This window comes from Macaca fascicularis, chromosome 4 (genome assembly GCF_037993035.2).
Source record: "Macaca fascicularis isolate 582-1 chromosome 4, T2T-MFA8v1.1".
In the NCBI taxonomy this organism is placed as follows: Eukaryota; Metazoa; Chordata; class Mammalia; order Primates; family Cercopithecidae; genus Macaca; species Macaca fascicularis.
Genome location: NC_088378.1, coordinates 108,876,191 through 109,020,369, shown reverse-complemented (window position 1 = coordinate 109,020,369; position 144,179 = coordinate 108,876,191).

The window sequence follows — 144,179 nt, the reverse complement described above, 5'->3', positions numbered from 1 at the left end:
TTCCTGAATTTTGTATTGTTGGGTAGCCTTGTATTTTCCCACTTTCCTGATTGTAATGTGATGGGCAGCCAAATGGAAGGCCCATTCTAGACTTTACTCCATCAGGCCTCCAATTATGGTTTGCCTGTTAGATCTCTCTCTCTCTCTTTTCCTTTTCTCTTTATTTTTTTTTTTTTTAATTTTTAATTTTTTTTTTTTTGCTTTAAAAGAATTAGAATGTAGCTTCTGCAACTAAATTCTTACCTTTGCTCAAACTGTTGTAAAATAGACAAAAATACTTTCCTCTAAGAGAATATCAGATAATGCATTATAGAAGACACGTATTATATTATATAGAAGCCAATGCACTTTAAATTGGATAATTTAGACAAAGTATAGACAAATACCATCTACCAAGGATTTTAAAATACTTCTTTTGCATTCTGGTCTTGAGCGTCACACTGTATTTAAATGTATTCTTTTTTTCACTTTTTTTTTTTACATTTTTGTTTAGTGATAGTTCATTTTTTAAACATTGATCTTAGAAAATTTTTATATGAAACCCCAAATTCTCAGAGGTTCAGTAGTCCCTAATAATTAAGTTTGCACTATCATGATTTTCCAAAAAGTTTCAAAAGCATTAGAACACACATTCAAATTAATATATTGAATTGGCAAGACATATGTAAATATTTTAGATTTGAAAACAGAAATGTATATAGTATATTATAGAAAACTTGATGTGCCACTCATAATATTTACTGTATGCCACCTCAACAATATTATTCAGATACCAAGTCCCATTAACTTATCATATCAATGAATAATTGGAGAAGGAAAGGAATGGAATATGGATTGGTGTTGAAGTTAAAAAAAATAAATAAATAGAAATACAAATGATAAAACAAAACAGAACGATAGTAATATGTAAGGCGTCCCAAGGAAGATTTTTAACTCAGTTTTGAGCATCTGAGGACTAGGAAGAAAAATGAAACAAACAATCACATTTTTGATACAGTGCAAGGAAATTTTGGAATTTCAGTCATTAAAAGAAGTCATTTCACAAAAGATATTCACAATTTAGTCTAGAAAAGAGACACTAAAATCTCTTTGAAACATAAGACAGATTTAAATGGTGTCTTAGTCCATTTGCATTGCTATAAAATAATACTTGAGACTGGGCAATTTATAAAAAGAATAAGTTTATTTATATCGTGGTTCTGCAGGCTGTACCAGAAGCATGGTGCCAGCATCTGCTTCCAGTGAGAGCCTCAGACTGCTTCTACTCATGATGAAAAGTGAAGGAGAGCCAACACATGGTGAGACAGGAAGGAAAGAAGAGAGAACAAAGGGATAAACCAGGCTCTTTTTTAAATACAAATTTTAATTGAAATAGATTTACGGGTACAGATGTTTTTGGTTACCTGGGTAAATTATATAGTGTGAAGTCTGGGCTTTTAGTTGTACCTATCATCTTAATAGTGTAAATTATACACAATGGGTAATTTTTCATCTCTTACCACTCTCATACCCTCTTCTGAGTCTCCAGTGTCCATTACACCAATCTGTATGCCCCTGTGTTACACGAAAAGGGTCTGAATCCAGAACCCAAGAGAGGGTTCTTGGCTTTCTTGCAAGAAAGAATTCAGGGCGAGTCCACAGTGCAAAGTGAAAGCAAGTTTATTAGGAAAGTAAAGGAATTAAAAAAAAGAACGGCAACTCCATAGCCAAAGCAGCCCTGAGGGCTGCTGGTTGCCCATTTTTATGGTTATTTCTTGATGATATGCTAAATAAGGGGTGGATTATTCATGCCCCCTCTTTTTAGACCACATAGGGTAACTTCCTGACGTTGCCATGGCATTTGTAAACTGTCATGGCGCTGGTGGGAGTGTGGCAGTGAGGACAACCAGAGGTGACTCTCATTTCCATTTTCGTTTTGGTGTGTTTTGGCCAGCTCCTTTACTGCAACCTGTTTTATCAGCAAGGACTTTATGACCTGTATTTTGTGCTGACCTTTTATCTCACCCTGTGACTTAGAATGCCTTAACCATCTGACAATGCGGCCCAATAGATTTCAGCCTCATTTTACCCAGGACCTATTTAAGATGGAGTTGCTCTGGTTCACATGCCTCTGACGCCTGTGTACTCACACCTTAGCTGCCACTTATAAGTGAGAATGTCTGGTATTTGATTTTCCATTCCTAAGTGACTTAACTTTGGCAAATGGCCTCCAGTTCCATCCAGGTTGCTGCAAAATACACTATTTCCTTCTTTTTTATGGCTGAGTGGTGGACAAGGGCAGATGTCCTTTTGATACGACTTTTTTCCTTTGGGTAGATACTCAGTGGTGAGATTGCTGGATCAAAGGTTAGATTTACTTTAATTCTTTGAGAAATCTCCATACCATTTTCCGAAGATATTGTGCTAATTTACATTCCCACCAATGTTGTATAAGCATTCCATTTTTACTTCACTATGCCAACACCTATTAATATATATATTTTTTACTAATTAATAATGGCCATTCTGACTGGGATAACACGGTGGTATCTCATTGCAGTTTTAATTTGCAGGATGTTTTTAACAATCAGCTCTCTGGGGAGCTAATGGAGTCAGAGCTCCCTTATTACCATGAGAATGGCACTAAGCCATTCATGAGGGATCCATTCCCATAACCCAAACCCCTCTCATTAGTCCCCATCTGGAATACCAGAGACCAAATTTCACCATGATATCTGGAGGCGACAAATAAGCAAACTGTATCAAATTAGATATATAAAATATGTATGCAAATACTTCAAAGATAATAAAGGAGCAATTAAGCTAAATGTCAAAATTTAAATCACCTTTATCATTGAGATTTGAAGTTAGGTCAAAGTACATGGCTCCTATACTGTCTTCTGCTTTTTCTTTTTGTGAACATTTATCCATTTATTTTTATCTTTTCTCAGACTATCAGTATTTCATGTAGCCTTTCTAATTCCTTTTTTTTTCCCCTTACAAACTTGGGGGGTGGAATAACAATATAACATCTTTTAAAAAATAATTTTTAGTTTTTATATTTTAAAATTGACAAATAAAATTGTGTATATTTACCACATACAACATGTTCTGAAGTATGTGTAAATTATGGGATGACTAAATCTAGCTAATCAACATATACATTATCTGACAGCTTTATCATTTTTGCAGTGAGAACACTTACAACCACTCTCAGCATTTTTCAAGAGTCTTAAAAGACTCTACTTACCATTAATATTTTTAAAACTAAATTTGAATATAGAAACCTGTAAAACAAAATATTTTTCTTACCATGTATAGTGAATTACTTTTATATCCTATGATTTAAAACATTTGAAGGCAAAAAAATGACCACTTTCATGTATCAACTAATATTTTTAAAGGCTATAGTACCTCACACACAATATTAATCACATAAAAAAGCTTAGATGCATAAAATAAACATTAGTGTTTAGTATATGTGTATTTATTTACTCTCTAGTTTTGTTTTGTTTTGTTTTGTTTTGAGACTGAGTCTTGCTCTGTCACCCAGGCTGGAGAGCAGTGGCGTGATCTGGGCTCACTGCAAGCTCCGTCTCCCGGGTTCATGCATTTTTCAAGAGTCTTAAAAGACTCTACTTACCATTAATATTTTTAAAATTAAATTTGAATATAGAAACCTGTAAAACAAAATATTTTTCTTACCATGTATAGTGAATTACTTTTATATCCTATGATTTAAAACATTTGAAGGCAAAAAAATGACCACTTTCATGTATCAACTAATATTTTTAAAGGCTATAGTACCTCACACACAATATTAATCACATAAAAAAGCTTAGATGCATAAAATAAACATTAGTGTTTAGTATATGTGTATTTATTTACTCTCTAGTTTTGTTTTGTTTTGTTTTGTTTTGAGACTGAGTCTTGCTCTGTCACCCAGGCTGGAGAGCAGTGGCGTGATCTGGGCTCACTGCAAGCTCCGTCTCCCGGGTTCATGCCTTTCTCCTGCCTCAGCCTCCCGAGCAGCTGGGACTACAAGCGCCCGCCACCACGCCTGGCTAATTTTTTGTATTTTTTAGTAGAGACGGGGTTTCACTGTGTTAGCCAGGATGGTCTCCATCTCCTGACCTCGTGATCCGCCCACCTGGGTCTCCCAAAGTGCTAGGATTACAGGCATGAGCCACCGCACCCAGCCTACTCTCTAGTTTTAACTTCACAAACCCCAAGAGATTTCTGAAAAAAGAATGTCTTAGATCTATTTCTTTCTAAGTGAGAATGGAGGGGAATGCATGCCTGTTTACAAATCAACAGCCATTTTATTGCACACCGCATGTAATGCATTGTGTAGGTTCTTTTTTAAAATTATTCTTCTGACTTCACTAAATAATAATAGTTTGAAATTACATTAGAAAATATTCAACTTCTCTTGTAATTATTAGCAGTATTTAGTACATGATTCTATTTTCCTAAATCTAGTTACTCTGAACTAAGAAAGTATAAGAAGCTCTGGTTGTTATAGCCAGTAGGCAGGAAGTGACATTTGCTAAATCAACACATAACAAACTAAATTCAGTGACTTCTGAAGAGATGGGTGCTTCTGTCTCTCACAAAGAGGCAGAGAGATGTGTAAAACCCCTTCTCCACAGCAGAAAAGCACAGATCAAAGACTGAATGATGAAATCCATTGATTAACACAGGTAAAGTGCAGAAGAATGGAAGTCATTCTGGATAGAATGGGCTTATATCAGGAATATCTACAAAAACAATAAAAGAATGAATATATTCCAGATTTGGATATACCTTTATGTTAGTATATTAAGAAGAAGATTTGCACAGACTAAACATTTTATTCAACAGGTATGAAACTACAGATTCAAGATTCAACTAACCCATAATGTTGCAGGCTGCATAAAACATGGATCATACAAAGGGAAGAATTATGTCCAGAATCACTACATTTTCTATTTAAATAATTTTAGGCAAGGGTATCTCTAATTAGCTACTAAAATCTGGAAGAAAATAGCTGAATTAAATGTATAGTATTTACAATTTTATACATACATTCTTGCATGCCCATCATACACAGGGGGTATTTTATATATTTTCAAAGTACACTTTAATAGCACTTAACATTTTATATTTAAATTTGAGTTTGAAAAAAAATGTGTGCCTAAACTTAATTCAAATATTATATGAATTAAGATTCGTCAGGCAGGAATATCATCACCCCTATTCAGCTTGAAGAAGCTACAGAAGATTCATCTTTGCCCTCTGCAATCCTTAGGATTAAGGGTTCTCTTGTAAAAGGGAGTGGGGAAATGTCAGAGGCGTTTCAACCAGAGCAACTCCATCTTGAATAGGAGCTGGGTAAAATGAGACTAAGACCTACTGGGCTGCACTCCCAGATGGCTAAGGCATTCTAAGTCACAGAATGAGATTAGAGGTCAGCAAAAGATACAGATCATAAAGACCTTGCTGATACAACAGGCTGCAGTAAAGAAACAGACCAAACCCCACAAAAACTGAACCCAGAGTGAGCCGAGATCCCTCCACTGCACTTCAGCCTGGGCAACAGAGCAAGACCCCATCTCAAAAAGAAATGCCAAAACCAAGATGGCAATGAGAGTGACCTCTGGTCGTCCTCACTGCTACACTCCCACCAGTGATATGACAGTTTATAAATGCCATCGAAACAACAGAACAACAGGAAGTTACCCTAGATGGTCTAAAAATGGGAAACATGAAAAATCCACCCTTGATGTTTAGCATATCATCAAGAAATAACCATAAAAATGGGCAACCAGCAGCCCTCAGGGCTGCTCTGTCTATGGAGTAGCCATTCTTTTGTTCCTTTACTTTCTTAATAAACTTCCTCTTGAGATATATATACACACATATACATATATATGTGTGTATATATATGCACATATACATATATATGTGTATACGCATATGTGTATATATGTACATATATACATATATATTTGTGTGTGTATATATATTTCAAAGCAAAAATATATATAATATGGGACACCTAAAAGGAACATTTCACAGAATGATTACTTAACAAGAATTATTACTATCTGAGGATTCTGCAAGTATAGTTTGATAAAAGACACAGGAGAACACATTGACTCAAATAGTGCACAAATTAGTTTAATAAGTCAATGGATGAATGAATAAAAATATATAATTTGGCATAATAGAAAAATCATTGCATCGATTTCATTCCATTTTTCACAAATACTTGTTAAGCTGCTACTTACAAACTTCAAAACATCACCCTCAATGTTTCTTTTCAAGGTAAACTTGACATTTTAATAATGAGTGTAAAATTATTTTTCAAAAGAAACTCTGGGTAAAGAGAAGTCAGTGAAAAAGTGATATTTTGGCCATGTCTTTATTGTTATATGATTTTGTAAAAACACTCAAACATGTCTCTAATGAATACAATAGGAGACAGAAGTTTTTACTGATTTTTTCAAAAATAAACCAATTGATATTTTTTGTGTTTTTGAACCATTTTTTAAAAATATAAAAATGCTATAGGATCTGATTAGTTTTCAAAAATACCTCATTGGGCCCAGTGAAGTGGCTCACACCTGTAATTCTAGCACTTTGTGAGGCCAAGGAGGGAGGATCGTTTGAGTCCAGGAGTTCAGGAGCCCTGGCAACAAAGCAAGAGCCTGTCTCTATGAAAAATAAAAAAAATTAACAGGGTGTGGTGGCCAGCACCTGTAATCCCAGATACTTGGGAGGCTAAGGTGAGAGGATCACTTGTGTTTAGGAGGTCAAGGCTGCAGTAAGCTAGTGGTTGCGCCATTGCACTCAGCCCTGGCAACAGACCGAGACCCTGTCTCAGTCTCAAAAGGAAAAAGAAAAGAAGATAAAGGAAAAGAAAAAAGAAAAAGGAAACAAATATCTCACTGGTTTTAAATGAATGGAAACTTACCAGCTAAATTACAACATAGCTTTTACATATTTGGCAGATCTGATTGTAAAATGCCTATCATGAGATTTATGGTTAATACACCATTTAAAAAATATGGCCTACATAGCCTTTTCAATGACAACATTCATTGAAACTATGTATTTAAATAAAATGAATAGAAAAAGCTTTTTACAAATAATTTCTAACATGAGCAAAGATAGGCACTATAATTATAAAATAAAAATATTTTAGAAATAGGCTTATGCAAGTTGCACAACATATATTAGGTTTGTGTACCTGTGAACACATATTATATAATTAAATACATATATTATGTATATATTTGGTTTGTGTGCTAGAAAATTTGTTGATAGGAGTAAGTAACCAAAACTTTGGAGACCACAGGACTAATATGTAAACCAAATATTTTCAGGAGGCAAATTTATATATATTATATATCAACTCTTATACCATGAAAAAGTAGACTGATTTTACAACCAAGTATTCCAAGTACCTGTGATAAACTAATTGAGAATATGGAATAAGGAGGTCAAATAATGTGCTTCAAGGAGACTCTTTCAGGCATCCTGAAGCAATGGGGTATCAAGGCAGACAGCTGGGAAACAATGGTTGCTGACAGTACCAGCTGGCATTCAACAACCAGGAAAAGAATGGCTTATATGTTTCAAGAACAACAAACTGAAAGTATTAACACAGAGATCAAATAGAAGGCACGTAGGCAGGATTTGGTCTTTAGTGGAGTCTCCCTGAGTAGTCAGTATAATACACATAAAACACAGGGAAAGCTTACAAATTATAGTTTTAGTTTTCACCTTTTAAACTCAGTTTAAGAAAGAAACCCACCCAACCTGTGACCTGTAATTGTTTTAAGTTAACTTGCAGTTGGGAAATAATTCTCCACAGGTTCTTAGAAATATCAAATTGGTAGTAAAATGTAATTTAAATAAACCTTTTTCTCTTTCCTTTTTGAAAATAGACATTAATTTCCTAAAGGTGAAATTCTATATTATACAGATCTATTTTGAATAAAAATCAGTAACCACAAAACATCAAGAAATTTTTGCCATCTTCTCTACCTAATGCAATTTTATTACAATCTCATGTAATGAAAATAACACTAGATGCTGAACTCTGTAATCTCAATAAATTACTTAAATAAAGTTTAGGTACTACACATATAAGAGTTCAGTTGTGGGTATTCCTGGTTGGATGGATCTCCTCTAAGTGGTGACACAGGAACCCAGGTTTCTGTCGTCTTGTGGTTCCACAATCTTCAACACGTCTCCAAATAGCACCACGGGAAGAGGAATTCACACTGAGTCAGACAGAAGTAAAGACGTGGAGAAACATGTTTGAGAGTATCTCTGGGCCAAGCTTGAAGTGAGCCCATCCTTGTTATCCACATTTATTTGACTAGAAATTAATGATTGGCCAAATCTAACTGTAGGTGGCTGGGAAATATTTGCATTTATAAATAGTAACAATAAATGGTCTTGGTGATCAGCTAGATGCCTTTTCTTAACATTCTTAAAATGTATTTAAAACAGATTTATTCTTCCATAATGTATTAAATATTTTGAGTCTTATGAAATAGTTAAATATATAATAAGGACTCTGAAAATTTGTTTTTAGTACCTAAAATGTTTTAATTTATTGAATATTTTTTTGAGTGAATGTGCTCTATCATTTTAACTACCAACTCCTCCAATTTGTTCCACTCTGTTTTTTGCAATCTTATTACAAAATACATTTTAATCATCTTAAAATCGGTGTATTTAGAGTATTATTTTCTAACGAAACATTGTGTATGACCTTGACTTACTCAAAACTCAAAAAGTGGTTGTCTTAGTGTTCTTGGTCTGCCATAATCACAGACTGGGTGGAATAAACAGCAGAAGTTTATTTACTCAAGTTCTCCCAGTTCAAAGTCGAAGATCAAGGTTCTGGCCAGTTTGGTTTTTGGTGGGGGCTCTCTTTGTGGTTTGCAGACAGCTGCATTCTCACTGTGTGCTCACATAAGCTTTCCTTGGTACTTGCAAATGGAGAGAGAGAGAGAAAGCAAGCAAGCATAAGCAATGGAGGGCACTGGCTCTCCCATCTGTTTTAAAAACACCAATCCTATTACATCAGAGGCCCACTGTTACAAAGATAATTACTTTCTTGGAAGTCCATCAACAAATACAGCCACATTGGGGGTTGGGGCTTCAACATATGAATTTTGGAGACACAAACATTTAGTCCATAACAGTTCTGAATTTACAAAATGCTCTTCTAAAATAGGCATTGATATTTGTATACTTCTAAGTAAACCTTAATGGGAAATACTTTTGTATGCGATTCATATTGTGAATTACTGAATATTTTTAAGTGAGCAAAGCAAGTTATTTTCTTGATAGCTTTATGAAATTTACCCTAAATTTTGTAATTGTTTTCACTACATACTAATAATTTCCTATATGCAAAATGTATAAATGATTTCTTCATGTCCCTGGCATCAACAATGAATTATTTCCAGTGAAAGGAAAAAAAAAAAAACCAAAACATCGCTTTATTTACAAAATATCCCTTATAATTTTCATTATTTTTTCTGCTTTTGGAAACATCAAATGGTTGCAAAATACATGCAATATTGTAGCATATTGATTCTAATAGTGTAGCTACCAAACCTTACTTAATCTTCTAGGTCCTGTATTTTCTCCTTTTAAAACTAGAGCACTAACTACATAGTCTCTAATGCTTTCCCAGATCTATAAACATTGGTAAAGGGCAGACTCTTAGTACTGTAGTACTCGATAGAACCAAAATTAAAATTAAAATAAGTAATTTTTCAGAAAAGTACTTCCATAAAAAGGTATGTATAAAGATGAAAAGGAAACTTTTTGAAATAGTTTGATTAAATATTCATCCTGTAATTAAGCTTCTGAAACCTTAGATTCTGGTGTTATTAAAGTGTTGAACAGTATCTTTTCCTGCAAGTCTGAGGATATGTGTCTCCTCAAAGAACAGAGAAGCAGCGGTAATAGAGGTGTGTTTTACAGAACACTTCTCAGTGTTAATACCAAGGAATACATTCACAGAACACTTGGAAGCCCATGACCACTATAGAAATCCATCTTTTGCCTCTCATTGAAGAGTTAGAGTAAGGATTTTTCTTTTTTTTTTCTCATCTATATTATCTCCCACCCAAAAGGTGAAATTTAGGTAGTTCTTCAGAAAAATTGAAAGCAATTCTTGTAACTTATATGAAACTAGTTTTTCTATATAATTGGTTATCTCCCAGATAAAATAAGAATCATCCAAGTTTATAGGTAGAAGAAATTTTAATATAAAATATTACAGGTAATTAATATAAACAATAAAACTAGAAATAATTATGTGATATATGCAAATATGTTTAGTTTTTCTATCTAATTTAAAACACAATGTGAAGAAAGTTTAAAATAATTGCCTTGTCAATTAATACCTAGTTCGTTTAAAATCATATGATCACTAAGGTTATAGCTTGAATCAGTAACACTTTCCCCCCAAATTATCTGGTCAGTGATCTCAACTCTTCATTCCATTTGTCACATTAAAAAAAAAAAGGAAAAGAAAAAAAGCATGAAGTGAACATTTTCTATTTTGTTGGATATTTCTTGATGCCAAGTTGGGTTCATGGAGAAACAGATGAAAGCATGTTATTCTCAACTAGAATGGTTTTCTATCTATGTTTAGATGACTTTAGATCCAGAATGGGAGCATTTTCTCTAATACCAGAACCACATTAGCTTTCTAAGCAAACATGGTGTCACCTGTGAACATCTGGGGGTCTTACTAACTTATCATTGAGAGGTATAGCAACTCTTTCTGGTAGCTATCCTGATTGTTATAGATAATGATTTAATACATTTTAAGATTTTAGAGAACTATTAGTAAAGCAGGATCCATAGAAAAGTGTTTTTGATTGTTAATTATGCCTTAAGGGATGTAAAGGCACCAGCATTTGTTAACTATGTGGTTGAAGACATAAATACCACTCTAAGGTGCCTATATTGGCAGTTTTATCCAGAATATGCACTTCTATTTTCTGATCTTTAAAAAAAGAGAGAAAAAAATACACAATAAGTTAAAAGTTGTTATTTCTATCCCATTGAATAGCTTATAAATATGTAAGATATTAAATTGTATAAAGCTCTGTTTATGATACATCAAGGAAAAATGACAAAAATTGAATACATAGGTATGAATTATCTGATAATTTCATTTATAACTACATGAATTTTGAATCTCACTTTTGTCACATGATTTCATTATCAGATTGAAAGGAAAGTTGTCATTAGATATATTTAGGATGTTTGTCCCCTCCAAATTTCATGTTGAAATGTGATTCCCAGTGTTAGAGGTGGGACCTGGTGGGACGTGTTTGGGTCATAGGGATGGATTCCTGAAAAATGACTTGGTGCCCTCCTGATAGTAATAAGTTATTTCCCACTCAGTTAGTTCACGTGAGAGCAGGTGGTTTCAAAGAGCCTGGCACCTCTCCTGCTCCCTCGCTCACCATGTGAGATACTGGCTCCTTCTTTGCCTTCCAGAGGCTTCATAATTGGAAGCTTCCAGAGGCTTCACCAGAAGCAGATACCAGTACTATGTTTCCTGTACAGTTTGCAAAGTCATGATCCAAAATAAACCTCTTTTATTTACAAATTACCCAGCCTCAGGTATTCCTTTATTGTGACACAAAACTCACTAACACACCATTGCTTTTCTTCTCTACTAGAGCCAAGGACACCATCTTTTTCAGACAAAGAGTAATTCACTTTCCCACTTACTAATCTACATATATTACACCTTTAGACAAAATATGTAATTTTAAAAATCCCTATTGGCATAAATTTATAAACTATGGTCAATTTAAGCCAATTAAAGGTTTTAAGAGGTCCTATTTTCCAAATATAACCTATAAAACTGAATCAGAAACAAAGGGTCATATGAACAATGCGTAAAAATTGAAATATAAATAAAAAACTGAATTATCAAAAGCAAATAATCATATGTATTTAGAGATGTCTCCTACCCTACTTGGATTTCTGTTATTTATTTTTATTCACTGTTGTCACTGCCATCAATTTTGTCACTGCCATCATCATTATCACTATCACCATCTAATATTTTACTATACTCTTCTTGTGAAATCAGCACTGAGACAGGCACTTTGTTAAACACTGAGTCATGAAATCTTCCCAACCACCTGCAAGTGTATGTTATTATTTCCAAGGTAAAGAAAATAAAAAAAAAAAAAAAACACATGTAAAATGTAGATAGTGTGCGAATGCAATAAAACACCTCGGATTTAAACTGAGGTTTTTAAAATTCATATCAAATTGCTTTCTGCTGATCTCTAAGACTACTTAGAGTTCTAAAGATATGTAACATGTTGAAATTAAATTTAGTGTGTTTGTCTCCATCAAATTTTAGTTGTGTCTATGCCATCAGCATTCTCTTTGTCTCATTTTTGACTTCTTGTTATTCCATGCTATCTTGTACTTTAATACTGCCTTCCATCTTCTCTGAGTTAATGATTGATAGAAAAGCCTTAAAAAGGTTTAGTTTTTAATATTTTACCATCTCTCTAAATGATGTAAAGGCTTGACCAAATGATTTAAACTTTTAAGCTTTAGTTTACTCATAATTAAAATACTATCTATTCTGTGCCTCTCAGAGTGGTCACATTCCCTCGCTTCTTATTGGAGTGACAGTGTTGATAGGTAAACCTGAAGGAATTGTGAGGATATTTCTGTTTTCAATCATAGCACCATACCTTCTTATGAAATGTACTTTTTTCCTCAAGCTGTCAACATTCCATGTCAGCCTCCTTCCTGATGTGTTAGCATGAAAAGATAATGGAAATGTAGAAGCCAAGTTTATCAATCATTGGCTAGATGCCTTATGGGAGATCCAGCCCCTTGGTGGTACTAATGAAGTTGTGAATAGCAAAGAATATGTGTATGTAAAAACAGTTTACAGATAAAATGACTACTAAAGGACAGAGCAATATATGTTATATTACAATATATTATGTAATAATATAATCTGATATGACATATTAATACAGTAATATTTATCTAATATATATATTTTACATATAATGTATTGTATACTTTATATATAATACATAATGTGTTGCCATATATTATTTCTCACAAAGAGCTCATAGTGGTAATTTTAATGTGTCAAATAACAAAACAGCATTTCTTTTTTGTACAGCATTAAAAAAAAAGGACTAGTCCTTTAAGACTGGAGGGTGGCTTAAAGCCGGGAATTTGAGGCTAGCCTGGGCGACAGAGTGAGATCCCATCTCAACAACAACAACAACAAAAATAATTAGCCAGGCATGGTGGCACCTGCCTATAGTTCTAGCTACTTGGAAGGCTGAGGTAAGAGGATCACTTGAGTACAAGAGTTTAAGGCTACAGTGGTCTACGATCACTCCCCTACACTCCAGCCTGGGCAATGGAATGAGACCCCATTGGCTTAAAAATTAATAAATTAATGATACAATGTTTAAAAAGGAGGTCTAAAGGAAAATATAAATCTCCACAGAATGATGCTAGAGCTTGGTAGATGTATATTGAAAGAGCCCATTTTTCTCAGTCTAGTTTAACTGGAGTCTCTGCATACAGTGTTAACACATCCAGAACAATGTGTAAGCTAAACCTGCATTGAAAGGATATCAAAGGATAGAATGAGTTAACGTTTTGTCCAAATACCTTATTTGAGATGGAAAGATAGTTCCATGTCTTCTAAATGCCATCATCCAGCTAAAGCCAGTTGAGTTTGATAATACAATTGGGCTTCCACCTCAGTAATCTAACTGCATTCCAGATCTGAATCACAGCTGTGAAAGTTCTGAATTATAGCTCATTTTATTACAGTGCTGATACACTGATTAAATCTTTGCATTCCTCTTTTTCACTCACTAGTCCTGATCCACATGGATAAATATGGTACAAATAATGTGTGAGCTTTGAGAAACAAAAGCCTACCATTGTGCTGAAATTTATTCTTGAAGATGTTTTCTATTAAACATGATAGTTGTGTTTCACCACCAACATTGAGTCTGCTGGTTATCCCCTCACACAACATACACACCCAAGTTTTAGTATTTTTACAAACTGAGTTCCACTACCACCTTCTTCTTTTCCATCTATATGTTTCTTCATCCCAATTTACTCCATATCTGAGCCTGAAGATCCAGGTTCAGTACATATAACATGATTCTTTTCATATTAAACGTTCATACTAAAATGATGTTAATATTAAATGTTTAAAATGTTATACAAAAAGGAAATAATGAAGAAGATTTTAATATGACTCTGAAAGGTTGTTTTGATGTTTACTGAACATACTTAGAAATTCTGTAGTATAAATGCTGCTTTTCCAATATTTAATTTTTAAAACATATTTTTAAATGAGTGATAAGAGCAAAAATTTTCTATGGTAGAACCATAGCAATTTATGTCATACCACATGAACTAAAGGATATTTAACCTTGTTGTGAGAAGCTCACTATTAAGATTAGGAAATAGTACTGCAATTTTGAAATGAAAATTTCACTTGGAATTTTTCTTATACAATTTACCCATGATTATTATATCATATTGGTACAGTTAAATATGACATTATTCAGCAAATTTAATTGAATCCCTTTTTTATATGTCCACCCTGTCAATTATCATGTAAAGCACCAGGCATGGCACTATAGAGAGTAAAGATACTCTCTTAAAGAGTACAGTAGGAGTATATAAAGAGTAAAGTAGGAATTATCACATAAGACCAGGTATTTTTTAAGTGCATACACAATAGACACAAAAATATAAGCTCAAAACTGAGACACAGCTAAAATGACTTGGGTAGTTACAGGAGAGCTCAGTTCCATCTCAGGGATTAAGAAACACTCTGCATATGAGAGAGCATTGAAGACCCCTTGAGAAGCAGACAGGGTTTGCATGTTCAGAAGTCATAGGAAGACAGGGGCATTTTTCTCAATAAGGACAGATTGGCAAAGGCAAACAGTAAAGTGTAGGGCAATTGTAAAGAAAATAACTCATTATGGCAGGAGCATGAAATGAAAAGTAATAAACTATAACATTGGTAAAATAATTTGACGACTTTTCATGGAGAACTTTTAATGTGAGGCTCCATGAATTATTTTTAATAGCAGTAATCATAGGTCTTAAAGATCAGTAACTAATTATTTTTCTTTAATCATAAGCATGTAAATGCCAGATTATCCAAATACTTGAATATACTACATTTTTTAAACTTTTTTTTAAAAAAATCTTCTTTCAGTACTAACTGCTTCCACCCTACGCCAACCTTTTAATTTGTTCATTTCTTGGTCCCTGTACCTGAGACAAGAGCTATCAAATATTATATGTTATTTCCTGAGTAGAGGTAAATATATGTCTGTCAACTGTGGCTTTAGCTGAGAGAAATTGAAAGTAACGAAATAAGTATATGAAAATCAACCATTTGTGTATTTGTGTTCTTGGAGTAAGGAAGATGACACAAAGAATAATTCTTTCAATAGTATTCTGTCAGGGAATCAGAGATGTGCATTGGCATTAGCAAAGTTTCAGGTGTACAGTTTCCTAATCCTTTGTTATGCAGAGAAGGAAAGATTGAGAGTTATGATGGTAAAGCTAGGGAACTACCTTGCTATAGTCTGGGATACAGACACAGAGATTTGAAGGCTCCTAGCAGGTAATGGCCACGGTAAACAAAGCTAGGACACAGGTGGGATCCAATGAAGGGAAGGACAGTGAAGTCAGGAAAAATAACAGTGATACAGTATGAGCAAGTTCAGTACAAGCAGCATTAGCAGCAATGCAGTTCAATGTGCATATGATGCATTTCTCTTTAGAAATGCATGAGTATAAGATAATGCACAAGAGTTGACTCTTAACAGTTAACAGACTTATGTGTGAAAAGTTAACAAGAGATAACTAAACACTGAATGTATGTATAATCTTCTGGACTATTTGAATTTGTAAGTAATTATATATATTTATCTGATGTTGTTTAAAATGTATTATACATTTATATATTTATTTTTGTATTTATATATTTACTTTTATATTTATGTAAAATATAAAAATTTTATATTTATATTAAATTCATAAATTTTACTTTCAAATTATATCTAAATCATATTTTTATATATAAACATATATATTTACTTATGTATATATGTTTATATTATGTTAAAATATATATTTTATATTATGTTCATTTATATATGTTATCTATATAATGTAAATAATCATTTGAGTGAGGACAGCTAATCAAAGAAGCACTTGTTAATGCCCTGTTTTTTTTTTTTTTTTCTGGATAAATATGAAATTGAAGTTAATGCAGAAATAAAATATAAGCAGCTAAAGTATATCAGTAGTTTGTTGTTTGCATTTAACTTAGTAAATACAATATGAAATGATGATTATGTTGAAGGACGAGATTAGTAATCATGTTACTTTACATTTTTACAGTATGCAACAATTTTAATTTACAGATCCCTAAATTCTATTAAAATTATTGACACAATATATTAGTTTTCAAAGTACATATATTAGTCTGTTCTCATGTGGCTAATAAAGACATACCCAAGACTGGGTAATTCAGAAAGAAACGAAGTTTAATAAACTCACAGTTTCATAAGGCTGGAGAGTCCTCACAATCATGGTGGAAGATAAAGGAAGAGAAAAGGGACTTCTTACATGGCAGTGGGCAAAGACAGTTTGTGCAAGGGAACTCCAGTTTATAAAACCATCAGATCTTCTGAGACTTATTCACTACCACAAGAATGGCATAGAAAAGACTCACCCCCAGGATTCAATTACCTCCCACCAGGTCCTTCCCATTGCACATGAGAATTATGAGAGCTACAATTCAAGATGAGATTTGGATGGGGACACAGTCAAACCATATTATTCCACCCTGGCCAATCCCAAATCTCATGTTCTTACATTTTAAAACCAGTCATGCCTTCCTAACAGTCCCCCAAGTTCTTAATTCATTTCAGCATTAACTTAGAAGTTCCAGTCTAAAGTCTCAGCTGAGAATAGGTAAGTCCTTTCTGCTTAGGAGCCTGTAAAATCAAAAGCAAGTTAGTTACTTCCTAGATACAATGGGGGTACAAATATTGGGTAAATACACCCATTCCAAGTGAGAGAAATTGGCCACAACAAAGGGGCTACAGGCCCCATGTAAGTTCAAAATCCAGCAGGGCACCCAAATCTTAAAACTCCAAAATGAACTCCTTTGACTCAATTTCTCACATCCAGGTCATCTTGCTACAAGGAGTGAGTTCCCATGGTTTTGGGCAGCTCTGTCCCTGTGGCTTTGCAGGGTACAGTCCACTTCCTGACTGCTTTCTCAGGCTGACGTTGAGTGTCTGTGGCTTTTCCAGGCGCATGGTGCAAGCTGTCCCCAGGTGCATGGTGCAATCTGTCAGTGGATCTACCATTCTGAAGTCTGAAGGATAGTGACCCTCTCCTCATAGCTCCACTAGGCAGTGTCCCAGTGGGGACTCTGTGTGGGGGTACCCACCCCACATATCCCTTCCACTCTGCCCTAGAAGAGGCCCTCCATGAGGTCTCCATGCCTACAGCAAACTTCTGCCTGGACATCTAGGTGTTTTCATACATCCTCTGAACTCTACGTGGAGGTTCCCAAACCTGAATTCTTGACTTCTGTACACCTGCAAGCTCAACACTACATAGAAGCTGCCAAGTCTTGGGGTTACTCCCTCTGAAGCCATGGCCCAAGTTGTACGTTGGTCCCTTTTAGTCATGGCTAGAGCCGCTGGGACTTAGAACACCAAGTCCCTAGGCTGCACACAGTAGGGAGCCCTGGACCTGGCCCATGAGACCATTTATCTTCCTAGATCTCCTGGCCTGTGATGGCAGGGGCTGCCACAAAGGTCTTTGACATGCCCTGGAGATATTTTCTGCATTGTCTTGGCAATAAACATTTGTTTCTCATTATTTATGCAATTTTCTGCAGCCAGCTTGAATTTCTCCCCACATTTTTTTTTCTATTGCATCATCAGGCTCCAAAATTTCCAAAATTTTTAGGCTCTGCTTCCTCTTGAACAACTTGCCGCTTAGAAATTTCTTCCAACAGATATCCTAAATCATTTATCTGAAGTTCAAAGTTCCACAGATCTCTAGGGCAGGGCCAAAGTGCCACCAGTCTCTCTACTAAAATATACCAAGAGTTACCTTTCCTCCAGTTCCCAACAAGTTCCTTGTCTCCATCTGAGACAAGTAGCACTTGGTCAAAGCCATGTAACAAGTCTCTAGGAAGTTCCAAATTTTTCCACATTTTCCTGTTTTCTTCTGAGGCTTAAAAACTGTTTCAAACTCTGCCTGTTACACACTTCCAAAGTCGCTTCCACATTTTCAGGTATCTTTATAGCATTGGCCCACTACCTTGTACCAATTTACTTTAATATTAGTCTGTTCTCACACTGCTAATAAAGACATACCTTAGACTGGATAATTTATAAAGGAAAGAGGTTTAATGGACTCACAGTTCCATGTGGCTGGGGAGTCCTCACAATCATGGTGGAAGATGAAGGAAGAGCAAAGGGACTTCTTACATTGCAGTGAGCAAAGGGAGAGCTTGTGCAAGGGAATTTCCGTTTATAAAACCATCAGATCTCATGAAAATTATTCATGACCATGAGAACAACATGGGAAAGACCTACTCTCATGATTCAATTACCTCCCACCAGGTCCCTCCCATGATATATGGGAATTATGGAAGCTACAATTCAAGATAAGATTTAGAGGGGGACACAGCCAAACCATATCAGTACATAATATAAACAAGAGTTATTATTATTCTTATTTTTCAGATGAAACTTGTGGGAGCAGAGCCAAGACATCTACATTGATACCTGGGACTCCTGTGTGGAGTCTTTCTCATGCATCAATCCACTCTCTGTAAATATGTTTACTATTTATGATTACATTAATTTTAAGCAGCCACCTCACTTACCTGATGCAATAATTTAGAAAAGTCAGTGGAATTTTGATTATATTAACTACATCCTATGGGCCATTTTACCAGGAAATGAGTCAGAAGCAAACTGATATCTTGAGACCTCTTTTGGAAGAGCTTACAGAGAGAAAAAGGTTTCAAAAGATTGATAAAGCAGAAGCTGCTTTATTATATAGATTATATATATTTTTTAAGTTAGGATCTCACTCTGTCACACAAGCAGGAGTGCAGTGGTGCCCTCTGGGTTCACTGCAACCTCTGCCTCCTGGCCTCAAGAAATTCTCCTATCTCAGCCTCAGAAGTAGCTGGGACTACAGGCATAAGACACCATACACTGCTAATTTTCGTATTTTTAGTAGAGATTGGTTTTGCCATGTTGGCCAGGCTGGTCTCCAACTCCTGGGCTCAAGCAATTCACCCACCTTGGCCTCTCAAATAGCTGGGATTACAGGTGTGAGCCACAGTGCCCAGCCTATAGGTAAATTTTTTTCAGTAAGTAAAAGTTGGTGAACCTCAACTTTAATAAGACTGGATCTTTTACCAGTCTTATTAAACAAATTAGAGGAGAAAGAGGATGGAGCTATTGGTTAATGAAATGAGGTTAATCAATTGTAATGAAAGGGTTTACTCTTTTGATTGAATTTTAATTTAAGACAGAATACCTTTTCATTTCAAGCAATGTGTTCACAAATAATGATATGAACAGAAAATCTATATAAAGATGTTTTTATTTCTAAATTTTAATAGAATACTTCATTTTAAAATTACTATTAAAATTCCAGTTGGTACTAAACAAAATTATCTGAAAAAAAAATTTCAATATAGCTATCACTAGTTCCATTTATTATTAAACAAGAAAATATAGATTTCCATCTGGTCATGATTACAAAATGTCATGTAATGTAAGATTTACCACACATTTAATTTTAGGTCTTCAATAAAATAAAGGACAAATTAAATATATACATCTATTTTAATACATATTATAATTTTAGTTATATACAAATGTGAGTATCAATCTGATAGTTGAAAAAATAAAATAATTTTCTGTAATAAGTATACAATCATTAAAACAATTAAAATTACAGTCAAGTCATGGTTATTTTGACTTTATTAAAAATGTGAACTGTGAAAATACGATTCTTGGTTTTAATACTTACCTCTAGCACTTTTTGCTTTGTAGCCCTCAGAAGTGGCTTAACCTTACTCTAGTTGGTTTCTACTTGTATAAAACAATAATAATAATATGTATCTCATTAGAATAGTTGAGGGAAAAATTCAGCTAATACATGTTGAATGATAAGAAAAGGCTTACCGACCAGGTGCAGTAGCTCACAGCCTGAAATCCTAGCACTTTGGGAGGCCTAGGCGGGTGGATCACTTGACGTCAGGAGTTCAAGACCAGATTTACCTATTTGTCAAACCCCATCTCTACAAAAATTAACCAGGTGTGGTGGCATGCACCTGTAATCCAAGCTACTCAGGAGGCAGAGGAAAGAGAAATGCCTGAACCCAGGAGGTGGTGGTTGCAGTGAGCTGAGATCGTGTGCCACTGTACTCTATCCTGGGCAACAGAGCAAGACACTGTCTCAAAAAAAAAAAAAAAAAAGGAAAGCCTTAGCATATAGTAAGTATTCAATTAATGCTAGCTCTCATTATTATCTTTTAAATAAACTGTTGCTCAATGTCTCTGTCTATGTTTATGAATGAGTAAATTAAAATACATTAATTAAAATTAACTAAATATAAGCAGTGTTTCTCGTTAGTCCAATATTCTAAATTTAATTAAAAAGTGTTTTATATCAGAAAATACCTTTTTATGTGTTGAAACTTTCAAATTTGAACTTTTGCCAGACTTCACATCTTTGAATTGAATTTGAACATTTAAAAACATTTTTAGTGTCTTTATCTTTGTTTGCTACTTCTTAAATTTTTTTTTCTGCTTATGGCTTGCCTTGTACTTGGAAGCACCAATTACTGAAAATAATTGCTCTTGGACACCATTCTCTCCTTCCTCCAAAAAAAATAAAATAAATAAAATTTCATGGTTTTATTATTTTTTTTTACCATTTTTTTCTCAGTTCTATAGTAAATAAAAATCTTTCAAAGTCTATCTGATTTTATTTTAGAATAGATCTGTTACTATTTCTTCAATGTTTTTCTTTTCTTCTTAACCATTAAGTAACAGCATTTTAAACCCATAATGAATATTTTAGAGTAATCTGAAAGAATGGTTTTGAATGAAAGATGGGTGTTACGTATATTTTAAAAAGCCACATATTTTACTTATAGTGACATTAAACCCATCACTATATCATAAACATTTAACTACAAATCATATCAGAAATCCATTGATTCCTCTTTGTCTCCACAGTCACTATATTTGCGGGCATCAACTTCACTTCTCATCTTGACAACTTCAGTAACACTCATTGGTCTCCTGCATTCCACTCTTTCCTCATTTAATTTATTCTTCACACAGCAGCCAAGCTGTATGTTTTAAAATACAAATCAATCATTTCATGACATTTATTAAGTCATTTCAATGAATTCCTATTACACAATAATAAAAAATCTTTTTAAAATTATGAAATGAAATTCACTTCCAGGGAAATGTATGATATATAAATGTATAATGTAACTAATAATTATACATTAATACCAGCTGTCTTAGTTTTGGGGTTAACCAAGCTTAGGAAAAGCTTAAGAAAAATGCTTAGATGCACGCAGTATGTTTGGAAGGAACTGCCAGGGACCAGGAGCAAGAAGTGAGATAAAAGCAAAAAGGCCAAAATGAGAAAACTCTATTGACATTACTCTTGTGGCAAGTACAAGTTCTACTCCATTAGGAACTCAGAGAAACATAAAGAATGGTTCCTATAGTTGTCTGTTGAAAAGATAGAATGGATCATTTATCCATCAGCTTTCATCCACATTTTTTGAAGATTGCCCCAGGGAGAATCAACTTTCCCACATGTGACAGACTTCTCATGCCTTCACGCTTAGTGGACTCCCACTGCTTTAGAGACAGTCCTGTGGCAGAAATCTGAAATCTGAAATCTGTACGGAACAATGCAGGTGAGATACCACCAACTTCAGTTCATGTTAACATGGAACTTTTCAATGCATTAAAGGTCAAAGTTACTGGTGGTCAAAAGGATGTGATATTGGGCAGCCCAAAACATCAATCAAAATCCATCCCATTAATTACTCACATATTCTGGTGCCCCAAATTAAATCTCCTCTTTAGAAAATTTCAAAACAGTGGTCAGGTACAATCTCAATAAAATACTTATTCAAGAAGGCTGTTGTAACAAATTAATCTTCTACAGAAGCTGTCTTAGCATCTCCTTCTTTTACTATACTTACTAGCTTTCCTTTACTTCCAGTGAATACTTCAGCTGATCTAGAATGCTAACCTTGTGGAGTGACCCAGACTGCCATACCTGAAAGATTTGAGCTATTGGTTTCATTGTCCTTGCTGCCAGGTATGGTTGCTGAAAATACCCAAACAAGCTTATTACAGGCCATAAAGCAAAAGATGAGTCCTCTGAGTTTAAGACATATATGTATATATATACACTACTCTTTTATTTCCATTCTGTTGCAGAAAACTTCCCTTGAAAATAATTGGAATCAAAGACTCTATTCATTACGGTATTTACTGGTTATCAGATTGCTCAAAGTAACCAGGGAGCAGGGTTGCTGATTATTACGGCTATCCACAGTGGTTTGGCATCAAAGGCTTATCTTCAATGCCACAGAAGGCACATACTTCCAAGGGCATTCAGAATACTAATCTACTTCCTGTTTCCAGGATTGGTTAGCATGATATTAATAATATAAGACCAATGTGAAAGTCAAAGGAATCATAACATAACTAAGGCTCCTGGGACTATGCTATTTCTGAGAATACGAGAGTCACCATAGCCATAAAGCAAAGATGGTGAATTTGTACTGTAGTTCTTTCCACCTAAAAGTAATTGGTTTTTTATCCTTTTTCATGGCGGAAATTGGAAATAATACATTTTTCAATTCAGCAACAGCATATCAAGTGCTAGAGGATTTGTTAATTTGTTTAACTAAAGGGGCACAAGATTAAGGAAGTGCATCTCACCCACAATAATTGGATTTGTGCAAGGAATACACATGCCAATTAATTGTTAAAAGGATGAGACAATCTCCCCTGTGTCCTTTGTGTTTGAAGAAAGTGATGACCTACCTCTGGCAGATTTCAGCTATGAATACGTCTGGTCCTGGACTTTTATGGATGGTAGGCTATCAATTATTGCCTCAATTTCAGAGCCAGTTATTGGTCTATTCAGGGATTCATCTTCTTCCTGGTTTAGTCTGGGGAGGGTGTATGCATCCAGGAATTTATCCATTTCTTCTAGATTTGCATAGAGGTATTTACAGTATTCTCTGATGGTAGTTTGTATTTCTGTGGGATCAGTGGTGACATCCCCTTTATCATTTTTTATTGCATCTATGTGATTCTTCTCTCTTTTCTTCTTCATTAGTCTTGCTAGCGGTCTATCCATTTTTGTTGAGCTTTTCAAAAAACTAGCTCCTGGATTCATTGGTTTTTTGAAGGGTTTTCTGTATCTCTACCTCCTTCAGTTCTGCTCTGATCTTCATTATTTCTTGTCTTCTACCAGCTTTTGAATTTGTTTGCTCTTTCTTCTCTAGTTCTTTTAATTGTGATGTTAGGGTATCTATTTTAGGTCTTTCCTGCTTTCTCTTGTGGGCATTTAGTATTATAAATTTCCCTCTACACACTGCTTTAAATGTGTCTCAGAGATTCTGGTATGTTGTGTCTTTGTTCTCATTGGTTTCAAAGAACGTCTCTATTTCTGCCTTCATTTCATTATTTACCCAGTAGTCACTCAGGAGCAGGTTGTTCAGTTTCCATGTAGTTGTGCGGTTTTGAGTGAGTTTCTTATTCCTGAGGTCTAATTTGATTGCACTGTGGTCTGAGAGAAAGTTCATTGTGATTTCTGTTTTTTTACATTAGCTGAGGAGTGCTTTACTTCCAACAATGTGGTGAATTTTGGAATAAGTGTGATGTGGTGCTGAGAAGAAAGGATACTCTGTTGATTTGGGGTGGAGAGTTCTGTAGATGTCTATTAGGTCTGCTTGGTGCAGAGCTGAGTTCAAGTCTTGGATATCCTTGTTAACCTTCTGTCTCGTTGATCTGTCTAATATTGACAGTGGGGTGTTAAAGTCTCGCATTATTATTGTGTGGGAGTTTAAGTCTCTTTATAGGTCTCTAAGGACTTGCTTTATGAATTTGGGTGCTCCTGTATTAGGTGTATATATATTTAGGATAGTTAGCACTTCCTATTGAATCGATCCCTTTACCATTATGTGATGGCCTTCTTTGTCTCTTTTGATCTTTGCTGGTTTAAAGTCTGTTTCATCAGAGACTAGGATTGCAACCCCTGCCTTTTTTTGTTTTCCATTTGCTTGGTAGATCTTCCTCTATCCCTTGATTTTTGAGCCTATGTGTGTCTCTGCACATGAGATGGGTCTCCTGAATACAGCACACTGATGGGTCTTAACTCTTTATCCAATTTGCCAGTCTGTGTCTTTTAATGGGGGCATTTAGCCCATTTACATTTAAGGTTAATATTGTTATGTGTGAATTTGACCCTGTCATTATGATGTTAGCTTGTTATTTTGCTCGTTAGTTGATGCAGTTTCTTCCTAGCACAGATGGTCTTTACAATTTGGCATGTCTTGGCAGTGGCTGGTACAGGTTGTTCCTTTCCATGTTTACTGCTTCCTTCAGGAGCTCTTGTAACACAGGCCTGGTGGTGACAGAATCTCTTGGCATTTGCTTCTCTGTAAAGGATTTTATTTCTCCTTCAGTTATGAAGCTTAGTTTGGCTGGATATGAAATTCTGGGTTGAAAATTCTTTAAGAATATTAAATATTGGCCCCCACTCTCTTCTGGCTTGTAGAATTTGTGCTGAGAGATTCACTGTTAGTCTGATGGGCTTCCCTTTATGGGTAACCCGATCTTTCTCTCTGGCTGCCCTTAACTTTTTCCTTCATTTCAACCTTGGTAAATATGACAATTCTGTGTCTTGGGGTTGCTCTTCTTGAGGAGTATCGTTGTGGTGTTCTTTGTTTTTCCTGAATTTGAATTTTGGCCTCGCTTTCTAGTTTGGGGAAGTTCTCCTGGATAATATCCTGAAGAGTGTTTTCCAGCTTGGTTCCATTCTCCCTGTCACTTTCAGGTACACCAATCCGATGTAGATTTGGTCTTTTCTCATAGTCCCATATTTCTTGAAGGCTTTGTTCATTTCTTTTTACTCTTTTTTCTCTAATCTTCTCTTCTCACTTCATGTCATTAATTTGATCTTCAATCACTGATACCCTTTCTTCCAAATCAGCTACTGAGGCTTTTTGTGCATTCATCACGTAGTTCTTGTGCCATGGTTTTTGCTCCATCAGGTTATTTAAGGTCTTCTCTACACTGTATATTCTAGTTAGCCGTTTGTCTAATCTTTTTTCAAGGTTTTGTAGTTTCCTTGAGATGGGTTCAAACACCCTCCTTTAGCTCAGAAAAGTTTGTTATTACCGACTTTCTGAAGCCTACTTCTGTCAGCTTGTCAAAGTAATTCTCCATCCAACTTTGTTCCATTGCTGGCGAGGAGCTGTGATCCTTTGGAGGAGAAGGGGTACTCTGTTTTTTTTAGAATTTTCAGCTTTTCTGCTGTGGTTTCTCCCCATCTTTGTGGTTTTTATCTACCAGAGGTACAAAGGGGAGCTGATACCATTACTTCTGAAACTATTCCAATAAATAGAAAAAGAGGGAATCCTCTGTAACTCACTTTATGAGGCCAGCATCATCCTGATACCAAAGCCTGGCACACACACACATACACACACACAAAAGAGAATTTTAGACCAATGCCCCTGATGAACATTGATGAGAAAATCCTCAATAAAATACTGGCAAACCGAATCCAGCAGCACATCCAAAAGCTTATCCACCAAGATCAAGTTGGTTTCATCCCTGGGATGCAAGGTTGGTTCAACATATGCAAATCAATGAACATAATTCATCAGATAAACAGAACCAAAGACAAAAACCACATGATTATCTCAATAGATGCAGAAAAGACCTTCGACAAAATTCAACAGCCCTTCATGCTAAAAACTCTCAATAAATTAGGTATTCATGGAACACATCTCAGAACAATAAGAGCTATTTATAAAAAAACTCACAGCCAGTATCATACTGAATGGACAAAAACTAGAAGCATTCCCTTTGAAAACTGGCACAAGACAGGGATGCCCTCTCTCACACTCCTATTCAACATATTGTTGGAAGTTCTGGCCAGGGCAATCAGGCAGGAGAAAGAAATAAAGTGTATTCAATTAGGAAAAGAGGGAGTCAAACTGTCCCTGTTTGCAGATGACATGCTTGTATATTTAGAAAACCCCAGCATCTCAGCCCAAAATCTCCTTAAGCTGATAAGCAACTTCAGCAAAGTCTCAGCATACAAAATCAATGTGCAAAAATCACAAGCATTCTTATACACCAATAACAAACAGAGAGCCCAATCATGAGTGAACTCCCATTCACAACTGCTACAAAGAGAATAAAATACCTAAGAATCCAACTTACAAGGGATGTGAAGGACCTCTTCAAGGAGAACTACAAACCACTGCTCAACAAAATAAAAGAGGACACAAACAAATGGAAGAACATTCTATGCTCATGGATAGGAAGAATCAGCATCATGAATATAGCCATAGTGCCCAAGGTAATTTATAGATTCAATGCCATCCCCATCAAGCTACCAATGACTTTCTTCACAGAATTGGAAAAAACTACTTTAAGGTTCATATGGAACCAAAAAGCCTGCATTGTCAAGACAATCCTAAGCCAAAAGAACAAAGCTGGAGGCATCATGCTACCTGACTTCAAATTATACTACATGGCTACAGTAACCAAAACAGCATGATACTGGTACCAAAACAAGAGACATAAACCAATGGAACAGAACAGAGGCCAGAAATAACACCACACATCTACAACAATCTGATCTTTGACAAACTTGACAAAAACAAGCAATGGGGAAAGGATTCCCTATTTAATAAATGGTGCTGGGAAAACTGGCTAGCCATATGTAGAAAGCTGAAACTGGATCCTTTCCTTACATCTTATACAAAAATTAATTCAATATGGATTAAAGACTTAAATGTTAGACTCAAAACCATAAAAACTCTACTAGATAACCTAGGCAATATCATTCAGCACATAGGCATGGGCAAGACTTCATGACTAAAACACCAAAAGCAATGGCAACAAAAGCCAAAACAGACAAACAGTTTCTAATTAAACTAAAGAGCTTCTGCACAGCAAAAGAAACCACCTTCAGAGTGAACAGGCAACCTAAAAAATGGGAGAAAATTTTTGCAATCTACTCATCAGACAAAGGGCTAATATCCAGAACCTACAAAGAACTTAAACAAATTTATAAGAACAAACCAAACAACCCCATCAAAAATTGGGCAAAGGATATGAACAGACACTTTTTAAAAGAAGACATTTATACAGCCAACAGACACTGGGTCTGTCGTGGGGCGGGGGGATGGGGGAGGGATAGCATCAGGAGAAATACCTAATGTAAATGACAAGTTAGTGGGTGCAGCAAACCAACTCAGCACATGTATACATATGTAACAAACTTGCATGTTGTGCACATGAAAAATTGCTCATCGTCACCGGTCATCAGAGAAATGCAAATCAAAACCACAATGAGATATCATCTCACACCAAGTAGAATGTCAATCATTAAAAAGTCAGGAAACAGGCCAGGTGCGATGGCTCACACCTGTAATACCAGCACTTTGGGAGGTGGAGGCGGGTGAATCACAAGGTCAGGAGATCCAGAACATCCTGGTTAACACAGTGAAACTGTGTTTCGCCTCTATTAAAAATATAAACAAATTACCCGGCCGTGGTGGCAGGGACCTGTAGTCCCAGCTACTTGGGAGGCTGAGGCAGGAGAATGGTGTGAACCTGGGAGGCATAGCTTGCAGCGAGCCGAGATTGTGCCACTGCACTCCAGCCTGGGCGACAGAGCAAGACTCCGTCTCAAAAAAACAAAACAACAACAACAAAAAGTCAGGAAACAACAGATGCTGGAGAGAATGTGGAGAAATAGGAACGCTTTTACACTGTTGGTGGGAGTGTAAACTAGTTCAACCATTGTGGAAGACAGTGTGGCGATTCCTCAAGAGTCATAACTAGAAATACCATTTGACATAACGATCCTATTATTGGGTATATAACCAAAGGATTATGAATCATGCTACTATAAAGACACATGCACACGTATGTTTATTGTGGCACTACTCACAATAGCAAAAACTTGGAACCAATCCAAATGGCCATCAATGATAGACTGGATTAAGAAAATATGGCACATATACACCATAGAATACTATGGAGCCATAAAAAAGGATGAGTTCATGTCCTTTGTAGCGACATGGATGCAGCTGGAAACCATCATTCTGAGCAAACTATTCCAAGGACAGAAAACAAAACACCACATGGTCTCACTCATAGGTGGGAATTGAACAATAAGAACACTTGGACACATGAAGGGGAACATCACACACCAGGGCCTGCCGTGGGGTGGAGGATGGGGGAGGGATGGCATTAGGAGAAATACGTAATGTAAACGACAAGTTAATGGGTGCAGCAAACTAACTCAGCACATGTATATATATGTAACAAACCTGCACGTTGTGCACATGTATCCTAGAACTTAAAGTTAAAAAAAAAAAAAGTGATGACCTATCTTATTCTTGCAGGCATAAAGTATAATTTCTTATTTATAATCTTGAATACAGACAGAGAGGTAATTTTAGTGGTTTCCTCTTGGCCAAGCTTTTACATAAGGCAAATTATCTGTAGGTCACATAGCCATTGTGTGTGATCTTTGCCACCTGGTACATATTTCATTGCAGCAGAGGCTAAAGGCAATAATAACCAAGGGGAGGACCACACACTTAGTGGACTCACTGTACAATAGACTTGGGCCAGGATTTAACTTCCCTAAACTTACCTCTAATAAAGGGATCATATGAAAAACTGAGGCAGCACAGATACTGTATGTAATAGCTCTTAATATGTCTGGCTACTGAACTTTCCCCAATGTATTTTGTTAAATGGGTAGAAGTTTTTTTTGTTTTCTTTTTTTGTTTGTTTTTGTTGTTGTTTTTTCTTTTAACTAATTCAAGAAATATCTATTGTATGTATTCGAGGTAGTGTTGCAACATTCTTGCTCAAGGAGACTCAGCCAAATATGCATTGTGAAGATATGTAATTTTGGATTGCAGAAACTGACATAAGACTTCTCTTCCTATTTGGCTGTTCCATCTATTGTATAATCACACTCATACAGACACACACACAGTGTTATTGAAATATAATTGATATGATTGACATAAAATTCACTTTTTATGTGTATAATTAACTGGTTTTCAGTATATTTACAAGGTTATGTAACCATCACCACTATCTAATTTCAGAAAATTTTCGTCATTCCAAAAGAAACTCTGTACCCATTAGCAGTCACCCCATTTCTCCCTGCTTCATTACACAGCAATCACTAATCTACCTTCTGCTTATTCTGGAAAATCCTTATGAATAGAATCATGTAATATGTGGCCTTTTGTGACTGCCTTCTTTCATTCGATATCATGTTTTCAAGGTTCATCCAAGTTGCAGCATACATTCATACTTCATTATTCATGCCAAATAATTTTCCTTTGTATGGTATGCCATCCAAAGCAACAATATAGTAGGAGATCTTAGATCCAGGTAAATTTTAGTTACTTGGAGAAAAAGTACGATTTTCAAAAACTGGTGTATGAAACATTGGAAATCAACATTAAAAAATGCACTTTTTTCCCAGATCAAAATAGCTTTCACTAAAGATAAAAAACAGAAAGCAATGCCATAGCCTGTGTCTATATAATGCACACACAGTGATAAATATATCTTTGAAATAAAGAACATACCCCTAAGGATAATTTACTAAAAAAACCAAAAGATACATTTTATGACAGAAAACCAAAAATGATTTTTTTTTTTTTAAAAAAAGGCAGGAAAAGCTAAGATGAAAGACAATTTTGGCTTTGTTATTTTTATCTTGTATATCTATTAAATTTTAATTTATATATCTTTCTGTTTAGGTTACAAAGTAACCTTTTTATTTCTAATAATTTGTCTTTATTAAACCTATGTACTCACATTAATAGATCAGTTTTTGTATTTGTTATTTGAGCAGCGTAATCTATTCTTTTATTTGACCCCTCGCAGTATTGTTTGAGATATTCCTCTTGTAAACTGCACATCGTTGTTCAATAATAGAAAAATATATTGTGTACATTTTCTTTGACTACAGCATTCCAAAATACTTTGTAATTGAAATGTCTATTCTTTCCTGGAAAGCCAGAAGAAAAAAATATTAAATCCAAGTAATAAATGAATGTGAAAATGTAGATACTGGAATTGATAAATCTGACAACCTCAATCTATAAAAAAAATTCATTATTCATATTTTCAATAGGATCACAAAAAGAACACATCCATTTCTCAAATTTGAAATAGAAAAATTGTATTAAACGTCTATATGAGAAAATAAGAATGTTGAGAGAATACTGTATAACACAATATTCCTTGAGGGATTTGAAAAGTTAATGTAATGAATGATTATGTGTCTTTATATTTCCTTTCACCAAAGACCCCTTTTAATAAAAAGCTTTTCAAGTCTAGCTAGAACAACTTTTATGTGCCTTTGCTTTCATTAAACATTTCTGATATTGTTCCTTTATTACCGGATAACTTTGTCATGGTATTTCTAGTTTATGAAACATACGTGTGTGTGTGTGTGTGTGTGTGGCCAATTTTCTTAAATGTCCTATAAGAACTTGAGTAGATACATTGTTCATTATTGCAGTTTTAAAATTTCATACATATGTTAATGGAAAAATGACTGACGCAAGAGTCTCAATCAATGGAGTTTTATTGAGCCAAAGTTTGATATAGCTCTTTGGAAAATCACAAGTCACAGGAACTTCTGTGACTTGTGCTTTCTAAAGAGGGTTTTGGGAACTCAGAATTTAAAGAAAAAAACTGTTTTTTTTTAACTGTGTAATTTTTAATTAAAAAATAAAAACAAATAAAGGGAAAAAGCAAGGAGAAGGGAAAATGGGACGGAAGGTGGGCAGGTAAGCCAAAGGTTACATTCCATCGAGGCTCTGATTAGCCCTCAGTAAGTCTACCTTTTATATTAGTTAAGGTAAACATGTGAAAAGAAGAAGTAGAGGAAAAGTCAATTATGCATCATTCTCAGGGTAAGAAGAAGGATGATTTCTGGTCTTGTTCTGTACCTGTGAAGATAAACTTGTAGCTGACATTGTCATATTTACTGTGGATGCTTATAATGATTGACTTGTCTACATGGTTTGTAAACTTTTCAAAATTGGTTTTCTATTACTATTTTTCATTATTTTCTCTTGCATTTTTTAGTGATTTTCTTTATAATTATGCCTTTCATATTTTTTGTAGTGACCTATTTTATCATTTAGTTTCTTTTGTTAGCATTAAATGCTCTAACATTTTATTATTTCTTCTATTTATTTCCTTCGAAGTTATCAATGAGCTTCTTCTACTTCAGTCTTTCTCCCTTCTCCAAATTATTTAGTTACGTTATGTCTACTTGGTCAGAACATAGAACATTGACTATTATTCTTTCACTCGTTTTTACTTTTATTTTGTCTTAGTTGTATGATTAAACATATTCGATGTTCATTATCAGAACTTTTGCAAAGATATCCCCAGTCATATCTTATTTGGGTGAAGCTCTTTTTGTAGTAGGATGACCTGAAAGACCCTGTGTGTATGATTATTCCTGAACTCTCATGTGTTAACAATCCTAGTACAATAGCTTTGATATCTGAAGAATAGCTTGGTTCCATATAAAACTCATGGATTATAATTTATTTTCTTGAGATTTTTGAAAATATTATTCACTGCCATCTCATTTGTATCCTGTTGTTGAGTATTCTCAACAACCTACCTGTCTTTCCATTTTCTCAATCCTTTTTTCCTGGATTCAAGTAACATCATTGGTACAGATCTATAGTGTGTCGTTAGGATCAGGACTTTCAGTTACATTATGAGCCTGTTTTATTGGTAGATTCAAGAGTCTCTTTTTTTTTTTTTTTTTTTTTTTTCTGGAAATTTTACTCATGTTATACTTAGAATATAATTTCTGTCTTATTTTTCCCCCAGAGATGTTAACTGTATGTATGTTGAAGTTGGTTTGTTTATTATCTAAATACATTACTTCTCTAATCCTTTATACTTCTTAATTCCACTATTTAAACAATTTTTTTATTCTTTTCTTTTCCTCGATGTGTTTTGTCTTTAGTGAAAAGTATTATTTCTTATGTATTTTAGATTTAGTCTCAATTCTGGGATGAATTTCTATCCCACACCTACTTTAATTTCTTTCCCAAATTTAGTCACCTTTTTTTTTCACATCTTCTTATGTTTTTCTTATTTCTATTCTGGATTTTAAATATTGTTTTTTTTTTTTCTTTTATTCTGCAAGTGAAATAATATGTTACACTATTTTTCTTCTTTAGGATTGCTTTCTGTTTCTTTTTTCTTTTTTTTTTTTTTTTTTTTTTTTTGTTTTTTTGAGACGGAGTCTCGCTCTGTCGCCCAGGCTGGGGTGCAGTGGCCGGATCTCAGCTCACTGCAAGCTCCGCCTCCTGGGTTTATACCATTCTCCTGCCTCAGCCTCCCCAGTAGCTGGGACTACAGGCGCCCGCCACCTCGCCCGGCTAGTTTTTTGTATTTCTTAGTAGAGAGGGGGTTTCACCATGTTAGCCAGGATGGTCTCCATCTCCTGACCTCGTGATCCGCCACTCTCGGCCTCCCAAAGTGCTGGGATTACAGGTGTGAGCCACCGCTCCTGGCTAGGATTGCTTTCTTATTGAATATTTTTATTAGCCAGAGTATTTTGATCTTTTGTTCAGTTACTATCTCTTTATAGATATTATCCACAATTTTCCATTTAAAAATGTCATATAATTTTCTTCTTCAGGAAAATGATCATATACAGTCATCATATAAAGTGAACTGCATTTTAAGTAATATATTGGTGGTATTTAGGGAAGGGAGGAATTTGCCTTTTCTGACTTTCTAATTTTCTTCAGTTTTTCTAAGATTCTTAATTTTCACTTTTCTCTTCGTTTTCTTTTTTCCATCAACAAACTGAATCCTCCAGAGGCTGTCATCCCTTCCAAGTCATCTCCCCCATTCCTAGAAGTAATGCCTTCTCAGGGTAAGGCTTTTGATTTCCATAGTAGCCAGTATCTTAAAAGTACCAGATCTGAGATTATTTTCCACATTTTTCCACTTAGGGAAATTCTGAAGTAATTTTTATGTATATTCTACCATTGTTGGTCCCATGCTCCTCTCCTCTTTTCCATAAAACTCTACACCCAGCTCTCTCAACCATCATGCCCTGTGGATGCCTCTGCCTGTTCTGAATGCTTCATTACACATGAATTGTAGCTAACAGTGATTTATAACTTCTCTATAATATGTAGGTATGAAAGATAATGGATTATTTGCTCTTCATAATATGGGTGATATTAGTAGGATGTGTACAAACACTGAGTTATACAAAAATAATTTATTCTATCAGTGTACAATTTTTTCAAAAACTATAGGTTAATAGAATTGATTTAAGGAATATAAAGATGACAAATATAATGGGACAATAATTATAAGAGAAATTGGGAACATAACTAAGATAAATGTGCTTGCATTTAGATGAATTTCTGATATACTGAAATTTGAAAAGAACTGTTACTTATTGAAAATTGGTGATGGAAAATTTATTGTATGTTACAATGTTGATCTAACACTAAAGCTCAAAGATGAAAATTAGCATAAAAATTTATGAATCAATTATGTATACTTATGAACATAAAATCTACTCATTATAACAACAGAAAATAAACTCCCCCCATTGTATTATAATAGATCATAGAAATTAAAATTTAATTTCAGAATACAGGAATTTGGCAAAACTAAGAAATGACATAAATATATCAAGCAGAAATAGTATGTTTAAAGGGTGGTGGATAAAATAAAAATACACATCTCTTTTTAAGTTTACTAATATTTCTAAAAAAACACATTTAGCAACTTGAGTATTGAGGATTTTCTTAACGTCAAAAGTAATGTCTATCAGGAAATGAGACTCAACTTCACATTAAATGATAGATTCTTTCTTTCAAGAAATGTCCCATTCTCTGAAGTCAACTATTCTAGAATTATTAAAGATTTATTCTGACTTATTCTTACTATCAAAAGTTACATACAGTAGCATAATGAAAATGCCAGAATATAAATGTCTAATTTTATAATAAAAGCTGGGGGAAATTAAAAAATGTACTCTTTTGAAGATATACCAGTGCTTGTGTCAAAATAACTCTTGAAAATAAAAAAAAAAAATTCAGAAGATTTGAGTAAACATGTTGAGATAGAATTCAGAAATATTTTCTTTAAACTCCAGATCACTTTTATTTCTTTCAAAATAATAGTGAAACCAGAAATTATCTAAAAGTCCCTTGAAGAAAAAAATCAAGTTTTATTTACAAAGTAGTTCATAATAAGGACAGTTAACTTAGATAATACCAACATAAGTCCTGTCCCCTGATTCCTACTCTACTGCTCTGTCGAAGACAGGTTAAATCTCCCTCTTGTTTCTGTCAAAGAAAAATTGCATTGAACATGTTAAACAATCAAGGAATACTTTGTTCAAGACTATTTCAATTGGTGAGAAAGACTCCCCTAAAACAAAAGGTAAGAGAGTATTTTTAGCATTGTGGTGAGCAGTGAAAAAATTAAATTAGAGGAAGTTAAGGGAAATATTGGCTAATGTAATTAGGCCATTTGTGTTAGGTATTAATAACTGGTGCCTATGGAAGTTAGGCTTTCACTATGACATATAAACTGAAAGATAAGGGCTTGCCATTGTTTGATGTTCCCCCAAAAAACATGTGCTGAAAACTTAATCCCCACTGCAATGGTGTTTTGAGGTGAGGCCTAATGAGAGGTGATTAGGTCTTGAGGGCTCTGCCTTCATCAATTGATTAATGTAATTATCACGGCGGAGGGGGAGTTCCTTATAAAAGGATAAGTTTGGCCTACTTTTCTTTCTCTCCCTTTCTCTCTCACTCTCTCACCTTCTGCCACAGGATGACATAGCAAGAAATGTTTTGTCAGATCCTGGCACCTTGATAATGAACTTTCCAGCCTCCAGAACTGTAAGAAATATATCTTTTTTTCTTTTTGTAAATTGCCCATTCTTAGGTATTCTGTTGTAGCAGCAGAAAATGGGCTAAGACAGAGCTCTTTCTGAATGATTGCATTCCAAAGGGATGGCTTCAAGGTCCTTGAGAAAGACATTCTTGGATTGTAAAACTGGCAAGAAAGTGAAAGAATATTTACATCTCAAAGGGGCAGAGAAAGAATTTATAATTGCAAGTTTTCTAAAGTAATGCTTTCAGAAAAGTGAGGTCAGGAGCTCACAGTCAGAAATAAATCCATCAAGGTTTAGCCCAGTGAAAAGCAATATTAAGGTCATCTTGGTAAGTTTCAATAATTATATTTTCACTGACCTTTTAAAAATATGTTTATGTTTCTTTCTCCTTCCCCAAACTGTGAGCTTCTTCAGAACAAATGTTACATGAAATTACACAGCATAGTATTTTATAATATTAATATTGTATTCCCTTCTCCCTATTCAGTCTCTTTGGTTGTAGCTTCTCAAACTGATGTTGGGCTGGCTTTATGATTTGTCCAAGAAAACATTAGCAATTTGAGAAAAGTCTGCGCATGGGCACTTTGTCTCTCACTGCTTTTTGGACCCTTGATATTACCAACTGGAGGAGCATGGGTTAGTCAATAAGTGGGAAAGAGAACTTCATGGGACAAAGGTAAAGTGTTCTAGCCTAGAAAAAATAGCCTAGACCTAGAAAAGGTCTAGATCAAATAGCCTGCCAAATGCCAGATACATAGTGTGGCCATCCTAGAATAATCAGTCTCAGCTGAGCTACCGGTATAACACAGATACTAGAGAGACTGACACACAACAAAATAATGACTCTACTGCAGAACTGAAAGAAATAATGAATATTTTCTTGCTAAATCACTAAGTTTTGGGGTTTTTGAAAGCACTAAAAACTAATTGATAGACTATCTCTAGCCACTACCATAATGCTTATAGTGAGTGTCTAAGTACTTTGCTGAATAAACAAGGAAGTTAATTACATAAATTTTGTATAATAAATTACAGCTGAAATTGGAGTGAGAGATCTGAATTAAGCTATACAGGAAAACACCTCATAATTTACATAAATCACTTCACATAGAACCAAAGCTATGTTAAGAAACTCATAAAAATACGATATTCTCATCTAAGTTTCTAGTAGGGTCAGATTTGATAAAATTTGACATAATTTTAGAAATATATATGTTTATCCAAATAATGTTACAGAGTTGTGTATTATATGTTAGCCTGACCATAAAGATAATTAGAATGAAGCATCATCATTCTCCTTTATATGTTATGCAGAGAAGCCACTCTTCAGTGTAAGTGTATGCATTAATTTAGTATGGTCCTACATTTGTGTACTCTAAGAGAACCAAACAATTAAAAAAGCAGGCATACCTTACCTGACACTACTTAGGCATATACATGCATGTGCACACACCCACACACATAAACAAGGCTTATTATTTGTTACTCTAAAATCCATGCACACCCATGCTTAGTTCATGACCAATATATTCTCTCAATGTGGAAGTGTTTTTCTCTTACTTTCTGTCAAATATTTTATAAAAATAAATATTCATTATTAATGCAGGGTAGGTATTATCTATCCATCCTAATTCTATCCTAGATATTATTATCTATCCTAACATCATTAGCAATAAGGTTATGCATCAGGAAAAAATTAACATTTTCAAAAAGTTAATAGTACCTATGTCTTCATAGTATTTATTATATTCAGAAATTTTAATTTACCTACCTTTCTCATCTATAGTTTCTAATCTTACGAAATAAGCATGCATTTGTTCTGTAGTAAGAAAAATAATTTGTATTCTGTTATTTGAATAAAATATGTATTCCTCATAGTTGAGTAATAAAACGTTTCATCTAGCTAAGTTTTTAAAAAATGTGTAATACATTAAATTAAATTTATTGTGAGTAGGAATTATCTACATTTATATTTTTAAATAAATGGGTTTTTAATAAAATAACATTTATAGAGTTGCAATATTGTTGTACCAAAAGTTCTAAATACTTTTATGTTATGTGAGGCTGACCTCAAAGAGCCAGAATCAATCTGATTTCCCTTGATCTGTCCTCAAGATGCTGGATATGTTTGGAAGTTAATGTTTATCATATTGGAAAGATTTAACCACTGACCACCCAGTGAATGGTATAATAGCTTCCTAATACTTTGTCTGTTATTACAGAGGCTTGTGTTTTTACATTTTCAGAGTTGGTCCTTGGATTATTCTCCAGATTCCACTACATAGTTGGCTTAATAGCCCACCTGTTATTGCTGCCTTTACTTTCCTGTATCATTGTTCCTCACCTACTTATTATTTAGTCACTTTGCTTGAATCACTAGAATGGAACCCTTAAATTAGAATCTGATTCTGACCCCCCAAATTATATCAATGCGAGGAGCTTCCTTTGGCTCTGACATTGCTATCAGGAGAGGTATATCATAAACAAAATAATTTTGTTATGAATTTAGAACATGTACACATAATATTACATATGTCTCTTATCTACATATAATTTTCAATAAAATGATTAGTTAAAATAATTAAATCATATTGTAAAGGACTCCTTTTCTCTTTTTCTTTCAAGACTAAAGGAAAATTCTATGCATGGTTTTATTGGGGTGCCAATTATACACCAGAAGTCCAACAGCTGCATCCTGAGTAAACTGCTAATATAGAAAGAGAGAGAAAACTGGTAGTTATTGAGCAGACACTATTGGAGACACTGTTATCTTAATATTGAAAACAAAGGCAGAGGCTTACCAATGGATAAATGATTAGATCTCAGACTATCTGGAAACTTTGTACTTCTGTGATAGGTTCTTCTAAATCTGCTGAAACTAAAATGAAATCAGGTTGAGAATATTTTACTATATCTTTATAAAATTCAGATTCTAGTTGTCTAAATATATATACATATATATATATGAAAATATGTAGAACCACAGAAGCAAACTTTCTCAGTTTTATGTGTCTTTATTTCTCATACATTACTACATATAAGTTCCTCAAATAGTAATGCCTAAATTTTCTTCTTCAAATAAAGCATTGTTAGAAATCTGATATTTTAATTCCTTATTTTTTAAACCATAAAGGCAAAATCACTACTTTTTCATGGTTGTGATATTTAGAAGTAGAGTTATTATCCAGTTACCATTTTAGGTGGTTTTACAGCAAAGCAGAGTTTATTTCAGTTATAAAATAGAGAGAACAGGTACTATCAAAACATTTTATATCTTTGCATGACATAAAAGCTCCATTCCATGAATAAAACTTTAGTTTTTCTTCAAACATTAAAGTATTAGAGAATTTTTAGAATGGTATTTTTAAGGCTTAAGGAGACATGACATTTTTCTACAAAAATTGAGGTAAAAGTTACTACCAGTTACTAAATCGGAAATAGAAATGCGAAGTTGTCCTCCTTATTCTACCAGCTCAGGGGAGAATCACATCAGTAAGCTATCTTACTTAAAATGGCAACAGACATCAAAAATCTATTCTGAAGGTAACTGCAACATGATTACCAAGTAGGATTTAGGAACTGCTGTTAAAATATTACTCTGATATTCAAAATTTGGATTCGAAACAAATTTCACATGTATCATACATATTGTGCAATTTGAGCTGAACTTTGGTGTATTCTTCCCATAAGCACAGCTACTATTTTCTACTTTAATAGAGGACTTTTGTGATTAGTCACCTAACATGAATTGAAACTAGTAAATCTGTTTCTTTCAATCCTTTCTGAATCGCAAGGAACGTGTGTCTTAAGTTGGAGGACATCACTCAATGCTACATAGAACACTATTGTTGATTAATTAAATATTCAGTAATCTAAAAATATCTATATAATTTAGTAACTTTGGCTCTTGGAAATCTTACATTTTCCTTGAAATTTTTCCTATTAAATAAGGGAAGTATAAAAGTTCTAGACTTTCCCCCTCCCCGCCCCCCCGAGACAGAGTCTCGCTCTGTCGCCCAGGCTGGAGTGCAGTGGCATGATCTCGGCTCACTGCAACCTCCACCTCCTGGGTTCAAGCGATTCCCCTGCCTCAGCCTCCTGAGTAGCTGAGATTACAGGCACACACCACTACACGCGGCTAATTTTTGTATTTTTAGTAGATACAGGGTTTCACCATGCTGGTCAGGCTGGTCTCAAATTCCTGACATCTTAATCCACCCTCCTGGGCCTCTCAAAGTGCTGGGATTACAGGCGTGAGGCACCGCACCCTGCCTAAAGGTTCTAGACTTTTTAAATAAGAAAACAGCCAGTCAACTAAACTAAATAAAAGCCTAGACAAAATCAATTGGGTTTACAATTCATAAAAACATATAACTAAACATCAGTTTGATTGGGGGTGAAAAAAATAATAAACTTAGTCCTTACAACATCACTTGTATCTTTGCTAATTCTAATATAGTAATAGGGACACTGAAAAGGCTTTATTTTTCCTTTAATACTTCAAGATCTTCATAACGTCTGCCCCTTCTTGTATGTCCCCTGGAGCCTTCCACTTCTCACACAATCTAGTTAAAGAGATAGGGTCTTGTGACAATAAGAATTTAAATGACATTTGTTGATCCAAAGATAGGCACTTTACTGTACAAGCAAGAATATCCATGTGCTGGATTCTGTGGGGTTTTATTAAGGGCTTGCTTATTCACACCTGTCTTATTTTAACTTTAAACATTTAGGAGACAGAAATATCTTCACGAACAGATATTGATCTCCATAGGCTGAGTTTACGCTAAGTCATAATGCATCAGTGCTCCAGTAAGTTTGTCCTAATATAATTGAAAACACAGTTCTCCATACATTTGAGTTTGCATTATATGAGGACTACTTGCTATTTTGTTTGTTTGTTTGTTAGTTTGTGTTCCATAAATAAAAAGGGGTTGGAAGTACACAATTTTTCATTCCTTTAGGTTTCTTTTTGCTGAATGTCAGTTGGTCTCCATGCCTCACAATATGGCCACAAACATATTCATCACACATACACACAACACTCAGACTGCATTCTCAACAATCACAAAGGGTGATGTTCACATTTGAATAATAACATGGGTTAAAGGGTTGGATTCACTTATGAGTTTACTCACTTGGAATTTTAGTACTGGAAGGGTCCATAGTAAATTTGAAACCCTGCCTTTTTTTTTTTTTTTTTTTTAAGTAAAAGCTACTGTCCTTTCTTTCATTCTATCTACATTTATATCTTTTATGTTACAAATGTAATTGCAGATAGCATAAGCCATAAGACAATTCATGTAAAATTACATACATTTAAAACTAGGTTAAAATAATAAAACAAAAAATGCAGGAAAGCAAGATATAACAACCAATATGAGGTTACATATATACATATTTTCAATCTTTTCTATACTTCACACTGGGTAAAAAATTTTTATTATGTTTTCTGTTAGCCAATACGAAGAGGGAAATAGATTTCACAAGTTTCATAAGACAACCAAACAGATATTCAGGAGAACAATTATTACAAGCATTGAGGCCAGGTCAATGTTTCATCGAAACATTTTCAACATGAGAACATTATGTAATGTAACTAATTAATTTTCTCAAAATAATCCACCTAGTAAAAATGCCTGGGGGACTCATAAGGCTACTTCTTGTTATAACACAAATTACAAGTTTGCCTTGGAAAATCTGTACAGAATAAAGAATCTAATAATTAGAACCACACTTGCTGGTGAATGCAAGAGTGAAATCTTAGAGTGGTGTTTCCCTATACTTCTCAAGAGTTTATTTCTCAGGTTGAACGTATATTAGAGACTGGTATTTCTCAACTTTTTTTTTTCATTATTGCCCATTTAAGGAGAGAATTTGATATTTTTCTAATTTTTTCCTAAATGTCCCTCCCATAAAGAAAATTTTAATAGTATAGATATACTGTATATCTCTTTATGTGTTGCATGTGTATCTCTGGTTTGTACATAAAAGAGTACTTTTGTTTGCCTCCCCATTCCCCAAAACCAATTTTTCATCTATTGTAGGCAATATCACATCCCACTGAGGAAGCATGTGCTAAGGAAACAGACTTTTCTCTTGCCAATATTAATTCTTCATGATATAATTTCCACACTTTATTAGCTCCACTCCCAGATCCATAGACCCGAAGAGTAAGAAAAAAACAAAGCAAAATGTATCTGTTACTACCATACATACAACAACTTGGTAAAACACAATTTAGTAAAAGACTGTCCAACAGCAGATCAATTAAGCACTACTTGTCCATGTACCCATTTCTCTTATAATCTATTTCAGGAGATTTTTGAATATATAAATAAATTACATATTCTTATCAACTACTTTTCAAAATGTGTTAGCAATGGTAAGTTCAATATTATACTAACAAATTACTGGTGTGCAGCTAGGTAATTTATATTGGAGTAAAATGCAGATATCTCATGTATTACAATGAGGGGTTAGGCAGATATTATTTTATTTCTTTTTAATCTTTCTGAAAATTAAGAGTTTAACAATGGACCCATAGAGGAAAATCAGGGCCCCTGGCCAATCTTTTGGATCTTGAATTGTAAAATATCTAAAACAAATTCCTTCTGAAGCCACTGATTTATTGGACAGTAAATATATCCTTTAATGGAAACGGTGGGGTGGTCTCCATTTTATCGTCCCTATATTCCACACAAGTTTGTCTGTGGAATAAAGGACACACACACACAATTTGTATTTTTTAGCATTTCATTTTGCTGCTTAATTTTACATGCTAAATTTAAAAAGAAAAAGAAAATTGATTTTTTCAAAATTAATTTTTGCCTTAGACTCCAATCTCTAAGGATTTTATATTTTGTTATTTAATTTTATGGGTTAAATGTAACCTTGATAAAGTCAACTTCAGGGTCTCTGCCTATTCTTCATGAAAGGCATGGTATATATGGCCATTTTGTTCATCTAAATTCTCCCATGGGCTTTGAATATGTGAAGTGTGCCAGGAACTGAATCGAGAGGAGGAATTTGAAGTAAGTAAACATGTATGCATAGTAACATTAGAAAAATTATTAGTTGTCTGGGTAACTATATTTTAAACAACAGGGTGGGGAAAAGGAGAGTTAGAGGAAGAAAACGTTTCAACTAGATTTAAAGATGGAGAAAGGTATGCACTGTGTGATTTAATATGCAAAGATTTCTGGTAGTTTAGTGGTCAAAATAAATTTGGAGCTGTTATGACATTTTAAACTGCTTATATTAATTTAATGTAAACCATCTTCATTTATCCAACTTAATAAACTCTGCTGGATATTCAAAACTACTCACTGAAAAATAAGTTATAGTGGACTTTTTTTTAATTCCTTCATTTTAAGCCAAAATCAATGAAGAAAAGGTAAATGGCCTGAGTTTCAAAACGAATGAGATGATCCATAAGCTGAAATAATTTTATCAAAATCGATGCTTAACGTCGGGGATAGGCAAGTCAACTTCAGCTTGATGTTCTCTCTCAAAAGTCTTGGATAAGAAGTTTGCATTTGCTTTAAAAGTATATCCTATGTAGTAAAGTGAGATACAAGTTAACATATGTAATGAGTATATTTAAAGTGCCACACATTTGCAAAACACAGCCATCAACAATTCTTATTGGTGCTAACTCCAAAAGCTCAATTATGTTCACATTTCTTTGTCTAGTCTTTTATTCCAAATCACCATCAAATTTACTGGTTTGTTATAACCATTCTTAGCTTATTATTTTCTAAAATGTAAAACAGATTGTATTAGCTACTTTGTGGAAAAGCATTTTAGAGCTTTTCATTGAGTTTGTAATAAAAGCTAAAGTCACCATGGCCCTGCATGTTAGGACACTGCCTATCTTTTCAACTCCATCTCGCATGCATCTTCTCATGCTTACAATGCTCTAACTACAGTGTTGCTCAAACTTACCATGCCCATTTCTACTCCATCACTTTTGCAGTTTTTGTCTCGAACAATGTACTTCCTCAAGAACTTAGTAGTTGGTTCCTTTTCATCTTTCAGAATCCTGCCCAAATCTAAATACTATCTAAAATACTTTCTACTCATCAGTTACTCTCTATATTGTATAATCCTTTTAATTTCACTTTTCTTATATTGTATGTTTTGTGCCTTTCTATATATGTTTATAGCCTCTCACCTCGTTTAGAGGTACCCAAGTCTTGACCGTCTTATGCATCATTGTAACCTATGACATAGGGAATTCCTTAGCACCTAAAGATTATTAATAAAAATGTGGTAATTAATTATTCAGTTAATAAGTATTATCTAATATATTGATAATATGAACAGCCAAATAATATGTAAAAATGTTTTATTTTGGTTTGCTTGTGTCAAACCAAATAATAGTTTTTGAATAAAATAAATCTAAATTTAATAATATAATTTTTTCTAGATACCTGTTTCTGATTGTTTAAAAAGGTAAAAGTACCTGATGGCCTCTAGAATTTACAATACAGTTGCTTATAATATGTATAGCCAAGGAAACGTGATTTTTCTCATAGCTCTTACTCTAACAAAAGTGTTAATACTTAGCATCTTATTTTCTATCCAAGACTTCCACTTTTTCTTTTTTTATTTGGAAGCAATGCTATACTTGTTTAAGGATTTAAGCCACCCTACTTCAGATTCCAATCGTATCTTTTAAACATTTAATTAATTAATTAATTTTTTGAGACAGAGTCTCACTCTGTCACCCAGGCTAGGGTGCAGCGATGCAGCGAAGGCTTACTGAAGCCTCAACCTCCTGAGCTCAAGAGATCCTTCCTCCTCAGCTTCCTGAGTAGCTGGGACCACAATGTGTTGACTATACCCAACTAATTTTTTATTTTTTGTATTGACAGGGTCTCACCATGTTCCTCAGGCTGGTCTCAAACTCCTAGGCTCAAGTGATCCTCCCCCTTGGCCTCTCAAAGTGAGATTACATGCCTGGGATTACAGGCATGAGCCACTGCACTTGGCCCTCAATCATATATGTGTGCTTTTCCAAAGTTAAGATTCAGTTCTCTTAGGTTGAACTGGTTGTGAGGAGCAAAGTATGCTTTCCTTGGTTTGCCCTACAGACTTTTCAAACCCAGAGATCACAGATTGAAACAACTGAAATTAAACAGCTGAAGAAGCTTTCTCTACACTACCATTCTTCCATTTAAGTTATGATTTAAGAGATTTTCCCCCAAAGACAGAAGAATCTAGATGAATTTTTCAAATCCAAAGAGCTCATATAACACATATTTTACACATGCAGAGAATCATTTGTGCTATTTTAGTTAAATTTAGAATGTTGAGAATATTGACATGGATCTTACCAGATAAAAGTATAAATTCAGTGAATACTCTGGTGTATCAGTCAAAGTAATGAAAATCAGTCTGAGACAAGTTACTAATCTCTCCATATGTGATATGAGGGTCAGAAAGCTCATGTTTTATGGCTGAATTGATATGTTTGGCCAATATAAATGTCTCTCAGTAAATGTCTCACATATTTTTCAAGGACCACTAGGTTTGACACCTTGAGCAAATGTAAGATGAAGTATAATATGTTGAAATGATACCAACTTAATCTCATCCTATCAGCACACAATCCATCACCCAGTAGACTATGAGCCTGAATAAAATATTTTTTAAAAAAGATCTATATCTCACAAGCAAGCTGTCTCAACTTATAGCTATATATCAAAGTCTAACAAATATAGTTTTCTACTAACTTGATAAATACTGAGAAAGGCAAGAATAATTACTGTATAACACTAAAATTAAACTCTAAGAACGTTTACTTAAATATTTTATATTACATGGAAAATTAGGTGCAGATGTCAAGTATGTGTATTTTTTAAAATTTATTTTTAGTTCAAAAATTATAATTGTATATACTTGCTGAGTACAGTGTGATGTTTTGATCTCTGTATGCTTCACAGAATGATTCAATCAAGCAAATTCACATATTTGCTTACCAACTTTTTTTTTTTGTGGTGAGAATGCTAAAAATCTATTTTTTAATAATATAAAATATACAACAGTATTTTTAACTGTGGTCACTACGCAGTGCAATATATGTGTGTTTTAAAATAGTCTTGGTTTCACAAGAACTGAAAAAATAGACTCTTATCACAGCATAATGATGTTTTGTATATGCCTGTATTCACTAATAAATGAAAAGTTAAATGATGTTTTTATACAAATTTCTAAATAATGAAAGTTTCAGTATGCCATTAAACCTGATTAAATTAGGTTGTACATCTCGACAGTCAAGGCTGTTATAACTTTGAGAACATAGATTTTTCATGTTAAATATTCTGAAAGTCTAAATTCTCTGGAACTACTAAATGACAATTATCTGCAAAACATAAGCCATAATTATACTCAGTAATCATTATGAAATAATTATCTCACATGGAACCATTTTTTAATCTCAAATTGTCACAATGGATTACATTTAGTTTCTTGACCCACTGACCCTGCTAACAAGAGCCATTTTTATTTTTATTATAGGTACCTTTTATATTTAATAGATGTTGCTATAGTTTATCTGCAAATGTATTGAAAGTGCTTAGATATCAAATTTAACATAGCTATCTTTATGTTCATTGTCATTTGGATCAAGTAAAACAGCAAGGTTATTGCTTAGATTTTTAAAACAGGAGATTTTGAAAGAATCTAAACATATTTTCACATACTGTTTCTGTTTTGTTTGCTTTCATAATTACCAGGAGTTACATTTTAGTTGAAATATTATAAAGAAATAAAGAAAGCAGCTTGCAAGCCAAATGTTTCCATAGAGAATAGAAATTCAATTATTTTTTGAAAAAGAAAACTATCGTGAACATACTAACCAATTTACAGGCATAAACAACTGAAAAAGTGAGCTTAAAGTGGACATTGGGACTATCAGGACATAACACTGAGTTACATGTTATTTGCTCTTTTCTCAAAAGAGAAAAACATAGTATTTTTAAAAGATTGGAATTAAAGATTTTCTGTTACTTTAACAGCACAGCAGGAAATGCTGTAAGAAATCTGAGGTTACAATTGATCCTACACCACATATAGGGGATATCGGAGTGGTTTTCCTACCAGGTATACTACAAGTCAGCCACAGATTCTCTTTCAATATGCCTGAGCATAACTTCACTGCCTCCTGGGTAATACACGAAAATATGACCTAATTAGTTTGAATGCGCTGAAATAATTTTAGGTGAATTATTAGCCCCTTTTTCTCATATCTGTGGTCAGAAATATGAAGGTTGTAGATTTTGCAATGAATTAGCTTTTTCTGTTTGTCTCAACTGAGTCTTGCTTTATGACAGAAATCAGAATCATCCACAATGTTTATGTCCCCCGACACATTCTAACCATTCTACCCAAGAATATTACATATGTTGGTATATGAATAGAGGAAGAGGAATATAAATGACATATGTGAAGAGAATAAGAAAAAAAGAAAGAAAAGAGAGAAGTTGAATGTTAGAAATAAAAATCCAAAGGAGGCTCTAAAGGTATGTCCTTCATCTCAATAATAAATAACTAGTATTAAAATAATTAAATGAAAATTTAGTATACTCTCAATTGATTCAGAAATCAATGCATTGATTTTTACTTCTCTCTATAATGTGTTTATATATTAACTAATAATTTGATTACTTCTTTCATTCACATCTACTCAATTATTATCCATAAAATTCCTAAGATTTGCATTTGGTAATTTTATGGGATAAAGAAGTAACTTTGGTATGATGAAGAATTAGAAAAACAAGCAAAAGATGAAAATGTAATTAGAAACAATCTGCAGTCTGAAAGAGAATAATCTTACCATAGTGTTCTGAAAAGTTAGAGTTGCCAAAGTCAAAGAGAAGTTTAAAGAGTTTTAAAGTTTTATCCTGGACTAAAAACATACTAAAAATTATTCACAATTTTACTTCAATTACCAGAATTATTTCTAAAGCAGAAATGATCCTAATATCCTGGAAACTTACAGCAAATCAAAACCTGTTGACTGAAAAAACATGCCATTATCAATTCTATGGAAAACAGGGTATGACATCAAAACTGACTCTTAGAGAACAAACTGTGGCCAGATTTTATAAGCTCCAATATTATATTGCTCACTTGGTGTTAGCAGTGGTCTTGGTTATTTTATTATTATTATTATTATTTTTATTTTTTTGAGAAGAAGTCTTGCTCTGTTGCCCAGACGAGTGCAGTGGTATGATCTCGGCTCACTGCAACCTCTGCCTCCCAGGTTCAAGCGATTCTCCTGCCTCAGTCTCCTGAGTAGCTGGGACTATAGGCGCGTGCCGCACCACGCACGGCTAGTTTTTTGTATTTTTTTTAGTAGAGACAGGGTTTCACCGTGTTAACCAGGACAGTCTCAATCTCCTGACCTTGTGATCTGCCTGCCCCGGCCTCCCAAAGTGCTGGGATTACAGGCGTGATCCACTACGCCCAGCCAGAAGTGGTCTTGATTAACATAGTTACAGATAAAGCATACTGGTCAATATGATCAGGTTGTCTTATAATCTCTCACAAGTGATCTACAATCCATTATTGTCATTTGAATCATTTTTTATGTCAGTTTTTTCTTCTATTAAATATATGAAAAATAGAAAAGTAATTAACACTTAGTAGAAACAACACAAAGAAATGCAACAACAGGAACTACGTGTGAACTAAAGATTGTTTAAAGTCTTTTACAAAAATTCAGAGAATAAAATGAGTGATAAATTTAAGTGTTTTAATCTCACCTGAAAGCTCACTCTAATTGACCTTTAAATAAGCGTTTGAGCATTAATATATTTTAAGTTGTATTCATCACCATAGTTATATAATCAAACCAAAGAAAATAAATCAAAATAAATCTTGCTGATTCTGAAATTTTTAGATTTCCTTCCAAAAATCAAATAAGTTTTTCTGTTTGGAATGTATTTTGCTAGCACCATAATAAATATGTTTAAACAATGTTTATAGGATATATTTTAATCTCAACTTATCAATTATAACACAATAATAAAAAAATCTGATAAAATAGATCATTTGAAAGTTTTGTAATAGTTAAATATATTTAAGTCTATTTAGACTCAAGATTGGCAAAACTAAATGAAACCGAGACAAATGAGAACAAGAAAAGGCTACTTATTCAGACCTTGCTATAGCAGGGAAATCAGCTACCACCACTTGATTTTGGTATATAGCAGAATAAAGACAGCCAGCCTCAGGTATGCCCTGATGGGAAGCTGTTGACATAGACGAGTTGCAGGCAGGCTAGCAGAAGTGGGGCATCCCTGTAATTGGGTTTCTCTGGTTAGTCCTGTTTTAAATAAGAGCAAATATTAGGGAAGCTGACAAGTACTAAGAGCTTATTGTTACAAGGGTTATTGTTTGTCTTCCTAAATTGGTTGTCTGAGATAATCGTCTGGCTTCCTGGACTAGTTACTATAGACAGTAGAATAGCTTTTGCAGGTGGTTTCTGGAGATAGGATGTTGGCTTAATTGCTGCAGGTTGTGGGTGTGGATTCTATTTTTATATATAGTCTTACCCTTACCATTTACATATTCAGTCACATCTTAAATATTTATGTGCACTTAACTTTCATTGAAATATACTTTTTTACAGAAAGAAGAAGCATTAGACTATGTGAAATTTCTATCATTTGAAAAAAATTCCAAATATAATTATAAGCATTAAATGTTTTCCTTGAGTCTCATTTCAATTAGTATTTTTGTTATGAGCAATATTCAGAAAATCTAACTTCAAGATTAATTTTCACAAAGTTCATATAGGCTTTGAAAGAGTTAAATAGATGTCTTCATTCTTAATAAAAGCTTAATATACAGCACTATAACTTTATTGAAAAAATAGATTAATGAAACAGACAAGATTTAAGCATTTTTAAAATAATTTGATTAACTTACATGTTTTCAAAGTTTGTCTAAATCATTGCAGACATTAGAAATTTATTCATATTCCTTATTCATTCTCTCAGTCATTTCATACATAATAATAAACAGATAGATTCTGAGCAGTTACAAAGTGTTAGGCACTTAACTAAATACCACCGTAGAGTGAGAGACAGTATGCAGAACAGTAAATACCTTGGATCCTGGAACCAGACTGGAATGATTTTGAAGAGACTGGGCAAGATTATTTAAATAATTTATTACTCAGTTTCAGCATCTATAAAATGAGGAAAGCTTATTTTGTTGTTTTGTTACTTATATAACATATACTAGACATTATGTCTAACATTTAGATAACTGCATAGTAAGATTAAACTTTATTCATTTTTTATTTAACTTTTATTTTAAGTTTAGAAGTACATGTGCAGGTTTCTTATACAGGTACATTTATGTCATGGTGTGCTGTTTTGCAAAGATTATTTCATCACTCAGGTATTAAGCCTAGTACCTACTTGATATTTTTCCTGTTCCTCTCCCTCCTCCAACACTCCACCCTCTGACAGGCCTCAGTGTGTGTCATTGCCCTCTTGTGTATCTGTGTGTTCTCATCATTTAGCTCCCCCTTATAAGTGAGAACATGCAATATTTGGTCTCCTACTCCTGCGTTAGTTTGCTAAGGATAATGGCCTTGAGCTACATCTGTGTCTCTGTAAAGGACATAATCTCTTTTATATGGCGGAATAGTATTCCATGGTGTATAAGGTTTAAGTATTTTTTCAGGATCCTGGAAATCTCATGGATGTTTTTAAGCAACAGTATGTTACAGAAACAAGATAGCTGACAAAGTCTGAAGAATATCAATCTCCTTTGTAAAATAGTTATAAAACAGACTGATGAAGATGAGCATATTTCATTCCAAATGAAACAGCTGAAATGTTAACTAGAAAAAAAATCCCAATGGAAGTAAAATAAAATTAAAAAAGAGATGAGGGATACATGTTAGAATGAATCAGTAAGACTTTCAATTCTCATTAAGGGTGTATTTAAATATATTTGTGAATAAAAAACATTTTAATCTCAACAAACTGGAAGAAAATAAATCAATATTTAGCTTTCAGAACAATTTTTAGGTGAAAATTCTCTCAATTAATATTACATTTTCTATATGTAGATTGATCAGTATAAATATTTCTATATACATTTTATATTAATATATTAATGTGGTAATACATTAATAAAATTAATACATTAATTTTCAACTCATTAAATTTAACTAAAATATAGTTAAAATTGGAAAAAAATTTTTTATTGACAATTTATAATGATCAGATTGAGTAATAACCATTGAAAAAAATTATATAGATATTAACTTTATTTTGTGAATGGCTTATTTTCTTAGCAGTTATTTTACTAATACTTTATGCATTTTGAAAATTTTTCTGCCATATTTAATGCTTTAAATTTATTTTCACTATGTGTATTTCTGTAAGTCGAGCTTCTAGAATTGCAACTGAACTGCAATTAATAAAATTATTGGAAGTTTTGTTTTTCTTTTAAAGCACATTTCATGTTCATGGTTCAATTTTTATAGAAAATGAGAGACAAATATAAAATAGAATAACATTGAATTTTCCAGTGTTAATTTTGAAACCATTTTATTGTCTGAAATGGCAATAATATTCACTTTCATGGACTGTCTAACTATTTCCATTACATATATAATATAAAAGAGGAGTAAATATTTGAAAATAAAATATTTTTTCCTCTTACTAGATATCTATTAAAATTGAACTGTTTAATTTTAATTATAATTAAAATATATAATTAAATGATTTTCATTAATATTATAGAGTATAATATTACCGTAAGTAATTTTCATAATATTGACTCAGCTGCTCTATTTAATGATAATATTGGAAAAGCTTACAATGAATAAAAATTACTTCTTTTATGGGGTTAAATTATACATAGAATCTGTAAAACTCCAACCATTGTCAAAAGCATTGGGTGCTAGATTTTAACAGACTCTTTATAAAAATTTTAGAGAGTTTGTCATCTCTAATGCTTTGTCACCTGTCCAGCTGCCTTCTAGACATCTCATAAAGAGATGTTTAAATGCAGAACTCATAAGGACTTCATGGTACACATTATAACAACTAAACTCACACTGATCCAGAAATAAAAAGAATTCAATGACTAATGCAACTTAAAAGCCCAAGGATAAAATTAACTTCAGCCCTAGTTGGATCCAGGAAATTAAATATATTATTATTTTGGTTTCTTCATCTCTGTGTTGGCTTTATTCTCAGGCAAGTTATTTTTATAATGGTGACCCCCCATTAATGCTATGTTAATATCTTACCTCTTTACCTTGGAAAACAGAACTGTACTTTCTCAGTAGTTAAAAAAAAAATCACTTAAACATATTGGGTCAGTTATCCATCCTTGAAGCAATCTCTATGATTCATGGGGTAGAAAATGTAATTGTCCAAGACTAGGTAATATGACCACCAGAAAGCTGCTCTGTGTGTGGTGGGGTGGTGGATTGTCGTCAAATCACGTGAAGTGACTGGGGCATCAGTGGCTTAGGTTAGCAAGATATTAATATGAACTATACATGAAAGGACAAAAACCTGACTGGAACGCAATTTTTGAAAAGGAGTAATTTATTTTATGTAAAGTATTTTTTTGCGTTTTAAATTTAATAATGTCTTCAAACCTTTATGATGGTAAACCCATGCTAATATTTTATAATATATAAATTAAACACTTTAGGCTTTAATAAATAAATGAATAAATAGAAACAAAAATAAATATTGACAATGTATTCATATTTATATAAACAATATATATAGACAATATATTTATTGTCTTTATTTTAAAGGCAGATAAAAGTTTCAATAATTCTAGGATAAATACTATCAATATTATGTCATGGGAATTCAATGGTAGTGTATTACATTATATAAAGTTCTCTGTTTTTTACTCACAGCCAAGAAAATAAGTTTTCTCACCACAATTCAATAGTGGGTATAATGTTCATCATGTCAAATTGGAATCTATTATGAACTAAAGAGAAATAACGAAAAGTTAATGCAATAAACAAAAACAACTAAGAATCATGACATTATTTTTCACAATTCAAAATAGCTCCTTTTTGCTTTGAAAAATGTTTTCTATGAATTTCAAGACAAAGATGAACATTTGTACATGTATGTGAGAAGTGAATATGTTAATTAAGTTAATTTATAGTACTTTTTTCTGTAACTGGTTACTTAGAAAATACAAGAATTCTTTGAATATGGTTGAAAAAGCAGACCTAAATCAGAGAAATGATGAAATGGTATCTAGGCAGGACCAGTGATCCAATATAAACCAGAGGCAGGAAATTAGAAAAAGAAGGGCAGCCAAAAGAATCTTTTAAATTTAATATTTAAAGATTAGATAAATAGATATTTGTAATACTATAAGAGTGCAGAAAATAGTTACTATAAAACACTGTTATATTTTCTATGTCATAGTTCTGAAATTATTTTCTTCAAATGATGACTATTTATATATTATATACACACATTTAATGTGATAATACAAGTTAAAACAATAAAATTTGTGATAAATTATTTTAAAGTAATCCAAGTTTCATACAAATGACTTATATTAATCATGTATGCTCTGGCTCATTACTCACTACTTTCTTCATTAACTTGTGTGACCCCCTGTGTACAGATTATATACCATACTATGTAATGACTGTTGTGGAGGCCATCACTACTGGTCATCAGGATTTTGGCTCTTCATTCTGGCCACACAGTGTCTTGAAGTTAGCTGTGAATATCTGATTTGTTTCATGGTCATTGCAATGTGAACAAAAGTAGTGTGTGTCACTTGGGGGTGGAAGCTCTTGATACCTGATAAGTGATCCTTCATGTTCTCTTACCCAGCTGTGATGAATCCTGAAACCTTGTACTGCAATGCCAGCAGCTTCCATCACCCGTATTGATAACAATAAATTGACCTCTCCTTTAGGTCTGCACTGGACTTGTGGAATGAAGAGGTAATGAACCTTCATTGCTTTAAGCCATTGAGAATTTGGGATTGTTTGTTACAACAAGGAATTTTAATTTATTCTAATACAACTATGGATAGTTTATCTGGTAATTTTATTCTTAAATTTATTGGGTGATTAGCTTAGTTTTGCACAGAAACTTCAAAGATAGAGCTGAAGATATGTAAATAAATAATTGTATTATGGTTATTAAAGTAAGAGATATAAGAACACATTCTCAACATTCACAAAATTTGTAGTCTAGTGAGTGCTGGATTGCAATGAGAAGCACAAATCAGATGAGAGAGCGTACAAAAAAAGTAATTATACTGGGAAGAAAATTCTATAAGGAACTTACCATTTTTTGTTTTTTTGTTTTTGTTTTTTTTTTTTTTTTTTTTTTTGAGACGGAGTCTCGCTCTGTCGCCCAGGCTGGAGTGCAGTGGCCGGATCTCAGCTCACTGCAAGCTCCGCCTCCTGGGTTTACGCCATTCTCCTGCCTCAGCCCCTCGAGTAGCTGGGACTACAGGCACCCATCACCTCGCCCGGCTAGTTTTTTGTATTTTTTTTAGTAGAGACGGGGTTTCACAGTGTTAGCCAGGATGCTCTCGATCTCCTGACCTCGTGATCCACCCTTCTCGGCCTCCCAAAGTGCTGGGATTACCGTTTTAACTGGGACTTGAAGGACAAGGATACCAATACTAATAAATCCTAAGAGACTTTATTGTTATATAAATATAAAATATGAGCTCATGGTTCCCTTTCAACTATTTAAATTACGATTTTTTGTATATATAACCTTATAAATTATGTTTGAAATTGCTATTTTTGCACTTTGAATAGTACTTAATAAAAACAAAAGTAGTACAGAAATTGCATAATATATATTACGTTGCATTTGCCATTTATATGTATCAAAGAAGATAGAGACTCATATGTACATCAAGAGAAACACATTTCAAAACTTTAATATAATTCATTTTTTTTTCAGTTTTTTCACCTCTAAGATTCCTAAGGAAAGCAATTTTTCCATTGCTGTGTGACTTTTTAAAATACTAGGGATTACTTAAAATATTGATTACTGAATAGCAGGGCAGATATATTGCAAAGTATTAAGTGATATTTAGGAAAAGATTAATTTGTGATTTAGCATTCAAAGGTAATGTGGCATCAATATAATACACAGATCTTGAGATATTTCTATATGGAATTCAGTGATTCTGAATAGTTTGAGTAGGATTGAGTAATGATAAATTAATCTTATTTTAATTGATATTCATTTAAACATAATATGTTGGATATCAGGTGAGTTTGTGCATGAGAGTGAATAGGGGTTTTGCATTTTTGGCTTAGTCCAAGTGGCATCTCGTCATGAAACAATATAAGTAACATTTATTTACTTTCATATTCAATATCATAAAGCTTGACCTTTTTTTGCTTATAATCATACCAGCTAGGAATGTAGCTGCCTCCAATAAAACTCACCATCAGGTCTTTCAATGGTTTTAAACAGTTGTACACAAATTCATTGATGCATGTACCTTCAAGATGTGAAATTTTGATTTCATCCCTATGAGTATGGGCTGGACTTAGTGGCATGTGTTTGGTGCCTAGAATACAGTGAACATGATACAATTTCACTTCTGAAATTAGATTTTTCCATCACTTTGACTTCCACCTTAAGTGTTCTCCACCACACACTCAAATCATTAGCTGTCATGTGATAAAAATACTTGAATAATCTATGGAAAAACTTACATGGCAAAGAATTAAGGCTGTAACAACCATGTGAGTAAGTTTGGAATTACATATTCTAAGACCTTCTAACAGCCATGCGAATGAGCTTATAAGCAGATCCTCCAGCCTGAATCAAGCCCTGCGATATTAATAAATTTAGCCCAGGACCACAGCTTGTCTATGGCTTTTTGAGATATCCTGAGCCAAATATACCCAGCTAAGCCATTCCCAGATTCCTGAATCACATAGTCTGTGAAATACTAAGTCTTTGTTGTTTTAAACCACTAAATTTGAGATAATTTATCATTCAGCAATACATGCAATACATGACCAATACAGATATCGCAGTGATTTAACTACCATATAAAACACACCTATGACTAAAATGAACTTTAGAAGATCCCTGGTTATGACCATTTTAGGATAGGTCCAACTGAACCCTGGTTCATTGTAGATGCTGTAGTCATCCCTGACAAAATTGTAATAAGGGGATTATGTTAGAAATTTCTTCTCCTTTGCTGCCTTCAAGCATAGCATATATATTTCTATTTGTTTTACACATTGTAATTTTAAATAAGCTTGTGTGTAAAAAGCTAGAGTTGAAAACTTTATCTGTTCATTTTAAAGATGAGGAAAGAGGTATTCCAGAAAATTTAAGTGGTTTACTTATTGTTATTACTTAATTATATTTAGGAGAACTGAATCCAAAATGCAGGTTCATTGCTTACCCAGAGTATGTTTGTTCAACATAAAACTGAAATTACCACATTTTCTTAAATGTTATGTATAAATGATCAAGTTGTGCTCTATCATTTGTCAACTTTAAACAGCAAGCACTAGATATTTTCAATAAGAAATTATTTTCTCTCATCATTTATGGGCTACTGTGATAAGAACAGCAAGGGATCTGTATTAGTCCAGTTGAGGTTTAATTGACTCACAGCTCTGCATGGCTGGAAAGACCTCAGGAAACTTACAATTACAGCAGAAAGTAAAGGGGAAATAAGGCACATCTTACATGGTGGCAGAAGAGACAGCAAAAGAGAGAGAGAGAGAGAGAGAGAGATAGAGAGAGAGAGAGAGAGAGAGAGAGGAGGAGAAGAAAAAGAACTGTCAAACACTTTTTTTTTTTTTTGATTAGTCACCATAATAAATTGGAATTTATTACAGGGATGCAAGGGTGATTCAACATATTTAAATCAATAAATATGATACATCACATCAACAGAATCAAGAACCAGCAATACATAATCACTTTAATAAATGCACAAAAATCATTTGATAAAATTCAACACCTTCTCATGATTAAAAACTCTCAACCAATTAGGTGTAGTAAAGATCTATTGTAAAGATCTATGTAATAGAGGCCCTATGTGGCAAACCCACAGCCAACATCCTGAATGGGCAAAAGTTGAAAGCTTTTCTTTGAAGTTCAGGAATAAGAAACTACTTTCAGTCAACATAATACTAGAAGTCCTAGACAGGGCAACCAAGCAAGAGAAAGAAACAAAGTGCATCCAAATTGGGAAGGAGGAAATTAAATTGTCCCTGTTTGCAGAATACATGATTTAATATATTCAAAACACTATAGATTCTACCAAAAAAACTATTAAAACTAGTAAGGCCGGGCGAGGTGGCTCACGCCTATAATCTCAGCACTGTGGGAGGCTAAGGCAGGCGGATCACAAAGTCAGGAGATCCAGACCATCCTGGCTAACACAGTGAAACCCTGTCTCTATAAAAATACAAAAAGTCAGCTGGACGTGGCGGCATTCGCCTGTAGTCCCAGCTGCTGGAGAGGCTGAGGCGTGAACTGTCAAAAACTTTTAAACCATCAGATCTCATGAGAACTCACTTCCTGTCATGGGAACAGTATGAGGGAAACTGTCCTCATGATTCAATCACCTCCCCACCAGGTCCCTCCCTTGCCACATGAGAATTGCAATTCAAGGTGAGATTTGGGTACAGACATGGAGCCAAACCATGTTATTCCACCCCTGGCCCCAACCAAATCTCATGTCCTCTTACATTTCAAAACCAATCATGCCTTCCCAACTGGTACCCCAAACTCCTTAAGCATTAACTCAGAAGTTCACAATCCAAACTCTCATGTGAGACAAGGCAAGTCCCTTCCACCTAGGAGCCTGTAAAATCAAAAGCAAGTTAGTAACTTCCAAGATACAATGGGGGTATAGGCATTGGATAAATGTTCCCATTCCAAATGGGAGAATTTGGCCAATACAAAGGAGTTACTGGCTTGATGAAAGTCCAAAATCCAGTGGGGCAGCAATTAAATCTTAAAGCTCCAAAATGATCTCCTTTGATTCCATGTCTCACACTTAGGCATGCTGATACAAGGGGTGAACTCCCAGGGACTTGGGCAGCTCTGCCCCTGTGGTTTTTTAGGGTACATACCCCATGACTGCTTTCACAGGCTGGCATTGAGTGTCTGCTGTCTTTCCAAGTGCACAGTGCAAGCTGTCAATGGATCTACCTTTCTGGTGTATGTAGGATGGTGGCCATCTTTTCACAGCTCCACTAGGCACTGCCCCAATGGGCACTCATTGTCAGGGCTCCAACCACATATTTCCCCTCTGTATTGCCCTAGTAGAGTTTCTCCATGAGGGCTCTGCCCCTGCAGCAGACCTGCTTGGCTATTGAGGCCTTTCCATACATCCTCTGAAATCTAGGCAGAGGTTCCCAAAGATCACCTCTTGTCTTTTGCATGCCCACAGGCCCAACACCACTTGGAAGCTGCCAGTGCTTGGGGCTTGTACCCTCTGAAGCAACGACCTGAGATGTACTTTTGCCTGTTTTAGCCATGGCTGGAGCTGTAGCAGCAGGGATTCAGGGCACCATGTCCTGAGGCTGCACAGAGCAGCCAGGCCCTGGGCCTGACCCACAAAACCATTTTTTCCCTCTTAGGCCTCCAGGCCTGTGATGGGTGGGGATGCCACAGAGATCTTTCATATAACCTGGAGACATTTTTCCCATTATCTTAACATTCAGCTCCTCATTACTTATGCAGATTTCTGCATCTGACTTGAATTTCTCCCTAGACTATGTTTTTTTCATTTCTACTGTATGGTCGGGCTGCAAATATTTCAAACTTTTATGCTCTGCTTTCCTTTTAAACAAAATTTCCAGCTTCAGATAGCCTCTTTGTTTACACATATGGGACTACACTTTCAGAAAATGTCAGGTTACCTCTTGAACACTTTGCTGCTTAGAAATTTCTTCCAACTGATACCCTAAATAATCTCTCAAGTTCAAAGTTCCACGGATCTCTAGGGTGGGGTCAAAATGTCACCAGTTTATTTGCTAAAGTATAGCAAGAGTGACTTTTTACTCTGGTTCCCAATAAGTTCCTCATCTCCATCTGATACCACCTCAGCCTGGACTTCATGGTCAATATCATAGCAGCATGTTGGTCAAAACCATTCAACAAGTCTCTAGGAAGTTCTAAACTTTTCCACATATTCCTGTCTTCTTCTGAACCCTCCAAACTATTCCAACCTCTGCCTGTTACCCAGTTCCAAAGTCGCTTCCACATTTTCAGTTTATCCTTATAGCAGTACCCTACTCCTGGTACCAATTTCTGTATTAGTCTGTTTTCACACTGCTGCGAAGAACTGCCTGGCACTTGGTAATTTTTAAAGAAAAGAAGTTTAATTGACTCAGAGTTCTGCATGGCTGGGATGGCCTCAAGAAACTTACAATAATGAGAGAAGGCAAAGGGGAAGTAAGGTTCATCTGACTTGGCAGCAGTATTGGGGGTGGGGAGATCTGCCAAACACTTTTAAACCATCCCATCTCATGAGAACTCACTCACTGGCATGAGAACAGCATAGGGGAAACCACTCCTACGATCCCATCACCTTCCATCAGGTTCCTCCCTTGATACATGGGGATTACAATTTGAGATGAGATTTAGAGAGGGGACACAGAACAAAACCATATCAGGATCTGAGTTCAAAATCCATGACTAATTACTTGCCCTTGAGTAAATGACTTAATCTCTTCTAACTTGTGTTGTTTTTAAAATAGGGAAAATAATATACATTTCTTGACATAGTGTTGGATACTTAATATAATTTCATTTATAATTGGATTAGCAACGTATATTTTGGTACTTTTCAAAGTATCAAGTATAAAAAACTGTTTATTTTTATTGTTTTAGGAAAGCAATTGAGTATTTTTATAGCCTTACATAACTTGCATATTGTTATTACAATTAATATTTTTATCTCACCAGTATGAAACTCAGAGAAAGATCATATCACTTTTTTAATGCTCATGTATTTATTCATTGAACAAATATTTTTGGAATATAAGCTAATAACCAGATTCAGTTCAAGGAGCTGAGGTGAGACTAGCAATGAACAAATACAAGTAGGTGGTTTGATTTTTTCCTTTTAAAGTTTTAAAATTCTGTTTACTTGTCTTATGGGCACTCTTGCCTGTTTCTCTCATGAAGTACTATACTATACTATACTTAGTGGGAGGAACAGGGAAGAGTGCCCATAGGACAAGGAAAGAACATCTGAAGTTAGGTCTAATAATTACCCCTAACATTTGTCATTTTAATGCTGTTGTTGCCATATGCTATTGCTGCCATAAATAGAAAGTTTTCACAAGTCCCTACTTTATTATTTATTCTAGTAATGACCAAGTTAGTGAGGTCAGCATATTTTCTCATGGGGAAGTGGGAAGAGGAGGAGGCCTTTCTCTTTACGGTAACATTTAAGTCTTGTGCCGTCATTAGATGATACTTTAAATAATGTCATATTTTATTTTTCAGCTTTTTATTCACATTTCTACAGCATGCTCAGTAATGTCAGGATAGCCAGAGGGAAAACTATGCTGAACTCATTCACATTCTGCCACCACAACTAACTTTACTTTAAAATAATTGGCTCAGTTATTGTACCTAGGTCACCAGCAAAGTCATTACTTATTCTCATGATGAGTTTCTTTATTCATTCCGGTGCCCCTTCCTGAGAGCACACCTAATCTGAAACGATTTCAATCCGTCAGTCACTATCAGTATCAGTCAATATTGCTGAAAATAAAATTATCACAATGTTTAGTGATTTAAAACATCCATTTCGTTAGCCTATGATTCTGTTGGTCTAAAATTTAAACTGGCCTCAGCAGGGCTTCTTCATATGTATGTGTGAAGTCAACAGCATATTAGTAGGTTTTCTAACTCTTAAGATGACTGATGGCTCAGATGATGGAGGTGATTGAGCCATGTACCACTTATAATCCAGTAGGTTAGCGTTGGCTTCAACTTATGTGATTGTGTAGATTTCAAAAAGATGGAGAGGAAATAGTCATAGCTTTTGAGGCTTTGGCTTAGAACCAGCTCATTGTCACTTCCACATAATTTTATTGATCAAAGTGAATGAGAAGGTGATTCCAGAATTTTAATGCAAGGAGCTACAAAATCATATTGGAAAGTAGCATGCATGTGGAAAGAGAAATAAGTACAGCCATTGGTACAAGCAACACATGATAGCTCTTAGTTTGCTGTAATTAATCACATTACTGCTACATGCAAAATATACTCACCCACGCTAAGAACCCTGAAAGTCTTATGTAAGTGTGGTATCATGTTCAAAGTCCAAAATCTTGGTATTATTTCATGTTGAGATAAACTTCTAAAATGCAGCTCCTCTCTTAATTCATAAATCTGTGAATTCAAAATGCAAGCCATCTTCCCACACATTCTCAACATGTAATGAGAAAGGGAGATGCTATCACAATCCCCCCTATTCAAAAGAAGGGAGAATGGAAGGTATACAGCAATCACTCCTCCAAAACAATTCTGAAAACTCGCTAGATATACAGTTTGGCCCCCATATCCATGTGTTCTGCATTCATGAATTCAACAAACCAAGGATCAAAAATATTTAGAAAAAAATCCACAAAATTTCAAAAAAACGAAATTTACATTTGCCATTTGCCAAGTACTACATTGCCATTCAATGAATTAATATGTGTGCATTGTATTACGTATTATAAGTAATCTGGAGATGATTTGAAGTATGTGGGGGGATGTGGATCATATGCACATTCTATGCTATTTTAAATAAGGTACTAGAGCTTTCGTGGATTTTGGTACCTGGGGGAGGGAGGTGGGTTCTGGAAGTAGTCCCCCAAAGGATACAAAAAGATGACTGCAATAGACCTATTTACTCCAGAAGTAGTAAATAATCCTTAACCATGACCTTGTTATACTATACAATTGGAGCCTCGGGCATTTATTCTATACTGCTCTATAAAAGAAGCTGCCCAGTCCATTGAATAGCTTTCTCAGCCAGCTTTTTTACCTGTAAAAAGTTGGGGACCCAGAGACGTTTATGGAATTTGAACCATTTAACCTCCTGTACCCTAGAATGGTTCTGTTTTTGCTGGTAAGCCTCCCTCAATAATACTTTGAGCTATTTCTAGATGAAATATTTGTAAAGCTATACTCACAGTTATTTTTGAGACATTTGTCTTTCTATAGCTACTTTTCATATGTCAGAGCAGGAAACTCGCATCAAAAAGAATTTAGGCTGGGTTTATCACAGCTATTATTGAAAATTTGGGAGGTTGTCAAAGTTAAAATGGAGTCATTAATGTTAAAATTATTCTTGCAAGTGGAGCCAGAAAGGCTATGAGGAGAATGTTCTTATGCTTGTATGATTGATAACAAAAACTCTTACCAAAAAACTGCAAAAAAACACAATCTTTTGCAAAGAGCATTGCAACCTTACTAAAAAAATACTTCTGCAAGGACATCTATTGAGCAACTGTCTGTCCAACCACGAACTGTTGTCACCCTTATTATTCCTCTTTGAATCCAAAGATAACAATTTTAAAACAATTATGTAATCCTCCTCATTTTTTATTTAAAAAACCTTTGTCTTCTTTACTCTCTGAATATGTGTACAGTTTGTTATGGCAGGAGTATCCCCATTGCAGTACCCTATTTCCAAATAAGTAGCTTTTAAAAAATATTAGAGAGCCCCTTTTGTTTTTTAGGTTAACAAAATAATCACCCACATGGTCCACGTTTACCTCAAAAGGGAAATGCTTGGTGATCTCTGTCCTTTCTCTCTTAAAATGTTGCTTACTTTTCTGCCCAGGTTTACCACTCTCCCAGCAGACAACTTGCATGATCTGATGATTGGGAAGTGACTTCATCTATCTCAGTCATCTTAGAAAGTAAAAAATGAGACGAAAACGTCTAACTAGTATACACCTGATAACTTTTCTGGTTACTCCAACATATATTTATGATTACTTAGCATTTTAAAGAAATAATTAGAGCACATCTGTTACATAGTAGGTCATAAGTGGTATGCATACTTGTGTTTGTTAGGTTATCTAATATCTATAATATCTTCAATCTATAACATTGAAGCTATATAAGATAATCACAAAGAGTTCTGTATTTTATACTTTAAGATTTAAAAAGTAATCATGTATTTGATTACCTAAGAGTTTTGCTTGAATTATTGATCATAAGTGACCATTATTAAAAGATGGTATTTTTTCATAAGTATATTTAAATTGTATGTCTAATTTAAATTACCATGAATAAGTTCAGTCACGATATTGACATGCTGATATATACGATTAAAGCAAAAACATGATTTATACAATGAAAACTTAGCATACTCAGCAAATGTAGAAATAAAATGTTTATTAGTTTTTTTCTATAGCAAAATAAGATTTTGCAATAAATATTTATATTCCTGTGGTTGTATCACTTTTTCTGTGCTTATTCAAACATAAAGGTCTAGTGTAATAGGTGTCAACTTCTACAAAATATATAAAATGCTTGTAACTTTATAACCTTGGCAATTTATTTAAGTCAGTAACTGCAATAAAATAAAGTTACCTTAAATTGTCTATTTCTCAGTCAAATACAAACTTTCATGTGTGTAAATATGTAGACCAATAATTTTCATTATATTTAAATCACTATTTTGTGTTAAAGATATTTCATACCAGTGAAAGGATATTTCTGACCATTGACTGTAGTTATTGCTTTGAAAAATGTTTAAATTTTGTCAATGTTATTCTATTTTTGTAAATAAAAATATTCTCCCATAAGAAATTCAGCCCCATCAACTCCTGCATATCCAGCCATTGAGTTTGCCTAGCTGAAGTCCAGATATTATGAAGCAAGATATTTCAAGAGTGGATCTTGAATTATTGCAGTAGGATACTATTTACATGTAATATATTAAAAAATATTTAGCACATACTAAACAATGTGTCAAAATAACCACTTCTGGTAGTTTCTGTTACAAAAATAGTTCTTTTCTTTGTTAGAAGAAAGTTTGTAAGTTATTAACAAGTGATGAACTCATGTGCTAAAGGAATTTAAAACTAGTAAATTTATTTCCACTTTTTGTTCTTTCCTCTTCTTTTAATTCACAGATATTCAAAGTTAAAAAATTCACAAATATTAATTAAAATTGCAGCACTGTAGTGTAAAGGATAAGCCACTCTACAGTGGCCTTAGGGACCTTGGTTCCCATCCTTACTCTCCCACTGACTTAAGGCAAATCATTTAGGCTTGCTCATGAATGCTTCTTATCATTTGTAAAATGATTACTTGGAATAGTGCATTTATAAAACTTCTTTAATAGTAGTCTAATATATTGTTATTGTAAATCTACATCTTTTATATTTTTCTGAAGTATTCATTTCCTTTATTCTTAGACATTCCTTTTATATAAATAAATATTGTTTATATTTATTCATTATTTAATTATATTAATAGATTTTTAATGAATTAACAATACTAAGGAAAGCAAACCTCCCAGAGGTGGGTTCCACTGTGTTTACTTGCTCTCTTAAAATAATTGTGATAATAGAAATAATTATTAAATTCTTATTGAACATTTGCAATATGCCACAGACTGTCCAAATAGTTTACACATATTAATTCACTGAATACAAAAACCGATGAGGTAATTATTATTATTATATTTCTTCTATAGTTTAAAAAACTCAAGTAATAAAGTTAGGCAATTTGTTCAAAATTAGAGAACTCTAGGAGACTGTAGCAATTTTCATAAGAATGACTGAGAATTCAGTAACATTTCTTCAAAGGGAAATATAGGTGACTCATAATAATAGAAGATGATAAAAGATATATTGTATACCTTCAGAGGAGGGTAGGTTTAAGACAGTGATGCAACTGCCACTGTATTTCCTGTAACACTGGCACTTGGAGTCCTGATTAGGACTGTGAGTAGTTAACACCATTCTGTGCGTAACAGCTTAGAAGAGGCCAAATGTAGGCATTTAGATCTGCATTAACTCTAGTCTAATAGTTCTACCATCCCAGATGCCAGACAGATGAGTGAATGAGTCTTTATATGTTTCTGGCCCCACCAACTCTTGTATGCCCAGCCTTCGAGTTTGCCCACGTAAAATTCAGATTTCATAGAGCAGAGACAAGTCTCCCTAACTGTGTCTTGTCCAAATTACTGACCCACTGCACCCATGAGCATAATAAAATACAGCCATCCCTCAGTGAATGTAGGGGATTGGTCCCAGGACCTCTGCTGTATACCATAATCCATGCATACTCAAATCCCTCAGTTGACTCTGTGAAACTCAATACACAAAATATAAAAAATGTTGATCTTCTGCATAATCAGCTTTCACATCCCTCTAATACAGTATTTTTGATCCATAGCTAGGTTAAAATATCTGCATATAAGTTGACCAAGACAGCTGAAACTGGTGTTGTTCATGGGTCAATTGTAATTGCCTTAAACAGATAAATTTTAAAGTATATGTTACACAGTAGTAGAAACTGGAACAGGAAGAGTCAGAATTTCCACACAGGTAGTCTAGCTCCAGAAGTTATGCTCTTAACAGCTACTGTATGGAATATAATACCAGAAAAAGTCTGCAAAGTTAAAGAATATTTTATAAGTTTATTCAGAGTTTTGGATATCAGATGTGTATCAGATATGCCATTATGCTTAAGCATCATCTACTGGATCACAGCCCAAAGTTTCAACACCAAAAATACATTGCTAATATAACCCCAACCCAGCCTGTGAAACCAAGGACAATAATACAGCTACAAATAAAGACCCTGCACAAAGCCTCACACTCTGAAAACACTGATAAAAGAAGTCTAATAACTGTGCTCAATTTACACTTCATTTAAAGGAACACCAGCACATAAAGATGAGAAAGTATCAGCATAGGAACTTCAGCAACACAAAAAGCCAGAATACCTTTTTCCTCCAAATGACTGAAGTAGTTTCCCAGCAATGATTCTTAACCTGGCTGAAATGGGTGAAATGACAGAAACAGAATTCAGAACACAGGAACAAAGATCATTGAGATTCAGGAGAAAGTTGAACCCAATGCAAGAAATCTAAGGTTTACAATAAAGTGATACAGGAGGTAACAGATAAATGGTCATTATTAAAAAGCTGTATAAATGATCATATATAGCTCAAAAACACATTACAGGAATTTAATGATGCAATAATGAGTATTAACAGCAGAATAGATCAAGCTGAGGAAAGCATATCAGAGCTTTAAGACTGGATGTCTAAGACAGACAAAAATAAAGAAAAAAGAACAAATAAAATCTGTAGAAATATGGAATTATATTAAGAGACCAAAGCTAGGACTCATGGGCATCCCTGAAAAAGACAGGGAGAAAGCAAGCAACATTAAAAACATATCTCAGGTTATTATTCATGAAAACATTCCCAACCTTGCTAGAGAGGTTAACATTTATTTTTGAGAAATGCAGAGTACCCCTGTGAGACACAGCACAAGAAGACCATCCCAAAGCAAATATTCATCAGATTTTCCAAGGTAAAAATAAAGAAAAAATGTCAAAGGCAGCTAAAGAGAAGGGGTAAGTCACTCAACCAAAGAGAACGCCATCAGGCTAACAGTGGACCTTTCCACAGAAAGCCTACAACCAGAAGATATTGGGGGCCTATATTCAGTATTTTTAAAGATAAGAATTTCCAACCAAGAATTTTATATCCTGCCAAACTAAGCTTCATACAATAAGGAATAGTAAGATCTTTTTCAGACACGCAAATCTGAAAGAATTTGTTACCACTAGATCTGTCTTACAAGAGGCCCTGAAGGAAGTGCTACATAAGGAAAGGAAAGACCCTTACCATGCACTACAACAACACACTTAAGTTCACAGACCAGTAACATTAAAAAGCAACCACACAAACAAGTCTGCATAATAACCAGCTAATAACACAATGACAGAATTAAAGCCACACATATCAATACTAATCTTGAATGTAAATGGATTAAATACCCCAATTAAATAAGACAGATTGGCAAGTTAGATAAAGAAGCAAAGCCCGGTGGTATGTTGTCTTCATGAGATCCATCTCACATGCCATAACACACATAGATTCAAAATAATAGGATGGAAAAACATCTACCAAGTATATTAGTCTGTTCTCATACTGCTATAAAGAAATACCTGAGACTGAGCAGTTTATGGAGAAAAGAGATTGAATTAACTCAAAGTTTGGCAGGCTGTTTAAGAAGCATGGATGGTGAGACCTTAGGAAACATACAATCATGATGAAAGGTGAAGTGGAACCAGGTACAACATTCACATGGTGGAGCTGGAGAGAGACAGTGAAGGGGGAGGTTTTGCACACTTTTAAATAATCAGATCTTGTGAGAACTCTATCATGAAAACAGCAAAGGCGGAAGTCCACCCCCATGATTCAGTCACCTTCCACCAGGCCTCTCCTTCAACACTTGGAACAATTCAACATGAGATGTGGTTGGGGATACAGAGCCAAAGCATATCACCCAACAAATGAAAAAGAGAAAAAAGCTATGGTTGCTATCCTAATTTCAGACAACACAGACTTTAAACTAGCAGGTATAAAAGAGACAAAGATAGGCATTACATAACAGTATGGGGGTCAATTCAACAAAAGATCTAACTATTATAAATATATATGCACGAAACACAGGAGCACCAAGATTTATAAAGAAACTTCTGAAAGACCTATGAAGAGAAAGATTACCAAACAAAAATAGTGGGAGATTTCAACACCCTACTGACAGTATTACACAAATCATCAGGCAAAAAAATTTAAAAAAATAAAAATAAAAATTCATGAGCTGAACTCAATACTTGACCACATGGACCAAATGAAAATCTACAGAAATTTCCACCCTAAAACAACAGAATATATATTATCCCCTCTGCCACATGACACATACTCTAAAATTGACCACACAATTGGCCACACAACAATCCTCAGAAAATTAAAAAAAAAAAAACAAAATGAAACAAACGAGATTATACCAGTGACATTCTCAGACCATGGTGCAATAAAAGTAGAAATCAATATCAAGAAAATTGTGCAAAACTATACCATTGCTTAAAAATTAAACAATCTTCTCTTGAATGACTTTTGGGTAAGTAAGCACTGTATTAGTCTGTTTTCACACTGCTGATAAAGACATACGCAAGAATGAGCAATTTACAAAAGAAAGAGGTTTCATTGACTTACAATTCCACATGGTTGGGGAGGGCTCACAATCATGGTGGAAGGCAAGGGGAGTAAGTTATGTCTTATAGGGATGGCAGCAAGCAAAGAGACAGATTTTGTGCAGGGAAACTTCCCTTTATAGAACCATCAGATCTCTCGAGACTTATTCACCATTACGAAAACAGCATGGGAAAACCTGCCCCCATGATTAAATTACCTCCCACCAAGTCCCTCCCACAAAAGGTGAGAATTCAAGATAAGATTTGGGTGGGGACACAGTCAAATCATTTCAAGAACATTAAGGCAGAAACATTGCATGTAGTGAAATCAAATATACAATATGCCAGAATCTCTCAGGACACAGCTAAGGCAATGTTAACTGGGAACTTTATAGCACTAAATGCCCAAATCAAAAAGTTAGGAAGATCTCAAATCAACAGCTTAATATCACAAATAGAGACACTAAATAAACAAGAGCAAATTATGCCCCCAAAAGTAGCAGAAGACAAGAAATAACCAAAATAAGAAGTGAACTGAAGGAAACTGTGACATAAAACTATACAAAAGATCAAATAATCCATAAACTAGTTCTTTAAAAAAAGTTCATAAGATAGACCACTAACTACAGTAATAAAGAAAAAAACTCAGAAGATCCATATAGAAAATTAAAAATGACAAAGTGGAATTACCAATAACACCACAGATTTTTTTTTAATCCCTATAGGCTATTATAAACACCTCTATGCACATAAACTAGAAAATACAGAAGTAATGGAAATATTCCTGGATACCTACAACCTCCCCAGAATGAAGCAGGAAGAAATTGAATCCCTGGATAAAACAATAAAAAGTTCCAGATCGAATCAGTGAAAAAGAAAAAAAAATGAAAACCAAAACAAAAAACCTACTAACCAAAAAAAGCCCAGGACTAGACAGATTCACAGCCACAATATGCCAGATGTATGAAGAAGAGCTGATACCACCCTTCTGAAACTACTGCAAAAAACCAATGACATTTTTCACAGAATTCCAAAAACCGATTTTACAATTCAAATAGTACCCAAAATAAATCCGAATAGCCAAAGCAATCCTAAACAAAAAGAACAAAGCTGGAGGCATCTTCTTACCCAACCTCAAACTATACTACAAGGCTACAGTGACTGAAACAGCATGATAACTCCACAAAAACAGACACATAGAACAATGGAACAGAATAGAGATACCAGAAATAATGCCACATACCTAAAACCATTTCATCTTCAACAAAGTTGACCAAAACAAGCAATGGGGAAAAGACTCCCTATTCAATAAATCGTGCTCAGATAATTGGCTAGCCATATGCAGAAGATTGAAATTGGACCCCTTTTTATGTCATATAAACATCAACTGACTATAGCTTAAAGACTTAAATTGAAAACTTAAAACTATAAAAATTCTATAATATAATCTAATAAGTACCATTCTGGACATATGCTCTGGCAAAGATATTATGATGAAGATGTGAAAAGCAATTGCAACAAATTAAAAATCTGTACAGTAAAAGAAACAAATTTTACTCGACAGAGTAAACAGACAACTTACAGATGGGAAAAAATATTTGCAAACTATACATTTAACAGGGGTCAAATATCCAGAATCTAAATGGAAATTAAACAAATTTACAAGCAAACAAACAAACAAGCCCATTTGAAAGTGGGCAAAGGACATGAATAGCCGCTTCTCAAAAGAAGGACGTTCCCAGAGTCCTGGAGAACTTACTGAACTGAAAGAAAGGAAATAGGTTGGCTTGCTTTACCACATGCTGATTGTGCAGCTATAGGGCCTTCAGAAGTAGGCAAGTAGCGGTTACAGCAGGTCTTGGGTGACATACAGTACTATGCTGGCTTTGGGTCTGACTCAGTGCAGTCCCAGTGGTAGTAGCTACAAGGACGCTTGTGTCACCCCACCCTGATTCCAGGCAGCTCAGCACAAAGAGGGAGAGAGAGAGAAACTGAATGACACTGTTTGAAAGAAAATAAGAGTGGAGAACAAGAGTCCTTGCCTGGTAATCGAGATAATTCTTCTAGAGTTTATCCAAGAACACCAAGGTGGTACCTCTATGATTCTGCAAGAACTACAGCATTACTGGGATTGGCTTGCCCCTAAGGCAGATATGAATGCAGTGGTCAAAACTTGAATTACAGCACTTAAGTCCCATAAAACACCTATAAAGCATTCTCAAGAAGTGTGAGCACAAACTCCGACTGTGAAAAGTCTGTGAATACTCTTAAATGCCCAGACACCAACAAACATCCAAAAGTATCAATGCCGTTCATGAAATCATAACCTTACCAATTGAACTAAGTAAGACACCAGGTGCCAAACCCAGAGAAACAAGAGATATGTGACCATTCAGAGAATTCAAAATACCTATTTTGAGGATATTAGAGGAAGTTCAAATAACACAGAGAAGAAATTCAAATCCTAGCAGGTAAATTTCACAAGGAATTAGAAATAATTTAAAAAATCAAGTAGAAATTCTGGAGTTGGAAAATGCAATGACATATTGAAGAAAGCACAAGAGTCTCTCGCTTTTTTTCTTAAGACAGGGTATCACTATCATCCAGGCTGGAACACAGTGGCACGGTCTTGATTCACTGCAACCTCTGCCTTCCAGGCTCAAGCAATTCGCCCACGCCAGCCTCTCAAGTAGCTGGGACTACAGATGCATACCACCATGTCCAGCCAATTTTTGTATTTTTTTTTTTTTTTTTGTAGAGATGGGATCTCTTTTTTTTAAAACAGTAATACGAAAAATGGTCAAAATTTTAAAAATGTTTGCTTATGGGTTACATATAAATTTGGGGTCAGGAGTGACACCAAACAACCACAGATTTTCCACGAGGTGAAGGAGATAGTAACACCTTTTGCTTTTTGGTGGTTCAGTGTATACACACATTGTTTCATGCACAAAATTATTTAAACTATTGTATAAATTACCTTTTGCTATGTGTAAAAATGTATGTGTAAAAATGTATATGTAAAACATAAATAAATTTTATGTTTAGACTGGGTACCATCTCCAAGATATTTCAAAATAACAAAAAATCTGAAATCTAAGGAACTTCTAGTCTCAGTAATTTTGGATAAAGTATACTCAGCCTGTATACTCAAATGTATTAAGAAATTACCAATAAATTCTCAAATTTGAGAATCTTTTTATTCCTATTAACGAGGTTTTATGGTTCCAGTTGTTCTACATCCTTGCCAACCCTTATTGTTATCAGTATATTTAGTTTTAACTATTTTGGTGTATGTGTATTATATCTGATTTTTATTTTAATTTGCATTTCCCAAACAACTAATGACGTTGGTGATCTCTTGACATGTTCAGAAGACATTTGGATAGCTTATTTTTTTATTTTTCTGATTTCAGTAATTTCTCCCTTTTTTATCAAGCTATTTATATAATGGGCTTTTATGTGTTTTAGATATAGTGACATTTTCTGACATATGTGTTGCAAATAGTTTCACCCTGTTTGTGGTTTGACTTTTTACTTTGCATTTTTTGGTGTGTAGTGATAAAAATATGATTCTTTGTATTTGTGTCTAAAGTAAAATCTAAAACTATTGCTTAATTCCTCTAATTGCTGATATAGTCAGATCACAACTTTCCTATGCTTTATGGTTGACTATAATCATCCTTCAGATTTGATAAGTATTTTCATTTTGGCCTACTGTTTCTTAGCTTCTGACACCTTTAATTTTTATAAAAGTTTAGCTAAAACGGACAAAAGAATGTGACATGCAGTAGATTAGAGGAACTATGGAAACCAAAAGTTTTTCTTTCATTATAGGCTGTGGGAGTTGTAACATTAGCACATTTTCAGCTACATGTCATTTTATGTTAATCATTCTCTTGGAATTTTTTATATTTTAATAAAACAATAAGCATTGCTTTCCAATATAAAATGCCTACTATAGAGCTTCCTTTTCTTTCATAAATTGTTCTCAAATGTAACTCTCAAATTGATATCTTAAATTAAGTGGCTTTTATGGACTACTAAAAACTACAGTTCCTGAAATTTCAGAAGGGTAGATTTTAAGAATCCTACCAATGAATATCAATAACTCTAGATCTAAAAATAATAGAGCACTCACAGAATTTATAATACTAAAATATGTGATTTTCTACTACATTAAAACATAGGTTTAAAAATATCTGCTTAACTGAGACTTTCTTATATAAAGTCATACATCTGTCCATATCCTGAGCTAAGAAAAAAGAAATCATGAATTTCTCTCCTAAGGAGAACTAATAATAATATTTATCCAGGTTAAGTTGAAAACACAGAAGACTTCTGTTGTTAGTCAAAGTACAGTATAATCACCACGACCTAACATTCCTGCTATTATTACTACAGTTGTGAATAAAATATAAAAAGCAACTATGAGAAAACTGAAAAGTAAACTGAATCTAGCACATTGAGAGGGAAGACAAAATTTGGCAAACCTTTTTTAGGGGTGACACATGAGCAGTACAGATTCAAAGCGAGCAGAAGGAATGAAATTTTAAAGACAAATTTGGAAATTATAAAACAGATAAAAAATAAAGGAATCAATCAAATCAGAAGTTGATTCTTTGAAAGATCAACAAAATTGACATAACTTTGTCTAAACTGATCAAATAAGAGAGATGACAACTTAGAAAAATTAGGAAGAATCAGAATCACTCTGACATTATCAGGGAAAGAAGAAAAATCAAGAGTATACCATGAACAATGGTATACTAACAAATTAGATAACCTAGAGTAAATCTATAGACTTCTAGAAAGATATGTGCTAACAAGACTGAAGATTCAAGATCATATAATAAAGCTTAGACACATAGTAAACAAAAAGAATGAAATCATAATAAAAAAATCCCCAAATAAAGAGCCCAGTAGCTTCACTGGAGAATTTTACCAAATATTTTTTAAAAATTTAACAATAGTCCTTCACAAACTGTTGTGAAAAAATGGAAGATGAGGGAACATTTTTTGTCTCATTTTTGAAGTCAAGCTTATCTTTATACCAAAACTAGACAAACACTTCACAAGAAACAAAACAACTGGTGATCACTGTATCTTTTTATTTAGATGCAAACATTTTCAAAATACTACTACTTTGCAAAAGGTGATACTGTATCATTTGTATTAAAAAAAATGAAACGACTCAGTTTACATTAAGTACAAGCATCAATTCTAGATAATTGAAGATCTAAATGTGAAGCACAATAATGGTTACATAAGGAAATACCTTAACAACATTTGTGGCAAGAAAATAAATCTTCCAAAAGGACCAAAAATCACTGGCATAAAGAAAATGGTTAAAAGTAGGAATTTCTGTTAATTAAAGACACTATTGAGAAGGTAAAACATGAAGACACACAGACAGAAGATAGTTGACAAAAAATAAAGCCAGAAGATTAGATTGTTGACAAAAACTAGAAAAGGTATTGAATACAGAATATATAAGGAATTCCTAGAAATGCGTATACAACAACAAATTTAATTGTGCTTCTCACAATCAACACATACCATAAACACAGGCACAGGCACACACACACACACACACACACACACACACATATACAACTTAAAACTTAGAATGATTTCCAATATTATTTGTGATCAGAATCAAAATATATTTGCTGTACTTTGGAATTATTTATAATCTGGCCCCTGACTCTCATTCCAACCTTATTTTATGCTGCTTCTCCCAAAAAATCCAGGATATTCTATTCCAAGAAGTTTGCACAGAGTGATAGTTATTCACAAAACTTTTTTTTCTAGCATTTATACTGCCCAAACTTCAGGACTTGCCTTAAGTATAATCTCTTTATAAGCTGTTTAAAAATAAAGAGAGAGAAGAGAAGAAAAAAGTCAGAAATTCGAAGCACAATGATTATGCTTATTGTTTCTGGCTTGAAGAGACCCTATACAACATGCAAAGTATGACAAGGAAATGAAATTTCAACAACCTGAATAAGCCCGGAAGAATATTCCTCTTCAGAGCTTTCAGATAATGGATCAGCCCAATGGATCTACTGATTTTGACCCTGGGTAATCAAGGCAGAGAAGCCATCTGAGTGTCAGCAGCATGAACTTCTGACCCATAGGAAGGGTTAAATAACAAGTCATCATTGTTTTAAATACTAATTAGTAGTAATTTGTTATGGCAATAGGAGACTATACAGATTTGGTACGAGGAGTGAGGTTCTGCTGTGACATACACCTAAAATATGTGTAAGTGCCTTTGGAATTGAACAGGGGGAAGAAATTGGAATACTTTTGAGGAGCCCATGATAGAAAATGTCTAGATGATTTTTAACAGACTGTTATCAGAAATATGGACATTAAAAACTCTGCTGGGAAGGACTTTCAGAAAAGTGAAGAGCATGGTAGAGAAAACCTAAATTGCCCTAGAGAATTCTTAAATCACCACAAACAGAACAAATGTTATTGATGAGAAACAGATGAATAGGTGGCATTGTATTCCCAGTACTATGTATTCAGGAAATGCCACCATATAACTCTGTCATAAGTAAGTTTAAGGAAATGATGGAAAGATAATTGTCTTCTATTCAAAGAGAAAAATTATGTGTTTATAAAAATACATTCTCTGAGATTTTAGTACTGCAGATTTTTAAATAGATGTGTAAATATAAAATACATTTTCTTGAGATGAAAAAGAGTATTCATTTCTAAAATTATAAAAATGACATTTTGATTAGTTATGACTCAGATTACCATTTTCAAGAATTATTTGAGTTAAAATCAATGATGTAATTCACTTTGCTTTTATTCCACTGCTAGTTATATTGATACAACAGTGGAATGTGTCCATGCTCTAGTGGGTAAATGATTCAGGGAAGACACAAGGGAGATTTTAATCCTTTGAAGTTTATAAAATTGGGGTATATTCCTTGGTTAAACAACTACTATGGTTTGGTAGCAATTTATAAATATTTTTAGCAATTGTTATATTAGGCATAGAAATATTGATCCTAAATGAATGGTAGAAAACAGTACTGAATTTTCATATCTATGCATATTCAGAATTTTTTTTTTACTCAGTGTAGTTATAAAATTTTCATTTAATCCAATTCTGTAATATGAATTAATGGAAAAATGATTATAAATGAATACAAATAATTCTTTCATAAATGTTAAAATAAATAATGTTACTTACTGAGAAACATTTGAAACATTTTAATACTAACATCCACATTAATTCATCAGGAAGTAGAAATAATACGAACAATTTACCAGGCATTCTGGGTTCAGCATTTCCTGTTCCTGGCTCCTTTTACATGTTGTAGGAGGATTATTTCTTTAATTTAAAAAAATGTATAAAATTGAAAATATAAAATTTCCACAGACTCTCAATGCCAATTGCCATGAAAAACAAAAATATGAACTACAAGCAGTCTATCTGGAATGCAAACATAGGGCCCTGAAGTTAAGATTCCTTAGGATCTGGAGAACTTTGATTCTGACAACATATATTTACTTCAAGAAGAGCCCTGATTTAAGAAATATGGAAAGTATAAAAGAAACAGGTACTTCTTTATTTTGATGATTCTCATAGAGTTCATTAGATAATCACAGGTAACACTTATTAAATATTTCCTCTCTGTGACACACTGCTAAACACTGTGTCTAATTTACTGCTTAATTATTTATGTGTCTTATTTATTGCTTTTAGCATTCTGAGAAAAATATTACTATTATCCCTGTTTTTCACAGAAAAAATAATTGTCAAAGGTAAAATATTTATAGATTATAGAATCCGGATGCTGACAAGTCAATTCTATTTGACATTCATGTTTTTAATCCTTTTTCAAAATTGTCATTCACAAAAGGTAAATAACAATGAAGTAAAACAACAGTGGAAAGGAAGCCATTTACTCATATTGTCAAATTAGTTGTATATTCTAGTATTTCTGTGAATTATTGGAAGATATGAGAGAAAGGTCATCATGATATTCCCTAACCAACAGGACAAACATATTTTTGATGTTATATTTGGAAGGAGGTGTAATCATGGTGATGGCTAACAGTCTTCTTTTTTACATATAGAATTTTCTTTTCTATTTGCATATATCTTCAATTAATAAGCTGTACCTAGAAGATTACACTGTTAGTTATTAATATATTCTATTTACTCACTTTTCCATCTTTTTAAAAAATTGTACAAGTTATTGATTTAGATTTATATGATGACCAAATAAATTTAAATTCCAATAAACGGTTTAAGGTAAATGAATACTAGAGTATTTTCCTTCTCTTTGTCTCAGAACTTTAAAAATATGTGGAAATGTAAATAAGGTTCAGAGAAGAGTGGTAGTGATTATTCGTGAGTCAAAAAAGAGCTACAAGATAATGTTAAAGAAACTGACTAATGAAAAGCTTCAACAAAAAAAGATTCTTGCGTTCAGGAGAGTGACCAACTCCTCTCAATCTCCACTAATAAAGAACTGAGTAGAAATAAGTATAAATGACAGAATGAAAAATTTGTCAGCTATAATAATTTTATATTTATAAAGTGAATACTAAACATACGTTAAAAGAGTTCACAAAGTCCCTAAATCAAATGACCATTCCATGTCAAAAAATTATAAGAAAAAGAAAGAATCTTAGGGGCAATATAAATAATTCAAAAAGGACCAAATCTTTTCTCAGATTGATAGGATTAAATTGCTTCCTCTTCTCCTTGTATAGATTAATTTTACTATTGTTTTAGAAGGTTTGGAAATGAGATTGAAAGAATAAAAATTAAACATATAAATGAAAGTATTTATTATCATCAGTGTAGATGTTTTCTAGGTGCAGAAAAGGAAAATCAACTATCTCTTTAATTTAGCACTTAAATATAGTCTCTATATTGTTTGACTGATTTTTGTTGATTATCTGCTCATTACTATAATAAGGAAGCTGAAACCCAGAAAGGCTAAATTAGCCTTCACAGGCCATGTAGTTACAGAATCAGGATCTGGGCTATAGCCTTAAAAGTTGGTGTAATAAACTATATATATATATATATATATATATATATATTTTTTTTTTTTTCCTCCAATTGTTCACTGTCTCACCTTCTTGCAGTATTTTCCATTTCTACATTAATGGCATCTCACTTGATCTTGAGACCTTCTTTTGTCAAAAATGGTGGGTGAAAATGCCATTTTTTTCTTCTGATGTAATTTTTGAATTACATCAGAAGAAATTAAATTTATGAAGAAATTTAACATAATAACCAAAACTAAACTCTACAGCTGATTTCAAAACTAACATAAAATAAAAAGAAAAAAAAGCACTATTTGTCGATGGAGAAAGTAACAATTATTCAGAAAGTAATAATTATTTGGAATATAGGATTGATATTACTGTTGAACAATTAAGAAAGATTACTTCAGAAATATTCCTCTTGATTTCCAATAAAATAATCTCTATAAATTAATTTTTTGAAGTTAAATAAATGTTTACTTTTAAAAAGTTGATCCTATAAGATACCTGAAATGAATCTACATCTGTATATATGTCAATAAACAGCAGGAGTCATTTCAGGGACCGAAGTGATTATTTTAAACCTGTAAATAATTTATTTTGGAGGGGGATGTTGTATCAATTTCTGAGTTATTTAGGAAAGATAAATACATTGTGTAAAGATCAGGACATTGCTGAAAAGAAAAAAGTGTCAAAACAAAAAATTGTTATATTTTTTAAATTAAAAATATAAGCTGAGCCCAGGAGTTTCATGCCAACATAGGCAACATAGTAAGACCATATTTCTAAAAAATACTTTAAAAGGAAAATAATATATAAGGAAATGTATTTGTGATTTAATACATCAATTATTTTAACATTGCAAATAATAAACTATAAAGATCCCAGTAACTCAGTAAGCAAAGGCTAATGACTATTAGCCATTAATTGGTCATTAATAACCAACTAAATTATTGTATTTTAAAAACAGAGGTTTTTTTTAAGGACTTTTTTTTTAGAGCAACTTTAGGTTCACAGCAAGACTGAGAGGAAGATACAGATATATCCCATATACATACTATCTCTACACATGCCTAGTCTCAAAAATGGGGAATTTAAAATCTATTAGGAAATATCATTATAAAAGTTATATGAGACAATGCTATTTTTCTTTGTTAATTTCAAGAAAAACACTTACACATTGAAAACAACTAGAAGAGAACAAATACAGACACATCAAGTTAGTATAATGTGGTGTAAAGTGTGTAGAATTTTGGATTGATCATTTTCTCTTCCTTTTTTTCACTTTCGAAAATTTCTGACACTCTGTATTTTTTTCAAAATACTCATAATAATTTCCCAATGTGATATGTACCTCAAATTCCTGGGCTCAAGCGATCCTCCCACCTCAGCCTCATGAATAGCTGGAACAATAGGCAGGCACCACTATGTATGGCTAATTTTTTTTAATATTATTATTGTTTTGGTAGTAATGTGGTCTTGTTATTTTGCCCATGTTGACCTCAAACTCCTGGGCTCAAGTGATCCTTTGACCTTGGCCTTCCAAAGTGCTGGGATTACAGATATGATCCACAATGTCCAGCTTTAAGTATGTTTTAAAACTGTAGTTTCAATCTGTGATTTCATTGCTTTATCCTCAAAACTATTCTCCTCAATGTATTTGTGAATCAATATTTTTTTTCAAAGTCACTCAGTCTCAGTAAAATGATAAAAATTGATCATTCTCATTTGAATATACATGAAAATTTAGGTGACGCCACTAAAAGAAGTTGAATTGGGAGAACACCGAATTCATTCAATTTCAGTTTAGTGTACTATACTTACGAGCTGTGTAAATCACTTTTGTGTACTGATAGCTGTCCTGGTCAAGAAATATTTATGCAAATAGACCAATTTTACCTTAATCATGTGAAATTCCATGATCTTATTTATTAGGTAGAGGCATAAGTGCGGGTTCTCTAATTGATTTTTTCTAGACAAGCTAATATTTATCATAATATTATAGCTATTTAGAAATCATTCCTGAGGGAAGATGGAGATTGGAATTTATTACATTTATGTAGGTTGCATTTTTCTTCATTTGATATAAGCAACAAAATAGACTATCATCTGATAATTTTTTATTTGTGCTCATAACTGTAATGTATTTCAATAGCGTTATCTTAGCTGGGACAAATGTAAAGAAGGTGGAGGGATATATTTTTCTTAAATTAATATTTTGAGGTAGAAATTATGTAATAAAAACCACAAATATCTGAACTGTCCACTTCAATGAGTTTGACTATATGTATCATGAAACCATCATACAAATCAAGATATAAATTTCCATTACCCAGAAACTTCCCTCAAGTTCCTTTCTCGTCTACATGCCACCCCCTATTCACACAACAACAGGAAACCATTTTCTGATTTTTTAAGAATCCTAGATAGTTTTTGCCTTTACTTAGAAGTAGAACCATACTGAACATGATGATATTGTAACTTTTTTTATTCCTTCTACACAATGTCTGTGAAATTACTTCATAAGGTACGTGTGTGTGTCTGTGTGTGTGTGTGTATTCTGTCCTTGTGTTGATGACTGGTATTCCTTTGTTTGAATGTAAAAAATCGTGTTTATCCATTCCCTGCATATGTGGATATATTGCTATATAAATACATATACGCATATGGCAGCATGTGTATATGCAATATATACAATATGTACAATATGTGTAAATATATAAATATATATTTATATATATTGATATTGCTATATGGGCACATATGCATATATTGCTATACGTGTACATATATTTACATAGCAATATGTATATATACACATGTATAGCAATATAACATATAGCAATATTGCATAAGGCTGTTATGACATACCATTTTTTGTGGGAAAAAAGGGAAACATTTCAGTTAAAATTGATATACATTTGAGTTGTTTTATTTTAGTGCTATCATAAAGTTGCTATGAATATTTTTAAACTAGTGTTTTGTGGATATGGGTAGTTTTTTTTTAATTTTGTTTTGTTTATCTTGGTAAATACTTAGGAATGGAATTGTTGGACCATAGCATATGTATACAGTATGTCTTCACTTAAGATCATCAAGAGATTCTTGAAAACTGCAGTGTTAAGCAAAACTCATAACAAAGCCAATTTTTTTCTCATCAATGTTATAAGGAAACAAGGAGTTGGAGTTTACATTATTCGAGGACCTGCTCTACATCAGTTTGCTTGAAGTTACAAAACCTACCAATAATGTTAAGTGAGGCTTACTGTATGTTTAATTTTATAAGAAATTGCCAAATATCACCAAAGCAATTGTACCATTTTGCACTCTTGTCAGCAAGACATGAGAATCCCAATTGCTCCACCTTATTATGAATACTTGCTTGTAAAGTTTTTAATTTTAACAATTCTAATGGGTGCGTGGTTATCAGGGGAAACTCACCCCCGATACTCAACGTGGGTCCTTTTCTATTTTCCTATGTGTCAGCTGGTCTGAGAAATAAAGGGAAAGAATACAAAAGAGAGAAATTTTAAAGACGTCACATATCAGCAGGTTCCATGATGCCCCCTGAGTCATAAAACCAGCAAGTTTTTATTAGCAATTTTCAAAAGGGAGGGAGTGTACGAATAGGGTGTGGGTCACAGAGAACACATGCTTCAAGGGTGACAAAAGATCACACGGCAGAAGGTCAGGGCAAAACTAGACTCACTAATGAATCTCCATGTCCCTCTGTGCATGCATTGTCAGGGTTCAAGAGCAGAAAACCGGTCTGACTAGAAATTGCGAGGCTGGAATTTCCTAATCCTAGCAAGCATTGGGGTGCTGCAGGAGATTAGGGCGTGTTTCATCCCTATCTACATCTGCATAAAGCAGACGCCCCCAGAGCGGCCATTTCAGAGACCTCCTCTGGGAATGCATTCTTTTCCCAGGCTGTTAATTGTTAATATTCCTTACTGGGGAAAGAATTCAAGAATACTTCTCTTACCTGTTTTCGGTAATAAGAGAAATATGGCTCTATCCTGCCCAGCCCACAGGCAGCCAGACTTTAAGGTTATCTCCCTTGTTCCCTGAAAATCACTGTCATCCTGTTCTTAAGGTGCCCAGATTTCATATTGTTCAAATACACATGCTCTACAAACAATTTGTGCAGTTAACACAATCATCACAGGGTCCTGAGGCGACATTCATCCTCAGTTTATGAAGATGATGGGATTAAGAGATTAAAGTAAAGACAGGCATAGGAAATCACAAGAGTATTAATTGGGGAAGTGATAAGTGCCTATGAAATCTTCACAATTTGTGTTCTTCTGCCATGGCTTCAGTCAGTCCCTTCACTGAGGTCCCTGACTTCCTGCAACATGTGGTTTTTAATTTGCATGTTTCTGATGACTAAAGATATTTAGTATCTTTTCATATGATCATAGTCACTCTTGTTTTTTTTCTATGAAATGGCTAAGTTTTTGTTTGATGTTAAATTGTAAATAACTTCTATTCTGCTGTTGTTAGTTGAAATATTTTATGAATTTTCATTAAGTGGATTAAAAGTGCTGACTAAATCTTCCACATCCTTACCAAGTTTCTGTCTATCTTTTCTATTAATTACAGAAAGATGTATGTTAAAATCACCAAGTATAATTATGGACTTGTCTATTTTATTCTTTAGTTCTGTCTATTTTGAAGTTCCATTTTATGGTGTAATTACATTTAAGATTTTACAGTTTCCTGATAAACTGAAACTTTTTTATTGAAAAAATATTCTAATAGTTTGGTGCTTAGAATTTTTTTCTTAAAGAATTTATATTTTTTAAAGATTTGAATATATTACTTTATGCTTGTTTGTGTCAGTGTTTTTTTTAAATCTCTTTTTCATCCTTTTTCTTTTAACCTATCTATGAGTTTATATTTGAAGGGTATCTTTTGTAAACAGCTATGTTTGATTCCTGCTTTTTCATCTAATCTGACAATCTCTGCCTTTTTTAATTGAAAAATTTTTAATTTTAGGTTCAGGAGTACATGTGAAGATCTGTTACACAGGCAAACTTAAGTAACCTGGGTTTGTTGTACAGATGATTTCATCACCCAGGTATTAAATCTAATACCCAATACTTATTTTTCTGCTCCTCTCCCTCCTCCTATCCTCCACCCTCAAGCAGACACCAGTGTCTGTTGTTACCCTTTTGGTTTTCATGAGTTCTCATCATTTAGCTTGCACTTACAAGTGAGAACATGTGGTATTTAATTTTCTGTTCCTCTGTTAGTTTGCTAAGGATAATAGCCTACATCTCCATTCATGTTCCTTCAAAAGACATGATATTGTTCTTCTTTATGGCTGCAGTATTCCATGGTATATATGTACCACATTTTCTTTATCCAATCCGTCATTGATGAGCATTTAGGTTGATTGTATGTCTCTGCTGTTGTGAATAGTGCTGCAATAAAAATTAACGTACATGTTTCTTTATGGTAGAATGATTTATATTCCTCCGGGTATATACCCAGTAATGTGACTGCTGGGTTGAATAGTAGTTCTGCTTTTAGCTCTTTGAGGAACTGCCATACTGCTTTACACAATGTTCCCTTTTTCTGCAACCTCACCAGCATCTGTTATTTTTAGACTTTTCAGTAATTAACATTCAGACTACTGTGTGATGATATTGCATTGTGGTTCTGCTTTGCATTTCTCTAATGATTGATGATATTGAGCTTTTTTTCATATACTTGTTGGCCATATATATGTCTTCTTTTGAAAAGTGTCTGTTTATAACCTTATACAACTTATTTTTAATGTAGTTATTGATAATGGTGGGCTTGATTCCATCTCCTCAATATATTTTTTTAATTTTGTCATGTGTTGTTTGTTTTTGTCTTTCTCTTGTCCTGAATTTTTGGTGTAAATTGGTTTTTTGTTGTTGTTGTTAATTATTTTTTCTCACTAATGTCATTAAACATCTTTATGTTTAATTTTTAATTGTTGTTCTAGTATTACAATATATATTTTCAAATTAACACTCACACCTGTGAATTAATACTACACACAATTTTCAATCTAAAAACACTTGCACCCTGGACACAAATATTTATATTTTTCCCATATGCCCATATACTCACTGTCTACTCCAAAATTCTTATCATATTACTACATCAGAATCATGCTTAGGTTTTAGTATCTTGTTATCTAAATCACTCCCAAATGTGTATGAGGTAGATCAAGTCCCACTCATTTGTAGCTTCTCAGGGAAGCCTCTTAACTCAGACCTATGAACTAATACCTCTGAATTCCCAAACTACAAGTGTGAAACAGGGACAAGATAACAGCAGGATTCACTCTCATTCAAAATAGAGAGGAACGAGAGCGCATAGCAGTTACTGGTCCACAACAACTCTGGAATTCAGTCACACATACATCTCCAGATCTCAAGAAATGGGGAATAGTCCTTAAGTAGGGCCCAGTTTGGCTCCCTGAGTCCTTCTTTCTGCTTTAAGTCATGTTTCAAGCCATCGGTCAATCTCTTTTTTATCAAAGATATTTTATGTCTGTAGTTAGGAAGATTTATCAGTCTGTTTCGTGCCCTTAGATATTTTCTAAATTTTGGAGACAACTCCTTGCTCATTTGAAATGAATATTTGTCATGATTTGGGTTTCAGTTTGGTTAAATCCAAATTGCATTATTCAAAATGATTATATACTTACCAATTCTGCATGTGAGTTTATGTGTGTGTATGTTTGTGTGTGTATGTGTTTGTGTATGTGTGTGTATTCCAGCTATTACTTACATGGTTTGTTAAAATTTCTAGCTGTAATTGTAAATTATTCTATATTTTATTTTAGTTTTCTCAACCTATACAAATAGGTTGCTTATGTTACTAGGTACATATATGGTAGTGTATGTTTTATGCTAGGTACATAAGTGTCACTTATGTTTTACTACACATGTTACAAATATGCCACATGGTAATTAACTTTTAGGATGATTACATTTTCCTGTTAAATTGGATTATTTATAATTATGAAGTAGCCCTCTTCATCTCCTCTAGTATTTCTATTCTTATAGTTTTTATATGGCATCAGCAACTTTCTTTTGGTTGAAATTTGAGCAGAACACTGCTTTTTATCCTTTTTCTAAGAAAGTTAAATGTTCCACAGATTTAAAGTATTTTTTTCTGAACAGCATATAGTTTTAGAGCCTCAATCCTGATGTTCTTTTAATTGTAATTGGAACATTATTGTACATATACTAAATGGAATTACTGATATACTTGGGTTTGATTGTGCCTTCTTACTACTAACTTTTTGTCTCTTTTTTTTAAACACCCTTTATCTTTTTCTTTTTCAATTAACTTGTGGGTTTTTTTTTTTTTTACTTTTTATTTTATTAGCTCATGATTATACATGTCTTTATTATGCATCCAGTGTTTATCTTAGACATTTTACTTGTGTCCTCAGTAAAAGTTACACTACTTTGCATTATCATTTGTGCTACTTCCTAAACAAAGAAAAATAGTATTTCCAATTTATCTCTTTTTTTAATCTCACCTTCTGTTAAATTATTGTCATGTTTTTCAAATTTACAGATACTCTTAACTTCACCATTGTATTATTTTTGGTTGACAAAGACAATAATTATTTTGGGTTACAGGGATTGCTATTTATTTCTTTTTGAGTTTTCATGCTTTCATTTGGAATAATTTTACCCAAATAGCCACTTTCATAATTTTCATATAATTCATATATGCTGATGTAAATTTCTCCACTTTTAAATGAAAGTATATTAAAACTTTTACCTTTACCTTTCTCGAGATTATTTTTACTGTATATAGATCAGTTTTAGAAAAATAATTTGCTAGTAATGTATCAAATATAAGTTTGCCAGCCTTTTTCTCTTCTCTTATAGAAATTTCAATTACAAACAAAAATTTGTGTCATTTCACATGTCTGAAGCTTATTAATATATTTTTATACATTTGCTTTATGTATCAACCTGAACAATTTATACTTATATGTTCCAATTCACTAATCTTTGTTTCATTGTATTCAATCTGCTGTTAATTTGTAAAAGTTTTTTTTTCATTTTAGCATTTTCGTTTGATTCTTATAAATTCTACTTCTCTAGTTAAATTCATGTGATTTACCACATAAACATAAACAAAAACAAAACCACATGGTCATTGCAATAGATGAAGAAAAGGCTTTCAACAAACTTCAACACTCCATCATTTTAAAAGCCCTTAACACACTAGGCATTAAAGGACACGCCTCAATATAGTAAGAGCTGTGTACAACAAACTCACAGCCAACATTATACTTAAAGGGGAAAAGATGGAAGCACTTCCAGAGAAAACTGGAACAAGACAAGGATGCTCTTTTTCACCATTCTTATTCAACATAGTATTGGATGTTCTACCTAGAGCAATCAGGCAAGAGAAAGAAATAGAAGGCATCCAAATACAAAGAGAGGAAGTCAAACTATCCCGGTGTGCAGATGATATTACTGTATTCCTAGAAAATTCTGTATCTCTGTTCAAAAGCATCTTGATCTGATAAACAACTTCAGCAAATTCTCAGATTATAAAATCAATGTATAAAAAGTAATAGCATTCCTATACACCAACAATATTCAAGCTCAAAGCCACACTAAAAAATGCCATCTGATTCACAATAGTCACAAAAAGAATAAAATACTCCAGAATATTGCTAACCAGGTAGGTGAAAAATCTTTAAAAATTACAATACACTGTTCAGTGAAATCAGAGATGACACAAACAAGTGGAAAAACATTCCATACTCATGAATAGGAAGAATAAATATTATTAAAATGGCCATATTTTCCAACATGGCATAAAAATGTAATGCTATTCCTATCAACCTACCAATGACATTCTTCTTCACAGAATTAGAAAAAATAAAAATAAAATTCATATAGAACCAAAAAAGAGTTCAAATAGACAAGGAAAATCTAACCACAAAGAACAAAGCTGAAGACATCACGTTCCTGACTTCAAACTATACTATTAGTTTGGTGAAAATGTAATTGCAGTTTTACCATTAAAATAATGGCAAAACCGCAATTACTTTTAACGGCAAAAACCACAATTATGTTTGCACCAACCTAATACAAGGCCACAGTAACCAAAACAGCATGGTAAGCAAACAAAGACAGACACATAGGCCAATGGAACAGAATGGAGAACCCAGAAATAATGCCATACACTTATAACCATCTGATCTTCAACAAAGTTGACAAAAATAAGCAATGAGGAAAGGACTCCCTATTCAATAAATGGTACAGGGATAATAGGCTAGCCATATACAGAAGACTGAAACTGGACCCCTTCCTTAGAATCAACTGAAGATGGATTCAAGATTTAAGTGTAAAAGCTAAACCTCTAAAAACTCTGGAAGATAACCAAGTAAGCACCATTCTGTACATAGGCCCTGGCAAAGATTTCATGATGAAGATGCCAAAAGCAATTGCAACGGAAACAAAAACAAAAAATTGACTAATGGGACCTAATTTTACTAAAGAGCTTCTGCACAGCAAAAGAAACTATCAATAAACAGACATCCTACAGAATGAAAAAAAAAAATTTGTAAGAGATATACCCAACAATGGCTAATATCTAGAATCTGGAACTTAAATATATCCACAAACAAAACACAAATAACCCAATTATAAAGCAGGCAAAGGACATGAATAGACACTTCTCAGAAGAATATATACGGCCCTCCAACAAGCATATAAAAAGTGCTCAACATCACTAATAAAGAGAAATGCAAATCAAAATCACAATGAGATACCATGCCACATCAGTGAGAATGGCTATTACTAAAAAGTCAAAAAATGATAGATGGTGACAAGGTTGCAGAGAAAAGGAAACACTTATATACTGCTGATGAGAATGCAAATATGTTCAACCACTATGGAAAGCAGTTTGGTAATTCCTCAAAGATCTCAAAGCAGAATGGCCACTCGATTTGGTAATTCCATTATTGGATATATACCAAAAGGAAAATAAATTATTCTGTCATGAAAACGCACGTAAATGTACGTTCATCATAGCATTATTCACAGTAACAAACACATGGAATTAACCTAAATGCCCATCAATGGTGGACTGAATAAAGAAAGTGTGGTTCATGTACACCCTGGAATAACATGGAGCCATAAAAAGAATGAGACCATGTCCTTCGTAGTAACACGGATGGAACTGGAGGTCATTATCCTAAGTGAACACAGGAACAAAAAACAAAATACTGCATGTTCTCACTTAAAAAGTGGGAACTAAATACTGAGCACATATGAACACAAAGAAGGGAACAACAGAAAGTGCGGCCTACTTGAGAGTAGAGATTCAGAGGAGTGTGAGGATCGAAAAACTACTGACTTGCATACTATGCTTATTACCTGGGTGACAATACAATCTGTGTGCCAAAACCCCGTGACATGCATTTTACCTATATAACAAACCTGCACATTTACTCTGGTACCTAAAATGTAATTTTAAAAAAGATTGTCCCTTTCTTTAAAACTCTTAGCCATAGTTGTTTTAATATGTTTTCTAATAATTTTTATTACTTATAAATCTTTTTCTATTGACTTTTATATAATTCTAATTATTTGTTTCTATGTTCTGTTTCCTGGTAAACATGGCAAATTATTTTGTCGTTAAATGTATGAGTTTGTATATGACAAATTGTAGTGACTCTGGATAAAGTAGTCTTCCATCAGAGAGGACGTATTTACTTATATTTATTTATTTATTTTTTGGCAGAAGACTGCAAGATAATAAAAAAGTACTTTGAGGCTATTAATAATTTTTCGTTTATTTCTAGGTCATCTCCAATTACCTCAGACATATCCGTTGAAAACTTGAAGTGTTTACTGGGCTGCTTCCTACTTGCAGTCTTTGAACTCAAATTGTTTTCTTCTCAGTACTGTAAGAATGTTGAGATCTACACTTGTTATTTTTAGTTAGCAGGTGTATTCTGCTTGCTTCCTCTGCTGTTGGTCCATTTATGTTTAGCATATTATTTACTATATGCCCCAAGGAGAAATTCCTGCAGAATGCCGGGATTGCTTCTTAATGTCCTTTTGTTCTTTGGGATTCTTTCATTTGAAATCATTTTTTGCCTCTATAGACCCAAACTCCCTTATATTTCACTTCTAAATTCAGTGAAACTGCATTAAATAATATATGTTTTTTCTATTTAGTGCTTATTGCTCTCATGTGAATCAGCAAACACTCTCAGGAAAAAAAGGTGCAGAGAAGTTTGGCTTGCATCAGTGAGCATTTATCTCCAAGATATTTGTCCTTCAAGTCTTGACTGCCTTAGAATACTCTTGGTGTTTTCAAAACTGTTTTGTATTTTTTCCAACTCATAGACGGTATTTGTGGGGAGATTAGTCTGAAACCCAGTGATTGAGTTTATATGCAGAGTACTGCATGGACAATACACCAGAGGGAAACAAACTTTCAATACATTTTTATATATTAAATAAATAATAAATGTATTTTCAAAAATTAAAAACCAAAGCAAAAATACAGAAAAGTTTCTGAACTATATTTCAATATATTGTATTGCTACAAAATATATATATTTCTTAATACATACCTTTATTTCTTATGAGTGTTAACCTTGTCTAAACTTACGCTGTATAACTAGTTAAAAAGAGAGAAAAGAGAATATACCTAGGTACTCCCAGATTCCAAGGAGCTTACAAACAGTTTCCACAAATGTCAATTCAGTACCTGATTTATATTCTTCTAAATTGTTCTTTAATAAATGACAACTACTGTGATAATTATATCTCTGTAGTACATTTAAACTCTTCCAAACAAACTTGGCATAAGACAATCATATAATATTCAAAGGGTCTTTAACTAAATCTATAGAAAATTCTATCCTCAAATAAACTTTCTGAGGTATCCATGATAGTACATGTGTGAGTGTGTGTGTGTGTGAGACAGAGACAGACTGGTTGTAAATTATTTCTAATGGATGGAATTAGGAAGGTATGGATTTGCATTTCTATACATTTCTTCAATTTTTTATCATTGAAATATGTCAAAAATGCACTAGATGAACAAAGGAATGACAGAAGCTAATGGTGGGTATATAGATTTTAAACATGCTATTTTCTTGTCCCTGAACTCACAGAATATTTTGGATGCAGTATGGGAGGAAATCACTTCTTTTCTGATATTAGATGCAATAGTTATGGAAATTCTCTCCCAGGGTAGCGTCTTTCTCATTCAGCACCAAATTACCATTATTGTAACAACTGTGTCAGCTAGCCACAGTTCTTCTTAAAGCAAATGGAAGTTATATAATGTTTCACTCACTGTCATGAGAGATAAAGTATAACCTCATAATAATTCTGGATTTTTGCATTAAAAACAATTGCATAACAGTGTCCCATTTATGGATGAAGATTGTATTAAAATGTAACAAGAAGCAATAAGCTTTAAATTTTCAGATTGTAATGAATGTGAACTAAAAACAATGACATACCATTAGAAAATACATTTAAATAACATGGAAAGGCAAATCATGATACATATTTTTAAAATACAGAAAATAATTTTTACACAAACATGGTGAGATAATTAAATTAAAATTAAAAATAAACTTACATAATTACATAAACCTACATAACAGATAATTTGTGCTTACCAATATTATTCAGAATACTAGGTAAGTTGGACAGATATGTTATTATACTACCTTGCAAGAAATGTACCCATAGTCATCATCTCCCTTAATGTTCACAATAAAAAAGAAACTCAGAGTAATACAATTTTCTAAATCTTAAATATACTCTATACCCAATTAAAAATCTAATACAATAGTTGGAAGAGAAAATGTTACATGCTGATGTTTATGTCTAATGAATGGAAAAGTCTGTTATTGATTGCAAGATCTCTTAAATATTAAGTACTTCAACTTTCTGCTTTTTATATATGTTGCAAAAAGTTTTGATTTCTAATGTAATTTCACTTTTTACATTCCTTGATAAGGGTTTTTACTATTTGTTTGTCTGCTTTTAAGGGAACAAATACCAAGTGTTTATCTTGCAATATGGCAAAACAAATACCCTGATCAACAACCTTGCTTAGAGCTTTGTAAATATAGGGATGAGTTTGCAACAATACAAGAATTCATAGATGACAAAAACGAAGTGAAAGTGAGAATCAACAGAGGCAGAAGAGCCCTGCACTCACTACCACTCTTGCTGAAAGACAAAGCTCAGTATCTGTCCTCAACGTTCCAACAGAATACTCCAACAAATGCTGGATCACAAAGGACTATCGCTTTTAACAATAAACCAGGAATAAATTAATGTTTTCCAGAAGATAGCAGAGAAAAACACCTGTCTAAAAACTTGATACTAAATTTATAAGAAGGGCATTTTCCTATAAGATCTGTTTGTTCTATGAAATCATAGTAGATCAAATTGTATATGAGTACTTTGATGAAGATATATTCCCTACAATACATTCTGCCAATCTTTGATTATACAGATTTTATCTTGTTTTCTTAGAAACCCACTCTCCGGAGACTTTGAAATATTTACATTTGCATTTTCCAGCATAATTTTGGTTTCCTTTTTACATTTAGGTTTTTTAATCCATTAGTATACATACTTACGTTAGGCATGAGAAGGAGGTAGAGCTTTATTTTTTCCACAATTAATATTTTTTCCTATATCATTTTTTTCCTTCAGATGACATTAAAATTATGTCTAATGGATTTTATCTATTTTTTGTTTATTTTATTCATAGATATGTTTTCTACTTGTGGCTAATATTTTATTTTATATTTCTAAGCTAGATGTTAGGGGTTTAGAGCAAAACATTTCTTGTTTTGATTTTGTAACCTGACACAATAAAGGATGCTACTTTTACCTCTGATGTAGCTTTTTACATTTTTTTGGTTTGCATACTTGTTTTTTCGGAGGGTATACTGAAAGACTCTGTGTATACTTATGTATTTATTTTTTTCTGATACGGAGTTTTGCTGTTGTTGCCGGGCTGGAGTGCAATGGCGCGATCTCGGCTCACTGCAAAATCCGCCTACCGGATTCAAGCGATTTTCCTGCCTCAGCCTCCTGAGTAGCTGGGATTACAGGCATGCGCCACCACACCTGGCTAATTTTGTATTTTTAGTAGAGAGGGGGTTTCACCACGTTGGTCAGGCTCGTCTGGAACTCCGTGACCTCGTGATCCACCCGTCTCAGCTTCCTAAGCTGCTGGGATTACATGTCTAAGCCACGGCACACGGCCCTATACTTTTTTAAAAAAGATTTTAATGCTAGGGGCATTGTTTTACTCCATTCTCAGACTGCTATAAAGATACAACCCAAGACTGGGTAATTTATAAAGGAAAAAGATTTAACTGACTCACAGTTCCACATGGCTGAGGAGGCCTCGGGAAACTTCAATCATGGCGGAAGGGGACGCAGGCCCTCCCTCAGGCAGTAGGACAGCGCGCGCGCGCGCGCGCGCGCGCGCGCGCGTGTGTGTGTGTGTGTGTGTGTGTGTGTGTGTGTGTGAAGGAGGAACCGTCAAATACTTATAAAACCATCAGATCTCGTGAGAACTCACTCACTATCATAAGAACAGCATGGGGGAAACCGCCCCCACGATTCAGTCACTTCCCACCAGGTTTCTTCCTCTACACCTGGGGATTACCATTCAAAATGAAATTTGGGTGGGTATTGATCATGAAACGGAGGTAAGACTAACAGATCATATTCTTAAATGTATTATTATACGATTTGAATAAAATAGCTTACATAAGGCTATTGGCATATAACAGTAGACTGTAATTTGAAACGTGTTTTGTGGTGGTGAATGCAGACTAGAAACGATGTTAATTTTTTTATTTTATTTAATTTTTTTTTTTTTTTTTTTTTTTTTTTTTTTTGAGGCAGAGTCTCACTATGTCACTGGCCTGCAGATGCAGCATAGCTTATTGCAGCCTCAACCTTCTGGGATCAGGCAATTGATCCTCCTGCCTCAACCTTCCGTGTAGCTGGAACCGCAGAAATGCACTACTAGGCCCGGTTAATTTTTTGCAGATATGGTATCTGACTTTATTTGCTATGCTGGTCTCAAAATCCAGGGCTCAAGCTATTCTCCCACCTCGGCTTCACACAGTGTTGGGATTACACGTGTGAGCCACTGCACTGCGACAAATGTTAAATTTCAAAAAAGAAAGATTACAACGATGAGAAAAGACTTAATTCAGGTCAGGTTCGGAGGGTATTTTCTTACTTCAAATAACAGGCTCAGGGTAGATTCTTCCAGTCACTGTGGCACTTAGTGCACTCCTTTATAAACATCTTTTCTTGTCTATGTGATTTCCTTTGAGTTTAGGAAATGACAAGCTATATCCTTGTGTACTGTAAAGGAAACAATATTGTTGAAAGAATAATTATATCAGTATTAAATATTAGTATTAAAAATATTTGTTAAGAATTATATTATTTAACATATTTTATTATCAACAATAATGCACTCTAAAATGGCATTAAAATAGCTACCAGCAACATATCTTGACCTTATTTATATTAATGGTCTTTCTTTCAGTAAAATTATACCTATAGCAATGAGAAATGATTTCTTGGCATTCTTGTAGTAACTTATATGTATCACAGTTTAAAATATCAGCAGTAACATACTTTCCTATTAATAACAGCATGCCTAATTTATTCTGAAATGATTGAGATCGGTAATCAACACAAATAAAAGTTGTTTCTTTTCTTTTTTTTTTTTTTTTTTTTTTTTTGAGACGGAGTCTCGCTCTGCCGCCCAGGCTGGAGTGCAGTGGCCGGATCTCAGCTCACTGCAGGCTCCGCCTCCTGGGTTCACGCAATTCTCCTGCCTCAGCCTCCCCAGTAGCTGGGACTACAGGCGCCCGCCACCTCGCCCGGCTAGTTTTTTGTATTTTTTAGTAGAGACGGGGTTTCACCGTGTCAGCCAGGATGGTCTCGATCTCCTGACCTCGTGATCCGCCCGCCTCGGCCTCCCAAAGTGCTGGGATTACAGGCTTGAGCCACCGTGCCCGGCCTCTTTTTAAAATGTCCCTGACTGTTTGGTTGCCGGGAAGTTTAGAAGAACACCATCATCTGTTACTATTATAAATATGTGAAAACAACAAAAATACATCTGATGTAGAAGAAAAAAATTACATTTTCAATCAGTGTCTTGTGAAACGAATTTGAAGTTCTGTCAGATAATGTAAGTCAATGAAAGCTATATGTAATATCCTGTGTATAGCACCTGTTTCTCTGAGAGTTTGCCTTTTTTACATTTTCAAGAAATTGGAAGAAAATAAATAACAATTTGAAGAAAAAAGTAACTTGTTTAATTTTTCATTTTAAATATCCCCAAAATAAAATTTTAAAATAACCAAAAATAAGCAATATTATTAGCTTAGGTGGCATAACTTAGGCTCAACCTATGTAGTTTATTCTTGTAACTCAATGCCTTTCAAATTGTCTGGCAATTCAGATATTACAACCATGGAGGATATGAATAAAAATGGAAGATACACATTTGAAGAGATAACATCATTTCCAACATGTTTATTTTAATTAAAACAATAAAAGTCACTTTTTGGCTTTTATATATCAATGAAAATTTTTCCACAATTAAAAGACTGATGAACAAATGTAGATATTTTATCTACCTTATTGAATTCCCAAATCAATAATCGTTTTTATGTATAACTGGTTGTGTTTAAATTTTATTTTGTAATATGGTACCCATAAAAACTGAGGTTTCATATTCAATCTGAAACTATTAACTAAATCCAAGGATATTTAATGGCAAATCTACTGTTGTTTTTTAATCACGTTTTCTAAGAAATGGTAAAAACTGTCTTCCAAAATGGCTATGCTATTTTTCATTCCCTTCAGCAATGAATGAGAGTTCCTGTTGCTCCAAATCCTTCTCCAGCATTTACTATTTTCAGAGTTTTGGATTTTAGTAATTCTAATAATTGTTCTTTTTAATTTACAAATCCTTAATGACATTATGAAGTGGAGCATGTTTTCATACTCTTATTTGCCACATACCATTTTTGGTAAGGTTTTCATTTATGTCTTTTGCCCATTTTTAATTCAATTTGCTCCTTTTCTTATTGTTGAGGGGAATTGGGTTGATCTTTTTCTTATTATTTATTTTCCTGTAGTTGAGTTTCAAAGGTTTAAAATGTCAGTTCTTTCCAAAATGAGCCATAGTTTCAATGAAATCTCAATTAAAACCCAGCAAATTATTTTATGTACATTGACAAACTGATTCAAAATTTATATGGGAAGGGAAAAACACAGAGTAGCCAACATAAAATTAAAAGAGAGGAATAAAGTCACAGTGTTACATGATCCTTGAGGTGTAGTTTTTCTGGCCAGAAACCTCTGAAGCCAGGGGCACCTTTGCCTGCATTTTGCCTTGGATCTGCTGGGCTTGTTTTGCCTACTCAGCCTGTCAAGCTATGCTCAGTTCACCCTAGAGGCCTGGGTCTCACACCTGCCAAGGGAGAGCCAAGCATGGAACAACGAGGGGTGTGTGAGTGAGTCAGACATGCCAGCTTCTGCAGGTGCGTGGGCAGCTACAGGTGCCAGCATAGGCACCAGCTCTCTGTGAAGCTGCAGCCGGACCAGGCACACTGGAAGCAGCTTCCGTGGCTGGCACAGGGGAACATGGTGGCACACAGAAACCTGTAGATGCAAGGGAATACAGGGTCCCAAAGAGGGAGTCACAGCCCTGACCTGGGGACCTCCTAGGTCTGTGCTCCTTGAAGGGCCTCAGCTCTTCTCCCCTTCTCTTTGCCTGAAACATGGCAAGCAACGGACATGTTTCAGCACTGTTTGTATTACAGCTCTTTTAGCCCTGCCATTCAACAGGTCCCAAATTCTTATTCTGTGATCAGGAAGAATGAGATATGCAGAGAAGTGAAGGGTGAGCAAGACAAAGAGATTTATTGAGAGATAGAACAGCTCAGTCTCCTGAAGGGAGCAGCTCCTTTCAGCAGCCAGGGTATCCCTATGAAGAGTGTTCAGCTCCTAGACATGAGGAAATCCTGGAGTGGGAGGATCCTCTCTGCAGGCAGGTTGCCCCCATTGTCTCTGCAGCTGTCAGCAAAGAGGAGACCCTGGAGTGGGTAGCTCCTCTCCACAGCTGGTCATCCCAACATTTATGCAGCTCTGGCTGAGTCTGGGGATTTTATGGGCCTCAGATGGGAGGAAGAGCACACCAGTTGGTCCATGGGCAGGCCCAGAAAAGGCACCACAAGTTCCCACTCAGGTCCATGGGAGTAGCAGCCCAGACACCAGCCTTAAGGCCCTCTCTGGCCTGAAGGTGAGGCCTCACCAGGGACCTGCTCCCTTCTCCCCAGGCACTTGTCTGCCTCCCACTTCCTTTCATGGAGCCCAGACTGTAGGTGCCAAGTGGTACCAGCAGGCCAGTGCTGAACTTCCCTTAGTCCCCCCTCAGTTTCCCGCCTATGCTCATTGATACCCAAAATCTGGAGGGGAATGAGGTGGGAGGGGGCTGGTATTTCAGCACTGCCCCAAGTGTGTGCATGCCTGAACAGGATGTAACAGCACCTGGGCTTGGCCCTGACTTTGCTCTAAAATTGGAGTGGGCACCAACAACAGGGAGAAGCCAGGCCATAGGAGCAGACACTTCTGAGCCTGTGAAGGCAAAGGGACCTTCCTGGGCACCCAAGAGTGCAGGGATGCCTGGGTCTGCAGCTGCCGGTTTGGGTGGCTATAGCTACACCCAGGAGGGTGGGCCCTCCCCCTCCCCCTCCCCCTCCCCCACCCATTCTCTGGAGAGGGAAGCCTGGGTGTGCAGCTGTGGTTTGGGCAGTTGCAGCTGTGTCAGGGAGGGTGGGGCTCCCACCTGCACCTGGACCCCCAAGGGCACAGAGATGCCTTGGTCCACAGCTGGGCTTGGACAGCTGCAGTGGCACCCAAGAAGCTCCCACTCCAACTCAGAAGAGGTGAGACTCCCACTTGTCCCTGACTCCTGCTGACTCCATGGAGCATGCAGCCCCAGCCATGCCTCCCTGTTGCAGCTGGCATGATGGCAGTAGGCTGTTCCAGGCAGCCTGCTGTTGCCATCAAAAGGACTGATTACCCTACTTTAAGACTTACTATAGAGCTGCAGTAATCAAGAAGGTGTGGTATTGTCAAAAAAAAATATTCAGGCCTTTGAAACAGAATAGACAGCCCAAGAATGCATCCACAAAAATATATTTAGCTAAACCTTGACAAAGAAGCAAAGAAAAACAGACAATGAAGCAAAGATTGTCCCTTCAAAAAATGGTACTGGAACAACAGGGCATCCACATGAAAAACAAAAATGCATATATGCACAGACCTTACATCCTTCACAAAGATTAATTCAAAATATGTTATTAGACCTAAAGATAAAATGCAGAACTATAAATCTCCTATAGGATAACAGAGAAGAAAGCAGATATGACTTTTTAGATACAACACTATTGGCATGATCTATGAAAGAAAGAACTGATGTGTAAACATTAATATTAAAAACTTCTCTGGGAAAGGCACTGTCAAGAGAATGAGAAGATAAACTACAGACTGGGAGAAAATATTTGGAAAAGATATACCTGATAAAGGACTGTTATCCAAAATATACAAACAATTTTAATGTTTTAAATATACTTTTAAAATAAATTTTCAACTCCTCCTTATTTAGGCAATTATTTTCTGTGTTTGTGTTTTGGGAGTTTTGGTTAGACATATAATAGTCAAACATTATGGTGTAAAACTATGGTACTGTGATCCATTCCATTAAACAATATTTTAAAAAATAATAGACAAATTTCAAAATATTAAATAGTTGTATACTGATCATATATTATATATGATTTATGTATAATTATGCATAATCACACATTTCACATTTATAAAATATCTTCTACATTCATCTTTCAAAGTATGCTAAATGTATGATGATACATAGTAACATAAAATATAATTTAGAGTTCGTAAATAGAAAACATAAAAAATATGTATATTATATACAGAATATACTTTTTAAATAATTTACTATGGAATACAAAAAGGAATATGTCATAAGTATAAAAACAGTGTAAATTGTACAAATGTAAAAAATATAAATATTATATAAAATTAAAAGTATTATATAAAATAAATATATAGCATCAGTATAGTATATTGTATCAAATAACAATTTAACAATAAAATATAATTAATAGCATATCATTATATAAAATATCTAACAAATATTTCATGGTGGAATAACATAGCCCAAATCTAATAGATGTGTAGGATCTCGAGAAGCCACTTGACTCAGTCTTCATTCAGTATCTGACACTGAGTTTCTGTTGGGGTAATAAAGGGGATGTTATTCATTCTTGCTGGGTTGTTTCTCCCTGTCTGCCCTAGAAACATCCTCTTTATTTTTCCAGAGATTACTTAAAAAATATTTCTCTTTGTTGAAATTTCTAGCACCTAAACCACTGTTAAAGGATTCTTTCTATGTAGCATCATAGCAATTGCACAAAATAGTAAATGTCACTTTAGCATTTAACATTTTAATATTATAGTAGTAAAATCATCTGTGAATTTCTCTAATAAACTAGACTGCATTGAACATAAGATTAAGGGCTTCCTCCCTTTTATAGCCCCAACAATAGGACAGTGCTTGGCTTTTAAAAAGCGCTGAGTAAAATTTTCTTAAGGAATTAATGTAATAATGTTTGTATACGGTAGCTGTAAATAATGGATTATTGTGTTGCCTGTCAAGTCATTCCATTATACTTTTTTTTCTATCTATAACCCAGTACCATTCATTCCTGAGTACTCCCTCTCTCCTATTTAAAGCACATAATGTTAGCTTAATAAATAATTATCAACTAAGATTCTTGACTTTAAGTCACAATGCAGAATATGCTTGCTCTATGAGCACAATAGCCCACTAGAGTAAGTTCTTATCCATAGATGATGTCAGGATGCAGTCTGTTCCCCAAGGGTGGGAAAGCTTGGAAAAAAAGTTATTTGGTTGCAGAAAACTAAGAATAATATTTGTAAAAAGAAAAGAGATGAAATTTAAAAACAGAAATGTGAAAAAATAAAGTTAGGTTGTAATGGTACAATTATTCAGGTCACAAAGCACCTCTATTTTAAAAAGAAAACTTACTTATCACAGTTAGAAAGCATACATTTCAACCAAGTAATAAAAAAAGCTAAGACAAATATCTTCTATGGCATAAATTTCCCAATATTTATCCCACATTTGACGGTAGATATGGTTTCAGCAGGGTGCCATAAGTACTTGAATTAATATTAAAAAGCCAACATCGTTTTTAAATTATTGATGTGCATGTTCATGGTATTTTCTTGCTCAAATTTAATAGCCCTGCCTTCAGCTCCATATCAAAAGATTACTTCTTTGACTACACCTTAGACTCATCCTCACCCAAACATCTTTACTACAACATATTAAACTTTCATCTTCCAAGTAAGATTCTTGTTCTCTGAATCTCTCATTCCCTTCTTACCATTGTTTCTTGATTTATGGTGGCCTAGCATTAATTTCACCCTCTCTCTTCTATTAGTCTCTTAGCTCTGTATTATTTTCCAACAAGATATAAGAATTTATTACTTCAATTCTTTTGACCAAACTTTCAACACTCTTGCTTTTCAGATAACCTGTCAAGCAAAGGCATAACCCTGAATTTCTCCACTAATATACCCAAATTATTCACCAGAAAGTATAAAACCACCTTTTTTACACCTAATTTGTGGCAACGTAAATTCATCTTCTTCTTCATTTCCTGGGTGCTACAGAAATTTCCTAATTAGGAAGCTGTGTTAGCTTCATTACCCATTCCCCACTTCAGCACATTTGGAGATGTGCACTTTTCTTAAATCTGCTCTAGTATCTTCTGCCTCTCACTCTCAGATTTTCTAATGGGATACATTGTGAGATTATTAACGTTTAAAAATACATATTTAAAGTAATAAAAACTGGGAATAAAATCTTCAAGTATTCCTTAGGTCTGTTTTGTACATTTGTTATGATTATTGTCAGCATTTACTGCACTTAATATTTCACTTCATTTTGATAAAGAAACAATAATAAATTTGGACAATGGTGATGAAGGATATACTTCATAAAGTTTAACACTTCACAATATGTTATGTGAAGTAACTATGAGAAATGGATCATGGCATTTTTATAATGACCAATCGTGTGTTGACCTAATTGTATTCAAGCTACGTAATTTTTTTCTTCTTTTTTTTGATGCTTACACTAAAGTAACTTTTTTTTTTTTTTTTCCCCCAGAGTCTCACTCTGTCGCTCAGGCTAGAGTACAGCGGCACAATCTTAGCTCACTGCAACCTCCGCCTCCCAGGTTCCAGCAATTCTCCTGCCTCAGCCTCCCAAGCAGCTGAGATCACAGGCGTGCACCACCACATCCAGCTAATTTTTGTATTTTTTAGTAGAGATAGGGTTTCACTATATTGACCAGGCTCGTCTCGAACTCTTGACCTTGTGATCCACCTGCCTTGGCCTCCCAAAGTACTGGGATTACAGGCATGAGCCACCATGCCTGGCCCAAAGTTACCTCATTTTTTTGAGAAATTGAATATGACTATTTTATGTCTGTAGAGGACTCAGACTATGTGCCACTTAAGTACATTTACTATTTAAAACATATATTGACTTGATTCTAAAATCACAGAACTTCATAAGGCTCTAAAAAACATGCAATAGCTTAACTTGCAAAATATGTACAGCTGTTTCATAACAAATAGGGAAAGAAATTCATACATGAGGGGTTAAGTTTGAATTTCTTATGAAATACTGAAACCTTTCTAGCCAGAAATGCTGTTGTTTTGCAAATGCTGACAGTTAGTAGAAATTCATGGGGATGGTTTTGATGTGTAAGCATTTTGAAACTGTAGTACAACCATGGTGATTCATTGTGCTATATATCAAACATTTTGATTTTTCAATCTCATAGGGAAGTAAAAAGATTTATAAAGCCCTATAAAATGTTTTGAATGTTCTACAGGCACAAAGTAGTATTATTCAACTTCACCAGAAATAGTACCGAGTGGACATTGAATTGAAACTGAAACTTTGAAAAAATCATATTCCCTGGTTGCTTCCTTTGTTTGGGAAAATTGTTTAACATGTTTTGTGCTTACCTTTCTAATCAATAAAATAAGAATAGAGCAATGCTATCTGGAGTTTTTCACTATCTTATAGAAGTGTTATGTAAAATGTAGAGGCTTATTTGAGCTTTAGGAAACTCAGAGATTTGTTTTCTGTCCCTAATGCTAAATATTTGAAAATCTAGTGAGCTGAAAATATTCAAAATCCAATAATATACTCAATGCACAAACAGCAACATTTGTTTTCTTTTAATATCCTCTAAGTTGCTCCCATTTGTTACATAGAGAGTTGTGAGACTTTCTTAAACATTTTCAATCTCAAATAGTAAAATTACCAAAAGGACTGTGAAAGTTACCACATTATCTGTGGAAAAAGAAAGCTTTTTATGTTAGCTGTAAGATTCTACTTTTTCTTTTCCTGATTTGTTAGTGGAACTGGATTATCAGAATTCAAAGCATCGTTAAGTGCCACAAGGATAACCATAACAGGAAATTATTCTGATATTAATTCTGAAGTGAAAAGACTAAGTGATTGAGAAAAGAGAGGAAGGAGAGCAAGCTAGTTACTGCTGTATAACAAATCATCCCCAAAATCAATGACTTAAAGCAGCAACCATCCTTCTCACAGGTCTGCAGATCAGTAGGCATAAGCAGATACAGGCTGTGTTTGGCTAGGCTCCACTGGTCTTGGCTACAACATGTAGCTGAGGAAGTAGTCTAAATTATGTGTCTTTATGCTTATTTGTTCAGTGAGCCCGCTGAGGCATGTTCTTGTTATGACAACAATAGGGCATAAGATAGCAAGTTGACACATAACAATGTTTTCTAAGTCCTAGCTTCAGAACTGGTAAGATCTTAACTTCTGCCCACATACGTCAAATTAAGCATTATGACTGAAGGCAAAGTCAAGTAATATTTATGGAGAAACACAAGAATTCTTGTGTGGAAAATTTATGGCTAGATATGAGAATTTTGGATGGAAGATAAAAAGGCAACATTAATAATTCAGTTTTTCACAGGCTTGCTCCAAACATGAGAATAAGAGCAATACCAAACACATTATCATTTATTATTATTTGAGATGGAGTCTCACTCTGTCACCCAGGCTGGAGTGCAGTGGCTTGATCTTGACTCCCTGCAACATCTGCCTCCCAGATTCAAGTGATTCTCCAGACTCAGCCTCCCCAGTGGTTGAGATTACAGCTCAGCCTCCCCAGTAGCTGGGACTATAGGCATGCACCACAACTCCTGGCTAATTTTGGTATTTTTAGTAGAGACAGGGTTTCGCTATGTTGTCCAGAGTGGTCACGAACTCCTGTCCTCAGGTGATCAGCCTCTCTTGCCCTCCTAAGGTGCTGGGATTACAGGCATGAGCCATTGTGCCTGGCCAAAACACGTGATTATTATTACTATTGCTATAACTATTATAATTGCTGATTATTATTTCCTTTACTGATAAACAAGTGGCAGGAAGCACATACATAATAGTAATACTGGAAGACTAACATAAAATTTAGATACTAGATTTTGTTCCCTACTCTGATTATCACATCAAAGATTCGTTCAAAAGGAAATTTAAAAAAAAAAAAAAACACATTTAATTGAACAATACTTGAGAGGTGTCAAGGTTGACCCTTATCCTAGATTTTGACCACACCACGCATGGATGCCTTTCTTCCAAGGACCTCTGAATCAGGCTTAGGGGAAATCCTAGCAGCTGTTCCCTGAAAAATGCCCCTTTCCAGGAAGAAGTGGCCAGGAAGATCAACATACAATCTCCGCAACAGCAGTTAGGGTCTCCACTCCTGAGGGGGGACTAAAAGGAGTTAGTTAGCTTGTCTTAGGTAGATAGCAAAGAAAGGGTCCCCAGGGAGCCCCTGGCCCTTGGATCAGTGCCTCATCCCCATATAACATAAAAAAGCAGCCTGGGGAAAAAATCAAGCTTCAGGCACCAATAAGAGAACTACCACAGGTTGTTCTTCCTAGACACATGCCCTTGGTTGTACAGATAGAAAAAACTCCGGCCCATTTGGATAAAAACTTGCACAAACGTCCAGCTCACTCAGATAAAGAGACAAGGCCTAGCATAGACATGCCTTTGTTCTTTGTATAGCGACCAGGTTCCCCCAAAAAAGTTTTTTCTTTTCTTGTGGGCATGGGCATGGTAAGCTCCAGTGGGTTCTGGTGGGCACTCTACTTTCCTTTATTTGGATTGTAAGTCCAGCTTCTATGAATCATCCTTTCAGCCCCGATTGGTCCTGGGTCAAGGTCACATGCGGAGCTTTTTACTTAAGTTTCTGATTTGTCCTGGGCCAGGCTAAGGAGCATCTATGAATCATCATTTCAGCTCCTGATTGATCCCAGGTCAAGCTTTCTGTTTGGTCCTGGGCCAGGATCCTGGGCCAAGCTGAGTCACACATTCTTTAAGACAGCCTTCAGTCTAAGTACATTCCTTCCCTTCCCAGTTCATAAAAACCCTGGACCCCAGCATCATAGGGGGCACCTTTCTTGGGCCCCCTTTTCTGCCGGCAGAGAGCTTTCTTCTTTCACTTATTAAACTTTTGCGCTAACCTCACCTTTCTGTCTCTACTCCCTAATTTTCTTGGAGGTAGGACAAAGAATGCTGGGCATTATCTCAGACAAGAGACTGTTACATATTGGTGGATTGCTGAGACTACAACAATAGGGCTTGAATGATCTTTGGTAAATAAGAATATTTTTCAGTTTGATTAAAACAGGCATGTCGTCAAAGTTTTCAGTATTAGGTATAATACTGATGTATCCTATTTTCTGCTTCAGTTTAATGATAAAATAAGCCTACATTATATTTTTACTACAAAATTTGTCAACAAGAAAAAAGAAATGATGTCCAGTGGTTAAATATCTTTTCTTTACAAGTAATCAAGGCATAATTGTTAAAAATAAGTGAGTTAGACACTAGTAACATACAATTTCCATGAAAAGTATGTGCTTTCTATACCAGAAAGATTTAACATATTTATAATCAATAATGAAAAACTGAGGCTGAGGAAAATATGTACAAACAAGAATTTAATTATTAGCTCTAGCCAAAGAACAAACAGATAAACACAGGAAGGTAGTAATATAATTTTGCCTCTTTTACAGTTTCTTATTATAGTGATACTAAAGATATTAGAGACTATTCATAAACATGTTCTGTGCCACATTACCAAATTGTACTATGGGAGAGCATATGCTTCTTACAAGTGTGAGAGAGAGATATATATATATGTGTATATATATATGTGATATATATGTGATATATGTATGATATATATGTGATATATATATATTTGCAAATCTACAGATTATGGATGCAACAGACAGTTCATGGTTTCTGCCAAGTGTTCACTGAAAATGAAACTCATTAAGGTTTAAGAAATTTAAGAAATATATGTAACTAAAATTAGTAGAAATAATAAGGACAACAACTCTATATGAAACTATACAAGAAAGATAAGATGTTCTTTGGTTAAAAAAAAAAAGCTATAAAGTATGAGGATATTTTGTTTTGTTAAGAGAAAAAGAAATTTCTCTCCTACAGTAGAATAAATGTTTTTTTTTTCCAAAATGAGAAGAGAAAAAAATATGACACAACTGACTTGATTAGAAAGTTGTAGGCTTGTGGAAGAGAAATCTCATGAAAGAAATTTTATGTGTGTAAGATGGTAACATCTAACATTAGAAAACAATTATTTATATTTTTTTTTTCTAAAAAATGAGCCTCATTAATAAAAGTACACTGATGCAAAAGTAGAACTTGGTTCTCTCCATTCAAACAACAGGGCTTTTATAAAGTACTGGTCTGCTCTTAGTAGGAAAATGTGAAAAGTCTTTATTTACCCTTTGGGTAAATGGTCTAGGAAACAAAGATGCTCTGTTTTATTAATTTAATATTCTAGGCTTCGTGTTTTCCTTGTTGGGTTTTAATCTATTTAAAAAACCTGAGCACTCTCGATGAAAGAGTTAAGGTTTTCTACAACTGTGTAACTTTCTGTATTTACCTTTTAAGTCTTTTAATTATCAATTTGCTTAAATGAATGACTATTGTTCACAGTGCCCTGTGATCCTATTTTGATGAAGTGTTTTAAACCTTTGATATTTTTGACAAGCTTCCCAAATCAAATTCTAAATTAAGTCTTTTTCTTTCTTTCTTTTCTTTTCTTTTTTTTTTTTTTTTTTTGAGACAGAGTCTTGCTCTATTGGCCTGGCTGGAGTGCAGTGGTGCAATCTTGGCTCACTGCAAGCTCCGCCTCCTGAGTTCACTCCATTCTCCTGCCTCAGCCTCCCAAGTAGCTGGGACTGCAGGCACATGCCACCATATTCGACTAATTTTTGTATTTTTAGAAGAGTAGGGTTTCACCGTGTTAACCAGAATGGTCTCGATCTCCTGACCTCGTGATCCACCCATCTTGGCCTCCCAAAGTGCTGGGATTGCAGGCATGAGCCACTGTGCCTGGTCAAGTATTTTTCTTTACCTCAAATTAGCTTTGGAATTTTCCTGATGGGTCCTTGGAACATTTCAAAAGGATATCTCACTATGTAGAAAGAGAGATTTATATATTATATGAAAATTATTGTAAATTCATAATTTTAAACCTTCTTTAAGTTATATTTTATGGACGTGTTATTCATGTGTGTTTTACACATTGTATAAATAGGAATCTAGCAGTTCTTGTATATTAGTCATAATTCTAGTTACTATCTTAAAATACTGTATACAACAGAAAAAACTGAAATTCCTTTTCAATTGTGTTATCACAACTTTAACCGTTTTAAGTCCTATTAACAGACAGTTAATTCTTTACTCTGGTACTTTCCAGAGCAACAATAAACCTAACATGTTTTGTCTTCATGAAGATTCTTGGAAAGGACTCACAAATACAGGTTTCTGATAACTTTAAAATTACACCATTGGACCGGGTAAGAATTCTCAGAACTGTAATGACAAAGCTAATTAGTTCATAAAACTGCTAACACAACATGAAACAGGATAATAATTAATTGAATATGAAAAAAAGATTGACTAATTTTCATATTAAGTCAGCCAGTACTGAAATTGTTAAGGTATGCAATTAAAATGAACTCCATAGGATTTATCCCAAATTACCTATAATAACATTTTTAATAAACAATATTATGCACCTGAATTGGAGAAACAAAATTTCCATTTAAGAGGATGTAAATCCAGTGTTAGGTGTGGACTAATGGAGGACCTGGGACAGTCACCTTATCCTTCATAAGTTGGTATAATAGTCCAAAAGTTAAAGAAATGTTGAAATTATTGTTAAATAATTAAATGATTATTAGAATTTTGGTGTGCATTTTAATTTCTTTAAAAAATTGAAGTACCTTATTTTTCCTCACCACATCAACTGCTGAGAATAAGTTTGACTGATAATGCAAGTTTGAAGTTTTATCTTGCCAGTAATTTTAGCAGAGACACAAATAAATAGCTTTTAAAAATTCAATACGTTATAAGTAGTACAAAATGCAGTGTTTTTTTTTTTTTTTTTTTTTTTTTTTTTTCCTGTGTTATATGCTTCTTACCATGGAATAATATTACTTTTATTTAAGATTCCAAGTTTTTCAAGAGTATGAATTCTGTTTTCAAAAATAATGTATTATGGATAGCCAAGATAATTATGATACTTTCTTTGATAATTAGCTTCTATCATAATCATTCAGGTGGAAACAGGTGGTAGAGAAGATAGGTTCTATTGATGTTTTAGTTTAGAAAAATCTAAGAATTTGTAGAATTGAGTAGGTGTTGAAATCATAATTCAGTTGACACAATTATTGAAATTCAGGCAGCTCTGTGAGGTAAAACTATCATTTCTTAACTATCCCCCACCACACATGTATTAGTCCGTTTTCACGTTGCTGATGAAGGCATACTTGAGACTGGGGAATTTACAAAAGAAAGAGGTTTAATGGACTTATACTTCCATGTGGCTAGGGAGGCCTCACAATCATGGCGGAGGATGAAAGGCACGTCTTATATGGAAGCAGCAAGAGAGAGAATGAGAGCCAACCGAAACAGATTTCCCCTTATCAAACCACCAGATCTTGTGAGACTTATTCACTACCATGAGAACAGTATGGGAGAAACCACTTCCATGATTCAATTATGTCCCACCAGGTCCCTCCCACAACACATGGTAATTATGGGACTACAATTCAAGATAACATTTGGTTAGGAACGTCAAACCATATCAATACATAAAGCAGAAATTAACCACGTTCTATTCATGTCTGATATGGCCACCATAAAAAACATTTAGGATCTTTGCTGAAGTAGATTTGAAGCCTACATATAGTATGTAAATTTATGTAATTTTCATCTACATAAACTCATATTTATTATTCAAGTTTCCTTATGAGAAAAATAAGGAATTAAATGGCTAAGCAGAAAACTGAGTCTGGCCAAAATTTTGTAATAAAATTCTGATTGGCTTAGTGGTCATAGTAGGTTCTAAATTACATTGCAAAACCAGACTAGTTTGCTGGTCAAAACACTTTCAAACATGGTATTATGCTGACAATTTGTTCTGCCACATGTTAATAAACATCAGAGGGGAAAACATTATTTAATGGTTTTAAAAACTCCAATTATAAACTAAGAAAATGAAGAAACTATTTCCATCTAAGTTCATTTGTTCTTCAGACATAAAATATGCTCATTGTTGAGAAAATTGCATCCTTTCAAACTTCAGTATCAGTCACTTGGTGGTTTGTTCTTTACAGTCACATATATGGGGCTAAAGAGTTTGTGTTCTTTTTGATTACCTCAAGGAGGATGCTATAACAATTCAGATTTTTTTCACAAGGTTTTCCTTTGTTTAACACTAGCATCAATATTATTCTAGTATAAGTATTATACTTTTGCTATTAGGCTTTATTTTTAATTCTTTTGTATTGAATATTCAAAAGAAACTAGATTTGTCTCCATTTTGAACAACAAATATATTCGATATGTTCTTATTCAAATTGTAAAAAGTTTAATTTTAGGCAGCCCTATAAAAATTTTCAGATTTCTTGAAATGTATAGTTTATTGTTTCACAGTGATAAATGTTTAATATTAAATAGACTTTAAGCAGTCATTATCTTTTTAATTTAAGGAACTACATAATGAATTTGATCATAATTCAAGTTTATCTCTTTTATGAATACTTTTGTAGATTTGTATAGAGTTTAAAGATTACATTTCAATTGAATTAGGTTTCACAGTTATATTTGTAAAAATACTTTAAAAATTAAACCCTTAAGATTAAGCCTGCCTATAACTTAAAACTACATGCCTATATATAAAATATACACATTTACTTCCCTTCTTCTTTGGTAATTACTATATTATTTTTTATATTATTGAGTTATTGAAATTGCATTTCTCAATGTCTTATGCAAGATGTTGCTCATATATTTCATTCAATAAAAATTTCATTTTTAAACAAGCATTGTTATTATGAAAGAGAAGCTATACACATAGCATGTGTTGTGTGTCAGGCACTATTCAAAGTGTTTTACATATTCTTAGCACCATCTGATTAAATGTGATTATCACTTCCACTACTGATGAGGACACACAGGTAAAGAGAACTTTAGTATCTTGTGTAAGGTCACACAGCTAATAAGCAAGCCCCAAGGACTGGATTTCAACTCAGGCAACCTTATGCTAGAATCTGTGCTTTTAACAACTAAAGTATTGCGGAATGTTAGTCGACAATGCTATCAAGGCTCAAAGCTTCCCTTATCCTTGAGTGGGATCATCCTTAACATGTGGCTTTTGTCTTCTTGGCAGTGGGACAAATAATTCGTGCCTTAGCATTAGGCATTCCAGGTAAGAAGTGAAAAACAGAGTTATGTTTCGTATTTGTGTTATGGTTATGTGTTCCCAGTCTCCAATTTCCTCAAGGGGCTCCATGTCTGTATACTGGGCTCTGTCCTCTCTTCATAGCTAAATTCAGCTCTCTGTTCACTAGATCTAGAAAATATTCAGTTTTGCAAGTTAAGTTTTGACTTGAAGGGCTGACCATCTCTTTTGGTCTGAGCAACCCCAAGATAAATTAATCACCATTAGGGATTCCTCCAGGCCACACCACTTTGATGACCACTCCCGTTTGTCTCTTATTAGGGCAATCATACTTACTTTATCATTTACTTCTATCATTTACATTGAAAAAATAATAATTTCTACTGCAGCAACAGCAGCCCTGGTCCTCTTTGCCCTATAAATAATAAAAATTAACACTTTCTATAACACTGATACTTCACTTACTAATCCTTTCTAACACCTTGGAGAAATGACTATATTTTGGGCTCTCTTGAGAGCTTCAGTATGAGGTAAGTGGGCTCATATGATATACCTGCTCCAGAATTATTTTCTTTATAATTCTTAAGATTTGTTATTTTGTATCACCTGAGAAACTTTCGCAAAATAAAAATTCTGGAGCTTTTCTTCACAATTTAAGTGGAATTTCTCGAGGTGGAGATTTGGGAATCAGTATGTTTTAAATAGCACTTCAGGTGACACTTATGTGCACCTAACTTTATTGAGCATGTAACACTGTAGTATACCCACTGCACCTAATTCACAGGATAAATAACCACATCTATTTTATAGCTGCTAGAGCTAGTATGCTTTTTCAAATACACCTATTGAGTTCAGATTAAGTATTAACTACTCTTTTAGGGTTGTAGGGTGTATCACTGAGTAACAACAACATCAACAAAACTTGTATAAGCAATCCATAATTTCTGGTAAATGTATGTTTTGAAAAAATAGAGTTCCTCTAAAATATATTTTGATTTTCTTGTTTTAGCATCCTCAAAACCCATTTCCACAATTCTTTCCAGGTTTCATCTATTATAAATGAGTAATCTCTTCCAGCTCATGAGTTACAAATTCCTAGGATATGCTAGCATCTTATTCTAGTTTTATATTTGGAAACTGTCAGTTATGGTGCATGGAGGGGATAGGAACTGACAAAAGCTTGCAAGAAACCTGGCTCTGGTTACCCAAAGACTACCTTCTTATCACAGTAGAAAATGTGAACATTCCCCCATGACTTTTCATCTGTTAGCAAGAGTTCTATCTATTAATAATACCTAAGATTTTATGTCCATCTTCCCCAACAAGTCCACATAACCAATTTCAGAATTGCTTAGTTTCTGTGAAGCTTTTTATTGGCAGCCTTTCCTAGAACACATTTTTGTTTTGATCAGGGTTTTTAGTTGTAAACAAAAAAAGCTGATCCTATGTAAAGAACATTGGGTAATTCACTGACAGTTTTAGAGACTAGAGAAGCAACTTCAAGACTAAGCTGCCAAAAAATGGCTGTAAATGCAATTCTATAGAATGGGCCTGAGGAGCCAAAAATGATACAGTTGGTTCTGCTGTCAGGACTTGGATTTATTACAATCACTGCTTCTTTTAACAAAAATTCCTCCTTTGTGTCTGAAACTCAACTTTGTAACTATTAATATCCCCCATGTTTGAACATCCTCTGCCACAAACACCAGCAAAGTGAAATCTACAGGGAGTCCTTTTTATCAAATTGCATTCTTCTGAATTTAGGACTGCACAAGTGATTATGATTGAAGTTGCCTAGCTCAGACAAACTTAAATTAGCTTTAGCTGTAGCTAGAAAAGATTCTCTATATTCTTTGGCTTCTTTTCCAGGGAACAGAAATTTATAAGCAGGGAAAATTTACAAACATACCAAGGATGTTCAACAATCGTGGGTGCAAAATGCAGTCCCTCTGTGACCTTGCAGACTTGGATTGGTGGTAACTTTTCGGCAGTCTCTAGAAACGAAAAATTGAATTTTGCCCAGGTTGCACGCAGCTGCAGCTGCACCCTGGGCTCCGTTGGCAAGCCTCCACCCAGCGGCATGCTCTAAAGGCCTCCAGCTCCACAGACACCTGGATTTTCACTGCATCCGCATTACTGGTTGTTGATCTGCTCTCCACCTGTACTCTAGAAGGTGACCTAATGTTTGCTGAGCAACACCAGACCAACTCCAATTTGACAAAGTCAGCCAACTCCTTTGCCATCCTGTGCTTCAAATCAAATATTCTTTAAAAAGATCTTACTCTCTTCCAAGTTTGTCCTTCCTTGTGAATTCTCCCTCAGCCCTAGAATACCATACAGAGAAACTTGAGATACTTTATATGTTATAGTTACTCTTTTACATAGTAACTATTATTTATATTAAACATCTCCTATTTAACTTACTAATTTTAGTCTCCAAATTGGATCTATATTGCTATGCTGTACATCCCAGTTATGTCCTTCCTTCCCTCCTTCCTTTCCTTCTTTCTTCCTTTTATTCTTTCTTCCTGCTTTCTTCCCATCATTCCATCTATTCTTTATTCTTTCTTACCCTCTTTCTTTTCTCCTTGATTTTCATTTGGCTTTCTTTCTTTTTTTTTTTTTGTTTTAATCTGAAAGACTCTAGTAGAAAAATAGATGAAAACCATATATACAAAATTCTCTCACAAAAAATACATTTGATCAATTAATTTATTAAAGAAAATAAACCTTCACAACATAAAATAATATGTTACAAAACAAGTTTCTATTTGTCTGTCTGTGCAATCAAATAAAGTCACCACTAGCCATATATGGCTATTTAAATTTAAACTAAATAATATTAAATAAAACTGAAAATTTAGCTTCTTTGTCACATTAGTTATGTTTTGAGTGTTCATTAGCCATATATTATAACATATTGGAAAGTGAAGATCTAGAGCACTCCAATCTTTGTAGAAACTTCTGTTGAAAATATCTGGTTTATAGTTGGCAGATAATTTTTTTTTTTTTTTTTTGAGATGGAGTCCCACCCTGTTGCCCAGGCTGGACTGCAGTGCCATGATCTCAGCTCACTCCAACCTTTGCCTCCTCCTGGGTTCAAATTATTCTCCTGCCACAGTCTCCCGAGTAGCTGGGACTATAGGCATGTGCAACCACACCTGGCTTTTTTGTTTTTATTTATTTTTTTATTTTTAGTAGAGATGGGGTTTCACTATGTTGGCCAGACTAGTCTAAACTCCTTACATCAAGTGATCAACCTGCCTCGACCTCCCGAAGTCCTGGGATTACAGGTGTGAGCCACCGCGCCCCTGCCTAGTTAGCAGATAACTAGAACAAATGTTGATTTTATGGTTAGAAAAGACTTTATTATTTTACTTGTAATAAAACTTTGTTATTCTTTTGACTCAGCTTTATTTCCACAAATTATTGATGAAGAGAATGCTTTAAATTATACAAAAATACATATTCTCAAAGACATATTATTTTGTAACATGTAAGTATATATGATTAAAAAATAAATGATTTTGAATAGAAGACTGGTATAATAAATTATGATCAAATAGTGTTAGCTTATATGAAGCTACTAAATTAATTGGGTTATAATTTTAAATTCTGGTTACTTTATTCTCATGAGATGGACTTTTGGGCATAGAAACTATAAATGTTTGCTTCCCATTAAACAGAAGTGCTTATGAAATTTTTTGTTTGCATCTGTCCCTGCAGTTACTTATAGCTTCAGGAGTAAAAGTACCACAGTACTAGATGTCACCTATAATAGTTAGTCCCCTGAGTAAAATTTAAACTTCATAAATGAGAATAAAATGTAGTGAAGAGAAACAAATTACAAACAAAATGTACTGCTTTATAGACTATTTAATATATTTTATAGAGTTGCATAACCTTGGATTAATAGTTGCTTCGCTTTCATGAAAGATATTAGCTTACCCTTCTGGGTTGAATTTCTCTTCCAATAAATACTTTAGAAAATCTCTATGTCTTTAGGGAAAACCTGGCATCTGACCTTTGCTTTCATTTAAGCACAGCTGTGTCTCTTCACATACACTCAGTTGAACTCTCTGTTCCCTTTCTCTTTTCCGTTATTGTCATCAATAACACTAGAAGCTCCCATCTTTGTTTTCCCAGGTAATTGAGTTGGTGAATTATTTTCACATTAATCTGGATTTTTTAATGAACCTTCCCCTCAATGAAACTTCCAATCTTAATTTTTTTTTTTTTATCTCTTTCCTATAATTAAATTGGACATGATTTCTTAGAATCTTGAAAGTGGAAGATTGGAAAAGCAACATTGTTTCCCATGTGGTCAATGAAGTTTAGTACACTTTATTTTTGCCAGTAAGTTTCTACTTGTCTTCTTTTATACTCTTACAAGAAACTGGGATTAATGAATGAGAGGATACTTTAAAAATCTTCCTTCTTTGCACATTCATTCTTCTAGTAGCAACCTGTGGTAGAATAACACATAAGGAAGAGAAATTAAAATGGGCTGTGTAAGTCATGAAATTAAAAGGGGCTGTGTAAGTCATGAATGAAATTTTATATTTTACACATTATAAAATGATTAAAACATATTTATGCCATTAATTTTAGAACTTTTGAAAGATTATCAACATACGATAAATATCCTTATATTGGTAGCTTTTATTTCAATTGTTAAGGGATGGTTTCCTGAGAAAATCACATAATTGATGCTTTTTTTTTTTTTTCTTTTTGAGACGGAGTCTCACTTTGTTACCTAGGATGGAGTGCAGTGGTGTGATCTCAGCTCACTGCAACCTCTGCTTCCTGGTTCAAGCGATTGTCCTGCCTCAGCCTCCCAAATAGCTGGGACTACAGGCGTGTGCCACCATGTCTGGCTCATTTTTTGTATTTTTAGTAGAGATAGTGTTTCACCGTGTTAGCCAGGATGGTCTCCATCTCCTGACCTCATGATCCTCCCACCTCAGCCTCCCAAAGTGTTGGAATTACAAGCGTGAGCCACTGCGCCCAACCAACATAATTGATTGCTCTGTGGTCATCTTTCTCCAAATACACATTACCTGTCATGTTACAATCAGGAGTGTAGTGGAGTGGTCAGTAGCAAGCAACAACAGTGAGAAGTAAAATAAATCAAACTATTGTATAAACAGGTGTGCTATATAAACAGTGAGAAGACAGAACTTAGTGTTGCCTGGTAATCGTTAAGAAAGTCTTCATAAGGGAGTTAGATTTCAGGTAAGTCTTCAAAGACAGCGAGAGAATCACCAGATGCAGAAAAAGAAAATTGCATTGGGTGACTTGCATTCAGGCCATAAGTGGTACATTTTCTGCAGAAATTAAAAAAAAAAAAAAAATGACAAACCAATTAAAAGTCAGCCTTATTTTAATTAAAAGCATATGTGAGTAATTCTAAGCAATGTTGATGATAAAATACTCCTCTCAGAACAAAATATTTCATTTTATTTATTTATTTATTTAGACAAAGGGTCTGATTCTGCCTCCCAGGCTGGAGTGCAGTGGTACAGTCATTGATCACTACAGCCTTGAACTCCCGGGCTCAACTGATTCTCCCACCTCAGCCTCCTGAGTAGCTAGGATTACAGGCACATGTCACCATGGCCGGCTAATTTTTGTGTTACTTTGGTAGAGAGAGTCTCTAGCTATGTTGTCCAGGATGATCTTGAACTCCTGGCCTCAAATGATCCTTCCACCTCAGCCTTCCAAAGTGTTGGGATTACAGGTATGAACCACCACACCTGAGCCATTTATTGAATTTTAACAGTGGCTGGGGCTGTGGTTACTTTTGAAGTTTTTTAAAAACACAAACTTCAGATTAGCACATTTTATTACTTGTACTTTCACCAATATTTTTGTTTTATATAGATGTTAATTTGGAAAATTCCAAATAAATATATGATTAAGAGCGTATGTTCAGAAACAATAGTATTGTTTGCGTGAGATGTAGATGCAGTTAGTGATTTCAATTCTGTGTAGTACATGTATTTACTTTTCAACAGTAGATTCAAAAAATAATAATAGTTCATCATGTGAAAAGTAAAAAACTGAACTTGAGTTACCTCAGTTCTTTCTACATAAGCAATTGAAAATTTTAAATATGTTCACATTTTAGAATACTGAAAAGGAACACAAAGTATGACTTACAACTTTTTTGTTTGAAAAGTACAAATTTAACTTATGCATACAATAGTTTGATAAATTTAACCAAAATCTCTGCATTGCAATTTACTTACTTTGAAAAATTCTAATTGTTTTAACATCAAAGTAAGAAATCAACAAAATGATGAATGTTACTAATTATTAAATGATTTTAATTAATAATAAGTTTGTCATACAGAAGAAAGAGCTACAAAACTGATTTACTCAGAGTGTCAAATGTGCTAGGTAAGCATGGAGGCATAACTCATCCAGGAAAATGTAAGTAAAATAGCATGGCTGGGATACAGGATGCATATCACAATTTAGTTGGAAATGAGATTGTTACTAGCAGGCAAGAGTGATAAATAGATATTGTGTGGAGACCATAACTTTGCAAGCCTTCTCATTGATTGATTGATTGCTTCATTTATTTATTCATTCCTTCGGTGGTTATTTATTGGGTCTCTATTATATTCTATGTATTTCACTTAGCACTGAGAATATAGACATGAGCAAGAAAAACTCAGGGCCTGTTTTCACAGTTTTTGTGGTTTAACTTTCAAAATCATGCAGAAGAGAAGCTGAACAATGACATAGTTGAAAACTACTAACTAAATATATAACCAATATTACTAATGAAAGCACTCGTGCCATTCTACAAGTAGATTTTTATAACATTTCTTCATAAATAAAAATACTACATAAAAGATAATTACATTTATTAAAATGTCAATTACTTTTATTTGTACTTTAGAATGGCTTTTTTAATTGCAAGTTTCATTTCTAGTCTTGCAAATGTTACACAGATTACAAGTTAGATAATTTAAACTAAATTTTTAAATGTTTGCTTAATTTTTGTAGGTTATCTGTGCTTTCAAACACAATTATATTAGCCAGTCTTTCCTTGGCTTTTAAATGATAATTCTAAAGAATTTAAGAAAAAAATCCTATTATTATCTACACTCTTGAACTTATTTATGTCAGAAAAAATATGATGTCACTTCAATATTTTCTAGCATTTCCTAAGTATTCATTACAATTACTTATAGGACCACTGAGGCTTACTCATCTACACAATTCCAAGCTGTCAGCAGAGGAAATTCTTTTCTCTTTTTCTCCCCTTCTCTGTCTGCCCCCGTCTCTCTGCTACCTCCCTCTGTCTACCTCTCTCTGATTAATATTGTCTTTGCTCACGTCTTCTCTGAGCCACAAGAAACTCTGCCATTAGGATTGTGATTTTTTAAAAAGATATTTTTAGTGATATGTTTCAAAAGCAAAATATATCCATGTCTATGCCAAAATAGCTGCACATAGGTTATGTGGATGAAGTAGATGCAGCAAAAGTATAAGTATTCAGTTAGTAGATTTTACCCCATGTCAGCTTTTTAATTATTGGAATATATTTACAAAATAGTACAAATTACTTTCTGTACTATTAGAGCCAGAATATAAGTCAAGTTTAAATATATGGATGGATTATGAACACTGACTATTAGTAAAGTTGACATTGAATCTTCAGTTGCCATCCCTAAATGAGCTAAAGATTTTGATATTATATATATGTCTGTATATGCTTTCTCATAGCTGTAATATTGAAACACAGAACCATTTATACATAAATTTTAAAAAATAATATTAAATTGTATGGTTTAATTGCTTAAAATTAAAGGACACCATTTAAAATATACAAAGTTTTGGGGCAATGTGATTATTTTTACTCTCCTTGAATTATCTTAACCAGGCTCAGGTATTTAATGGTAGTTAAGACAAAGTCTGGACAATTACTCAGGTCACCACACAATTATGTTGACTTCTAGAAAAGAGATTTTCCTAGTCTTTATTTTATCATTTCTGATTTCGATAACTGATCCCAAGCACTTATATAACTTTTACAATCAGTCATTATTTTCTTTATGCATCTTGTTGCCAATATAGAATGCAACTAATAATTATGTATAATAAGAACACTAGCTGTTTCAGACTCATATGTCCCAAGACTACAACGCCATAACTTCAAATAGGCTTATGGGTTTTAAAAATAAGAACACCGTGACTATTTAAAAATCCAGACCAATCTCTGCTCACATTAAACTTAACTTCTACATGAAACTATGACTAAAAGCAGACTCCAAATTCTTTAAGATCACTTGCCTAACTTTCTTCTTTTGAGACAATAGTAACACTCACTCAAGTTGGTGCTCTCCCTTGCTCAAGAAAGTTAGCTTTGCATAATCAATGGATTTCCAAGATTTTCTCCATATGGGGTAAGGGAGGAGCCCACAATAACTATGAGATCAGATTTATACAAAATCATTAATTACTTTATGTCAAGCATTTGACCTAAACTTTCAATCAAGGAACTTCAATCCAGACCTCATCAATTTGTTTGTTTATTTTTAATCTCCCACCTTTCTCCAATTTTCACTTGCATCTCTATACATGTGAGATCAATTGTATGTCATTATTAATCATTTTCTATTCAATACTCCCAACCATGTTTTCTTTCTCCTTCCATTGCATGTGCTTGAATAGACACATCTACCTGAACTCAGCTGTCCACCTTTGCCCTAACCAAATTACATAGCCTATAACTGCTAGAAAAAGTAAGAAAACTAAGCTGATAATTTGCAACTAAAAATCATGTTTAAAAACCTCAACTTCACACACAAAATTGCCTGGAAACTTTTTTACTATTACCCAGTACATTGATTTTTGATTCAACTATTTAAAGACATATATTTTGCCCTAAAATATTGCAGACTTTAATTTCCCCTATTCTCATAGAAGACTTTATTTTTTCATTGAGAAAACAGAAGACTTGGACTGGAATTTACCACTCTTACCATAAGATAATCTTAAAAATTACATGTGTATATGTGTGTGTGTAGTGTGTAATTCAGTCTGATATTATGTATAAAACATCCCTGCTTTTTATAAAGTCCAGTTCCTCCCCAAGCAAATAATGACAAGTGAAAGAAAAATGCCTAATGAGAGAAGATATTTATTTCTAAAATACTCATTTTAGAATAAGTGTTCTTGGCAAGCAGCTTATGCAACACTATCATCTTGTGACTCATTTTGAGAGGTAGAATTTCAGTACATTAATTGAAGAAAATAAGCTAAAAGTTTGCTCTTTCTTGAATCTAAACTAAGTCTTTCTATAAAGCACAATTTATAAAATGAGGGAAAAAGCTAAAATGTCAGGGCATAACTTTCCATATTTAGGAAAGTACGCCAAGTTAAATATGCCTCACTGAACATTAAATTATATAATTGAAAACATTAATTTTAAAATCTTATCCTAATATTTGTACTACTTAATTAGTAGTAATGATATGAATGACTGAACTTTGTCCCTTTATCACAACTTACCTATTTTTAGTTGAGATTTAGTTCATGCCTAAGAGTAGACGTTCTTAAATTCTGTGTGTATGTTCTTTTGTTATATAAACCAAAGCCTTTTCTTTTAAGTTATGCTCCCTTGGCCATTTTTCCTCACTAAAATACATTTATTTAACACATTGCATCTTGTGTGTATGTATTTACATATTGAAACATATGATATATACACATGCATGATTCACGTAGATTTCTACAAAATTAACTAAAATATTAACATCTGTATTTGCCAAAAGACTTGGAACTTAAAAAAATGGAAGCCAGACAGAGGACCAAAATAAATATCATCAACTCTAGTCAAGAGTTTTATCTGTTATCATGCAACATATTTAGGGAAATACGTGTACATGGTAAGCCACTTATGATGAAAATGTTGTCCATCCCAATTGTTAAAATTTTCATCTCTAAAATTTTAGTTTCTAATAGACAAATGTCTTGAACACTTAAACTATTAAATCAATTTTTTTTTTTTTTTTTTTTTTTGAGAGGGAGTCTCTCTCTGTCGCCCAGCTCAGTTCACTGCAAGCTCTGCCTCCTGGGTTCAGGCCATTCTCCTGCCTCAGCCTCCCAAGCTGGGACTACAGGCACCCACCACCTCGCCCAGCTAGTTTTTTTTTTTTTTTTTTTTTGTATTTTTTAGTAGAGATGGGGTTTCACTGTGTTAGCCAGGTTGGTCTCGATCTCCTGACCTCGTGATCTGCCCGTCTCGGCCTCCCAAAGTGCTGGGATTACAGGCTTGAGACACCGCACCCTGCCAATATTAAATCAGTTTTTAACAACAACAACCAAATAGTTGGTGGACACCAGAAGATGCAAGATTTGATGTACTGTTATTGTTTCACAAGACCAATATTCTATTTATGTGCATTACAGTAAATGTTTTGATGCCTTAATATAATCACATTAATGGACAGAAAGAAAAGATATAAGTATAAAAAATGTTAAGAGATATTAGATTTGTTTTTGTCTAGTTATAAGATTGAACAGTATAGGGTCAGGAGCTTCACAGTTAGAATTACATAAAATATGTAGAGTTACTTCAAAATCAACATGCAGCAAAATTTATAAATACAAGTAACGAACTGAGGCATGCTGCATTTGTTTTTAAATAGCCATCTTAATATCAAATAGATTTTTATTTTTTTGATATAACATGCATTCCTTTGTAGAATGTGTTAAGGAAATTACGTTTGACATTGTTTATCTCAGTGAGAAAACAGACTGTTTTTTTTACAATGAATTTGATCCAAAAACCTAGACTGGGAATTAGAAGTAAAGTAAGCAGTATTATGAGTTAATGTAAGACCTTCAGCACTTCAGTTAAAGTTCCTAGACTACTGTTTTGATGTTACCTTACTAGTTACGTCGAATCAGTTAAAGTAATATCTGTAGTAGTTAACTTCAGTTAAAGTAGTATCTGTAGTAGTTAACTTCAGTTAAAGTAATATCTGTAGTAGTTAAAGTAATATCAGTTCAATTAATATTTGTAGTAGTTAACTTTAGTTAAAATAATATCTATAGTAGTTAAATTCTCCCATGTGTTATCATAATGCAACAGGAGATAGTTCCGAATGCTGCCTGGACTCCTCATCCAATCAGGCCTTTAGTGAAGTCCATACAGAGTACAGTAAAAAAGAGACTGCTTGCATTATAGATTGCTTACTGTCTGATACTCTTGTTGTAAGATTAATGTGTTAGGTAATCTTTTCTGGTGGAGAAACAAGAGCAGATATCAGAGTAACCATCCTAATGACTCAAGGATCCTCTTAGAGATAACAGCCTGAAAGCTTTGGCAGATCTTACTTTTGTTTAAGACAGAGGAAATACCTTTTTTGTTTTTTTAAAGAAATATGTACCCTAGAACATGAAGTATAATAATAATAAAAAAGAAATATATTTGTAAACATGGCAACATCTAGATCTATTGTATTATTTTGAAATAGGTCTAAGAAGCAAAACTTGGATTCTGTTTCTTTTTAAACAATTTCGCCAAAAGCCATTTAACCAGATGAAAGAAATTTACCATATATTGTTATATAGATATATTTTAATCTCTCTCTTAGGAAGTGCTTACCTGATTTGAGATATTTTTTCTGAGAGTATACAATACCAAAGCACACTAATTTTAAGGATTTATCCATTTTCTTTGAAGATACTCAAATCTAGACTGTCCTCTGTAAACTTGTTTTTAAAGTTTTTCTTTGTTTTGCTTATCTTGTTTTTATCGCACAACATGGAGTAAGATAAGAAGAAATGAATGCGTATAGGAAAAGATATGTATGAATTAGTGATACAAATATTTTTAATTTAAATTCATGCAATTTCACAAATATATATGGTATGATAAAGACTCCCTTAGTTTACTGAGATATAAGATTCTTTTTATAATTTAATATCTAGTTTTTATAAATCAGACTACATTGGCACTAAATGGAGATACCAAAGTGTGAAAACAATATCACTGTGACAATTTCTAATCTACAGTAACATATAAGCAAATCTGGATGGAAAAATCATGTCTGAAATGCATTCCCATTTTAAATTTCGTAGCAAACAATCAATGATTTTCAGGTATAAAAAATTTCAAGTCTTAACTTACACAGAATTACCAAGCATAATTTAAAGATTTTAGTTATTAAGAAGCAGATTACATTAAGGTACAACTCATAAATATTTTGTGTTCAGGTAATTTATTTTACTGCTTGTTTCTTTGCCAGTTAACAATATAAATATTAGTCTAAAACATAAAAATAATAACAGCATGGGAATAACAAGTCTATTTTCTTAAATAATAAAAAAATTGTAGTTATATGACTAGTACATTGTATTTTGAGAGTAAAAAGAGATATCTCAGAGCTGTTAATTACGCCACATGAGATAGCAGTGATTCTATCACAAAAAAATGATTATTGTCATTATTCTTCATATGGGATTCTGAGGCCAAATGTCTCAAAGGGGAAGATCTATCAGCCACAATTGATTTAACAAGGACACTACCAATAAAAGATTTACATTCATGCTATTCCCTCAAATGCGAGTCTCTAGAGGAATACACAGAGAAAACTGGCTGGATAAATATTTCAAATAGCCTTTATACTAGTTCTGAGAGTTTCTTATTGACAATATCAAGGGCTTTAAGGAGATGTTCTGCATAATAAATGCACAAAGACAGCTATAGAAAGGTCTTTGAAGGATAATGCTTTTTAATTTAATAGATGGGTTATAGGAAGGGTAGTGAGCAGTTTGCCAGGGGTTCCAACTCTAGCTAAGGAAATCGTGCCAAGTCTGAATCACAATGTTTGATTGTAAGTTATTCATAATATTCTGAGAAGCGATCCAAACATAGAAACACCTGAAACTTCAATATTGAATCCATTTATATTAATAACATTCAAGGACTCTTCTAATCTTAACACATACACCCGGTAATACTCCTACTGAAATCTTGTAGATAAGATACATCACTAGTATTTAACTAAAGGAATATAATTTTATATAGTTAGATGATTATCTTAACAGAACTTAGTATATTGACCCTGAAAAATGTTAGACAAGGAGGAAGAAGCATAATACAAGTAAATAACCTAAAACCTATATCAGCTACATATTGCACAGACCTGGTAGATAAAGTATCTCATATTTTGACATTTTATTTCCTCTAATTACTTAACCAGCCAACTGAATTTAATAATCCAACTGTCAATTCAGACAAGTTTATAGAATTCTCTTTGAAAAGGTTCAGTCTGGAAATTAATGAAGACCACAGTAATAGCCATCCATTGAAGATGAATGGAAAGATTCCTGGCTGACAACTAAGCTTTGCAAACAGTAATGGTGCCTTATCATTAAAGCTGCACACTGTACTTTACTCTGAGGTGATTTACCAGAAATATGTGCTTTAATGTGTATTTAAAATCTATTATCAGTTGTTTTAAAAGGAAAATTTGTCTAAGAGATAAGTATTGTAAGGCAACAAAATTGCTAATAGAAACCATTTAAATAGGCTTAATTCTAGTTGACTTTTTTATTGTGTGTATATATATGCACACACTATTCACACACACACACACACACACACACATATATGTATTCAACATTAAGCATTAGGAATTATTCTTTGTATCTAGGATAAATCAAGTATCTTTTAGACCACAGTGAATAAAACCATAAATTAACTCAAAAGGAACCTTCATTACTATATAAATACATATATGTTAATCCACTCTTGAATTATCTTTGGGTTAACAATAAAATCAAGATGGGAATTTAAAAATTTTTTGAACTGAACATAGTGGTGACACAACTTATCAAATCTTTTGGGAGAGGGCAAAGTGGTGCTAAATGGAAAGATTATAGCATTAAACACCTACATCAAAAAGTCTGAAAGAGACAACCTAATGTCACACCTCAAAGAAATTGAGAAACAAAATAAACCAAACCCAAACCCGGCAGAAGAAAAGATCAGAGAAGAACTAAATAAAATTGAAGCAGAAAAATGAAACAAAAAGCTGGCTGTTTGAAAAAACAGACAAAATTGATAGACCATTAGCGAGATTAACTAGGAGCTGATAATTTTGTGCTGAGTGACCCAGATATATTACATTTTCTACCAGGGTTTCCTTTTGTACAAGAGATTAGTAATAATGTGAGAAAAGTGTCTGGCATATGATAACAATAATCCAATAACAATAGTAGTAATAATAATTTGTTGAGCACTGTTCTGAAGATACCATGGAATTCTTCTTAAACGGGCAGCAGGAGCCTGACTTCCCAGGTGAGTATCCAGGTTCTTTCATGAACACCTAGGAAACTTTAAGAAAATTGCTTCACTTCTATGTGTTTTAGGTTCTCTTCTCTATGAAATGTAGCTAATCACCTACAACAGTGTCTGGACCACATGTAAGTGCTTTATAAAATCATTATCATTTTTACTGTGTTAGGTATAATTATTAATAATATTTTATAGAGTCTTAATGAGAAAATATTTATACATAAAGTACTTAAAACAGTGTCTTGCATGTTTTAAGGACTTCACAATTTACCTGTATTTACCGATTTAGTACAATTTACCTGTATTCTTTAATTCTCTCAACAGCTGAATTAGGTGGGAACTATTATCAGGTGTAATTTATATTAGGTATAAGACAGGTGGTAGCTATTAATAGAATATCAAAGCCAGTTTTAACTTGCACCACTTTGTATATAGGAGCTTTTACTAGTCTCATAAGTCACTATTTACCTAAAGATTGGCACATACGTATTTTAGTGCAATATCATACATTTAATCATTGAGGCAGGGTTGGAAACTTACTATCCTGGCTTAAAATAGATCAAATTATGTCTGCAAGCAAGACATTTTTATTGAGAAAAAGTTGGCTGAGATTTTGAAAACCAGTTTAATTCCTGTCTGACATATTCCTTCCATCAAAAATCATCTACATGAATGGTTGTCTAGAGACACTGCCAACTACTCCAATGTGTCTCAGGTCTTGCAAGTTCATATTTGTTAACATTTTGAAGTTATTTCATGTTGACATTAATCACCCATGTTTTGTTGACCAGTTCAGGTCCTTTGACTCTTGTGATATTCTCCTCTCAACCATTTTCTAAAGTCCTTGGGACCCAGGACACAGATTTTAAGCATCCTTCTTCTACTAATGGGCTATATCATTAAAAGGTTATTCCTCTTCAACCCCCAATACTTTCAGGACTCAGGTGTCATTAGCAACTGTTTGAAGACCTTGATTAACCAAAACTCTTTTGTAGTTTTGAGGTCTATAATGAGAGATATTCATGTAGTGTTAATAAATAGCTGTTTAACAGACCTCTGTGGCACCATTTGGGTTACTTTTCTTGCTTCAGCTTCAAGGCATTGCTGTTCTTACACCCAAAGATATAATACTTTTGTGCACACAGATTGTTCTGTTCATCTTTATAGCCATGTCTCTTTCCCTAAGGCTCAGACACAAGCACTTGGAGGTGGGTTAGGAAACCCAACTTACACACAAACCCTATGCTCTCAGTTCAACACTCTTCAGAGGATGTAGCCATTTGTTTAACTGTCGTACACAAAATGCTTGCAAAAATCAACTAGATTCAAAAACATTTCACTGGACAACAAATAGTCATAGCCATGTTTGAATCTTAGCCTTGGCCAAGGCTTTGTCCAAAGCTGAGCATTATTTCAATGAATAAAATGTTATTTGCGGGATTAAAATGTATCAGTTTTTAAATTTAAAAATTATGTTGCCATTATGTATGACGTTCAATGGAATCATAGACAATGTACACATCATCCAAACACATTGCAATAATGCAGTATTTCTGTAGTTCCAAGTTTCTGGTATTAGTCTGTGCATTGAAATCCTAGCTGGGTAACCATGGGAAAGATACGTTCTGCATCTCAATTCCTTCATCTTTAAAATGGGATTAATAATACAACTATAACCCATAGAAAGTGTTTTAGAAAGAAATTTAGCATATGGTAAGTACTCAATACATAATAGTTATTATGAACATTATATCATTAGCAGATTTATTTCCTCCAAAGCCTTGCATATACCGTAAAAGTCGTTTGTAATTTTCACTTACTCTTGTCTGAATGAAAGAGAGTGAATGATACAATATGTTAATATAAACACTAATAAATTTTGTCACATAATTTATAAGTAAATTACTTGTGACAAACCAAAAGAATGATGTGGGCATGTGTTAACCCATGATGGTGTCCATATTAATACTTAATAAAGAATATGTTACCAAATAGCAAATATTTTATGATTAGATATTATAGCAACAAGAAACATCTATATATGCACACAAAGTCTGAATATATATGATTATATAGCAGTGTTATATATAGGAAAAGAGTATCTTGACTATTTTTAATCTTTACCTTTTATATATTAACACAATTTTTCTGTTTGTATTATAAGTAATCAGAAAAAATCCATTTTAAGTTAAAAAGAGATATATATGAGCACGTTTGAGCTAAAATATTCTATTAGCTTATTTATTCTAATTTTTCTAATTGCATGTGAAGAAAGAAATCATCTTGTCATAATTACAATTTCAGTGAAATAGGAATAAAGTTATTTCAGTAGTAAATTTGCATTTTGCATCAAATATGGTAATGTAACATGGCTGCACCTGTATGTTTAAGACACCTTTAAAGATGAGCTATTGAGTTTGACTTAAAAAGCATAAAGTGGAAATATATGATCTTATAAATTTATTGGACACTTGATAATGTAATCCACATTTGCAGGAACCTATTCTACTTTTAACCAGTATGACCTGTTATTTATTTTCTGTTTTATATACTGTCAAGTCATTTATGTCTTTTTAAAATATATTCAAGTGGTGGTGATTTTCAATTGACCCCCTAAGTTTTCTTCATTACTAAATACCTTTTTCAAATAAAAAAAAAAATAACGATTTTCCCCTTGGGACTTCGAGAAACTCTCACAAATGCAAACTTAGATTGTGCTCGACAATCTAGGGCGATATTTTTAATCTTGAGGGAAAAAATGATACTCTGTTGATATTTTCTGGATCATAAAATAGAAAGAGTATGACTTTTATGCTGAAGTGTTTGGCAATCTTCATAGTCATCTTCTAAGAGACATTTAAACACATATAAAAGGGATGCAAGATCATAAAAATACAATAATCACTACATTGTATTCTTAGCTGAAATGAGTGTAATAACACAGCATGGCTACAGAATTACTTTGAAATATTCTCCTCTGAATAGATTTTACAAGAATTACCAAAAGAAATAACTTGCATCTCAGTATAATAGTGTCTATGGGGAACATTTTCTAAGACTGTTTTATGCGTGACTCAGTTCCAGACACAGGTCTTTGTAATACTTTCAATAACTATCTTCTACAGATAGGGAAAGAGACTCTTGACAAGAAATTTAGCCAGATTTTATTTTAATAAGATTCAAAAAATTGAATTTAATGAAAAATGTAACTATATAAAATGGATTATATTTTTTATTATTTAAAACCACAATTGAAAAATAAGTAAATAAATAAAAAATTAGAAAGTGATGCTTATTTAATTTGATGATTTGGGTTAATACAATGAGAATTTGCATATTTGACTAGCATTTCTATTTTAATTGAAATGAAAGTCTTCATTATTTCCTCAGACACCTCAGATGGGTTCCTTCAGCACAACCCATCAAGGTGCTCAAGCCAAACACTTAAGCATCATTGCTGGTGACATCTTTCTCTATCCCCCACATAGTTAAGCCATCAGCAAATTCTATTAATTTTACCACTAAAATATATCCTGTTTGCTTTCATAGCTAACATCACCTCCCTGATCCAAGCTTTTGTCATCCTCTGTCATCACGCACCATCTGAAACAGTCCTCTGCCTGCTTTCTCTGCTTCTATTTTTCCATCTTTATAATTTATTCCCAGGATGCTATTTTAAAATTTGCATGAGATCATAAAATTTAGCCCTCTCTAAGCAATCACATTTAGAATGAAATCTATACTTTCTGTTTGGTAAATTAGACCAGTTTGAACTAAATCATGCCTACATATCTAGCTTTGTTTCCCAATTCTCTGTCTCTTTCTCTGTTTCTCTCTGTCCTTCTTTCTGTTTCTCTCCTGTTCACCCTCTCCTGCAGTCTTACACTCAAGTTGTAGTATTATTTTTTATGTTCTTCTAACTAGCAACACTTGTTTCTTCCTCTGAAACCTTGAATTTGGCTGTTCCTATTGCTTGCAACATTCTTTCACTAAATATTCATATTGTGTCTCCTAAAACGTTAGCTTCTCAGAGAGATCTGTCTCACTAGCACTTGTTAACTAGGAATCCCCCATCTAGTCCCAGTTTATTTCCAACTGGGTATTTGTCAGGACTAGATTTTGGGGAGTATTTTTGTTACCTTCAAACAGACATGTAAAACTTTGAAGACTAGGGACTGTTTTTTTTTTTTTTTTCTTGTTTTCTTTTTCACCATTGTATATGCTGACTTAAGGAAGTGACTAACATAAAGCATATGATGTGCTAAGTGACTGCATAGACTATGAGCGCAAAATTTAGAGCTGGTAGACAGAAAACATCCAGGGATAGATCATAAGATTTCAAAATAAGTGATCTTTAGTTTTCCTAAAAAATTAAAACTGGATTTAAAATTGAAGATGTCCCATCTTTTATGACATGTTACAAATGTTTTTTTGTTTGTTTGTTTTTTTTTTTTTTTTTTTTAACTCTTACTATAACAAGATGAGTAAAAGCTTACTAATTAAAGAAAGAAAAATTCTCAGTGCCAAGGACAGGCTACTCCATTTTTCTTTGGATTGATTATTCTTAGAGCAAAAAGTATTAAAAAGAAAGTGCTATTAAACTTTATTATGTACATGTCCTGCTGAAACACTAAAATAACACCCCTAAAAACACCACCAATCATTTCTGCCATCCTATTTCGATTTTTATCTTCATTTATTTTTACTTTAAATAATAATTACTTGTAGATTTGTTAAATATTTTATTTCACTACTAAATTTTTGTTTTGTTATACATTTCTATTTTCTAGAGCCAAAATATTGAATTATTTATTTAAAATTTTCCTATCTTATGTTTCTATTTATGTATATTAAAATATATATAGAAAATATACATAGAAGAAATAAAAATATATGTCAGATATAAAAGATATAAAGAAGATATAAAAATATATATCCTTATATATATGCCCTATTATATATATATAGAGAAGATATGTATCTTCTTACATATATTCTCTATTAGAGATATATATATAGAAGATGTATATCTCAAAGTATATACGCATATAACAGAGCAGGCTTGGTACTGCTTCAGTACTTTGGATTGGCTCCTCTCTCTGCCTGGAATGCTGTTTCTCTAAATATATGCATGGTTTATCTCCTCATTTTTATTCTTGACTCAAATGTCACTTTCTTAGTTTCTTAGTAATGAAAATCCAGAACACATCAATTTATTATTAGCATTAGTTTTTGAGATGGAATCTCACTCTGCTACCCAGACTGGAGTACAATGATGCGATCTTGGCTCACTGCAATCTCTGCCTCACAGGCTCAAGTGATTCTCCTGCCTCAACCTCCCAAGTAGCTGGGACTACAGGCATGGACCACCATGCCCAGTTTACGTTTGTATTTTTAGAGGTAGGGTTTCACCATGTTGGTCAGGCTGGTGTCGAACTCCTGACCTCAGGTGATCCACCCAATCTCTCTCCAACAGACTGCTTCTATCTTTTTCTTTCCTTGCACTTATCAATTTCTACTACACTATGTAAACTACTGTGTTTATTCTTTACTTGTTGTAAATGTATCATCTCACAAAAATATAAGCTTCATTTGTATCTACATGTGGTATATTCTAGCAGCTAAAAATGTTCAATAAATAAATGAATCTTCTTGGAACTATAATTACTAATTCTTTGACCTTGTTCTTTATTTGCTATGCACAACAGAGCACACTGGGTATATTTCATATTGGGAATAGTGAGGGTCCAATTATCTCGGGCCAGGACAAGAACAACTCTTTCCTGAATCACTTACGCTCTATATGCAACTCAAATGCCAGAAGTTTAAAGAAGTAAACCGGATGATGAATTTCTAGAGATAGGCATCAGCAAGCTAAATAATGGATGAATATAATGTAGTTTTAATGAAACCCGATAAAGTTTCTAAAACCATTAGCAAAATAATTGCTCAAGTTAGTCCATAAATAAAAGAATAATGATTTTCTTCCTCTGTTAATATCAGGAAAATAAGAAAAATATGACTTACAAAACACATACACCACATGCATGAGCACATTTGAATGGTAAGAGCAGGATGCATCATTTGTGTGGTGAGAGAAGGATTTATACATAGACAGGAGCTATCGTATTTACACATTAAAGAATAAACGCAAGATTGCATTACACTTGGAGGCTTTCTCATTTTTAACTTTTTAAATAGAGCACATTAATTTACATTATATCATTTCAGACAAAATATCACCAGTTACAAAATAAAAAAACTTAAGGGGAAACACACAAACACATATATATATATATATATATATATATAAATTTAGTTTTTAAACAATAACATAACTGTATTTTATATTCTAAATGCTTCCAAATTCTTTTTCATGAGATGCCATTTTATTTGACTAAAGGTGCAGATAAAAGATCTCATCAGATTTCTAGACTGCCTAAGAGACTTACTATTGTGAGAAGCTATAAACTCTGTATTGCATGTTAGCAGTTCAAGTATTACTTTGAATTACAACCTTTTCAAAAGCTGACAAAAATCTAATGCAGTCTTTTGTACTAGAGTCACTCTAGTAATTCTCAGAAATATTTTCTGGAGGGAAGATAATGAAGTGTGGTTAAAAATTTTGGATCAAGGACATAATGATTCCTCCCTGGCATTCAGGTATTAAACATGAATTATAGAAAGTGATTATCCCTGTCACCTTGCCTGAAGTAATGATGTTCTGGTTTTTACAGGGCTATCAAAAACCTGCTGTGTCAGAAATGAGTATGATTTCAGACTATTATCAAGCACACAGATGTAAGGTCTTGATTCAAATCATACTATGAATATCACTGAAAACATATAAAGCTAATTTAGACTTTTATACCAAATGTTTACATTTGAAATTAAAAATAGTGTTTACTTTTTTGATATTTTTAATTGTCTGGGTCACTTTGGACAAATTCTAAGCAAATGAAATAAATGGTATGAGTTTAGGGGAAAAAAAGCACTTATTGACTTAAGTTGCTTAAATCACTCAGACAATAGAAGGTAAAATCCCTTAAATTACTCCAGAAACAGAGATAAGGAACATAACAAAAATAATGCATCCTTGGTTGTATAGCAGTTATTTCCCTGTATATTAGTCATGCCACAAAAAAATAATATATACAAAAAATAATGTATATACTAGAGGTTAATAATTTCAAAGCAAGATTTGTAAATATTTGTGACTTACAAATAAATCCTATAGAATTATTTTTGGACACATAATTGTTATGGGTTTTCAATTGTTGTCTCACCTTATTTTCAACATTACCCTTAATTATTTTTTTTAATTTAATGAAGATGCTATTGTGTTATTCTGTTTAAAAATTCTGTGATATTCAAATGTTTCAACATATTCCCAGAAAGAATAAAGGCACCTATCTTTTCAATAAAAATAATAAATGTATGCTTATTCCTTGTTATGAGGAAGCAGTTTTGCCTCACCTACACAAAAACATGCTTATAAAATCTCACAGCTTAGACTGCACATACCTGGTTAAACAAGAATTACGTGATCTATTATCTGTCCATGAATGAGTTATGGGATAATAAGGGCCAATCCTGGGAAAAGAGAATTAAACTATAATGCCTTCAAAATCCTTTATTTATTTTTTCCAAATGGAAATAGGATTTGAGACTTGAATGTTTAGAAAGACATTGCCAAGTGTTTTTTTTTGTTTTTTTTTTTTCTTTCTTCCTTGTGAAAAACTAGTTGTTTCCACGGTTGAGAGGATAGCTCAAGAGAATCTGTAAAAATAAGAACTATTCCTTTGAAACAGGGCAATTAATCAGGAAAACGTGTCATTCTTATAAATTAGTCCATTCAATTGAAAACCCATTTAAATAGTCCAGAGTGAAACAACCTGGTATTAGACCAAATAATGGCCACGAAAAATATATGTCCACATTCTAATCTCCAGAAATTTTGACTATTACCTTATATGCACAAAAGATGTGATTAAGTTAAGGATATTTCAAGAATAATATTTTCCTTGCCACAATGAGCCCTTGTTTTGAAAGCCCTCAGCTCAATGGCAGTTCTAGTACCAGAGCAGCTAGCAATCCTACCCTACGGGGAAACACAGGGGAACTAGACATGGGTGTTTATAGTGTACATATCACAGGAAAGTTCCTTTACCTGGCACACAGCTTAATGGGTAGTTGTCCAAACCACGAACGGGGATCTGTCAGGTGGCAAACTTGTATACCACTAGAGTGGTAGACACTCCTGTGGTGTATGTCTGACCTGTGTTCAGCTTATCCTGTCTGACCATTGCTCTGACAGTTGGATCCTGACTTCGTATTCCTCCTGATATCTTGGGGAAAACCCAGCCTGGGGTAGCCCCTAGTTCTTCAAATGAAAGCCACAAATTCAATGCACCACAACAGGAAAGAAGTTCAAATATTTTACTTTCAGATTCTGGGTAAGGAGGACACAATATGTCTGTAGAGAAGTCGTTGGTCCCTGGGTCACACGAGGCAGGAATGAAGTCAGGCAAGGACAGAGAAGTTTTTGGCAGGCAACTTGTGGTATGTATAAGAGAATGGATTGTGGTTCACTTTAAGTTTGCCGACAAATGCCTAAACGGTAAACTTAAATGAATTAACAGGAAAGCAAGGAGCCCAGTCTGCTGGGTTGGAGAGATGCCTCTAAGATCTTATCTCTGGCCACTGGCTTGAGGTCATTGGAGTGTGGTGTAGAACTGGAAACCTGTGTCAAGGATGACCAACCCCTGCTTCTAATATGAGAGAGTTAAACTTGCATTCAAAAAGGATGCCGAGACAACATAGAATTATAAGAATTAGCTGCAGCCCTCAATGCATTTACGTGTATTGTGATAAGAAACAGGGATGGAAAGTTTTTAGAAAAACATTCAGAGAAGACACATACACAGACGAGGCAGCTACGTGTACATAAAAAAAGAAATTGAAATGATGGGCCACAAGCCAGGGAACATCTGCAATCACCAGAATCTGGAAGAGGCAAGAAACGGATCATCTCCTAGGGCCTCTGGAGAGAGTTCAGCCTTGCTAACATCCTGATTTTGTATTGCTGGTCTTCAGAACTACAAGAGATTAAATTCTGTCATGTTAAGCTACCCAACTCTGGTAATTTTTATGGCATCCCTGGGAAAGTAATACAGAATATGTTACCAGAGGTGGGTTGCTTCTGTATAACAAATCCTAAAAATGTAGAAGTGGCTTTAGAAATGGATAATAAATTAGGGCTCATAAGGAGTGAGGAGTATGGTAGACTAAGCTGCTATCCTCTAAGATAATACATAAATAGTCCTGAATAGAACGTTGGTAAAAATATAAACACAAAGGATCTTTTGGTGAGAGTTGAGAGGAAAGTGAGGAATGTGTTATTGGAAAATGGAGGAAAGTGATCATTGACATACAGTGGCAAAAACTTGGCTTAATTTTGTCCTACAGTTCAGTGGAAAGTAGAACTTGTTAGTGATGAACTTGGTTATCTAATGGAGGAGATTTTCAGGCAAAGTATTTAAGGTGCAGCCATGTTTACTCTTGCTGCTTACAATAAAATGCAAGAAAAAAGAGATAAATCGAGGAAAGAACTATTAAGGAAAAGTTTGTTGGACTCAAATTATTCGGGCAGGAAACAGGCTGATTAAACTACTTGGGTTCAAATAGCTGCTTCTGCTCAAAAAGAAGTAAGAAGAATTCTGAGGGCAAAGAATTGGGCCCAGAAGTATGAGCCCAGAGGGCAGATCCTAAAGTCACAGGAGATTATATACACACACATATATATAAAAAATATATATTATATATATAATATACACACACACACCACACACATACCCCTAAACATATGTATGTATATGAAATGAAAATATATAAATTAGAACCTTATTTGGTAGAAAATCATTATTAAACAACATAAAATTCATTTTTTGTGACATTATTTCAAAGTCAGCAAAATATTCAGATATCCTGATCCCCTTAAAGTAATGGCATACAACACAGCCATTTATAACATGGGGGACAACCATGTTATAAAAAGGAGCTAAGTCACACAAAAGTATCATGTTTGACAGTGCTGTTTTCTTTTCTTACAATTTGTCCACTTCAATGACTTATATAGCCAATAGAAAAGCAGTTTTACTTAAAAGTAATCAAGCATGATCCCTTTGAAATTTTAAATACATTCTTAAATATTTCCAAAAATATCTATAAAATTAGGTAATTATATTACTCATTTGAGGACAATATTTTATTATCTACACTCATACTTTCTTCCAATGTATGGGGTATGAAGTGCAAATTTCTACAAGCACATTAAAAATAAATGCATAAAATGGATGCCCAGAGGCAACTGTAGATACAGTGTGAAGTATAGAAAGTTTTTCCTTTACAACTTCTCACCAAGAGAGGTTTTGTGCCTGTACCTATGATTGGGTACCAATAGACAGATAATCTATGAATATCATTTTGGCCTTCTTGTCAAAACATCTATCATATTCCTTCCTTTTTAAATGTGTCTATCTTATTTCTTCTAGTTCTAGTCCAATCTTTACTAAGGTGTAAATCAAAATGTGTCTTTCATGGGGTATTTTAAATTTTACTTCAGCCAGTCTAGAAATTGAAGAAGTATTCATTATTTGTATTCTCTCCACAAGCCCCAGGTTGATAGCATGAAATAAAAGCAATTGCCAAGGGAAAATAAAGAGAATGACAGGAATGTCATTCTTAGTGCTAACTGGACAGGGGCAGAGGCCAAAATCAGAACCACTTCTTGGAGAGAATGGTCCAGTTATGTCAAAGTGGGTTATTTATATTTGTTCATAAAAACTAGGTATTACAACTCAAAATAAATTCCATTTAAGACTAGATGATGAACCAATAAAAGTTTCATTGAACAGGAGCCAAATGCTCAGGTAAAATAAGATTGTGAAAATGCAGCATCCAATAATCTTTTGATAAGGTTTTATGAAAATATCTCTGCTAGTCATCTAAATAAGCTTTCAAGAAAATATAAATGTTTCTTATTGATAAATATGAAAAGTCATCTATTTCTATCTATATAAAGTTCAATTTTCATTTAAAATTATAGTGTTGGTTTACTGAAATTATATATGAAAAATTTCACTTCTTTCACCTTGAAATAAAAAGAACATGCAAATTAGACATAGGTGAAGACACGGGCAAATAAGAGCCTGCAGTCAGTTTTTACTTACTATTTAGAATTGTAAAAATGAAGAGAGTGGAATTATTATTAGAGAGGTGTTATTTTTCAAGTTCGTCTTTTAACAAAATCACAAATACTCCTATTGTAACATAGTTAAGGCACAGGAACTTCCTCCCTCTGCACAGGAACTGCCTTCCTTACTATTTACAGTGTTTTATGTAGTGCTGTCATGGGACTCTCTCTGACAAGTGTTACATTCTTTAATAATAGTTGATGCGTAAAAGAAGAGCTTGTCTTCACTCCTTTCACCCCACTTTAAAATGTAAATTGCACTTCTTTGGCAATCTAAATTACAAAATTCCAAAATAATTAAAAATAGCCAGTTTCCAAAGTCTTAGTTTGCGCTTTACACAAAAAATGTATAATGGAGAGAATGAGAAGAATCCCTAGAACAAATTTAGATGCCTTGATTTTTGACAGCTCACCAACTGAATATTTTCATTTTGAATTTCACTTTTGTTTGGCACCCTGAGGTTTTACTAACAATCCAGAGCCATATACTCTAGTAAGATTTAGGGCAAATGAGAGGTGCATTTTCTTTAACAGAGTATGAGAAGGGTGATTGTGAAAGAGAATGGGGAAAAATATGCATGAAGTTTTGACAACAGGAGAATTTTAATGCAATTCAAGTTCAGGAGCAACTACAAATGAAAGTTAAGAATCTAAAAAATTATTTTCTTAAAACTACTTTTGCCAATTTAAAAGTCCTTTCTTTACCCAAAGATACATGTACAACACAATCAGGCTTCTACTCACACGGGGGCAGTAGACAGAAACATCCAGGCAAATGAAAACGAGAAGGAGCTAATCAAATAGACTAATAGACGGTTCTGTATTCTTGGAGTATCTCTGTCCAAGAGCCAAAAAAAAAATGTATTGATAAATAAGTTAAAAGTTAGCATTTGAGGACCTAATCTTTCTGATTCATTACCATACCTTGTCCACTCCAACCCTCAATAACAATTAACTGATGAAAATATGAAAATAAAGTTGCTTATAATCCTTACTGATATGAAATTCACCTTCATGTATTTTCTTTAATATTTGAGTTAATATTTTATAACTTAAAGAACTAAACTTTAATCATCTAATCTATTTTAGTATAGTTTCTATTACATTAATTAAAAGTTTTACTAAAAGGCAAAATAAAGGAATCATCGTTAGATTTTTAACAAAGTTGCATTTAAATATCCTCTATTAACCAAAACATTGTATTAGAAATTTAGCCCAAATATTTTATTAGAAAATGGATAATTAAAGATTTAGAGCATGTATTGGTTTTACAATAAACACTTGATATATCATAGGCAATATTCAACTTAGACAAATGTATTATTTCAGAACTATAATTGTACATTATAATAAATTAGAATTATCTCAAAAATAAATAAAAATGTAGCATGGAATTATTTCTTTGTTTCAAACAATAGAGATAAATGCTATAGGTAGTTTGACGTACATAGGTGAGGTGGAATATGGATTTTTTGTTTATAATTAACTGAGAAAACATTGGTGGCATGGAGAAATAAATTATTATTCTAGAAAAATATCTATTAAAATAATATGGGGTAGAGGATAAGAAAAAGTTGAAATTATATAACATTGCTCCCTTCCAAAGTTTGGTAAAACCATACATAAAAACCACTAAGTAAAATTATGAATGTATTTCAAAAGAATTAGAGATTTTTTATGAAATTCTATATGGATGCTTATTTTTGTGCAGATAAAACATTTGAGAGAAGATTTTCCCAAGTAGTTGTTTACTCTTTTAAATACGGAAAACACATTCCAAATATTTGATCATTGCCAAATGCTTGAGTAGTTTGAATATATTAAGAAATATTGTGCATAACACCTTTGGGTCCCCTCTGCCTGTTAGACCATATCCAACCTTGTTGGTCCAGTGTTTTTAGAGATTTGTATTGCTTCCTAATTCAGCATAAAAATTACTTCGACCATATGCCTTTTAGAACATACAGATTTTTTCTCTAGAGAACTGAAAGTCTAATTATTTTCTCAGCACAACTCAATGAGTTGAGAAGAAAATATATATCTTTGTTTTTTATTTAGTCTCTCAAGAGATAGATATTTCATTTCTTTCACATGTGATGATGCTTAACTCATAAACTGTACATTCAAATTTTGGTGAATAATTAATCAATTATCTTGATAACAGAAACAGTGGGCTTTTTTTCTCAACTTCGTGAACCTAAAGTTGAAAGAAATTTTCTATAATATAAATTTTCTAAATTAGAGGCCATATTCTCTAATTAGTTCTGTTAATTATTTACTTGGTATCAATTTATTTAATAACCTCATTATGTTTTTGCTGAGTTTTAATAATATTATTTCAGAAAATGCATTAAAAACTTTAAAACTTGTTGGGAAAGGGAATTGTTTGGTAATAACAGGAAATATCTTGGTGTGAGTGAGTGTGTGTGTATGTGTGCATGCAATGAAAATAATAGGGAAGTAGTTTCAAGATACATGTGGGTGACATTAGAAAATTAACAGCTGCAGAAATATTAATTACTTGGTATTTTCTAATTTATTGTTGCATGTAAATGGCATAAGATTTAAATGGCAATAGATAATGTTATGGACTGAATTTATTCCCCCAAAATACATATGTTTAAAAGTACTAACCCCCAGTACCTCAGAATGTAACTGTATTTGAAGACAGAGTCTTTAAAGTGGTAAATACCTTAAAACGAGGTCATTAGGGTGGACCTTAATCCAATATGATTGATGTCCTTGCAGGAAAAAAAAAAAAAATAAACACAGACAGTTACAGAGGAAAGACCATGTGAAGACACAGGGAGAAGATAATCATCTACAATCTAAGAGAGAGATGTTAGAAGAAAACAACCATTCTGAAACCTTGATATCAGACTTCTCACATCCAGAACTATGAGAAAATAAACATACTGTTTAACTCATCCAGTGTGGTACTTTGTTATGGCAGCCCTAGTAACCTAACAGAAATAGTAATGGGGAGAATGAAGAAATATTGATATCTATGTGTACATTTTACTGATTTGGTCAAAAATGTATACCTTCTATACTTTATCTTTTATCTATATCCAGGGTGATCTAGTTTACTCTTTAAAAGAATGTAGAACAAAGATAAATAGAAGATGTTTACATGGTATTTCCTTAACATCAATCTCATTGAAAATGGTTAAAGTTAGCTGTTGATTTTTGAGTAATGAGAAATAATTTAAATCTACTATCTTAAATTGTAATTTAAAAAGTACTGATTATTTTCTTGATTATAACGTTCAGTTATTTATTGCTCAAAGTGTATTTCCTCGAATATTAACAATACATGAGGCTACTAAGTCTAGAATCAATATTGCCCATTTCCTTCATTAAGAAAAGTTACTAATTTAGAGAAGAGAGAAACGGAGAAGAAACAACAAAAACAAAATCTTTTGCTTCACCATGCACAGGCAGTCATATTTAAAAAATAATTGTAATGATGTTTCATATTCCTTTTCATCCTGTATTACTGTCAATAAAAGTAAGCAAATGACTAACCTCTAGAAAGGATAATTTACTGAGGTGCTCTGCGCTATTTTTTTTTTTCTTGTTTTCTATAACTTTATGCCCATGTGACCTATACAGGGTATGTTATGGTAACATTACAGGCCTGTTAGGTCAACATTAAAAACTCCTTTGATTTTTATTATTAAGAACTATTTTTATTTTCAACTGATCTTTGTAAATATTATTGCTTTAAGATGCCTACCCTACATTCTTTTTCCTAAAGTCGACTTTATTTTGTTTAGTTTTTTTTTTTTTAAACTCTTGATAACATTTCTTTTCTTAATTATTGTTTTAGGGAAATAAGATTAACAATTGAAATAATTCTGAGATGATGGTAATGTTATTTTATGCCTTGGTAAGACTTTGGGTTACACCGTGTAGACATTTCTACAAATCCATAGTTTAGTATACTTAAGATTTGTTTCTTTCATTAAAAGTAAATTTACATAAAAACATTGATCTGTAGTTAATGATATTGTTTAGTGTTGAACAGTTGAGCATGGTGTTTAGTATTGAGATGTACTGACATTTGCAATATTGTTTGAAAGGTAAAGAATAATAATATGAATGGATGGGTGGATATGTGAGAAATTGCAAAGCTCAAAATATTAATTGTAGAATTTAGATGTTGGGTATGTTGGTGTTCATACTACAATACTTCGAAACTCTTTTGTGTTTAAAAATGTTTCATGATAATACGTCAGGCAAAAATTGACAAGTTAAATATGAAGCATTTTTCCATTATGCTGGTATTCTCTATTACTAACTACCCAGATCAATTTTCTGCCCTCTTATGCCCTGCTTTATGCTCCAGGAGGCTTGTACCTGTGGCTACATCTTTCAGTATCCCTTGCACTCTAACTTCTTTTAAGAATCATACAGAAGTGGGCACAGAAAGGAATCTGGAGGATGGTGGGAGAAAATAAAAAGTTTTTTCTTTTCTCCTCTCTCATTATCTCTGTTACACTTTCAGTGAGTGGCTGATATTTTCATAATTCCATGCTTTCATTCTCTTTGGTAATTTATATCTAGGGATAGTAACATTTATAAATGTTACAAGTCTCTGTATGTCAATATACACATTGTTATGTTACCTCCAAATTTTCCTACATCTCTATAAATAGCTGTTGATTAAAATAACACATAAATATGAATCGTGTGTTTCACCTTTTCTGCCAGTACTCTGATTAAGAAAGTCAATGGTATTAGAAATCGCTCCAGAAAAGTCAACTTGTAGATGGGATTTGGAGATTGGGCTTTCCCATATTTGATGACACATAAACGACCTTTTTGTTCATGAGATCACTACGTAGACAATCCACACATCCGTCACTCCTGATGATAGGTGCTGGTAGACCAGCATGTGTCAAGTTGGAGAGCAATTCGCTGCAGCTCTTCCTCATTGGGGCAACCATGGAAATTACACAAGTTGGTACTATGATTTGGATATGGTTTGTTTGGTCCCACTGAGTCTCATGTTGAAGTTTGATCCTCACTGTTGGAGGTAGGCCCTGGTGAAATCATAGGGGCTGATCCCTCATGAACGGCTTAGTAGCATTTTTTGAGGGCATGGTGAATTCTCATTCTTAGTTCCTGGGCTAACTGGCTGCTGAAAAGAGTCTGGTACTTCCTCCATTGTCTCTCTCTTGCTTCCTCCCTTGCCATGTGATCTGCATCTGCACACATCCGCCTTCTTTCGCCTTCCTCTATGAGTGCAAACTGCTTGAGGCCCTATCAAAAGTCAAGCAGATGCTGGCTCCATGCTTTTTGTACAACTGTGAGCCACATTAACCTTTATAAATCACCCAATCTCAGGTATTCCTTTATGGCAACACAAGCCAACAAAGACAGTGTTCTGGCTCTTTTGACTGAACTGGAGAGTTTAAAAAAAAAAAAAAAAGAAAGAAAGAAAAATAAACAAAAAATAATAAAGACTAAGTGTTCATAGTTGCTATTTTCTTACCCTAGGCATTGTCTTGAATAAATTGTAGGCTTCTCTCCTTCCTACAGGTCCCTGAACTCTACTTTCTCCCAAGACTGAGCAAACACTAAAAAAGTGAAAATTTGTCCCCTTTATCAGTTTTCCTCTGAAAATCAGCTTGACACAGCAAAATTCTTATCCTATCATACCTGTTGGTCATTTTCTCTTGCTTGTCCAGCTTCTCCTGGAAATATTCTGTTTGTTTCTGATTATCCTTCCTTTACCCTATAAAAGAAGATATTCTTATTCTGTTTGATTTTGAGAGCCTTGAAGACTTCTGAGAATGGAGGCGTTTTCTTATTCCAATAGTCTTTCTTCTGAATAAACCCACTTCCTGGATTTATTTTTATTTAACAGTTTCTGGTGTCTTGACTCATTTGGAATGCTGATGACTTCCTAGCCCTTGATGTCTTCACCCAAATATTTACGCCAGCTACTCAGGCCATTTTTGTTCTTCCTGGCCTGGGAAGTAGGGACTCATGGTGATGAGTCACAACTCTTAATCCAGGGCTCTGGACATATTTGCCTGAAATCACATGACAGGAAGTTGCTTTAATTCTGTTAAATGGTGTTCTTCATAGTCCTTTAAAGTCTAATCAGGATGTGTCCTGGTTCTTTACTATTTGAGCAGAACATTTTATGGGTCTTTTATATGGATTGAGAATCTTCCTATATAGAAGTATTTTTGGCTTTTTTGTTTGAGTGGGGTTTTACTTTCTCACTCTTTTTGTTGAGCAGAATTCTTCCTGGAATTTTTCTAGTAAACAGAGAGTATGCCTGAGTTTTCTTATCTCTTTTCAAGTAGAGATTTACTCCTTGACCCTCAAGTGGGAAATTCTGGCTCTTTGGCCTTTATGGTTTTCTGGACTCCTTCTCCAGAGAATTCCTAGAGCAAGTTCTTCAGTTCCTTAAGAAGTATCATGCAAGAGACCCTTTGGGATTTCAGATAGGGACTGTGCATGGAATGGCTTTTTCCTCCTGTCTTTCTTCTCTACTTGATCTTACTCCTCTTATAGATAACTCTCAATCTACTGGGCACCCTCCTTCCATCACTCCAGTTGCCTAGAGGTTTCACCACTATAACATGAATTTTGTCCAACATCTTCAAAATGGAAAAAATCTAAAAAGTAACTTAGAATTACAATGGACACTTTGAGGCTTTGGGATCTCCCCAAGTTAATTAATCTTTGAAGAGCTTTTGAATCTCAGGGGTCTAGAATTTCTGCTAAGCAACCATCTTTTTTTCATGTTTTCATGTTTTTTCCAATCAAATCTCAAGCAACCCCTTCCAAAGTCTCAGTCTTCCTTATTACAAGCTATTTACTCACTAAAAAACCACCAGTCTTCCTCCAGTGCTACTCCTTGTTTCCCCCCAAAATCTAAGATACACTTACCCTGGACACTTGGCCTTCCTTTCCCTCCTGTTCTTCTAAACACATTTCTGTCTCCCCCTCCATCTTGTTCTGACCAATCTTGTATTTACTCTCTACTCTATTATCCCATCCCAACCCCATCAGTTTCTCAATTTCTTGTGGTGACCTGTTACCTCCATCCTGTTTCTCCACTATTAGGACTCTGAGGATAAGTAGCTATGGGGTTCCACTTAGCCTCTCCTCAAGAGATTATTTTAAAGCTTTTGAGTAGATACCATTTCTATGCTATAATGATTTTCAAACCAACACAAAAATAGAAAAAAATTCTACACAGTTTAGGTTAGTCTTAGTGCTTATTCTCTGAGATTCCCAGATCTCTACCAATTTACTCAACTCCTTCTAGAATCAAGAGATGTCTTTTTATGTTTTAAAAAAGCCAATTGGGTTAGAGTTAATAACAATTCATGAATAAATTAGAGTATCATTAAGACCTATAACTGAGCTAAAGAAATTAGAAAAAAAGTTCTTACACTCCACACTGATGGCTTTCCCATCTAAAATTGATGGGTAAGAGATTCAAAAGTCTGAACAACAAAAAATGAATCAAGGTCTAATTACATATAGCACCTAGAAAGTGTCTTAGAAAATTATTCATGTGAAACTCTAGATGACTGCATGACATCTGTTTTAGTTATCACCTTTGTTAATGGACTTGGTTCGGGACTGAAAGAGGCTATTAAAAACAACACATTCAAGTCCCTGGGTGTGCCCAAGATGTCCAAATAGGAACAGCTCCAGCCTCCAGCTCCCAGCATGAGCGACACAGAAGATGGGCAATTTCTGCATTTTTCAACTGAGGTACTGGGTTCATCTCACTGGGGCATGTTGGACAGTTGATGCTTGTCCATGGGTGCAGCCCAACCAGCAAGAGCTGAAGCAGGGTGAGGCATTGCCTCATCTGGGAAGTGCAAGGGGGAAGGGAATTCCTTTTCCTAGTCAAAGGAAATTGAGACACACAACACCTGGAAAATCAGGTAACTCCCACCCTAATACTGCGCTTTACCATGGCACACCAGGAGATTATATCCCACACCTGGCCCGAAGGGTCCCACACCCACGTAGCGTCCCTCATTGCTAGCACAGCAGTCTGAGATCTAACTGCAAGGTGACAGCGAGGTTGGGGGAGGGGCGCCCGCCATTGCTGAGGCTTACGTAGGTAAACAAAGCCACCCCCGGGAAGCTCGAATTGAGTGGAGCCCACCACAGCTCAAGGAGGCCGGCCTGCCTCTGTAGACTCCTCCTCTGGGGACAGGGCATTGCTAAACAAAAAGGAGCAGAAACCTCAGCAGAGGTAAATGCCCTTGTCTGACAGCTTTGAAGAGATGAATGGATCTCCCAGCAAGGAGGTTGAGATCTGAGAACAGACAGACTGCCTGCTCAAGTGGGTCCTTGACTCCTGAGTAGCCTAACTGGGAGACACCCCTCACTAAGTGCAGACCAACACTTCACAACTCACACGGCAGGGTACACCCCTGACACGAAGCTTACAGAGCAAGAATCAGACAGCAACACTCGCTGCTCAGCAATATTCTATCTTCTGCAGCCGCTGCTTATTGCCAGCAACTGAACAAAGCTGGACAGAGAATGACTTTGACAAGTTGAGAGAAGAAGACTTCAGTTGATCAAATTTCTCAGAGCTAGAGGAGGAACTACGCACCCAGTGCAAAGAAACTAAAAATCTTGAATAAAGAATGGATGAATGGATAACTAGAATAATCAATGCAGAGAAGACCTTAAAAGAACTGATACAGATGAAAGGCATAACACGAGAACTAAGTGACAAATGCACAAGGTTCAGTAACAGACTCGATCAACTGAAAGAAAGAGTATCAACTCCTGAAGATCAAATGAATGAAATAAAGTGAGAAGTGTAGAGAAAAAACAGTAAAAAAAAAAAAAAAAAAAAAAAAAAAATGAACAAAGCCTCCAAGAAATATGGGATTCTGTGAAAAGACCAAATCTATTTCTGATTGGTATGCCTAAAAGTGATGGGGAAAATGGAACCAAGTTGGAAAACACTCTGCAGGATATCATCCAGGAGAACTTCCCCAAGGCAGGCCAACATTCAAATTCAGGAAATACAGAGAACGCCACAAAGATACTCCTCGAGAAGAGCAACTCCAAGACACATAATTGTCAGATTCACCAAAGTTGAAATGAAGGAAAAAATGTTAAAGGCAGCCAGAGAGAAAGGTCAGGTTACACACAAAGGAAGCCCATCAGACTAACAGCAGATCTCTCGGCAGAAACTCTCCACACCAGAAGAGAGTGGGGGCCAATATTCAACATTCTTAAAGAAAAGAATTTTCAACCCAGAATTTCATATCCAGCCAAACTAAGTTTTATAAATGAAGGAGAAATAAAATCCTTTACAGACAAGCAAATGCTTAGAGATTTTGTCACCACCAGGCCTGCCCTACCAGACAGCCTGAAGGAAGCACTAAACATGGAAAGGAAAAACAGTTACCAGCCATTGCAAAAACATGTCAAAATGTAAAGTCCATCGATGCTAGGAAGAAACTGCATCAACTAGCAAGTAAAATAACCAACTAATATCATAATGACAGGATTAAGTTCACACATAACAATATTAACTTTAAATGCAAATGTACTAAATCGTCCAATTAAAAGACACAGACTGGCAAATTGGATAAAGAATCAAGACCCATCAGTTTGCTGCATTCAGAGACCCATCTCACATGTAGAGACACACATAGGCTCAAAATAAAGGGATGGAGGAAGACCTACCAAGCAAATGGAAAATGAAAAAAAGCAGGGGTTGCAATCCTAGTCTCTGATAAAACAGGCTTTAAACCATCAAAGGTCAAAAGAGACAAAGAAGGCCATTACATAAAGGTAAAGGGATCAATTCCTCAGGAAGAGCTAACTACCCTAATATATATGCACCCAATACAGGAGCACTCAGATTCATAAAGCAAGTCCTTAGAGACTTACAAAGAGACTTAGACTCCCATACAATAATAATGGGATACTTTAACACCTCACTGTCAACATTAGACAGATCAACGAGACAGAAAGTTAACAAGGATATCCAGGAATTGAACTCAACTCTGCACCAAGCAGACCTAACAGACATCTACAGAACTCTCCACCCCAAATTAATAGAATATACATTCTTCTCAGCACCACATTGCACTTATTCCAAAATTGACCACATAGTTGGAAGTAAAGCACTCCTTAGCAAATGCAAAAGAACAGAAATTATAACAAACTGTCTCTCAGAACACGGTGCAATCAAACTAGAACTCAGGAATAAGAAACCCAATCAAAACCGCTCAACTACATGGAAACTGAACAAGCTGCTCCTGAATGACTACTAGGTACATAACGAAATGAAGGCAGAAATAAAGATATTCTTTGAAACCAATGAGAACAAAGGCACAACATACCAGAATCTCTGGGACACATTTAAAGCAGTGTGTAGGGGGACATTTATAGCACTAAATGCCCACAAGAGAAAGCTGGAAAGATCTAAAATTGACACCCTAACATCACAATTACAAGAACTAGAGAAGCAAGAGCAAACACATTCAAAAGCTAGCAGAAGGCAAGAAATAACTAAGACAGAGCAGAACTGAAGGAGACAGAAAAACAAAATCCCTCCAAAAAATCAATGAATCCAGGAGCTGGTTTTTGAAAAGATCAACAAAATTGATAGACCACTACTAAGACTAATAAAGAAGAAAAGAGAGAAGAATCAAAGAGACGCAATAAAAAATGACAAAGGGGATTTCACCACTGACCCCACAGAAATACAAACTACCATTAGAGAATACTATAAACACCTCTACACAAATAAACTAGAAAACCTAGAAGAAATGGATAATTTCCTGGACGCTTACACTCTCCCAAGACTAAACCAGGAAGAAGTTGAATCCCTGAGTAGACCAATAGCAGGCTCTGAAATTGAGGCAATAATTAATAGCCTAGCAACCAAAAAAAGTCCAGGACCAGATGGAGTCATAGTCGAATACTATCAGAGGTACA